Source organism: Theropithecus gelada, chromosome 7a, assembly GCF_003255815.1.
Source record: "Theropithecus gelada isolate Dixy chromosome 7a, Tgel_1.0, whole genome shotgun sequence".
NCBI classification, from domain to species: Eukaryota; Metazoa; Chordata; class Mammalia; order Primates; family Cercopithecidae; genus Theropithecus; species Theropithecus gelada.
The window spans coordinates 51,904,515-52,048,693 of NC_037674.1; the positions used below are offsets into that span (position 1 = coordinate 51,904,515).

The window sequence follows — 144,179 nt, forward strand, 5'->3', positions numbered from 1 at the left end:
TGACTGTGTTCTGGACAATGGAATGTGAGGGGCAATGATTTGTGTCATTAAAATGGCATGACCATTTATTTGCCCCTTTCTCCATCTTGTTGCTTGGAATGTGGATCTGGTAGTCAGCCATCTTGGACCCTGAAGAGGAGGCAACACACCATTGTGGAAGAAAGTAACAGAAGGATCCTGGTTGCTGTACAACCTCGTTGAAGAAACGCCATTTAAGTGGCGTGGACTATCCACCTCCAGACTGTTTTACAAGAGAGAAATTAGCATATTCCACCTAATACAATATGATGTAACTAATGTTACTTTTGTAACAGTCAGTGGTTTGTTCTAACAGGACAGTAGAACACTTGCAAGGTAAGTAAAGTCAAATGTATTAGCATTATTCCTCCTTTTCCTTTTTTATCACTTTTATCCCTTTTTTAAAAACTGAAAATATTTCTCTTGCTATTTATATATATATATGATAAAAATACTTAGAAGATTCCTTTAATTTATGGTTATTCTAAATCCTAGTTCCTGAGGAAAGAAAAATTTGTCAAAACTTTTCATCTGTGAATATTTATATTTAGCTCATGCTATTTAGCTATTATCAAAATACCTCAAAATTTTAGTCTTTGAATGTGCTCATGTAGCACATAAGTCTAATATTTTTTAAACTTTATTGTCCCTGATATTAACCAGAATTGGTTGAATAGTAGAGGAAAAGGGATTTTTAAAACTGAAAATATGAACAAAATGAGCCTTAGAATTGAACGGGTTATTTTAAACAAATTAATACTCATAAAATATTTTGCCACTTCTCAAAGGAGAGTCTGATACAGGATAATTTCATACAATATTTGATGTTGTTAAAGGGTTCCTTTTTATAGCTGAGCCTTTGGAGCTTGTTACGAACACTAAAATCATTTAGTCACATGGTTGCAACCTTAGTGCAAAGTAAAAAGGGAAAAAGTTGACCTAATAGAAACAGTAGTAGTACTGATAAGAATAAAAGTGATCCTCCCTGCCTCTCAGAGGCCTTGAAGTTCTGTGAGGAAGGGAAATGGTAATTTAGCCAAAGTTAAATCTGTGTAACTCATTTATTACAATTTTGAAAGGCTTGTCTTAGAAGCATTAAAGGAGTATTAGCTAAAAACAAACTAAATTCCTAGAGATGACAATCATTGTAGTCCTCCGTGAAACTGAAAATAACAATCACATGAAAAAAATTTGAGCATAAAAAAGAGAAGTAAAGGTATACCCTTAGCCTACATACTGAGCTGACGATCAGATCATAGAATGCTTTATTTAATCAAGACATTTAAAAATACTTATTTCATCTACATACTTTCAAAGCAAAATAATTTCTGGGGCCACAGTTTCCTTTGTGTAAGACTTAAGCAAGAAATATATTTCCATGCCCTTTGATCCAAGTAAAATCTAAGGAAAAGGGAAAGTAAACCTTGAAATTAAGACCTAGAAATAGATCCACTCTTGCAGATTGATAAAAGTGGGCAATCCAGTAGGCCAGTTCACATTATAGTTATCTCAGTTTTGCTTAAAGCAAACCCTAACCCTCAACCTAGGAGGCCAGATAGCAAAAGATGTGCAACTGGTTTATATTGCAAATTTAACAAAATGAACATGCAAAGAATTACAATAGAAATAAACTTTTACAAATCTGAGAACTTTCTATGCAATCTGCAAAAATTTTTAAGAATATAAATGTGCTTCCATCATTTTTTACCCAGTCTGGCCTGGGCTTGCACTGCCATAAATTCAGTTTTAAGGAACAGAAGACTCCAGATCCTCTTGATGGGAAGAAATCATGAAATTTTAGATGATTGACTTTGATTTTCATTTGTAGAAACTGGGTATGAGTTGGCTTAATGAAAATCCTAAAATAATAAAATAAGCATTAGTAATAATATCCTTGTTAAATGAACAAAACGAACACTTAGGCGATATAAAGAATGTGGTACCAGAAACTTTATAGGGAAGAATAATAAAATATTTGCAAGACCTATTATTTTTGTTTTATATATTTATATATTATATACATATATCTACCCTATGCCACAACTGAAGACAGGTTACAAGAACATATGCTACTACAAAATAGGAAACTGGCAGAAGCCAATAAGTATCACTTAATATTTTGGTATGGAAACTTCTATTTCTTTTCTTTGAGACAGAGTTTCACTCTTGTTGCCCAGGCTGGAGTGCAATGGCACGATCTCGACTCACTGCAACCTCCACCTCCTGGGTTCAAGTGATTCTCCTGCCTCAGCCTCCCGAGTAGCTGAGATTACAGGCATGCGCCACCATGCCTGGCTAATTTTGTATTTTTAGTAGAGATGGGGTTTCTCCATGTTGGTCAGGCTGGCCTCAAACTCCAACCTCAGGTGATCTGCCCACCTCGGCCTCCCAAAGTGCTGGGATTACAGGCATGAGCCACTGTGCCCAGCCGTAAGCTTTCATTTCTTAAAACAGATTTATAAAAGTTTTTGCTCTATAGTGACTGTTATCACAGCCAGCAAAAACAGGCAAGATTGATTAATTTAGAAGAAATTGAAAGAAAATATATTCATTAATGTTGCTTTTAAATGCAAATGATCAGATTGAGGAGAATTTTGAGACCATTGACATTTTTCTAATTCTCACTAACCAAAATTTAATCACTATACTTAATAAACATACTCTATTCAAGGTCTTATAATACTAAAATTATAGGGAGGAATAAAACATAATTGACCCCAGTGACATCAGCAAAATGGGCAGACTAGGAAGCTGCAAGCTTTTGTTTCCCCATCAAAACATTAAAAAAAAAAAAAAAAAGTAGCAACCGTCTGAACAAACTTTATTAGAACTTTAGAAAACAGTCAAAGGTTTACAGCAACCAAAAAAATTCCCAGTCATCTTCAGAATGGTAGGAAAATATTGAGTTTTTAGTGGCTCTTGCCCCGACCCCTCCCTGCATTGTGACAGTCTTGAAGCAGCAGCAGCCCAGTTCCCTCCCTTGAACTAGAGAAAACATAATAGACCTTTTTTGGCATATTACTGTGTACATTTTTTTCTAACCTGTCTGGGGATACCTGAAGGACTGATACAAGGTCTCATCTTTTTTTTTTCCTAACTGGAAGGGTGGGCACTGCTTATAAAAGCTGCAAAGAACCACAGGTACATGGGGCAGGAGGTTATAGGTGGAAACATAAAATAGAACAACTAAGGCCCAGAGGAGAATCTGGGGTAAGGCTTTGGGAAATTAGGAAATTAAGAACGGTTATATATACAGGCGGCATTTAAAATGCGACATGCGTATGCCCAGGGAAAACACTTGCCCAGAAAGTTCTAAGACCTAAGCTTTCACCTTGCTCTGGTCCATAAGCTCAAAAGCAGGTCAAAGTAAGTATTGGAGGATTACCTGGCACAAAACCAATTTGTAAAATCTAGGATAGCACCTGGCATTCGAGGGAATTTATGTCAAAATCGCTGAATATCACATAAAAAGAAGAGAGACTTCAGTGATCACACACAAAAGGGATAGTCTTTTATAAAAGTAATTTGGAAAACTCTCAAAACGAATGGATGACAGCTTTTAAAAATAAAAAAATAAATGAACTAGAAAACCATGGGGAAAGGAAAGAATCTCTTACCTAGAGTTACCATATTATAATAGTGAATACCCAATTCTCAAGAAAAAAAATCACAAGCCTTACAAAGGAACAGGAAAATAATGCCCATTCAAAAGATCAAAATTAATTGACAGACATTGTCCTAATGAAGGACATTAAACTAGACATATACTTTAAAACAACTCAAATATGCCCAAAGAACTAAAGGAAAGCATGAACAAAAAATTAAAGGAAATCAGGAAAATGATAAATGAACAAAATTAGAATATCAACAGAGACAGGCATTATAAAAAAATTCTGGAGGAGAAAAGTATAATGAAATTTTCACTAGAGGGGTTCAGCAGCAAAAAATAGCAAAGAATCTATTCTTTAGAAGAAAGAATCAGCAAACTTGAGATGGGATCATTGAAAGCAGAAACAACAAATCAAGCCTCCATAGTTTTAAAAGATATATATCACACGCAAAGAAGTGAAGAAGATACAAAGCATTTTTGAACCACAACAGGATGTAGTTAGAAATCAATAACAAAAGGAAAATTGGAAAATTCACAAACTTGTGGAAATTAAACAACACACTCAACCAATGGGTCAAAGAAGAAATCACAAGAGAAATTAAAAAGAGAAAAATGCAGCATACCAAAATTTATAGGATGCAGTGAAAGCACTGCTAACGGGGAAATTTACAGACATAAATGCTTACATTAAAAAACAAAAAACATCTCATGTCAACAGCCTGACTTTGTAACTTAAGGAGGGGGGAAAGACACACTAAATCCAAGGCTAGCAGATGGAAGGAAATAATAAAGATTAGAACAGATAAATTGAATAAAGATTAGAAACACTAGAGAAAAATCAGTGAAACTACAAGTTCTTTAAAAGACCATAAAGTTGAGAAGCCGATACCTAGATAATAAAAAAGGAAGACTCAATTGCTCAAATAAATGAAAATGGGACAGCACTCTAGATTCTAGAAAAATGAAAAGGGTTATAAAATAATACCTTGGACAACTTAGATGAAATGGTCAAAATCCTAGAAATGCAAAACCTACCACTGCTGAACTATGAAAAAAATTTTAAAATCCGAGTAGAACTAGAACCAGTAAGGTGATTGAATTAGTAATCAATTCTCCTGGGAAAAAAAGCTCTGGACCTGATGGTTCTCATTTGTGAATTCTACCAAATAAGAAGAAATAACCCCAAACCCTCTTAAACTTTTTCCAAAAATTGAAGAGGAAGGATGCTTCCTAATTCATTCTGATGCTGAAGCCAGACAAATATACCACAAGAAAAGATTACAGACACAAATATACCACAAGATAAAGATTACAGAAGAAAAGATTCCTTATTTTCACTGATTCAACAATTCTCAATACTAGGAAACTGAATTTAGCAGCATATTAAAAGGATTGTACAGCATAACCAAATGGAATGAATTCCTGGAATGCAAGAATGGTTCAACATACAAAAATCAATATAATATACCATATTAACAGAATGAAGGGAGAACAACCAGATGATTATCTCCATTGATCCAGACAAAGCATTTGACAAAATCCAGGAGCCTCTTGTGATTAAAAACACTCAACAAATGAGGGATAAAAGGAAACTACCTCAACATAATAAAAGCCAGATATTAAAAGCCCACAGTAGACACCATACTTAGTGGGGAAAGACTGAAAGCTTTTCCTCTAAGATCAAGACAACAATGCTCACTTTCACCATTCCTTTTCAACACAGTACTAGAAGTTCTAGCCTGATCTAGAAAGAGAAAAGACTCCAAGTTGGAAAGTAAGAAGTAAAATCCTGTATGTTCACAAATGATATGATCTTTAGACAACCCTAAAGATTCCACACCAAAAAAATTAATAAAACTGTTAATTCAGTAAGGCAGCAGGATACAAAGTCAACCCACAAAAATCAGTTGCATTCCTATACACTAACAATGAACAATCTTGAGAAGGAAATTACAAGAACAGTCCCATTTACCATAGCCCCAAAAATAATATGCACAGAAATTAGCTTACCCAAGGTGGTGAATGGCTTGTACAATGAGAACTACAAAACCTTGCTTAAAGATAAAAATAAATGGAAACACATCTCATGTTCATGGATTGGAAAATCTAATATTGTTAATATGTCAGTACTACTCAAAGTGATTCACTACAATCTCGATCAGAATCCTAGGATTTTTTTTTTTTTTTTTTTTTTTCCAGAAATAGAAAACCCATCCTGAATTTCGTATGGAATCTGAAGGGATCCCAAATAGCCAAATCAGTCTTGAGAAAGAACAAAAAATTGGAGGACTTAGACCTCCATATTTTAAAACTTACTATAATGCTACAGTAATCAAAACAATGTGATTCTGGCATAAAGGCAGACAGATCAATGGGATAGACTGGAGAGCCTAGAAATAAACCCTCTCGTCTGTAGCTAAATGATTTTTGACAAGGGTGCCAAGACTATTCGAAGGATGGTTTTTTCAACAAATAGTGATGGGAAAGCTGGATAACCATATGGCTAAAGAATGAAGTTGCAACCTCACCATGTGCAAAAATTAAAGTGGACCAAAGACCTAAATGTGAGAGCTAAAACCATAAAACTCTTAGGATGTGGCAATGGTTTATTGGATATGACACCAAATTCACAGATGACAAAAGAAAAAATAGCCAAATTGGACTTCATTAAAATTCTAAAATTTTGTGCATCAAAGGACACTATCCACAGAGTGAAAAGATTACCTATGGAGTGGGAGAAAATATATATGCAGTTCACATACCTAATAAGGATTAAACATCAAGAATACACGCAAAACTCCCAAAATGCAACAATAACATAAAAACCTGATTTTAAAAATGGCAAAGGATTTGGATAGATCTCCAGAGAAGACATGCAGATAGCCAATGAGCACATGAAAAATGCTTAACATTACTAAACAGTAAGGAAATGCAAATCAAAACCACAATGAGATACCACTTTGTACCCATTGGAATAACTTATTAAAATTAAAAAACACACAAGTGTTGGCAAGGATGTGGAGAAATTGGAACTCTTATTACTGATGGAAATACACAGTGGTGCAGCTGCTGTAGAAAACAGTATAGTGATTTTCCAGTTAAATACAGAATTGTCATTTGATTCAGCAATTGCATTTCTGGGCATATACACAAAACAACTGAAAGCAGGGGCTTGAGGATATATTTGTATACCAGTGTTCACTGCAGCATTATTCACAGTAGTCAAAAGGTAGATACAACCCAAATACCCAACAGATGAATGGATAGACAAAATGTGTTATATCCCTACGTTGGAATATTATTCAGCCATAAAAAGGAAATTCTGCTACATACTGTATCATGGACGAACCTTTAAGACATTAAGTGAAGTAAATCACAAAAGGACACTACTATATGAATCCACTTATGTGAGGTGCCTAGACTAGTGAGATTCATAGAGACAAAGTAGAACAAAGATTATTTTTTGTCACAGGGGGCAGGAGGAAATGGGAATTTATTGTTTAAGGGGCACGGAGATTAGTGTGGGATCATGAAGAAGTTTCGGAGGTGCATAGTGGTGATTGGTACATACAACGAATGTATTTAATGCCTCTAAACTGTAAACTTCAAAATGGCTAAAATTTAAATCTTATGTACCTTTTGCCACAGTAAATTTTTAAACCACCAAAAAAAAAAAAAAAAATCATATGGCCTAGCTATTTAAAAAAGGGGGGGATGGGGTATTTAGTCATAAGACATAGAGGAACTTTAAGTGTATATTGCTAAGTGAAAGAAGTCAGTCTGAAAGGCTACATAATATATGATTTCAAAATATATGACATTCTGGAGAAAGCAAAGTTAGACAGTAAAGAGAGTGGTTGCCAGAGGTTCAGTGGGAGAGAGGGAGGGGTAAATACATGGAGTAGAGATTTATAGGGCGGTGGAACTACTGTATACAATATGATAATAGTGGATACATGGCATTATATATTGGTCAAAATTAATAAAGACATACAACAGAAAGAGGACCCTTCATGTAAATTATAGGCTTCAGCTAGCCTGGGTGACAGAGTGACTTTGTCTCAAAAAAGTAAAAATGTGGCAATATTGGTTAAACAAATATACCACACTAGTGCAAGATGTTAATAAAGGCCTGGGGTGGGTGGAAGCATAGGGGAACTCTGTACTATCTGCTCAGTTTTTCTGAAAATCTAAAACTTCTAACAATAAAGTCTATTAAAATTATGTGAGCGCTTTTCATTTTGTATACTCTGTCTCAGTGGCTCACCCTTATGTGTTTGTGAAATGAATGAATGATGGGTGATGAATGAATCGGTGACGCTAGTGACACACTGAATTCACAGTGCCTACACTGGGCCAGACTGTAGAGAAGCCAGCGTGCATCCCAGCCTTGACGAGGACATAGTTCAGAGACGAGCTGTTATGTTCGGCCGGTGCACGTGCTTCTGCCTAAGCCATTTACCAGCCCCAGACCTTTCCACTGCTCCAAGACTTTATTTTCACACTTCCTTAAAGTTACTATTCCTTTTTCTTTTCTTTTTTTTCCTTTTTTTCCCATGTAACTTAGGTGGAAAAACTGGAGAAACTAAATTGTTCTGACCTAACCAGTTCTTAATGTTGCACCTAAAAAGATGAAAACTGCATTCTGAAAAATCATGCACTAAAACTTACAAGGAAAATAGTTTTGGAACTTTGTAACCTGTGTAGTACAATAACAATCCTAAATTTCCACTGGTATTTGCACCTAGAATTAGTCAATCTTTTGCAGTCAAACTTTTGGGTTTTTGTTTCTTCCTTTGAGAGACAGATCCTTGAAATCAGTCACTTCTAGTAGAAAGCATTTTCATCAATATTGAAAGAATGACACAGAGGTGTCCATCAGTCAGTGCTTTTTTCTAATTGCCAGGTGAAATGTGAAATGTCTTCTCAGTTTTTTCATCAGTACTTGCAGCTTCTCAGATAACACAGGAAGAATGAGGTGGTTTTGAAGCCACTAAGCCGGCTACTCCTTGCACTTAAAGGATTTTCATCCTTTTTCATAAGATCTTCATGTATCCCTTAGGGTTTCTGTCTAGGTGTGTGAATATTTGCTTCTGGTTGCTTCAGCACATCAGCTTTCTGGGGAGAGTCATGTTGAGCCAATGTGACTTCTGAATACTGGTATCATCCCCTACTTAGCAGTTGCCGATGGACTGATGCACATTACAGAAGCACACACACCTTGCAGCAGAATGGATTATGGTTCATGATACGACAGGTTACACAAGCGCTTTATTTAGGAAATAAAGAATTAAATTTTTAATTATTTTACCTAGTGGTGTTTCATTTTCTGCCTTTGTAAAATAAAAGCAATGATTTGGTTCACTTTGACGTTTCTTCAGTGTTCTCCATGACCTATGAAAAATAATGAAGAATTAAGATGCTTTCTCCATCGCAATTTTTCTTGCTATGCACCCCTACCTACATGTCTCTTATCTTTTTCACATATATAAGCCAACCCCTTCTGTTTGTGATAGGATATGTTGAGGTAAACTAACCTAGAATTATCAAAAATTTTCAGCACCCTGACAAGACTCCTCAGCACACTGAGTTATGTCGGATTCTCCCTTCAAGTCTCACATATAAGTTCCCTGCACACCTGCCCACACCCTCCGCCCCTCCCCGTCTTTGCTCACTGCCTCTTACCCAAAGTTCTAACAAGCCTGGTGACCTCTCTGAGATATACTAGTTAGAAAAGGGTGGTTGACGGGAAAAGATTGCTAGAGTGAGTCACTGTAACAATGACAATAGCAATGACAATAATAGATGGCAAGAAAATACCGAGGAAACAAGGACTAATAAAACCTGTGGCTAATTGGGACTATTTAGGCACAAAAATTCCCTCTAGCCAACGAGCCCTGAGACTAACACCCATATCTGTGGAAGTGCAGCAAGAAAAACATGGGTTTAACCTCCCTAAACCTCAGTTTTCTCATTGTAGTGAGAATAATACCGCCTACCCCACACAGTTGTTAAGATTTATAGGAGTTAAAATACCTGAAATATTAACCATAGTACCTGGCACACATAGGCATGTTATGTGCATGATCATATCATTACACTGCTTGCTTTCCATTTCGAGAGTTGTGTTGTCAGCATTAGGGCATTATTGCGGTAGGGATGATGTATAACAACAATATAAATGCATGCTAAGACTTTAGGCTGTGGATTTATGCTAGGAATAAATTGGAAAGATTGCCTGGGGAGGCTTACATTCTAGAATCATACAAGGCAACATGAATAAACTTATCAATGAAATAAGGCTTGATGGTGTGGTGGCAAGAAGACATCCTTGGTGAAGGAAGGTCATTAATAAGTTTTAAAAATATAATGTACCTTTATGCTACGATTTTCATAATATGAGCTAACATTATTAAGCGTCCCAGTCTTCATAATCAGCTGTCCTCATCAGAGAATCTAATTTTATTTTCATGACATGTATCTCGTCACATTTAGTAAAAGGCTCTTGTGTATGTGTGTGTGGGGGGGTGGTGATTTGTTTGCTTATAGTTATGGCCCTGCAGTTATTGAGATTGTTCAACCTTGAAAAAAATGATCAAATGAACTGTGAGCTAAGCCTAATACCTTATCCCTCTTTTAAACCTTTGTTATGATGTCTTTTTCTATTAAAAAAACAAAAACAGCAATTTAATACTTGAGTTCCTTTTTTTTTTTTTTTTTTTAAACAAGTATGTCTTTATAAACAGAAGTCAAGCTGTTTTATATGTGTGTGGATTCTAAAAAATAATTAAGCCCTTACCATGTCACTGAACATTCTGTGGAAAAAAAAAAAATCAAGAGGCAAACCTTTTGGGGAAAATGCTGTTGATGAATTACAAGCATGGTACTTGTGCATTCAAGATCTAATGGCAGGATACTATTCCCAAACTTGTTTATATCAGATTTGACCCCTAGCATTAACCTTTCCAGTTAACCCCATGATCAATTTAAAATCTTTCCATTCTCTGACAATTTTTTTTTTTTTTTTTTTTTATGGAATCTCACTTTGTTGCCCAGGCAGAGGCACAATCTCAGCTCACTGCAACCTCCCCCTCTCAGGTTCAAGTGATTGTCCTGCCTTAGCCTCCTGAATAGCTGGGATTACAGGCGCCCGCCACCATGCCTGACTCATTTTTGTATTTTTAGCAGAGACGGGGTTTCACCGTGTTGGCCAGGCTAGTCTCAAACTCCTATATTCTCTGAGAATTTCTTCATGGTTATTTAACCATCAAGCACTTTAAAAATTAATGTGGCTCCAGATATTACAAATATAGCAAAGATCTACAAACCTAACAAACGATTTAAAAGACATGTTTTTACTCATGTACAGGAGTAAAGTATGGGAACAGATTATCCCTCCTGATAAGTGATAATTCTGAGCACAATAAAACACATCAACTGATAGCATTATTTAATAATGGCATCTCTTTCAGGCTGACTGACTTTTAATTGTGGTGAAATATACTTAACAAAATTTACCATTTTAACAATTTTTAAGTTCAGTAGCATTAAGTACAGTAGTCCCTTCTTCTCCACAGGGGATATATTCATACATTCCAAGACCCCAGTGGATGCCTGAAATCACAGACAGCACCAAACCTAAATATACTATTTTTCCTACACCTATGATGAAGTTTGTAACTTGGACACAGTAAGATTAGCAATAATAATAAAGTAGAACAATTATAACAATATGACAGCATCACTACTCTTGCACTTTGGGGCCATTAAGTAAAATAAGGGTTATTTGAACACAAGCACTGTGATACTGCGACAGGTGCTCTGATAATGAGATGGCTAATAAGTAGCTAATGGGCAGGCGGCATATACAGTGTGGATGTGCTGGGCAAAAAGATGGTTCACATCCTGAGTAGGTCAGCGGGAGATTTCATCATGCTGCTCAGAAGGGTGTGCAATTTAAAACATGAATTATTTCTGGAACTTTCCGTTTAATATTTCAGACCACAGTTGACTGCAGGCAACTGAAATCCCTAAAAGCTAAACCACCAATGAGGGGTTATTATTGTACATTCACATTGTGTGCAACCATCACACCATCTCCAGAACTTTTTGTTTTTGTTTTGTTTTGTTTTGTTTTGTTTTTGAGACGGAGTCTCACTCTGTTGCCCAGGCTGGGGTGCAGTAGCGAGATCTCGGCCCACTGCAAGCTCTGCCTCCCAGGTTCATGCCATTCTCCTGCCTCAGCCTCCCGAGTAGCTGGGACTACAGGCGCCCGCCACCACGCCCGGCTAATTTTTTTTTTTTTTTGTATTTTTAGTAGAGATGAGGTTTCATCATGTTAGCCAGGATGGTCTCCATCTCCTGACCTTGTGACCTAGGCCTCTCAGTGCTGGGATTACAGGTGTGAGCCACAGTGCCCAGCCCTCCAGAACTTTTTCATTATCCCAAACTGAAACTGTACTCATTAAACAGTAACTCCCTATTCCTCCCCCGACAACCCCGGTGACCACCATTCTACTTTCTGTCTCAATGAATTTGCCTATTCTAGGTGCCTTGTATATGTGGAATCACACAATACTTACCTTTGGTGTCTGACTTTTTCACTTAGCATTTCTTCAGGATTCATCTATGTTGTGGCATGTATCAGAATTTCATTCCTTTTTAAAGCTAAATAATACTCTATTATAGGTATATACCACATTTTATCTATTCATCCACTGATGGATATTTAGGTTGTTTCCACCTTTTGGCTACTGTAAGTAATGCTGCTATTGAGGCAGGAGAGGTAGTCAAGGAAGTAACCATGTTCTTGGTTACAGGGGTGACCATACAGTCAACACAATAAGCCCAGCATTCGCATTGGAGTCCAGCTCATTCAAGCAAAGCTCTCTCCAGTAAGGAATTTCCCTGTAGGGAGCACGTGCATTTTGATTTTACTTGTCCTCAGACTGACCCATTGCTCATTATAATTGTAAAAAACACATCCCTGAGGAGAGATTTAAGATGCTAATGAGATATGTGATGTGTGAACAAACATGTACAGCTACTGGCATGTGCACCCAGAGGACCACCCAAAACATAGTTACTAGTAACAGCTCTTCCCACCTCCTCATGAGTAATAATATTAAGACTCTCAGAAAGGGAGTCTCCCTAGTGCCAGTCTTTGCTGTTTCATTCTCATGAGCAGCCTGCCCTGAATCCTCTCTCAGGGATTCTGCACCTAACTTTCAAAATATTATTTTTCCTTTGCAATAAATTTGCTGTATGCTGCATCTCTGTTGTGTGTCTCTTGTTTAAACTCTTTTAAACTGAAAAGAACCAAGGTCTCACAACAGCCATCAACACTATGAGTGTAGGTATACAAATATCTGTTTGAGTCCATTCTTTCATTTCTTTTAGATGTATACCCAGGAGTGGAATTGCTAGATCATATGGGAACTCTACGTTTAATTTTTTTTTGAGGACTTGCCATACTGTTTTCTTAAGGTGGTCGTACCATTTTACATTCCCACCAACAACGCACAAGGGTTCCAATTTCTACGTGTTCTCACCAACACATGGTTTCTGGTTGTGTATTGTTTGTTTGTATTAGTAGTAGTCACCATCCTAAAGGATGGAAGTGGTACCTCATTGTGGTTTTGATCTACATTTCCCCAGCAATTAGTGACGTTGACTATCTTTTTTCATGTGCTTATTGGCCATCTGTATATCTTCTTTGGAGAAATGTCTGTTTCTCCAAATCCTTTGCCCATTTTTGAATTAGGTTGTTCTTTTACTTGTTGTAGTTGAGTTTTAGAAGTTCTTTATATATTCTGCATATCAAATCCTTACCAGATACATGATTTGTGAACCTTTCTCCCATTGGGATTGCCTTTTCACTCTGCTGATAGTTCTTCTGATGTACCAAAATTTTAAATTTTGATGTCCAATTTGTCTAACTTTTCTTTGGTTACTTGTGCTTTTGGTGTTATATAAAAGCAATCATGGACAAATCCAATTTCATGAAGCATTTCCCCTGTTTTCTTCTCTTAGTAATTTTAGCTCTTACGTTTAGGTCTTTGATCCACTTTGATTTTTTTTTTTTTTTTTTTTTGAGACGGAATCTTGTGTTCTTGGCTCACTGCATCCTCCGCCTGCCGGGTTCAAGCAATTCTCCTGCCTTGGCCTCCTGAGTAGCTGGGACTACAGGCATGTGCCACCATGCCTGGATAATTTTTTGTATTTTTAGTAGAGATGGGATTTCACCATGCTGGCCAGGCTGGTCTCGAACTCCTGGCCTCGTGATCTGCCCACCTGGGCCTCCCACAGTGCTGGGATTGCAGGCATGAGTCACTGCACCCAGCCCTACTTAATTTTTGTATATGGTGATAGGTAAGGGTCCAACTTCATTCTTTAGCATGTGGATATCTAGTTTTCTCAGCACCACGTATTGAAAAACTGGCTTTTAAAAGCAACTTACTGAGGTATAATCTACAATTTACAAAATTTACCTTTTTAAAGTATGTAATTCAGCTGGGCACAGTGGCTCATGCCTGTAATCCCAGCACTTTGGGAGCCCAGGCAGGAAGACTGCTTGAAACCAGGAGTTCGAGACTAGCCTGGGCTGCATAGCAAGACACAGCAAGTCTCTACAAAAAAAATTTAAAAATTAGCCAGGCAAAGTGGTGCACACCTGTAATCTCAACTACTTGGGAGGCTGAGGCAAGACTGCTTGAGTGCAGGAGTTCAAGGTTGCAGTGAGCTATGATCACGTCACTGCACTGCTAGAGCCTTGGGCAACAGAGTGAGACCCTGTCTCAAACAAACAAAAAAAATAAGTATACAATTCAATGAATTTTAAAATTTACGGAATTGTGCAATCACCACCACAATCCCATTTTAGAATAAATCCATTACCCTAAAAAAGATCTCATGTCCATTTGCAGTAATTCCCCATTCCAATCTCATACCCTAGGCAACTGCTAATCTATCTTAATATAAATGTAAACATACAAAGTGTGGTGTTTTGCAGTTTGTATCACATAGCATAACTGAGGTTTATCTATGTTATCATATGTATGAGTATTCTGTTTCTCTTTATAGCTCAATAGCATTCCATTTATAGATACACCACATTTTATTTATCCCTTGAGTAGTGGATGGATGTTTGGATTATCTCCACTTTTTAGTTACGAATATTGCTACTATGAACATTCATATTCAAGTCATAATATGAACATGTTTTCACTTACTTCAGGTAGACATCTAGGGATGAAATTGCTGGGTGATATGATAAATCCATGCTTAACTCTTTAAGAAACCAACAAATTGTTTTTCCAAAGTGTCCGTATTACTTTACAGTCCCACCAGCAATGTATTCCAGTTTCCCCATAGCCTCACCAACACTTGTTACTCTCTTTTTGATAATAGCCGTGTTAGTGTGTGTTAAGTAGCAGCTCATTGTGGTTTTAATTTACATTTCCCTAATGACTCAAGTATCTTTTAATGTGCTTGTTACCCATTTGTGTATTTTCTTTGGTAAAATGTCTATCCAAATATCTTGCCCAGGCTGGGTGCGGTGTCTCACACCTGTATTCCCAGCACTTTGGGAGGCCGAGGCAGGTGGATCACTTGAGGCCAGGAGTTCAAGACCAGCCTGGCCAACACCAAACCCTGTCTCTACCAAAAAATACAAAACACTAGCCAGGTGTGGTGGCACGTGTGTGTAGTGCCAGCCACTCAGGAGGCTGAGACACAAGAATCCCTTGAACCCAGGAGGCAGAGGTTGTAGTATGCTGAAGTCATGCCACTGCCCTCCAGCCTGGGTGGCAAAAAATGTGTATATATATTGCCCAAACTTTAATTGGGCTGTCTTTTTATTATTGAGTTGAAAAAGTTCCTTATATATTCTAGACATGTCCTTTATCCATCTTTTATATCCATTTGCAAAAATTTTGTCCCAGTTTGTGTCTTGCCTTTTCATTTTGAAGCACAAAAGTTTTAAATTTACATGAAGCCCAATTTATGAAATTTTTTCTTTTATCAGTTGTGCTTTTTGTATTGTATCTAAAAATCTTTGCCTAATTCAGTGTCACAAAGACTTTCTCTTATGTTTTCATCTAAGAGTTTTATAGTTTTAGCTCTTATACTCAGACCCATTTTGAGGGTTTTTTGGTGCATGGCAAAGGGTCTGAATTCATGTTTTTGCATGTGAATATCCAAACTGCCCCAGTATCATCTGTTGGAATGACTATCCTTTCCATACTGAATTGCCTTGGCAGCTTTGTCAAAAATCAATTGTGGGCTATGTGGATGCCAATACCACACTGTCTTGATTATTGTAGCTTTATAGTCAGTCAGGAAATCAGACAGTATGAAGCTTCTAACTTTGTTCTTCTTTTTCAAAATTATTTTCTCTATTCTAGGTCCTTCGCATTTCCATGGTAATTTTAGAACCACCTTGTCAATTTTTACAAAAACACCTGTTGGGATTTTGTCTGGGATAGCACTGCATCTATATAGGTCAATTTGAGAACTGATATCTTACGATATCGAATCTTCCAAATCTATGAACAAAATATAACTCTCTATTTATTTAGGTCTTCATTTCATTTCTCTCACCAATTTTTTTTTTTTTTTTTTTAGTTTTCACTGGATAGGTCTTTCATATTTTTGTATGATGTATTCCTATGTACTTAATACATTGAGATTCTATCATTAATAATTCTTTTTTAAATTTCCATATCTAATTGTCATTAATATATAGGAATACAATGGACTTTTTTGAAATTTTAAGATAAGTTTATTAAGTCCAATGATGAAATCTATCAGAAGAATATTCTCCTGCAAATCATTTCTTCTTGGAGAAAAGGAAAGGAAAATCAAAACCCTCTGAGCATAGCCAGGATGCTGTGACAGTCAAGCCTCTCTACAGATGGGGACAGTCCTTTTGTCAGCGGAGTCACTCTCTGGGTCAGCAGGATTAGAATCTGGATCATCCTCCTCATCCCCCAGCTCCAGGTCATCCATTTCCTGGAACAAAGACTCAATTACCTCCACGTTGTTTCTAGCATCCTCTAAGAACTGGATATCAGATGGGTCAAGATTTGGATCTGTTTCAAGTAGCTGTTTCCCACTTATTTTTTCCTGCTTATTCTTTCATTTGGTTCTTTTTGATTTCCAAGAGTTCCATATCAAACACAGCTTCTCAACTTAAGAAATGCTTAACTGTAAACAGGAATGCCATGAAATAATTGCTCTATGGCTTCTTCTGCTGCTTCTTGTTTCTCGCCCAAATTTTAATTGGATTGACTTTTTATTATTGATTTGAAAGAGTTCTTTTTATATTCTAGATACATGTCTTCCTCCCTTTTGGCTTTTATCTATTTCATTTAATTTTTCTTGCACAGCTGCCACTTAAGATCATCACCACACCAAGATTTCTTCAGCTTGTAATGCTAAGAATTTTTAAATGTCTGGACATTGTCTTCTAGATTTTCCAAGAATGTTTCATAAAAAGGAGTTTCATTTGGGTATTTCTCACTGTCTGTAAACTTGAGGGTAGTCTGAACAGTTTCATTATTTTCTCCAGCCTCAGATATCACAGTAATGGTAGAGCTGGGTGGGTTTTCTTTTTTTTCTTCTTCTTCTTTTTTTTTTTTTTTTCTGAGACGGAGTCTCACTCTGTTGCCCTGGCTGGAGTGCGGTGATGCGATCTCAGCTTACTGCAACCTTTGCCTCTTGGGTTCAAGCAATTCTCCTACCTTAGCCTCCCGAATAGCTGGGATTACAGGCTCCTGCCACGATGCCCGGCTAATTTTTGTATTTTTAGTAGAGACGGGGTTTCACAGTGTTGGCCAAGCTGATCGTGAAATGCTGACCTCAAGTGATCTGCTCCCCTTGGCCTCCCAAAGTGCTGGGATTACAGGCATGAGCCACTGCACCTGGCCAGCATGACATATCTTTATTCATCCTTTTACTTTTAACCTTTTTGTGTCTTTATACTTAACGTATATTTTTTGCAGATAGCATATCACATTAATTTTTATCCAATTTTACAATCTCTGTCTTAATTGGGTGGCTTAGACTTTTTACAGGTTGCTCTAGAGTTTCTAGCATACACTTTTGACTTATTACAGTTTCCCTTCAAGTGATGATGTACTGCTTGACATTTAGCATAAGAACCTTACAGTGGGGTATTTCCCTTGCTACCCTCCTAATCTTTGTATTTCCTTATTATACATTTTGCTTTTATGTATGTTGTAAGTCCCATACTATGTTGTTATGATATTTCATTAAATGGTCGATTATTTCTTAAGGAGATTTAAATAAGAAGTAGAAGATCTTACATATTTACCCACGTAGTTGTCATTTCCAGTGCTCTTCCTCCCTTTATGTAAATCCATATTTCCATCTGATATTGTCCTTTTGCCTGAAGGACTTCCTTTAATATTTACTTAGTGCGGTTCTGGTGATGATAAATTCTTTCAACTTTCATATGCCTGGAAAAATCTCTATTTTGCCTTCACTTTTTCTAAATAGTTACTGGTTTTTTATGGCTTTGAGATACAATTCACATACCATAAAACTCACTCATTTAAATTGTACAATTCAATGGCTTTTAGTATATTCAGAGTTGCACAACCATCAGCACAATCAAATTTATGACACTTTCATTCCCAAAAAGAAAGCCCACATCCCTTAGCCATCACTCCCCAACATCCTTCCATTTCCTCCAATCCTAGGCAAACATTAATCTACTGTCTGTCTCTATAGATTTGCTTGTTCTGGGCATTTCATATAAATGTTATCATAAAATATGTGTTCCTTTATGACTGGCTCCTTTACTTCAGCATATTGTTTTCAAAGTCTATCCATGTTGCAGCATATACTACTACTTCATTTCTATTTCCTGCTGAATACTATTCCATAGTAGGAATATAATACACTTTATTTATCTATTTATCAGCTGATGGACATTTGATTAATTTCTACTTTTTGGCTATTATAAATAATGCTGCTATGTGCTATGAACATTCATGTACACTTTTTTTTCCTTTTTTCACCCTCCCCAAAGTTTTTTTTTAGAGATGGGGTCTTGCTATGTTGCCCAGGCTGGCCTCAAACTCCTGGGCTCAAGTGATCCTCCACCTCGGCCTCCCAATAGCTGGGACTACAGAAGTATGCCACCACACTTGGTTTCATTATGGTTTTGATCATCATTTCCTGATGGCTAACGATGATTGTCTTTTCATGGGATTACTAGTCATTTGTACATATTATTTGGAGAACTCTTTTCCAATCCTTTGCTCATTTTTAAAATGAGTTGTTTCTTCATTAAGTTGTAAGTGTTATTTATGTATTCAAATACATATATGTATTTCAGATCATATGTATAAGTCTCATACTTATGATTAAAAAAATTTTCTCTCAGAAGTAGATTGTCTTTTCACTTTCTTGAGGGTATCCTTGGAAGCATGAAAGTTTTTTGTTTTTAATGTTGATGAATCCAGTTTACGTATTTTTTATTTTGTTGCTTGTACTTTTAGAATCATAACTCAGAATCCATTGCCTAATCCAAAGTCATGAAGATTGACACCTATTCTATTAAGAGTTATATGGTTTTAGTTCTTACATTTAGATCTTTGATCCATTTTGAGTTCATTTTTATATATGATATGAAGTAAGGGTTTAAATCCATTCTTTTGTGAGTGGATATCCAGTTTTTCCAGCACCATTTGTTGAAAAGACTATTATTACCCCCCACTGAATTGTCTTGCACCCTATAAAAAATGCATTTACTATAAATGTAAGAAGGTATGTCTGAACTCTCAATTGTATTCCATTCATCTATACGTCTATCCTTATGCCAGCACTACTTTGCCATGATTACTGCAGCTTCATAGTAAGTTTAGAAATTAGGAAGTGTGAGTCTCCTAACTTTGTTCATCTTTTCCAAGATTGATTTGCGTATTTTGCCTTGTGTTTGAAAGATATTTTTGCTGGATGTAGAATTATAGGTTTACTTTTTACAATACATTGTAGATGTTGTTCCACTCTTTTAAGGTGTGTTATTTCTGAAAAATGCCTGCTGAAATCCTTAGCTTTATTCTCTGTCTGTAATGTGTCTTTTTCTAGCTGCCTTTAAGACTTTATCACTGGTTCTGAGCAATTAGATTATGATGTGTCTTGGTTTATTACTTTGTCACTCAGGCTGGAATGCAGGAGCACAATCTTGGCTCCCTGCAGCCTTGACCTCCTGGGCTCAAGCAATTCTCCCACCTCCCAAGTAGCTGGGACTACAGATAGGCACCATCATGCCCAGCTAATTTTGTTTCTTTTTTGTAGAGATGAGGTCTCACTATGTTTCCCAAGCTGGTCTCAAACTCTTTGATTCAAGTGATCCTCCTGCCTCAGCCTCCCAAAATGCTGGGATTACAGGTGTGAGCCAGAGTGCCCGGCCTTTGTTGAACTTTTTATATGGGTGAATTGATCATTTTTATTAAATCTGGAAAAATTTTTGACTCTTATTTCTTCAGATATTTTTTCTGTTCCCTCTTCTCTCTTATCTCCTTCAGGGACTCAACATTATGCCACCTGCAGTTGTCGCACAGCTCACTGATGCTCTTTTCATTTAAAAATTTTTCTTTCTGCATTTCTTTTTTTCTTAGTTTCTATTGCTATATCTTCAAGTTCACCAATATTTTCTATTGTGTGTAATCTGCTGTTAATACCATCCAGTTTTTGTTTTGTTTTGTTTTTTATCTCAGACACTAGTTTTCATCTCTGGAAGTTCAGTTTGGGTCCTTTAAAAAATATATATATTCTATGTTTCTACTTAACTTTTGAATCTATGTAACACATTTATAATAACTATGCTTACCTGGGATTTCTAACATCTGTTTCAATTTCAATTTCCTTCCTTCCTTCCTCCCTCCCTCCCTCCCTCTCTCCCTCTCTCTCTCTCTCTCACTTTCTTTCTCTCTTTCTCTCTCTTTCTTTCTTTCTTTTTTGGGACAGAATCTTGCTCTGTCGCCCAGACTGGGGTGCAATGGTACAATCTCGGCTCACTTCAACCTCCACTTCCTTGGTTCAAGCGATTCTCCTGCCTCAGCCTCCTGAGTAGCTGGGATTATAGGTGCCCATCACTGCCTTTTTTTTTTTTTTTGTATTTTAGTAGAGATGGGGTTTCACCATGTTGGCCAGGCTGGTCTCGAACTCCTGACCTCAAGTGATCCACCTGCCTCGGCCTCCCAAAGTGCTGGGATTACAGGTATGAGCCACCATGCCCAGCTTTCAGTTTCTTAATATTTCTCATTTTGAGCACATTTGCTGCCTCTTTGGAGGTTGGTAATTTTATTGGATGTGAAACATTATTAATTTCACCTGTTGGGTACTAGATGTTTTTTCAGCATTGTTGAGCTTTGATCTAGGATATAGTTATTTGGAAACAATTTGATTCTCTCAGCTCAGGCTTTTACAATTTATTAGGCAGGACTGGAGCAGTGCTTAATCTAGGGCTAGTTATTCCCCACTATCAGGGAGACACCTTTCTGTGTACTCTACCCAGTGCCACGTGAATAATGAGATGTTCAGTCTCAGTGGGAATGGACACTTTTCCTGGCCCTGTGTGAATACTGGGTATCTCTAATCCTTCAGGTGATTTTTTCTACAACCTCAAGTATTTTCCTTCCACACATGCCCTGATTAGTACTCAGTTGAATACTTGAAGATCTCTGGAGTTCTCTCTTCATACAGCTCTCTTTTTTCTAGGACTCTCCTCAGCACAATATAGTCACCTTGATCTTTTTGGACTCTTAGCTCCATCATCTCAACTCGGAGTCTGCCAAACTCAGCCTGGGGTCCCCAACCTTGCACAAAAGCCTGGAAATTCTCTCCAGGCAGTAATCTAAGGCAATCATTGGCTCACCTAGTCTATTTCCCATCTCTCAGGGTTCATGGTTCCTTTGATGACTGATAGCAATGTCTTCATAATTTTTTTTTTTTTTTTGAGACGGAGTCTCACTCTGTTGCCCAGGCTGGAGTGCAGTGGCGTGATCTTGGCTCACTACGAGCTCCGCCTCCCAGGTTCACACCATTCTCCTGCCTCAGCCTCCTGAGCAGCTGGGACTACAGGTGCCCGCCACCACGACGCCCGGCTAATTTTTTTGTATTTTTAGTAGAGACAGGGTTTCACCATGTTGGCCAGGATGGTCTCAATCTCCTGACCTCGTGATCCACCCACCTCGGCCTCCCAAAGTGCTGGGATTACAGGCATGAGCCACCGCGCCTAGCTGTCTTCATAAATTTTAATGCTTCATATATTTTGTCCATTTTTTGTTGTTTTAAGTAGAAGGAAATAAATCCAGTGCCTGTTACTCCATCTTGGCCAGAAGTCTCAAGACAATTTTAAAACATCAATTTGTCTACAAGTTACCCAAAGATTTGCTGATCTTTACAGGCAAAACTCTTCTTCCTCCCCATATGCTAGCTCATTTCAAAATATTTCTGAGAAACCGGTCCCTTATATCTGTGTAGCACATTAGAGCTAACACCAGAATTTAATATATTGAGATAACATTGTTTTCTTTGGGAAAAAATGTGATTTGTGTCATACTGATAATAAATTCATTTTTATGTGAAAAAGGGTACCTGGCCAAAAAAAAAAAAAAAAAAAAAAAAAACAACAACAAAAAAAAAACCCATAGAAAAATTTAGGCTCAAGCTTTTTTTTCTGGATAGATCTAAATACAAATCCCTATATCTAACAACAACAGTCTCGTCTAGGGTTTTAAAATAAGCATTTGTTTTGAGTTTACTCACTGTGGTGGGCACTGGTACTGCTCGTCTCTACCAGGTTGATATCATACTGGACTGAACTGGCTCTCTGAAAGTGGCCCTTCCTGACACTAGAGAGGAGAGAAACATAAAAATGGAAAATGAGTAATAGGAAAAGCATGTCAGAAAACCTAGAAAGAAGGTTGTTTTTTAAAATTTCCCTTCTTCCCCCTTTTTACAACACATCATGGCATTCAAATGAAAGTATAAGCTTGACTATTTGATGGTTCATTTTCTTTCCACAACTACCTGAAATTGTCAGTGGTGCTTTAAAACTGTTCCCACTATTTAACACATCCATTAGTGCATGTAGGTCATCATTCAGATGCTGATGATGCCGACTGGTCTTTTTCCTTTAAGACAACAGCAAAGCTGCTGTATCTTAGTGCAATTTTTGTGCCCTTTTTAAAGAGGTTAGCTTTCATTATCAGTTGGGACCCTTATGTGACATGGAGTAGCTTTAGTCAACTATTCTAGTAATGGCATTTTAAAAAGTAATTTTGGACATTTTTGAGGTAACAGTACATCAGGTTTTTCAGTCATTTGATCAACTAATATAGGTTGTAATTTATGTAATCATGATAGATTTTGGAATGTACAGTTGATTTCATTTTTTTCAATATGTCTATATGCAGTTTTAGCTTACATTAATGAAAATGAATTCAAAACTGCTTTTACCATTGCAAAATGATGTGTATTTTCTAAAAGCAAACTTGCTCCTATTCCTGAGACACTATTGATTCTAGCCCAGATTTTAGCATTAGTGGGGTATCATTTTGGACCTCATTCAATGACGGCACTAATTAGTTACTAAAGTTCAAAAGGCCCTCAGTTTAAAGCAATTTCAACCACTAATGGACCAAAAACTATTATAGAAAACAATTTCATTCTTGAAAGCGCATTTCCAAGTTCACATGGTCACTACAGAACAGCCTAGATCTTATGTAACGCTTTCTATTTATCCTGTTTTGTAGCTTTCTTTTTTTTAATTTATTTTTAACTAACTGGTTATTTTTAATTCCATTTTTGTCCTTCTGCTAATTTGGAAATTATACACTTTGATTTTCTATTATGTGTTACCCTAGACATTTTAATATTCATCTTAAAATATCAAGATCAAAATTAACTTATATATTTATCCTCCCCCCATACAAAGACCTTAGTACACTTCAATTACAATCCTTTCAACTTATTTGCTATCATGTGTTTTAATTCCTTTTAAAAAAAATACATAGGATATTATTGTTATAATTTATACAATATTTGTTTTGATATTCACATATTAATAGCTTTCTCTGTTCTTTCTTGCATTTCACACATGCCTTATAGGATCAACTTCCTTTTCCCTGACATATATCCTTCAGGCAGAAGGTTTACTGAGGGATAACTCTCTCAAAGTTTGATTAAAAGTTATCTTCATCTTACCCTCATTCCCTGAGAGATGTTTTCACTGCCACAGAAATTTGGGGTTAACTGCTTTCTCTCAGCATATTGAAAATATCACTGCTCTGTCTTCTAGTTTTGCTTCTTTCCAACTGAGAAGTCAGCTGTTGGTTTAATTGTTGCATCTTTGACGATAATCTGCCATTCTTTTCTGCTTTTGTGATGTCACCTTTAGAACTGGTGTTCTACAATTCCACTATGTTGCACCCATATGTAAATTTATTTTTATTTATCCTGTTTTAGATTTGTTGGGCTTCTAACATCTGTGGGTAACTTTCATCAGTTCTGAAAAGGTCTCTGCCATTACTTTTTCAAACACTGCCTCTGCCCCAGTCTCTCTTTTCTTCTGGAATTCCAATTAAACATAAGGTAGGCACACACTCTGGTCACCACGCTTCTTGACTTCTCTTCAATATTTTCCATTTCTTTTTCTCTTAGGATTACCCTCTGGGTAATTTTTTCCTATCTATTTTCCAATTCATTAATAATTTTATTGTGTTTAAACTGCTGTTTAAAGACATATACTAAATTTAAAAAATTTATTGAACTAAGATATGTACTGAATTTTTAAAAATTATATTTCATTCATTGGAGATCTGTTTCGATCTTTGCCAAATTTGCTTATTTCTAAGCCCTCACTTATTTTATTTTATTTTCCTTTTTTATTTTTTTTGAGATGGAGTCTTGCTCTCTCGCCCAGACTGGAGTGCAGCTCACTGCAAGCTCCGCCTCCTGGGTTCATGCCATTCTCCTGCCTCAGCCTCCCGAGCAGCTGGGACTACAGGCGCCCGCCACCACACTCGGCTAATTTTTTGTTTTAGTAGAGACAGTGTTTCACCGTGTTAGCCAGGATGGTCTCAATTTCCTGACCTCGCGATCCACCCACCTCGGCTTCCTAAAGTGCTGGGATTACAGACGTGAGCCACCGTGCTCGGCCACATCTCACTTATTTTTTGATACATATTAAACATACTTATTTTATAGCATGTGTCTGATTCTTCCAATAAATACAGATTTCTGAATATCTTACCCTACTACCTATTGTTTCTGCTAGTTTTAATAAATTGTGCCTCTTTTATTCTACTTTTGGTAATCTTTTCATACTGTGAGATGCTTTTTAAGGTAAACGATAAAAGTAGGCTCTTCAAGAATTGATTTGTATTTGTTTCTGCCAACCATCTGATGACATTACCAGCCTAGACTATTTTATATTCTTAGCTTTTTACCCCCAGACATTCAGATAGTGTGAATTCAGGATGGAGACCCATATAATGTTTGTGATTGGAGGTTTCTTTTCTCTTGTATTCAACACCACCTCTTGTTCTTATATATACACTCTTTTGCTTCTATTATACCTATATTTTCACTCAAAAGGTATTATTTAGCCTGCGACAGGATACTTCAGACTAGAAATATTTCTAAGTTCTGGCTCAAGTCTGCAGAGCAGCTATGGCTTAGAAGGACTCCTTTCTGAAACTTTGCTGCTCTGGGGCATTGAACACCTGTGGGGTACAATATACTATGCCCTTCACAAACTCAATGGGCTGGCAAAGGAATTTCATTTTGGGGCAACTACAACAATATTAAAGTTCCATTAATTTGTTTATTTATTTATCTTGTTAAGAGACAGGATCTTGCTCTCACACCCAGGCAGGAGTGCAGTAGTGCAGTCATGGCTTACTGCAGCCTCTCATTCCTGGGCTCAAGTGATCTTTCCATCTCAGCCTCCCAAGCAGCTAGGACTACATGCATGTGTTACCACACCTGGATAATTAAAAAAAATTTTGTTTTGTACACACGGGGTCTCACTATGTTGTCCAGGCTGGTGTTAAACTCCTGGTCTCAAGTAGTCCTCCCACCTGGGCAGGATTACAGGCATGAGCCACGGCACCTGGCCCAAATCCTATGGATTTAATATCACACAAATCACTCTTCACAATTCCCAGTGGAATAGTAGATATTCTTATAAATCTTTTGGTCACTATGTTAGATATGTATTTCTGTCTCTTAACCTTATGGTCATATGGTTGAATTGCATTTCCTGACACTTGGATATATTATACGTCTCTTATTTTACATATATGTAAATAATATAAATATATAAACATACAAATAAATGTTATCTATTTAATCTATCCATATAAAATAAGAGACGGGGGTCTTGTTCTCTTTTCCAGGTTGGAGTGCAATGGCATAATCACAGCTCACTGCATCTCAAACTCCTGGGCTTGGGGGATCCTCCTGCTTCCATTTCCTGAGTAGCTGGGAATACAGATGTGTACCACCATGCCCTGCTAATATTTTTTATTTTTCATTTTGTAGAGACAGGGTCTTGCAGTCTTGCCCAGGCTGGTCTCAAACTCCTGGGCTCAAGCAATCCTCTCATTTGGGAATACAGGCATGAGCTACCATGTCCAGCTACCTCTTATAATTGAGGAGGACCATGAAACTCCTTCTGGCTAGTGAGTTATGTCAGTAGTGATGTGTGTCACTTCTGGGACAGATCATTTCAATTTAAGTGTGAGAACTTCCAGAGCTTTCTTTTCCCTCTGTTATGACAACCAGCAGCACTCAAGATGGTGTTTGCTCCAACAGTTTGAGTCCTTAAGTGACTATCATTAGCAAAGCCCTGCTTGCCAATCCATACTAATTACCTATAATAAGTGAGAAATAATCTTCTGTTTATTAAGCCACTAAACTATTAGGGTTGGTAGTTACTGCAGCCAAACCTAGACTATCCTGACATATTAATGATAATGAATTAAACAGAATTCATTATCCAATCAATAACAGATGGAAACTGTATCTCCAAACTGGCACCAGAGTGATTAATGAGGGAAGTAGGTATTGGTCTTCCCCTTACCATATTTGACTGACAAAATGTTTAGAGGGATAGAATAGATCATTATTCAGCTTTCCAAACATAGATACATTTAAAGTCAAGCCTAAACCTAATTCCAAAGACGGGTATTCTGGTTATCTACTTATGCATAACATACCACCCCAAACTTGGGGGAGAAAAAAACTTTGTCTCATGATTCTGTGGGTTGACAGCTGGGCATTTTTTGCTTGGGCTCTCTGTGTAGTTGCAGTAAACTGGCAGCTAAGTCAGGAGTCAATGAAAGGTTCGAATGAGCTGAATGTCTGGGATGACTCATTAAAATGGTGGGCAGTTGAGGCTGACTGTTGGCTGGAAGTTCAGCTGGGGCTGGTTCTTCCTACTGTTTAGGCTTCTTACAACATGGTGGCTGATTCTATGAGGCAGCATCCCAAGTATTCTATGATCAAGGCAGTCATAGTGCCTGCCTAGATTCAAGGAATCTATAGCAATAGACTCTACCTCTTGAAGGATGAGTGGCAAGGTCACACTACAGAAGAGTATGTGGGAATGAGAGATATCCTATGGCCATCCCTCAGAAATGCAATCTGATACAATGGGCTTATATTTAAACTTCTGTATCTGAAGTAGTCAGATGCTAAAATTAGGAGAAATAAAATCTACCATATTGCTTAAATGATATGTTTTGGAATAAACTATTTAATACCACATATTTTTAAAAAGCTGATTTCCTCTAATTTTTAATTATTCCTTGATGTAAAGTAGTTAAGAAATCAGGATCTAACAAGATACTATTTTACCTACATGTTACCTTTCTTAGCATACAAACTTCTCAAGCTCACTTGTCTCTCTTTTATGATTACCTTCAGCTCCATTTTCACAAGTATCTATGATATAATTCAGTATGAGTTCAATAAAATTAATGATGACAGTTATGCCAGATAACTCCTGGACTTACTAAATTCTATGTTTACTTACTTTTACAAAATTTCAAAAACAATTGAAAATCAAAACAAATGAATGAAAGTAATCTTCAGTGCACATAATTGCTTCATGCAAGTAGTTTTTTCTTTTGTCTCTCTTGTGAATTACCAGTTTCCCCAAATTAATTGCCTTTTTGTCTGTCTCTCCAAATTGATTTAAATATCTCTGAAGTTAGGAAACATGTCTATTTTGTTCACTATTGCATTCTTTATGCCTAGCACATAGTGGGCACTAAGTAGCTGACCCTGCATATTAACCATATGTCTTAAGCTTACATGTACAGTATTGCATAAGTTGTTCCTTTTCTTTCACATACAAAATTTACTTTAAATACACCAACCCAAATATTCAGGTACTTCTGGCATATTTGCTATAGTGAGTATGGGTCTACCTTAATAGTTTAGATAAGTCAAGGTAAATATTGACAACAGTAACAAAGAATAAATTGAGACTGCTTATTAAGATCCTTTCAAAAATGACATTAATAACAAAAACTGTATTAAAGAGATAACTAAACATAATGCAGTATCTGGAAAAATATCGAGAACTAAGGGCATATTAATTATTTAGTGGAATAACTACTTTATGCATTAGTTTTCTCAAAAGCATGTTTCTATTTTGCTTACCTGCAAAGGAAGTAGAAGGCTCCAATGATAAGTGTTATTAGGACTGCCAACGCCATGAAAGCTTCAAACAGGTTATTTTTAGTTTGGATGCTGGAGCTTGGGAGAAAAACTTCTTCACAACGAGCTCCTGTATAGTTTTCAATACACCTACAGAATACAATTTTAGATAAAGAATTGCATTCTGTGTTTCATTAGCTAGTTTGGAAGAAAAACAGTTTCCAGATGACGTGAAGAAAAAAGGAGACTAATTTTCAGATTGTGAACGTGGAATAGACAGGTTTTCCTATAATGCTCACAGATCTACAGTTACAACAAAACAAATGCAAATTTGTTATAATAAAACAAATTTTTACTATCTTCTTTTTCCAGTTTTCCAATTGCTTAGGAACTCCAGAGAATTACAGAGTATGCAGTGTTTTTATCTTCTAGATTTTCAATCATATAAATGTCCATACTTTATCAAAAATTTACTTTTTGTTGTATCTGGTATAATGATCTAAATGCATTTTTCCTTAAAACTGCTAACTGATTATTCCAACCCCATTTATTAAATAATCAATCCATGACCCACTGTTTAACAGTGCGTTCTTTAACATATGTCAGATTTATATAAATAACAGCATTTATTTCTATTCTTCAATGATCTATACCATCTAATCTGAGGCCTTTGCCACACTGTTTCAATACTATTACTTTATAATATATTTGAATATCAGGTAGTTCTACTCCTTATTACTTTTTTTTTACAGAATTTTAAAAATATTCTCCACTGCCAACCAAATATTTTATAGCCAATTACCTGTAGCTCTCTAAAACTATATAACAAAGAACCATAATATTTGGTATTACCAATCATTCCTTTTTCCTTGTTAATATGTTCAAAGGATTATAAAACAGAGATTGATATAAATTAACAAGAATGACACTGTTTGGCACCAGATCAATTTCAACATAGTAGCATTTAAAATAAAAAACACTTTAATATTAACGAATATTTATAAAGCAACCCAAAAAGTTATGAAGTCAAGTTGGACAACACTATACTCAGCAATAATTCTGTGTAAAAAAGTGTATGTGTGTATAAAACCAGTTTGTTTTAACCAGATTTTGTCAAGAATAGAAAGGTTGATTCTACTAAATTAATTCTCTTCCTTATTCCTTTCCAGTTTAGGTAGGTATTTAGAAATTTTATCTCTGTTTCTTCCACCTTAGACTAGTAAGGATACAGGCCTAGAAAATCAACATGTGAATTAACTACTAGCTTTGACAACTAATGTGATAGTCTAATAAAGCAGTATACAAATAAATAAGAAAAAAGAATATCAAGATATAGCACAAAGGATCAATTTAAGTTAGATGAGCATATTAAAGATGTTTCATGAACTTCAAGTCCTACTCAATGTGAGGCAGTGATGTGATTGGTGATAGCTTCTAGGGGAGGTATCAGTTAAGCATAGCAGCAGTCTAGATTCTCTTAAACTACCATAAAGATAAGATTAAGGGGACATAGGGAAAGTAAGGATAGCATATCAGTGGCAAACTTAAATGAAAGTAAAAATATTTTGGAGGGCCAGGCACAGTGACTCACACCTCTACTCCCAGCACTTTGGGAAGCTGAGGAAAGAGGATCGCTTGGGGCCAGGAGTTCAAGATCCATCTGGGCAATACAGTGAGATCCTGTCTTTACAAAAAGTTAAAAAATTAGGCCGGGCATGGTGGCTCACACTTGTAATCCCAGCACTTTGGGAGGCCAAGGTGAGCAGATCACGAGGTCAAGATTGAAACCATCCTGGCACATGGTGAAACCCCATCTTTACTAAAAATACAAAGATTATCTGGGTATGGTGGTGCACGCCTGTAGTCACAGCTACTCGGGAGGCTGAGGCAGGAGAATTGTTTGAACCTGGGAGGCAGAGGTTGCAGTGAACCGAGATTGTGCCACTGCACATCCAGCCTGGTGACAGAGCAAGACTCCATCTCAAAAAAAAAAAAAAATTAGCCAAGCATGGTTGGTACCCATAGTCCCAGCTACTCTGCAGGCTGAGGTAGGAAGATTGCTTAAGCCTAGGAGTTTGAGGTTGCAGTGAGCTATGATCATGCCACTGCAGTCCAGCCTAGGTGACAGAGCAAGACCCTGTCTCAAAAAATATATATATATTTTAAAAATTATATAAATATATATTTAAATATATTATATAAATATATTTAAATATATTATATAAATATATATTTAAATATTAAATAAATATTTAAATATGTTATATATAAATATATATTTAATATTTAATTTAAATATACATTTAAATATATTTATATATAAATATATATAAATAAAATATATATATAGTGGAAATTACAATTTATAAATTTTAAATATAAATTACCAATTTTTCCATAGTTTAAGTCAGTTAAGCTGAGGAGAAAAAAGATTAGATGAAAATAATTTGTTTCTTTCTCTTCCAGCTCCAATTCCTACTTCCCAAAAGGGAAATGGAACACACACACACACACACACACACACACACACACACGCACCAGTAGAAAGTCCACATAGATACCACCATCACAATCTATCCATGTGCCACCACAAAATAAACACAGAAGGAAAGGGGCAGCATTCCACACAGTAAGAGAAACTGGGTGCTAAACGGTTTTCAAAAGTATCTTGAAAATAACAAAAATAAAATAAAACCCTTCTATAATTCCTCTATTTTTTAAAATAGAATTAAGTAGGCAACAATTATCTGTCACTGCTAAAGGTTTTTTAAGGAAAAAATTTAGCCATGAGAGCAATTCCTGTCACGCTTTTAAAATAACTCTCAAGTTTTTAAATAATGTTAAAGATGGGGTTCAGTTTCCATTCTCGAAAAAATAACCAGAACCATAGATAAGTAATCCTGAAATGAGATAGTATAATTATTTTTGATAAGGAAGATCTCTTTTAAAAGCTATAAACTCATTACTCATTACTTCAGGCTGTTCAAGTAAGATTGAAATTCAGGCCGGATACAGTGGCTCATGCCTATAATCCCAGCACTTTGGGAGGCTGAGGCAGGAGGATGGCTTGAGCCCAGGAGTTTGAGACCAGCCTGGGCAACATGGTAGAGACCCCATCTCTACAAAAAATAACAAAAATTAGCTGGCTGGTGGCACACGCCTGTAGTCCCAGCTACTCAAGAGGCTGAGGTGGGAGAATCACTTGAGGTGAAGGCTGTAGTGAGCCATGATTGCACCACAGCACTCCAGCTGGAACAACACAGTGAGATACTATTTCAAATAAAAATAAAAGAAAGAAAGAAAGAAAAAAGAGGCTGGGTGCAGTGCCTCACGCCTGTAATCCCAGCACTTTGGGAGGCCAAGGCGGGCGGATCATGAGGTCAGGAGATCAAGACCATCCCAGCTAACACGGTGAAACCCCGTCTTTACTAAAAATACAAAAAAATTAGCCAGGCATGGTGGCAGGTACCTGTAGTCCCAGCTACTTGCAGGCTGAGGCCAGGAGAATGGCGTGAACCTGGGAGGCGGAGCTTGCAGTGAGCCAAGATTGCGCCACTGCACTCCTGCCTGGGCGACAGGGCGAGGCTCTATCTCAAAAAAAAAAAAAGTAATTCAAAGAAGAAAAGATAAGCCAGCTTATATGACTAACCATAAATGTTTTAACTGGACAATAAATACTTTGAGTTGGAAGGAGTCAAGGGAGTGGTGTAAATACAAGTTTGTAATCAGATCAGGGTTTATGCAAATAGAAAAAGGCATACAAAGTAAACCAAGCAACACTAGGTTGTTCTATTGTCTTACAGCTGGGATAAAGCAATCACGTGCTCTTGTGGGAAAGTAGAAACCTGATGGTAATTTTAAGCAAATCAAAGGATAAACAATCTTATCACTGTTAGGTCAAACCAGAACCTAGGGAAAGGCAAAGACAAATTCAAATATTACATTACTATCCAGGAACTGGATTGGCTAATCTAAAAATGAATTTTAAAATTTCAGATATTTACCAAACAAAAAAGTAAACACTGCCTACCAATGACTGTGTACAAGGATTCTACTTTTAAAGCTCTAGCTCATTTATGAAAATGTTATGACTTCGGTGATGACACAATTATCAAATTTGAGGCAAACAGAATTAATCGACTGCTTCAAAAGTGAATGTGGGTTAAGTGGATATAGACAACTGGTAGTACTAGCACAGCATTTACACAAAACACAAAGAGGTCATGTTGCACCAGCATTTACCCAGAACTACGTAGCTCTCAGTCTTTATGTAAGTAACTCTCTTGCTAAATTACTTCTGAACCTTACTTCTGCACAGACTGCCAAGTAGCAAACAGTTGTGCCATCTAATGAGGTGAATACTAAGCAATAAGGGATCACTCATGTTTTCCTGGAATTGAAGATGGATGCTGGAATAGGTACAAATACTCCAGTAGGTGAGAAATTCCAGAATTCTGAATCCAAGTTACACAAATTTGTTTTCTGGCTGAAGACCGCCAATTATCTGCTCCCAAACACAGAAGCTACGTTGAGTACATTGACATGAAATACATTCATTCGATTCTATGGCACTGAAGGAAGCTGTTACAACATAGGAGGCCTTTCACATGAGTAAAATAAGTCAGTTTTTAGTCACGTAAACAAACAGCACCATTTAGCTCCAAGAAAGATTATTGGACTGTGAAATGGAAAAAACTGGTGTCTTCACCCTATTTCCATGCTTGTTGGCTATATGATCTTGGGCAAGTCACTTAAGACTCTGTAAAATCAAAATAACATCACGTGCTTTAACTATTTCCTAAGGCTAGTGTCAGAATCAAGCAAGAATGTCTGAAAGTGCTTTGAACACTGAAACACACTATACAAGTGTGTTTACGAGGAATAAAATACCTAAGAAAAATTATAACTAGAAAAGCTTAAGAGCATGGTGATCAATAAATGTGCTATAATTTCTCAGGAAAAAAAAACCCATGTTTACAATATTATAAAAGACTTCGCTAACCAAAGGGAGATGCAATGTCAGTGCCACTTCACTTGGGCTGGTCTATCCTGGAAAGAGAAAGTCTAATATTGGCATACATCAAATTTGGCTTCCACTTGACACTCTGTGTCAATCAAAGTTCAATTTGCAACTTATGAAAAATGGAAAAAAATAAATAAAAAATAAAACTATTAGATGTGTTCAATAAAACAACACGGGCTTGGATCCCTTTAATAAGTCAGCCGGGCGCGGTGGCTCACGCCAGTAATTCCAGCAACATGGGAGGCCAAGGTGGGCAGATCACAAGGTCAGGAGTTCAAGACCAGCCTGGCCAAGATGGTGAAACTCCATCTCTACTAAAAATACAAAAATTTGCCAGGTGTGGTGGCAGGCGCCTGTAATCCCAGCTACTCAGGAGGCTGAGGCAGGGAATTGCTTGAATCCACGAGGTGGAAGTTGCAGTGAGCTGAGATCACGCCACTGCACTCCAGCCTGGAGACAAAGCGAGATTCCGTCTCAAAAAAAAAAAAAATCCACAGCCATATGACAACACACAAATGTAGCCAAAATCCTATGAAACCCCTACCAGATTTTTATAGGCCAAGAAACAGTGAGAGAAGACGACTAGCTTCTGACCTTTGCATCTTTTATTAGCTAGTGCTATAAATGTAACTTTATTAAAGCCTTTATTAGATTCTTAATATGTAGAGATATTTAGCTAACATTCAATCTCACAACATTTTTGTTGTTTAACATCACATTTATATGACATTAGTACCATTAAAAACTGATAATTATTAGTACGTCAAATGTATTAGTAAATTTAAGTCCAGTTATGAAACAAAATCTTAGATTTTTTTTTTTTTTTTTGAGATGGAGTCTCACTTTTGTCGCTCAGGCTGGAGTGAAATGGTGTGATCTCAGCTCACAGCAACCTCTGCCTTCTGAGTTCAAGAGATTCTCCTGCTTCAGCTTCCTGAGTAGCTGGGACCACAGGTGTGCACCACCACACCCAACTAATTTTTGTATTTTTAGTACAGACAGGATTTCACCATGTTTCCAGGCTGGCCTCAAACTCCTGACCTCAAGTGATTCGCCTGCCTCAGCCTCCCAAAGTGCTGGGATTAGAGGTGTGAGCCATCATGCCTGGCCGCAAAATCTGATTCTTTTAAGATTGACTGTTACCCAGATAACTTATATGCTGAAATGAACTACATATTGTATCTAACAAACTACATATTGTATCTAAATGTACTACATGTTGGGTATAAATAAGTTTTCATAGAGAATAATCCATATTTGTCACTAGGAAGGATATTGTTTATAATTTCATTGTGAAGGACTATAATTTCTTAGCTTAAGTCAGTCACTGAAAATTGGAAACATTTTATTTACTAAAACTAGCTAAGGCACAGTGAATGAAGAAGCATGTTGAACAAATGGTGAGAGTAAGCAACAGTAGTGTAAACGCCTGACCCTCATTACTGAGTGTGTGCATTCGCTAGTCTTCTCCAATGGAGACTTTTTGGGGAAAACACCCATAGAATGCTGGTTGAGTCATGAAAGTACTGAGACAAAACTTTATAATTCGTTGATTTGCTTAATGTTGTCTTTTTTCTCCATATTAACAAAATATATGATTCAAGTCTTTACTCTCCTTACTTTGCTGGCCTCAAAAAATGATCAGGGAGGAAATCTAAAACTGACCTAAAAAATAAAGTCTAAGGCTGGGGGCAGTGGCTCACACCTGTAATCCCAGCACTTTGGGAGGCTGAGGTGGGCAGATCACGTGAGGTCAGGAGTTCGAGACCATCCTGGCCAACATGGTGAAACCCCGTCTCTACTAAAAATACAAAAATTAGCTGGACATGGTGGTGGGTGCCTGTAATTCCAGCTACTCAGGAGGCTGAGGCAGGAGAATCATTTGAACCCAGGAGGCGGAAGTTGCAGTGAGCCAAGATTGTGCCACTGCACTCCAGCCTTGGCAACAGAGCAAGACTCCATCTCAGAAAAAAAAAAGTCTAGTGCTGGGTACACTGGCGTGCAGCTGAGTGTGTAACATCTCAGTTACATGGGAGGCTGAGGTGGGTAGTTGGCTTGAGGCCAGGAGTTTGAGACCAGCCTGGGCAACATAGCAAGATCCCTGCCTCAAAACAAACAAAAATAAGTAAATAAAAAGTCTATTATATTAAAAAATCAGAAGAAAAAGTAAAACTACAAACAAAAAGTACATATATGTTTTTCTTAGTTTATCATTTTATGATACATATAGACTTGTGTATACAAAGTATCTATACATAGAAATTGTTACGTGTCAATTTTTCCTTTCTTTTAAGTAACAATTTCAATAAATATAAAATTATGTTTAAATATTATAAATAATATGTTAATGGGCCTTTCCATTGTAGAAGTGTTTCACTGTTCATGTTTTGGTAAAACTTTAAGGGTTCAGGACCATAAACCAGGAACAGCTGGAAAGACTTACACTCTTAAATCACCAGACACTCAATTAAACCACAGTTCTCAACGGACAGTATTCATGCTGGCATCTTACCTTCCCAGGCTTCAGGTCTCAACAACCTTCTAATGCAGGGAAAATCTCATGCCCCAACTTGGAATAAGACAAAGAGAAGCCAGCATCAGTTCACTTCCTGACAAAAGAAGTTAAGTATTAGAGCTGGGCAAAAGTCACAGTTGTTACTCTGCATGGTATTCCTATGTAGAAAATGAACTCTTACTGATGACATAATGGAGTATTTGCCAGCTCCCTTCCAAAGAAAATAATGGATGATACAGTAATCAAAAGGATAACCAAAATTTGGAAGCAAATGCATAATTTGGTATAACTTCATTGTATAAGAAGGAAATGAAAAATCTTTAGAGTATATGTTGCCTTTCATTAGCCTTCAGCTTCTTTGAACAGCAATGAGCTAACCTGAGTTAGTTCTGAAAGGTAGTTTCTACTCTTGGATATGTGACACAAATCAGTAAGACAAACTCAGGTAAAGAAAAGTAGACCTCAGAGAGAAGGTAAGTATGTTCCCATAGTTTCATCACCATATCCTGCCATGTGTGCTTATTGTAAGCATAGTGATCTGGCAAAATGTGAGGGTTAAATAAAATTTATACTCTTTTTAAGTTTCATTCTAAGCATGGTGAGGTCAAGAAAGATGTATCAGTTGTTACTGCCAAGAACACTAATGAAGAATCTTTATCAGAAGTAAGGTTACTAAAATAAAAAGTGTTAACAAAATGCATAGCTAAACAGAAGAGTTGTTTCATGCATTTTAAACTGTTCTTTTATTATAAGCTTCAAGGCTGCTATTTCCATGCTTTAAGGTGTTTCTAAAGATCAATCTAATTCTTGATGTTTAAAAGCATATGGTATGGTGCCAAAAGTCAAAGTAAAGAGGACTTTGTTCTAATTAATATCGCAGAGACATTCTGAACTTTGTTCTTTGAACTACAACCTTCTACTAAATTTACAGATGAAAAGGCAAAGTCTTATCTAATAAGGGTGCCAAGAGCCAGTCTATCTTAACCATTTGATCTTAAGAAAGCCTTAAAAATTTCTGGGATTAATAAAACAATTAATAAAATCCTGGCAACTCCTTTTGAAAACTGAGTTTAGTAAAACACATAGCAAGCTCCAGCAAAATTGCTGAGAGACCAAAATACAATTGAGACAACACGTCCAATGTAGAAGCACAATAAATGTTGGTTTTCAAATTATAAGTGAAACTCAACCTTAATCATTTTACTTTCATATAACTAGCGTTTCACATATTATATGTTTGTACTCTTAAACTGCTTCTCTTAAATAGATTTCAGTCTTTGTTTTATCACCTGACAAATTATAATTCCACCTGTTGAAGGCTGGGGCTGCTACTATTGTAGACAGGGGACAGAGCTGGGTCTCAGCCTAGGCAGCAGGGATGGTCCCAGGTCTGAGTCTGTGACTGTATGGGCAGGTATTGGTTGGGAATGACCCTCAGGGAGGGCCCTGGTGAAACCAGACCTTACCAAGTCACTCTGGATAATTATTCCAATGGTAATTCTTTACCAAGTTAAACCTCCTCCCATCACAGAGTTTCACCTCCACACTGTGCAATGTTTGGCTCTGAAGTGATCCTCTGGATGGGTCACAAGATGCATGGAGGAAAGTGAGACAGCAAGAAAAGGCCTCATCTAGCTAGGGATGCAGGGATAGGTGAAGACAAACTGCCTGCCCCCATGCTTGCTCTGAGAATCTCGTAAGTTCCAGCTGAAATGTTAAAAGATTAGGGCCTGGCTGACCTTGTGTCTAAGTTGGCCAAGAAGTCAAGGATTGCTTCCTGGATTGTTCTCTAAAGAAAGACTGAGGCAGACAACAGAAAAAGATGACCAGGTGTCCTGTCAAATGCACCTTTCTGGGTTATCTGATTCTATAAGTACCTGCGATTTTCACTGTCTTCGAGCTATTTTACAACTCTGTAAATTGTAGAAAACTTATGCTAATGCAAATGAATTTTGTCCAGTATAATACAACAGATTGCCCTGTGGATACCGACTAGTTTCATATCTATTTGTAAATTCATTTCAACATGTCTGATTACCTGTACATATGTGTGTGGTTTGAATTCTCCGTTAAGCCAGTTTTTACATCTATTGGTTCCCTCATTAATCAGTTCCTTATTAACTGTAAAAACAATACGGGTTTTAGTTTTTATAGTTTGACCATCTCATGATCTTTGTAGAAGGTGATATAGATCTATCCCTATTGGGTGAGAGATGACAGAGAATCTGGTTATACTTTTTTAAAAATTGTCTATTTTCTTTTAGCTCAAATCAATTAAATATGTTATGCCCACTGGGAAGGAGAACACCTCTTTGATTTTGGGCCAGAGAGATTTTGTGTTTCTGTGTTTACTCTTGACCTGTGCCAAACTTGTACACATGAAGCTGTAAGCTCTGTCTCTATGGGTCCAAAATTCAGAAAGGCCTATCCCTCTCATTATGTGAGGTATAATATCCTATCTACAAAGGATATTATTAATTACAGTATAATGTCTCTTAAATTCAAGGAGCTCTGTTCTTATTGACTTATAGAGATAAATAAGTTCTTATGTAATTTGAATATTCTTAAAATTCCCAGAAAAAGGAAATTGGACTTCTAATGCTTTAAATGTGCTAAACTCAAATTCTTCTCACCAAAACTAAGAAATATTTTTTAAAAATCTAAGTTCATAATAACAGTAAAATTATGAACAGTGCCACAATAAACATATGTGTGCATGTGTCTTTATAGCAGCATGATTTATAATCCTTTGAGTATATACCCAGTAATGGGATTGCTGGGTCAAATGGTATTTCTAGTTCTAGATTCTTGAGGAATCCCCACACTGTCTTCCACAATGGTTGAACTAATTTACACTCCCACTAATAGTGTAAAAGCATTCCTATTTCTCCACATCTTCTCCAGCATCTGTTGTTTCCTGACTTTTTAATGATCGCCATTCTAACTGGCGGGCGATGGTATCTCATTGTGGTTTTGGTTTGCATTTCTCTAATGACCAGTGATGATGAGCCTTTTTTCATGTTTGTTGGCCACATAAATGTCTTCTTTTGAGAAGTGTCTGTTCATATCCTTTGCCCACTTTTTGATGGGGTTGTTGGTTTTTTTCTTGTAAATTTGTTTAAGTTCTTTGTGGATTCTGTATGTTAGCCCTTTGTCAGATGGATAGATTGCAAAAATTTTCTCCCGTTCTATAGGTTGCCTGTTCACTCTGATGATAGTTTCTTTTGCTGTGCAGAAGCTCTTTAGTTTAATTGATCCCATTTGTCAATTTTGGCTTTTGTTGCCATTGCTTTTGATGTTTTAGTCATGAAGTCTTTGCCCAAGCCTACATCCTGAATGGTATTGTCTAGGTTTTCTTCTAGCATTTTTAAGGTTTTAGGTCTTACAATTTTAAGTCTTTAATCCATCTTGAGTTAATTTTTGTATAAGGTGTAAGGAAGGGGTCCCGTTTCAGTTTTCTGCATATGGCTATCCAGTTTTCCCAACATGATTTATGAAGTAGAGAATCCTTTCCCCATTGTTTGTTTTTTGTCAGGTTTGCCAAAGATCAGATGGTGGTAGATGTGTGGTATCATTTCTGAGGCCTCTGTTCTGTTCCATTTGTTTATGTATTTGTTTTGGTACCAGTACCATGCTGTTTTGGTTACTGTAGCCTTGTAGTATAGTTTGAAGTCAGGTAGTGTGATGCCTTCAGCTTTGTTCTTCTTGCCCAGGACTGTCTTGGCTATACAGGCTCTTTTTTGTTTCCATATGAAATTTAAAGTAGTTTTTTCTAATTATGTGAAGAAAGTCAATGGTAGCTTGATGGGGATAGCATTGAATCTCTAAATTACTTTGGGCAGTATAGCCATTTTCAAGATATTGATTCTCCTATCCATGAGCATGGAATGTTCTTCCATTTGTTTGTGTCCTTATTTCCTTGAGCAGTGGTTTGTAGTTCTCCTTGAAGAGGTCCTTCATATTCCTTGTAAGTCTTATTCCTAGGTATTTTATTTTCTTAGTAGCAATTGTGAATGGGAGTTCACTCATGATCTGGCTCTCTGTTATTGGTGTATAGGAATGCTTGTGATTTTGCACACTGATTTTGTATCCTGAGACTTTGCTGAAGTTGCTTTTCAGCTTAAGGAGATTTTGGGTTGAGATGACAGGGTTTTCTAAATATACAATCATGTCATATGCAAACAGAAACAATTTGACTTCCTCTCTTCCTATTTGAATACGCTTTATTTCTTTCTCTTGCCTGATTTCCCTGGCCAGAACTTCCAATACTATGTTGAGTAGGAGTGGTGAGAGAGGGTATCCTTGTCTTGTGCCGGTTTTCAAAGGGAATGCTTCCAGCTTTTTCCCATCCAGTATGATATTGCCTGTGGGTTTGTCATAAATAGCTCTTACTATTTTGAGATATGTTCCATCAATACCTAGTTTATTAAGAGTTTTTAGCATGAAGGGGTGGTGAATTTTATTGAAGGCCTTTTCTGCATCTATTGAGATAATCATGTGGTTTTTGTCATTGGTTCTGTTTATGTGGTGGATTATGTGTATTGATTTGCATATGTTAAACCAGCCTTGCATCCCAGGGATGAAGCTGACTTGATCGTGGTGGATAAGCTTTTTGATGTGCTGCTGGATTCAGTTTGCTAGTATTTTATTGAGGATTTTCATATCAATGTTCATCAGGGATATTGGCCTGAAATTTTCTTTTTTTGTTGTGTCTCCGCCAGGTTTTGGTACCAGGATGATGCTGGCCTCATAAAATGAGTGAAGGAGGAGTACCTCTTTTTCTATTGTTTGGAATAGTTTCAGAAGGAATGGTACCAGGTCCTCTTGGTACCTCTGGTAGAATTCGGCTGTGAATTCATCTGGTCCTGGGCTTTTTTTGCTTGGTAGGCTATTAATTACTGCCTCAATTTCAGAACTTGTTATTGGTCTATTCAGGGATTTGACTTCTTCCTGATTTAGTCTTGGGAGGGGGTATGTGTCCAGGAATTTATCCATTTCTTCTAGATTTTCTAGTTCATATTTGTAGAGGTGTTTATAGTATTCTCCGATGGTACTTTGTATTTCTGTGGGATCAGTGGTGATATCCCCTTTAGCATTTTTATTGTGTCTATTTGATTCTTCTCTCCTTTCTTCTTTATTAGTCTGGCTAGTGGTCTGTTTTGTTAATCTTTTCAAAAAGCCAGCTCCTGGATTCACTGAGTTTTTGAAGGATTTTTCGTGTCTCCATCTCTTTCCGTTTTGCTCTGATCTTAGTTATTTCTTGTCTTCTGCTAGCTTTTGAATGTGTTTGCTCTTGCTTCCCTAGTTCTTTTAATTGTGATGTTAGGGTGTCTATTTTAGATCTTTCATGCTTTCTTCTGTGTGCATTTAGTGCTATAAATTTCCCTCTAAACACTGTTTTAGCTGTGCCCCAGAGATTCTGGTACGTTGTGTCTTTGTTCTCATTGGTTTCAAAGAACTTCATTATTTCTGCCTTAATTTGTTATCTACCCAGTAGTCATTCAGGATCAGATTGTTCAGTTTCCATGTAGTTGTGTGGCTTTGAGTGAGTTTCTTATTCCTGAGTTCTAATTTGGTTGCACTGTGGTCTGAGAGACTGTTATAATTTCCGTTCTTTTGCATTTGCTGAGGAGTGTTTTATTTCCAATTATGTGGTCAATTCTAGAAAAAGTGTGATGTGGTGCTGAGAAGAATGTATATTCTTTTGCTTTGGGATGAAGAGTTATGTAGATGTCTATTAGGTCTGCTTGGTCCAGAGCTTAGTTCAAGTCCTGAATATCCTTGTTACTTTTCTGTCTCATTGATCTAATATTGACAGTAGGGTGTTAAAGTCTCCCACTATTATTATGTGGGAGTCTAAGTCTTTTTGTATGTCTCTAAGAACTTGCTTTATGAATCTGAGTGCTCCTCTATTGGGTGCATACATATTTAGGATAATTGGCTCTTCTTGTTGCATTGATTCGTTTACCATTATATAATACCCTTCCTTGTCTCTTTTGATCTTTGTTGGTTTAAAGTCTGTTTTATTAGAGACTAAGATTGTAACCCCTTCCCTTTTTTTCTTTCCATTTGCTTGGCAAATATTCCTCTATCCCTTTATTTTGAGCCTACGTGTGTCTTTGCATGTGAGATGGGTCTCCTGAATACAGCACACCAATGAGTCTTGACTCTATCCAATTTGCCAGTCTGTGTCTTTTAATTGGGGCATTTAGCCCATTTACATTTGAGGTTAATATTGCTATGTGTGAATTTGATCCTGTCATCATGATGCTAGCTGGTTATTTTGCCTGTTAATTGATGCAGTTTCTTCAGAGTGTCAATGGTCTTTACAATCTGGTATGTTTTTGCAGTGGCTGGTACCAGTTTTTCCTTTCCATGTTTAGTGCTTCCTTCAGGAGCTCTTGTAAGGCAGGCCTGGTGGTGACAAAATCTCTCAGCATTTGCTTGTCTGTAAAGGATTTTATTTCTCCTTTGCTTATGAAGCTTAGTTTGGCTGGATATGAAATTCTGGGTTGAAAATTCTTTTCTTTAAGAATGTTGAATATTGGCGCCCACTCTCTTCTGGCTTATAGGGTTTCTGCAGAGAGATCTGCTGTTAGTCTGATGGGCTTCCCTTTGTGGGTAGGTAACCTGACCTTTCTCTCTGGCTGCCCTTGACATTCTTTCCTTCATTTCAGCCTTGGTGAATCTGATGATTATATGTCTTGGGGTTGCTCTTCTTGAGGAGTATCTTTGTGGTGTTCTCTGTATTTCCTGAGTTTGAATGTTGGCCTGTCTTGCTAGGTTGGGGAAGGCCTCCTGGATGATATTCTGAAGAGTGTTTTCCAGTTTGGTTCCATTCTCCCTGTCACTTTCAGATACACCAATCAAACATATGTTTGGTCTTTTCACATAGTCCCATACTTCGTTCCTTTTCATTTTTTTCCTCTAATCTTGTCTTCATGCTTTATTTAATCAATTGATCTTCAATCTCTGATATTCTTTCTTCCACTTGAATGATTCAGCTGTTGACACTTGTATATACTTCACGAAGTTCTCGTGCTGTGTTTTTCAGTTCCATCAGGTTGTTTATGTTCTTCTCTACACTGGTTCCTCTAGTTAGCAATTCCTCTAACCTTTTTTCAAGGTTCTTAGCTTCCTTGTATTGTGTTAGAATATGCTCATTTAGCTTGAAGGAGTTTGCTATTACCCACCTTCTGAAGCCTAATTCTGTCAATTTGTCAAACTCATTCCCCATCCAGTTTTGTTCCCTTGCTGGCAAGGAGTTGTGATCCTTTGGAGGAGAAGAGGAGTTCTGGTTTTTGGAATTTTCAGCCTTTTGGCACCGGTTTTTCCTCATCTTCATGGATTTATCTACCTTTGATCTTTGATGCCGGTGACCTTTGGGTGGGGTTTTTTTTGTGGACAGCCTTTTTGCTGATGCTATTCCTTTCTGTTAGTTTTCCTTCTAACAGTCAGGCCCCTCTGCTGCAGGTCTGCTGGAGTTTGCTGAAGGTCCACTCCAGACCCTCTTTGCCTGGGTATTGCCAGCAGAGGCTGCAGAACAGCAAAGATTGCTGCCTGTTCCTTCCTCTGGAAGCTTCACTCCAGAAGGGCACCTGCCAGATGCCAGCCGGAGCTCTCCTGTATGAGGTGAGAGAACACCTGTTGACCCCTGCTGGGAGGTGTCTCCCAGTCAGGAGGCATGGAGGTCAGGGAGGTCAGGGACCCACTTGAGGAGGCAGTCTGTCCCTTAGCAGAGCTCGAGCACTGTGCTAGGAGATCTCCTGCTCTCTTCAGAGCCACCAGGCAGGAACGTTCAAGTCTGTTGAAGCTGTGCCCACAGCCGCTCCTTCCCCCAGGTACTGGGTCCCAGGGAGATGGGAGTTTTATCTGTAAGTCCCTGACTGGGGCTGCTGCCTTTCTTTCAGAAATGCCCTGCCCAGAGAGGAGGAATCTAGAGAGGCAGTCTGGCTACAGCAGCTTTGTAGCACTGTGGTGGGCTCTGCCCTGTCCAAACTTCCCAGCAGTTTTGTTTACATTATGAGGGGAAAACTGCCTACTCAAGCCTCCAGGTGCCCCTCCCTGCCACCAAGCTCAAGCATTCCAGGTCAACTTCAGACTGCTGTGCTGGCAGTGAGAATTTCAAGCCAGTGGATCTTAGCTTGCTGGGCTCTGTGGGGGTAGAATCCACTGAGCTAGACCACTTGGCTCCCTGGCCTCAGCCCCCTTTCCAGGGGAGTGAACGGTTCTCTCAGTGGTGTTCCAGGCGCCGCTGGGGTATGAAAAACTCCTGCAGCTAGCTCGGTGTCTGCCCAAATGGCCACCAAGTTTTGTGCTTGAAATCCAGGGCCCTAGTGGTGCAGGCACCGGAGGGAATCTCCTGGTCTGCAGGTTGCGAAGACCGTGGGAAAAGCATAGTATCTGCGCCGGAATGCGCCATTCCTCACAGTCCCTCAGGGCTTTCCTTGGTTAGGGGAGGGAATTCCCCGACCCCTTGTGCTTCCCGGGTAAGGTGACGCCCCACGCTACTTCAGCTCATCCTCTGTGGGCTGCACCATCTAATCAGTCCCAATGAGATGAGCTGGGTACCTCAGCTGGAAATGCAGAAATCACCTGCATTGATCTCCCTGGGAGCTGCAGGCCAGAGCTGTTCCTATTTGGCCATCTTATCACTTCTTTCTTTTGGGAACATTCCCAATCTTCTCTTCTAGCTTTTCTTTTTTTTTCTTTCTTTCTTTTTTTTTTTTTGAGATAGAGTCTCACTCTGTTGCTCAGGCTGGAGTGCAGTGACGTGATCTTGGCTTACTACAACCTCTGCCTCCCACATTCAAGCGATTCTCCTGCCTCAGCCTCCCAAGTAGCTGGGAATACAGGTGCCTGCCACCACACCTGGCTAATTTTTGTATTTTCAGTAGAGACGGGATTTCATCATGTTGGTCAGGCTGGTCTCCAACTCCTGACCTCAAGTGATCTGCCCACCTCAGCCTCCCAAAGTGCTGGGATTACAGACATGCGCTACCGTGCCCAGCCTCTTCTAGCTATTTTGAAATACACAATAAATCTAACAGTATTTTTGTACCCATTCACTAACCTCTCTTCATTTTCCCCACATCCACCCACTACCCTTCCCAGCCTTTGGTAACCATATTCAATTCTCTGCCTCCCTGAGATCAATATTTTTTGGCTTTTGCATATCAGTGAGAGCATGCAGTATTTGTCTTCTCATGCCTAGATTATTTCCCTTAACATAATGACCTATGGCTCCATTCATGTTGTTGTACATGATGGGACTTCAATTTTTTATGGCTGAATAATAGTCTATTGTGTATATACCTACATTTTCTTTATCCATTTGCCTGTTGATGGACACTTAGGTTAATTATGTATCTTGGCTATCGTGAATAGTACTGCAATAAACATGGGAGTGCAGACAACCCTTTGATATACTTTTTTTATTTTTTGGGATATATACCCAGCAGCAGGATTGCTGGATCATATGGTAGATAGAGGAACCTCCATACTGTTTTCCATAGTGGCTGTACTAGTTTACATTCCCAATAGTGTACTACCATTCCCCTTTCTCTATATTCTCACCAGTATCTATTACTTTTTCTTTTTGGTAATAGCTGTGTTAACTGGGGTGAGATGATATCTCATTGTAGTTTTGATTTACATTTCCCTTATGGTTAGTGATGTTGAACATTTTTTTCATCTGTTGGCCATTTATATGTGTTCTTTTAAGAAACGTCTATTCAGATTATATGGCCATTTTTTTTCAATTAGCAATAATTGTGCCTCAGATAAACCTCATTGGCTACAATACTGCCACTGCATAAAGCTATATGTCCATTTTTTTCATCAGATTATTTGGGATTTTGTTTTTCTGCAGAATTGTTGGAGTTCCTTATACATTCTCATTACTAATTCCTTATGAGATGGATCACTTGCAAACATTTTGTCCCATTCTGTAGGTTGTATCTTCACTCTGTTGACTATTCCTTTGCTGAGCAGAAGCTTTCTAGCCTGACGTAATCCCATTTATCTATGTTTGCTTTTGTTGCCTGTGCTTTTGAGGTCTTACTAAAAAAAAACCTTTGCCCAGATCAGTGTCCTGAAGCATTTCCCCCTATGCATTCTAATAGTTTCATAGTTTCAGGTTTTACATTTAAGTCTTTAAAATCCATTTTTGTGTATGGTGTATAGACAGTTAATAGCATTTGCCTGTGGTTATATCAGCAAAACTTATTGTACTATTCTTTTATCTCCAAATTGAGTGAATTTTGACCTCTCTTTTTCTGTAGTTGGGCTGTTTTAATGACATTTATTTGAACATATGGGTTTTGAAGAGAAGCACACAAACAAGATAATTTTATCTTGGTGCCCCTTTAATTATTATTTGTCAAGGTCAAAATAGCTAAACTTAGAATCTGGTTTAAAAGTTTACATTTTATTGAAAAGGTTACATTTCCTGCTTTAATCATAACTGAACTGCGTAAGACCAGTAAAATGCTGACCCCAAAAAAGTTGTAAACAATGATCATTCATTGGTTACCCAACTATGATACATTTTATTTTCTGGATATTATATTAAGAGCTTAACTTGAATAAGAAGTCAAACTGAATATACTGTATTTTAATGTTTAGTTTTTGTATGTCAAAGTAAATTTACTAAATTATGCTTTCATAACATAAATTTCTTGACTCCTATATATGCCCATTCTCAATTAATTTAATTAATTCTTATTAAAACAAGACAAATTACAAAGAGTTCATCTGAAACTGTACTGCAAATGGTAACTTAAGCTTCTTTGTTAGCTTTTATACCCTACAGCCACCACATGGGAGACTTTCAGAATTATTTTATTGGTAAGTCAACTAACTTACCATGTTTTCTTGAAAGATGTTTGTGGCTGTATATAAAGTATCTAAATATTACCTAACTTTTATTGACTGTTTTTACTATTTTTCACCTGATAAGCTTTTAGCATGTTCAAAATACATATATGAGAAAGAATTTGGCTTAAAAAGGTCTACAACCTAGAATTGAACAAGAACCATGTTCAGTAGTAAAAAAGTTCATTTCAGAATAAAAATAAATGGAAAAGAAAGCATGTCAAGGAATTTTACAAAGCACACAAGAAACTTTCAGCTTTTCCAAAATGTCTGGACTCCAGAGATAGGGAAAACAAAAATGGAGATTAGTGAAAGCAGAAATAATGTGGGTGGGTTTAAAAATACTGGGAAAATTCAAAATGAATACCTTTTTTTCTTTGAGGATTTTTTTTTTTTTTTTTTTTTTTTTTTTTACTGATGTTAGTTTGTACAGGTTGAGTATCCCTAATCCAAAAGTCTAAAATCTGAAATACTTCTGATCTCAAGCATTTAGGATAAAGGATACTCAACCTGTATAATCAAATACAGTAAATCAGCAGAAAGTATAAGGAAGAATACACTCAGTATGAATGTCAGGCGTAATCTAGGGTATCTCCGAGCCAAAAGGTAAAGTATTTCAAAGTTTTCTTTGGCATCCTTTCACCTCACTTTTCAATTTTCTGTTGCCACATAGCATCCAGAGCCCAGAGTCCCAAAGGTACTTAGGACACCCTAGTGCAGAGATATCAAGGCAAGGTCTCATGTTCCAGATCACTCTTTGCCTCCTACATCCCCCAGAGACTTCACTCAGTTCTAATAAATTCATTTCTACTATTAAGTATTACTCACTAACATTCATTAGGCCTGTAAGAAAAAAAAATAAATGGCAAAGGTGGCGGGAAAGAGATTTTTTAGAGTGATAAAATAATTCCAAGGTAAATAGAAAGAAGGAATTAATAAAGTAAAGGAAGAAATAAATGAGTTAGAAACAGAAAAAGAGAATGAAACCAAAATACATAAATCCAAGAGCTGGTTCTCAGTAAAATGAAATGAAATGAACTTGAGAGAAAGCACAGTTGGTGAACTGCAGATGGCCACAAATTCTTTGTCACTCCTCTTACTGAGTGCTGGGGTCTATTTCCCCTCCCTTTGAATCTGAGTGGCACTATGACTTGCTTTGACAAGGAGAATGTGGTAGATGATGCTTCATAATTCTTAAAGTTAGGCATTAACAGATCAACAGCTTCCACTGTCGTCTATTAGAATACTCCCTTTTGGTCTCCACGTATGAAGTCTGACTATCCTCTGGGGAGAGAGACCTGAATCTACTTTAAATGTTTCAGATCCTGCCAAACACCCAGCTGAACACAGCTCCTGAGTAACCCTTGCCAATACCACGTGGAGAACAACCACCCAGCATCACCTGCTTGAATTCCCAAGAATTCTGAGTAAATTATAATATGGTTGCTATTTTAAGCCACTGAGTTTCGGGGTAGTATGTTACACAGAAACAGATAATCCTGGAAGTAAGGTTCCTAGAAGTAAGGTGTTTGTGTAACTAAAAACTGAAAAATTTGTGGCACTGGATTTTCGACCAAGCAGTAGGTGGAGGCCTAAGGGGCAGTAAGGAAACTGCTAGTAGCAGCTGCAAGTACAATGAGGAGATTGCTATTGAAGGCTGAATGCAGCCCTGTGAGTGACCCAAGATGATACCACATGGAGTGGAACTGCCTAGGTGAGACCAGCCCAAATACCTGTTCCATAGGATTATGAACAAATCGAATGGTTGTTTTTGAAGCTACTGATTTTTAGGGTTGTTTTTCATGCAAAATAGATAACCAAACTACAAGCATAAGCAAAGATATGCCAGAGGAAATTTAACCACAGAAATGGATAATATGTTTTTAAATCAGAAAAGAGGCTATTTTGATAAATTCTTTACCAAGAAACTTGAAAACCTGGATGAACTGGATAATTCTGCTTTTTAAAAAATATAATTTACAAAAAAAAAAAAAATCACCCCCAAAGAAACAGAAAGTCTAATACAGACTGATTTACAGAGAAGAAAATTCAAACAGATCATTCTCCATAAAACAAATTTAGGAATTATTGCTAAGAAAACCTAGATCCAGACAGCTTCATAGAGAATTCTACCAGACTTTAAACATTAGATAATTCTAATGCTAAACCGTTCTAAAACTTAGACAAAGGAGAAAAATATTCAAACTCCTTCAATGAAATAAGGATATTATTGATCCCAAAACCTAACAAAGATTGTACCAATAAGAAAACCATAGGTCATTCTCATGAATATCAACACAAAAACCCTCAATAAAATACAATAAGAATCAGCAGACCATAAAAGAATAGTAAGTGGGTCGTACTCCAGGAATACAAGAATGATTCAAAATCAGGACTAATAATACAATTCATCATGTAGATACAGTTAAAGAGAAAAAAAAAACATGATCATGTCCTTAGACTCTAAAAAAGCATTTGATAAAATTCAATGACCATTCTTGATTTAAAACAATAAGTGGAATGTGAGAGGTTCCACTTCTGGGTATGACTTGCTAAGATGCTATAGAATGACCACCACTTCTAGCTCTCTGCAGAAAACTATAAAGACTTGGACAAGATATGAAAAACAATGATCTGAAGGTCCAGGAGAGTGAAGATATAAAGACAGATTCTGGAGGGGAGGTCATGCTATATTTGGAGGAAGTACAAGTAAATTCCTGTTTCTGCAGCTTTTAGCCTGGGGCTAAGCCACCTAGTGAGTACAGCAGCTATGGGGGCCTTGCATGGAAGAACTCTTTCTGATCTGAGGAACTAGGAAAAAGAAGCTATGAAGCCATGAATGCTGAAAGAAGAGGAGAATCCTGGCCAAGCATGAGTCAAAGAGGGGATCCCCAAGCTCAAGCTGTCTCCCCACATATCTAACGGAAACCTGAACCAGGGAGGATCAGACAAATTTACAACAGACCACCTAAAAACAAAACATCTTAACAGACTGGACCTTCTACATAAGAAAACATGTTTGCAGTAGAAGCCCAGCCAAAAAAATTGCTTACTAAACAAAGGAAACCATGCTTATCAGAAAAATAATAGCATTTAGAATATCCATAATCTAATATTCATAATATTAGAAACAATCCAAAATCACCAAGTATACAAAGAACCAAAAAATTAAATGTTCTCAAGAGAAAAGAAAATAAATTGAGTCCAAACCCAAGACGAACCAGATATTGGAACTAACGAACAAGAATCAAGCCACTAATACAACTATCCTCAATGAAGGGAAACATATTTACAATGCATAAAAAGTTTTAGCAGAGAAATGGTAAGTCTCAGCAGAGATACAGAAACAAATAAAAACACTGAGATCTGAAAACTAAAGAAAACCCTCTATAGAATGGAAATATAGTTACTTCCATAGCATGATAAAATATGTCTATCCCAGCCAAAAATTAGCATCAGATTTCCTGGAAAAAGTAAAGACATTCCCACCAAAGTTAAAAAACAATAAAAAGTAAAAGACACTCACTGCTACCCCTATTATTTAATATCACACTGAAGGTCCTAACTACAATTATAGAAGATACAGAAATAAAAGGCACAGCCATTAGAAAGAGATAAGTAAAACTATTACTATTTATAGATGATATGATTATAAATCTTGAAAACCCAAAGGAATCAAATGAAAAACTCCTACAAATAGTAACATAACTCAATAAGATAGCAGGGGGAAATTAACATAAAGAAATCACTAGCTTTCTTATATACAGACAATAATTAGAAGATAGGCAGAAAAAGCCCCAGTCACAACACAAACAAAATGATGAAATAACTAAGAATAAATTTAAGAAATATGTAAAACCTATATGAGGGAAATTCTAAAACATATTCTAGGCTAAATAGATTCAACTTAATAAACATATAAATTCTAAATTAATTTATGAACATAAATGTTACACTAATATGTATATGAGGAAAGCTTTAAAACACATTCTAGGTGAAATAGATTCAATCTTATAAACATATAAATCCTAAGTTAATTTATGAATATAAATGTTACCCCAATACCCAAAAACAAAAATGATAAAAGTTCCTGAGAAAAATACAGGGCAGGGGAGCGATGAATAGGCAGAGCACAGAGGATTTTTAGGACAGCGAAAATACCTGGTATGACAGTATAATGGTGGCTACACGTCATTACATTTGTACAAACCCATAGAATGTACAACACCATGGGTGAACCCTGAACTATGGACTTTGGTGACTATGATATGTTGTTGCAGGTTCCTCAGTGGTAACGAATATAGGATTCTTGTTGGCGGTGTTGATAACTGGGGAGGCCTTGCATGTGTCAGGGTAGGGGGCATATGAGAAATCTCTGTACCTTCCTCTCAATTTTGCTGTGAACCTAAAATTGCCCTTAAAAAGGGGTCTTTTTACTTAGAACCAACCCAAATGTCCATCAATGAGAGACTGAATTAAGAAAATGTGGCACATGTACACCATGGAATACTACACAACCACAAAAAAGAATTAGTTCATGTCCTTTGCAGGGACATGGATGAAGCTGGAAACCATCATTCTCAGCAAACTAACACAGGAACAGAAAACCAAACACTGCATATTCTCATTTATAAGTGGGAGCTGAAAAATAAGAACACATGGACACAGGGATGGGAACATCACACACTGGGGCCTGTTGGGAGGCAGGGGGCTAGGGGAGGGATAGCATTAGGAGAAATACCTAACATAGATGATGGGTTGATGGGTGCAGCAAACCACCATGGCACGTGTATACCTATGTAACAAACCTGCACATTCTGCACATGTATCCCAGAACTTAAAGTATAATAAAAAATTGTTTTAAAAAATTGGCAAATAATTTTTTTTTTTTTTTTTTTTTTTGAGACAGAGTCTCGCTTAGTCGCCCAGGCTGGAGTGCAGTGGCGCGATCTCGGCTCACTGCAAGCTCCGCCTCCCGGGTTCACGCCATTCTTCTGCCTCAGCCTCCCGAGTAGCTGGGACTACAGGCGCCCGCCGCTTCGCCCGGCTACTTTTTTGCATTTTTAGTAGAGACGGGGTTTCACCATGTTAGCCAGGATGGTCTCGATCTCCTGACCTCGTGATCCGCCCGCCTCGGCCTCCCAAAGTGCTGGGATTACAGGCGTGAGCCACCGCGCCCGGCCATAATTTTTTTTTTTTAAAGCATTTTGTTTTTGTTTTTGTTTTTGTTTTCTTTTGAGACAGAGTTTTGCTCTGTCACCCAGGCTGGAATGCAGTGTTGCAATCTTGATTCACTGCAACTTCCACCTGCCAGGTTAAAGTGATTCTTGTGCCTCAGCCTCCCATGTAGCTGTGACTATAGGCACACACCACCATGCCAGGCTAATTTTTGTATTTTTAGTAGAGACTGGGTTTCACCATGTTGGCCAGGCTGGTCTCGAACTCCTGACTTCAAGTGGTCTGCCCGCCTCAGCCTCCCAAAGTGCTGGGATTACAGGCATGAGCCACTGCACCAGGCCAAAAAAGTCTTTAATTAAACAAAAAGGAAAAAAATAAGGGTAAATTCCATTATAACTCCCAGGAAGACTCAATGGACTCAACACATAGTTGTATCCACAGTAATGATTTATTACAGCCAGAAGATACAAAGCAAAAACTATAAAGGGAAAAGATATGTGGGATGAAGTTTGAAGGAAATGAGGCTTCCAAGCTTCCAAGACTTCCCTCCTAGTGGAGTCACACAGAACAAGCCTAATTCCTCTAGTAATGAATTGTGACAACACAAGTGAAGTGTTATCTACTAGGGAAGCTCATCAGAGACTCAGTGTCCAAGATTTTTCATGGAAACTGTTCATATATGTATCTTCTGTCTCGCATATACCAAAATTCCAGACTCCCAAAAGGAAAGCAGGTATTCAGCATAAACCACAACACTTATACAGTTTGGGCATATGGAGACATCCTTATCATTTAGGAAAAGTTTCATTTAAGTATAGAGAACTGTATGCCAGCTAAGTTTCTAAACACCAGCAAGGGCCAGCTTCGCAAGGAGGCCTTTCTAAGGATAGCAGTCTAAGACCTGCTGTGTCAACTCTATTCTCCATATCTTGAATATAAAAAGTCAAATTATAAGTCAACATCAAAAACCCACAAAAGACTGATAAAGTATGGAAAAATAAAAAATAAAACTTAATTATGGCCAAAATTAATCAAGAACAAAATCGTAAGACAAGTGACAAACTAGAAGAGAATGTTTGCAACTCATATCTCAATCAAAAAGATAACATAACTTTTAATAGTATCTTTATTATATAAAAAATTTCTACAATGGCTACTATAAGAATACAACTTAACAGAACAACTAGGGAAAAACTGTTGACAGAAAAGGAAACACATATGGCGCAACCTCACCTATCAAAAGATTGAATTAAAGTAACACTGAGATACCATTTCTCATCTATCAGATTGGTAAGAACCCAAAGTTAGACCACATACGCTGCTATCAGCTTGGTAAAAACCCCAAATCAGATAATGCTCTCATCTATCAGATTGGTAAAAACCCAAAGTTAGACAACATACTCTGCTAAGAAATGACGCACTTTCATATATAGTTGGTAGGAATTCACATTCCTACCGGGGACAATTTGGCAATGTCTACCAAAATTAATATGCATATACCCTTTGACCTAGCCAAATTCTTGGGATTCACTTGCACCCTAAAAAATGACATACATATAAGGTTATTAATTGTTTTATTTGCATTAGCAAAAGATAAGTAACAACCCAAATGTCTATCAGTAGGGTTAAATACAGCCTATCATCTGCATAAAATACTATGTAGCTATAGTGAAGTACTCTGTGGATTGACATGAAATGATCTCCAAAATATATTCTGAAGAGAAAAAGCAAGGTAGAAAACAGTGTAAAAACTGACAGAATATAAGATTTCAAGTTGGTATTGGCTTATATATGCACAAATATATGTTAGAAGGGGGTGGAAATAATTTTTCTATAAACCTTTTATTATGACTTGATTTTTGGACCATATAAATTTATTATCAATTTTTTAAAAATTTGTAATTAGATGAGATATGCATATTATCATTTTTTGTGTGTCCCAAGTCTTTTATTTCTTTGCCAGACAATGGTAAGTATCTCAGAGGCAAAAATCAGATTAAGGATATGGCCTTCCCAAACTAAGCCTAGTTTCAGATGGGCTTAAATAGCCCCGCCATTAAGTTGAAAGGGAAGGGATGAACAAATAAGAGAATATTAATGTAAAAGATCTAAATCTAAGTTTAAAAACTATTTATTTTTGATATTTAGCTGTGTTGCTTATATATGGAACTGAGTAGAAATAGGGAGCTCTCTAGATGCTAGAATGTTTTTGAGTGAATTGCATTACCAAAGAAACCAAAAGCCTGGCCTGCAAATCCTGTTCAAATCCTAAAGCAATCCCTAGGCCACCAGATCACAACAGCAGGAAGTGAGCTATGAAAGCTTTGTGGTCTCCAAGAAAGACATACGTTTCAATCACTAACTCAGATGTGGCCTTGGAGAAAAATGATTAAGGATGACAGAGCCAGGAATCATGGAGGTAACGGAGTAAAAAGCTGCTCCCAAAGGAGCTGCCAGAATGGCTAACTAAGGGATTTAATTCACTTCAGAGCAAGGCGTTTTCACAATTTTTGTCAAGGAAAATATGATAATTGCTATGAAGCAGTAACTTATTTCATGTTTTTCTGACTTGATTAGAATTATTCCATTTTAATTTTACCATTATATACTAGCATTACAGACTTGAATGTTGAAATCATAACTCCAATGTGATGATATTATGAAGAGGGGCCTTTCGGGGGTAATTAGGGTCATGAGGGTCAAGATGAGATCAGTGCCCTTATAAAAGACAGGAGAGACTTGCTTCCTCTCTCCCTCTCTCTGCCATGCAAGTATATAGCAAGAAGGTGTCCATCTGCAAACCAGAAAGAGGGCCCTCCCCACAAATCAAATCAGCCAGCACCTTGACCTTGGATTTCCCATCCTCCAGAAGTTGGAGAAGTTTCTGATGTTTAAGCCATCCTGTCTATGGTATTTTGTTGTAGTAGTCCAAACTGATTAAGGCACATGGGGTGGTGGGGGTCGCTAGTAACTTTTAGTGAAATCTAAGCCTGCTGGAGAAAACGATAAATTACCCAGAGATTCTGGACTTCAAATTGGATGGGAATTTAGGTGAGAAGAATCTGAATACATATTTGTATGGTCTGGGGGGAAAAGACGTTATTCTGTTTCCCAAAATAAATTTTCCCTTTCTACTAAGCAATGGGATCTACTGGAAATTGTTGCCCCAGAATACAGATAACCACTGCCATGTGAATATGACACTGCAGAGTCTGACACACATACCACCTCTTGCCAATTATAAGTGCTGTTCAAAGAACACTCTCAGACCTGTTGCCAGCAAGGAGCTTTTAGGCTCACCTTACTCAGGTTCACAACAATCCCATTAATGTTATCAAGGTGCTGACATCTGTGACATTCAAACACTATCTAGATGCTTCAGTAATCAAAAGCAGGAAGGTACACATGAATTTTCAATATACACTGTGGATGCCATCTAGGAAGCATGTTTCAAGAGCCATGACAATATAGACAGGTGTTCTAACGTTCTCAAAGTGTTTCCACTACCAAGAAGTTTCAGACACTTGACATTTACCTGGACATTACCCTGGATATCAAAGTAGCTCAGAATGTGAACCAAGCTTTGTAATAATTTGTGAAGACTGAGAAGCTAGTTGGGAGAAGTTCTGTAGTTACAGAACTTGTGTCAGAGGATGCTGACCTCAAAGAGGCTGACTGTTATACAACTCTTTTTTTCTTTTTTTTTTTTGAGACGGAGTCTCACTCTGTCACCCAGGCTGGAGTGCAGTGGTGCGATCTCAGCTCACTGCAACCTCCACCTCCCAGGTTCAAGCGATTCTCCTGCCTCAGCCTCCCAAGTAGCTGGGACTAAGGCATGCACCACCATGCTCTGATAATTTTTTAGTAGAGATAGGGTTTCGCCATTTTGGTCAGACTGGTCTCGAACTCCTGACCTCAAATGATCTGTCCACTTCAGCCTCCCAAACTGCTAGGATTATAGGTGTGAGCCACCGCACCCGGCCTACAACTCCTTCTAAGGTTCTTAGTTTTGTGTTTAAACATTTCACAAATTTCACAGGTGACAAAGTTGCTTAGGATGTGAAATATCCTGAGTCTCTTGATAGATACACGTAGGTCTTTGCTGAATGAAGAGCCCTTTATATTCTACATGTCACACTGGATATTAACTCTGTGTAAATGGCATAAAATGGATGATGCCAAGGAACTAGAGATATTAAGGTTGATCTGAATCAACAAGGAAAAGTCAACAGGAAAGAGACAGAAAGTGGGTATAGAGACGGCACTACAAAGACCCTGAGGAATAAAACGAAGGTATGAATTTATCCCACAGGGTGGCAAAAATAGAATCCCGCACCTTCCTTTTTTTTGAGACAAGGTCTCACTCTGTGCCCAGGCCGGAGTGGCAGTGGTGTCATAACTCACTGCAGCCTCAAACTCCTGGGCTCAAGTGATCCTCCTATCTCAGCCTCCCACGTAGCTGGGACTACAGGCACATGCCATTATGCCCAGCTAATTTTTAAATTTTTTGTAGAGATGGGGTCTCACTATGTTGTCCAGGCTGGTCTCGAACACCTGAGCTCAAGCAATCCTCCCATCTTGGCTTCTCAAAGTGATTTGATTATAGGCATGAGCCAGCACACCCAGCCCTGAATGAATTTTTAAAGTTTATAGTACTGTTCCTGCTTCAACTCAAAGCAATGTGGATGTTGTGGACTTTTGCAAAGAATGTTGCATTTCTAAGCTTTCTTCATTCCTTTGTGTAGATCTGTTTCCATCTGGTTTCAGTTTACTTTCGCTGACGAATTTCCTTTAATGTGGCCTACCGATGATGAATGCTCTCAGTCACTGCTTGTCTGTAAAAGTCATATAATGTGAAAGATCCTGAGTCTATTGACTTTTTGGCCATTACTTCTTCAAATGCTTTTTCTGCCCTCTCATCTTTCTGAGATACCTTAACACACATATGTTAGACCTCTGTGACTGTTCCTTAGTATGAAAAAAAAAAAAATCTGTTTTATTTTGGAAAGTTTTTATTGCTATGTTGTTCATTAATATTTTATTCTGCAGTATCTAATTTGTTAAGCCCATCCACTGAACTTTTCATTTCAGATATTTCATTTTTCAGCTTCTAGAAATCTCTCCATTTCATTCAGATTTTCCTTTAAATTCTTTACATATTTATAATAACTGCTTTAAATCTCTTGTTTGCTAATTCCATCATTGCTGACATTCCTAGGTCTGTATCTACTGATTGACTTTTTTCTCCTAATCACATTTTCCTGCTTCTTTGTATCTAGTAATTTTGCATTGCTTGTTGAACATGAATCTTACGTTTCTGAGTGCTAGATTTTTGTTGTCTTTGTTTAAAGAGCATTGAACTTTGCTTTGGGAGACAAAGTTACTTGTAAATCAGATTGATTCTTTTAAAGCTTGGTTTTAAGCTTTGACAGGGTACAAATGGAGTAGCATTTAGGCTGACTTTTGCTCTAATCCTGAAGAGTGACTCTTTGGATCTCAAGTGAATACCCTGGGTGTTTACCAAGGATACTTCACTCTAGCTGGTCAGAATGTAAACACATCCCAGCCTTGCCTGAGCTCCGGGGTTGTTCGCCTTCGAGCTTCCCAGAAGTTCTTTGCGCAGCACTGTGGCATTTGACACTACACCTGTCTAATGTAGCATTTGACAAGATAATCAAAAGGGATCTCTATACAGATTTCCGGAACTCTTTCTCTTATACAGCTTCCTCTTCTCTGGTAGTCCATCCACAAATTTCAGCCATGTCAGCCTCCCTGACTTCTGATCTCTTTCTCCTCAGCTCAGCAAGACCAGAGTGCTCTGCTTGGTGGACCCATCTCTCTGCACCACGGTCCGGAGTGTAACTCCAGGAAAGGAGCCTGGAAGATTAGAGGGATCTCTAACTTGTTCTCCTTCTCTCAGGGATCACTGTCCTGCACTGCCTGTTGTCAACTGTCTGAAAAAAGGGTGTTTCATGTATTTTCCCAATTTTTATAGATGTTTTAGACAGTAGAGCAAGTCTGGTCCAATTACTTCATCAAGGCAGAAAGCAGAAGCCTCTATTATAATTCTTTTGATATCTGTAGGATCATCTGTATTCTTTCATTACTGATGTTGGTAATTTTCTTACTGTAGTTGGTAATTTTTTTTTTCTTTTTTTTTTTTTGAGACAGGGTCTTGCTCTGTCATCCAGCCTGCAGTTGCAGTGGCACAATCATAGCCCACTGTACCCTCTAACTTCTGGGATCAAGTGATCCTCCCACTTCAGCATCCTGAGTAGCTAGGACTACAGGTATGCACCACCATGCCTGGCTAATTTTTCAAATTTTTTTGTAGAGACAGGGTTGCCCAGGCTGGTCTGGAACTCCTGGCCTTAAATTGTTCCTCTCACCTCAGCTTCCCAAAGCGCTGGGATTACAGGAGCGAGCCACCACACTCGGGTGATAATTTTCATATATTCTATTAATCTAGCTATGAGTTTGTTAATTTTTATATAACCTTTTCAAGGTATCCATTTCCAAATATTAGGAGTTTTTCTAGACATCTTGTTAGTTATTTCTGCTAAAATTTTATCATGGTAGGAGAACGTACTCCATGGCAGGGGTCAGAAAAATGTTTTCTGTAAAAGGAAAGGACGAAATAGCAAATATTTTAGCTTTGTGGGCCATACAGTCTCTGTTGCAACTACTCAACTTTGTTGTGTGAAAGCAGGCATGGACGATAGGTAAATGAATGAGTGTGGCTTTGTTCCTACAGAATTTTAATTGTAAACACTGAAGTTTGAATTTTATGTACATGTTCTGTGTCAAAATATTTTTTTAAAAAATTTACAAATGTAAAACTATTACTAACATCATACAAAAACAGGTGATGGGCAAGATTTGGCCCATAGGTCATAGTTTGCTGATCTTTGTCCAATAAATTTTCAATGATAAAATTTATCAAGACTTTTTTATAGCCCAGTCTCTGTCTTGGTGAATATAACGCATACATTTAATGGAATGTATACAGTTTTGGAGGATAGGTTTTTCTATCATTATCAATTAGGTTGAGGCGGTTGACGGCGGTTCTTCATTCACTATGCCCTTAGTGAATTTTTTTTTTTTTTTTTTTTTTTGTCTAATTGGTCTATTAACTACTGAGAGAGGGATGTTAAAATCTCCCATTAGTGGATTTATCTGTTTCTCCCCTTACCAAATGTTTCATGATTCTAAAGCTCTGTTATTAGGTACATATATGTACCATTTATGATTGCATGCCTTCCTGATGACTCCCTCCCCTCCCTGTTTCATTCTCTCTTTCAATATACAATCTGTCTTTAGTTGGCAAGTTTGGTTAATTTACATTTAATAAAATTAATATGTTTGTATATTGGTCTACCATCCCACTGTTTCTCTTTGTTCCATTTATTTTCTGAATCTGGGTTTCTCTTTTCTTTTCTTGCTTAACTATTGTTTTTAGAACTTCATTCTCATTATCTATAAACATTTTAGCCAACTCTGCATTATATTTTTAGTGGTTATTCTAGGGCTCACAGTACACATTCTGAACTGCACAGTCTACTTAGGGTTACTATTATATCACTTCACATACAATGCAGAAATTTTACAACTATGTTGTTTCCTTTACTTCCCTTCCCTTCAGGCCACAGTTGTCATGTGTATTGCATCTACAGTCTACATTATCCACAAAACAATGTCACTATTTTTGGTTTAGGTATTCATATGTACTTTATCTAAGCTGAGATTTAAGAGACAGTTTTATATTTACACAAATTTTTACTATTTCCAAAGTTCTTCATTCCTTTCTGTAGACTCAAGTTTCCATTTGGTATTATTTTCCCTCAGCTTGGAGACCTTTCTTTTGCATTTCTTCTAGTATAGGCTTGCTGGTAATAAATTATCTTAGTTTTTTCTTATCTGAAAATGTCTTTATATTGCTTTCATTTTTAAACAGCCTTATTGAGATGTATTATTTATATGATATAATTCACATACTGTACAATCTATCCATTTAAGGTATACAATTTAATGTTTTCAGTATATTCACAGGGTTGTGTAACCATCACCAAAATCTAATTTTAGAATGTTTTCATCTCTTCTAAAAGAAACACCACGTCCATGAGCAATCAATCGCCATTCCCCACCCCACCACTAATCAACTTTCTGTCTATAAATTTGCCTATTCTGGACATTTAATATATAAATATGTGTAATACATTTAAAATGTGTAACAGAATTACACATTTGGGGTTTTTTTGCATATGTCTTCTTTGACTTAGCATAATGTTTTTATGGGTGATCTATGTTGTAGTAGTATATAACAGTACTTTATTTTTATTGATAAATATTCCATTGTGTATATATACTACATTTTATTTACACATTCATGAGTTGGACTTTTTTTTTTTTTTTTTTTTTTTTTTACTATTTTTAGCTATTATGGGTAATGCTTTTATTATTGTCTTCAACCTTGAAGGATATTTTTGCAAGATACAAAGTTTTGGGTTCATAGTTTTTCCCTCTAATCACTTTAAATATTTTCTTCCACTATCTTTTGGTCTCCATGATTTCTGATAAGAAATCAGTTGCCATTCATACTGCTGTTTACCCATATGTAATGTGTCACTTTCTCTGACTGCTTTCAAGATTTTCTTTTTACATAGTTTTTCCTCCTGCCATTTGACTATGATGTGTCTAAGTTTGCTTGGTGTTTTTTGAGCTTAAATCTGAAATTTTGGCTTTCCCTAAATTTGGAAAATTGGGGGTTATCATTTTATTAAATACTGTTTTTTTTCTGCTGTGTTTTCTTTTCTCCTTCTGGGTTCCCAATTACAAGTATGTCAGTCATTTAACATTGTTTGACAAGTCACTGAGGATTCGTAAAAAAAAAAAAAAAAAAAAAAATCGGGGCGAGCACAGTGGCTCACGCCTATAATCCCAGTGGTGGACAGATCACGAGGTCAGGGGTAAAAGACCAGCCTGGCCAGCATGATGAAACCTCATCTCTACTAAAAATTCAAAAATTAGCCAGGCATGGTGGTACATGCCTGTAGTCCCAGCTACAGCTACTCAGGAGGGTGAGGCAGGAGAATCACTTAAACCCAGCTGGCGGAGGTTACAGTGAGCCGAGATCGCGCCACTACACTCCAGCCTGGGTGACAGTGAGACTCCTTCTCAAAAAAAAAAAAATCTGTTTTTCATACAGATATTTTCAACAGAGCTTCAAGTACACCTATTCTTTCTTCTGTTTCCAATCCACTGTTAAGCCCACTCAGAAATTTTTTATTTCAGATGTTATTTTTTTGTTCTGGAATTTCTATTTAATTATTTTTCCATATTTCCTGTTTCTCTGCTGGGGTTTCTCATTTACTCACTGATAATAAGCAAATTTTCTTGAGAATAAATCCTTAAGATTTAAAATCATTATCTGCTAATTGCAATATTTGGCTCATCTCAAGGTCTGACTCCACTGATTTTCTTTACTTGAGTATGGATCACATTTTTCTATCTTCATATGTCTAGTCATTTTGAATTCTAACCCAGACCTTATGAGTGACATGTTATAGATTCTAGATTGTTACATTTCTATAACTTGGCTTAATTGAAACTCTCTCTCTCCTTCTGTTGCAACAATTGAAATATCTGCTTACTTTTCTTAGCCTTACCTGGGCTATCTAGAGTCCTCTATGCACACAAATTCAAGGCCACCCAGATACTTGGGCATATAAAGACATAAAGAACTCAGGCTCACACTCTGTGGCTCTCTTCAGGACATTCAATTTCCAGCTGTGGTGACTGCCTGCATATTTCTATCACATTTTACCACTATGTGTTGAATTGATGAGGGCCTGTCCTCAGGCAAAAAGCCATAAAAATGGGAAACTCACGCAGTGACATTCCCTTCTTCTGTGTCAACTACTTTTGTTTCTTCCTGCTTTCAGTCATTCTCCAATGCCTTCAAATAGTGTTTATACTTGTACAGAGTTTATTATTATTTGTAAAAAGGAGATATATGAGTATTTGATTATGAGCTACTCCTGCTGTACCCAAAGCAAGTTGTTTTAATCAGAACTTATATTGATAATGCTCAAGCATGAAAGTTCTTACAGAATTTAAAAATCTATGTGCTTTCACTAAGAAGAATGGTATATTAGCCACAAGAATCATATTTCTGAAAGTCAGGGCCTAGAAGACACTTAAACTAAGCAACACAACAATATATTTGTAATACACTTTGTCTTAGTCTATTTGCATTGCTGTAAAGGAATATCTGAGGCTGGGTAATTTATGAAGAAAAGAGAGGCTGGGCATGGTGGCTCATGCCTGTAATCCCAGAACTTTGGGAGGCCAAGGGAGGAGGATTGCTTGAGCCCAGTCTGGACAACATAGGAAGTTCAAGTCCAGTCTAGACAACATAGGAAGACTCTGTCTCTACTATAAATTTAAAAATTAGAGGGCATGGTGGCATGTGCCTCTAGTAGTTCCAGCTACTCCAGAGGCTGAGGTGGGAGGATTGCTTGAACCAGAGGTGCAGAGGCTGCAGTGAGCCATGGCTGCACTACTGCACTGCAGTCCGGGAGTCGTCTCACTCCAGAGTGAGACCCTGTCTCAAAAAGAAAGAAAGAAAGAAAGAGAGAGAGAGAGAAAGAAAGAAAAGAAAGAAAAAGAAAAGAAAGAAAAGCAGTTTATCTTGGCTCATGCTTCTGCAGGCTATACAGGAAGCATGGTGCCAGCATCTGCTTCTGGTGAGCCCTCAGGAAGCATACAATCATGGCAGAAGGTGAGGGGGAACCAGTGTATCACCTGGTGAGAGAGGGAACAAGAGAGAAAAGGAGAAGACTACAGACTCTTTTAAACAGTCAGATCTCACATGAGCTAATAGAGCAAGAACTCACTCATTACCATGAGGAGGGCACCAAGCCATTCATGAGGGGTCTACCCTCACGATACAAACACTTCCCACCAGGCCCCACCTGAAACACTGGGGATCACACTTCAACATGAGATTTGGAGAGGATACATATCCAAACTATATCACACCTCAACTATATTTAGACTGTGTATTAAGTACAAGTGGGAAACTGATGTGATGTCTAATACTTAGAGCTGAAGGAAATAAGATTATATAATGCAAATTAAATTATAAAGTCAATGAATCAGAGCAGAAGGAAGCAAAGTTCCTTTAAATAATAGAGACTAGCTGAATATGCATTAACATATCTAAAGAAGGAGCTGTCAGTCTGAGGAGTTGGTCGGCAAGGGACACTCACAGAAAGGAAAGGCACAGAGGCAAACATCAGCAGTGCCTATCTAAGCACTGTTAAGTAGACAGTGAATTGTAGCCAGAAGACCTCATGCATCACAGTTCTAAGTCACATTATCTCTCTTGTGGAAATAAATGCATCCGACTAATTACAGATACACTGTTAAATTACATAATTCCTGTTGTTTTCTTGTTTTCTCTATACCCATTAAAATATTCTGATTACAAATTTGGCTTCCTACACATGTCAGTCTACAGAGAAAAAGAATGCCTGACTCACATCAACTCAATTCTGTGTCAGTTATATATCATCATACATTAACAAATTGAAGTATCCAGCCTGGGCAACATAACGAGGCCACATCTCAATAAATAAATAAAAATGCTTACTTTAGACACTAGCTCTGTAAGCCTAATCAACATGTATCTGCTGTGAGAGATGAGATCCCTCACAATGTACTTCATTAAAGTCTTAACAGTCCACACTGAGGGGAGACCTCAGACTGTGATAATACCATGGTCACACAGTAGTCCATGGGGCTATTTATTCCCTAGATATACTAACTTCATTGAGTAGTACAAATCTTTTAACTACAAGAGTTTGAAGTTCAATTATTCACATTATTAAATAAATGAGCCTTGTTTTTTAATAGAGCATATGTGTTTAGTTATAGAAGACAGTGAAATAAAGAGATACAAAAGAACACACTTTTGAAAAGTCAGGAAACTAGATAATAGTTCCTGACATAAAACCTCTTAGAGTAGCAAAGAAGAGATTCGGTCACAAAACTGGAAAAAGTGCCAAATTCCTATTTATAACCATTTATTTGTATAGCAACTAGTGACTTGCTTAGATCATTCGTCTACTAATGATAGTACTAGATCCCAATATTATATTTATTATTACTACATAGTCTTGGTAGGAATCAGATGAAATGGCTGTTTCAGAATATGAAAATAAAATTGATTGTAGATCAAACCTTGAATGTTTTCAGTGAAATGTATTATAGGAATTATATCATAAAGATCTATAAATATCAGTATTACACATTGCTACTTGATAGCCAGAATTAGCTCTATATTTGGAATTTTCTTCTAACACATACTGGTTGAGAAACATTGTAAGAAGGATGAGGTAGGTGTCAATGGGAGAAAAATTATTTTAATAGTATTTTTAAGGCTTTTCATGATCTTCTCCCCATCTGAGACTTTTCACACTCTAATACTTAGTAGACTAAGAGAAGTTGGAGATTTTCAGAGATCTGATATGTTATAAATTTAATGAGAGAAAAAAATATGTAAACTAAATAAGGGCAAAAATCATTTCAGTAACATTTCTGTACAAAATTACAAATAACTTTTTATGAGATAATTCATCTCCTAATTTTCTCTAATATGAGAAAAAAATGTTTGGTACTAATTCAACTCCATTAATATTTAATATTTAAAAATCTGTATTGCAAAGATATATATTGCAAAGATATTCTTCATAGAATTTCATCTCATCTTCTCACCCTTCTTTGCTTGGTATTAAATACCCCCTTTGTTTTAGTGATTTATATTTCCAAATCCTTTTCCATCTTGGTTTTTCTCAAAAATTCACTCAGGAAACATTTTTGAGTAATTTATTAAATTACTCAAAATTTATTAAATTCTATGATATACACTAGATGTAGAAGATTCAAAGACAAGAGAATTATTCAGTCCCAAGGGGCTTAGATTCTATTAGAGAACAACAGACACATAAACACTAAGTACAGTAGAGAGATATATAAGATATATAAGATAGAAATATGTCTGGGTACAGTGCGGGCATATAATAGTCAACAAAGTTAATACTAGCTGCCTTTAAATGCAAACGTACAAATACTGGTGACTTCATAGAATGACAGTTTAATCCTTGCTCACATTACAGTCTAATGCCCAATGCCAGTCAGGCAGCCCTTATCCATCTCTTGGCCCCGATACCTGGAGAACATGGCCTCCAAGGTCACTAAGGCAGGAAAAGTGAGAGGTGGAGTTTTTCAGGAGTTGATTTTTCAGGGCCAGACTTGTGACTGGCTTGCATCCCTTTTGTCCATACTCTACCATCCAGAACCCAATCACATAGAACCAGTCTAACTGTAAGTGAGGCTGGCAAATGCAGAGGACCACATAGTTATTGGACACTAACAGCCTCTGCCACAGGGCTGAATGGCTAATTCTACCCAGAAAAGCTTCATAAAGGATACAAAGCTTGACTTGGGTTTCAGATCACTCTGCTTTATCAAATTTTATCCTACATAATGAGAAACCCAAGAGAATTAACAGAAAAATTATTATAATGATAATAGAAGTCAACAAAGTAGTGGGGCATTCATTCACTCAACAGATAATTACTGAAAACTGACTCTATGCCTGTTCTAGATGCACGGAAAATCTCAGTGAACAAAAAATAAAAATTTCTTTCCCTGTGGGACTTATATTCTAGCTTGGGGAGACAGAATGTAAAGTAAGTTATATAGTATGTTGGTAGATGGTAAGAAAGGAAGAGAGGGAATAGGAGAAGAATGGGTTTCACTTTTTAAAAAGTGGTCTAGGAGGCATCATTGAAAGATTGATAGTGAAGACTAAAAGGATGAAGGGGAGTTAGCCATGAGGATATTCATTTAATAAATATTTATTGAGTACTTACTATGTTTCAGGTACTGTTCTAGCAGTAAACATATAGATAAAAACTTCTGCCCTTACAGGGCTGACATTGTAATAGGAATTATGATATATAAACTGAAATGTAGGCAAGACTGGGTAGGTGCTATACATCCCCTCTAAAAAATTCACGGTGAAACATAATCTCCATTGTGCTGGCATAAGGAGTTGGGGCTTTCTTCACCATCATGAATGGACTAGTTCTTTATAAAAAGGCTAAAGGAAACTAGCTTAGGCCTTTTTATGCTCTTCTACTCTTCTGCCATGTGAGGACACAGTGTTTGGCCCTTTTCACTCTTCTGCCCTCTGCCATGTGTTTTCAGCATTTGCCCCTTCTGCTATGTGAGCTTGCAACAAAAAGGCCCTCACCAGACACCAAAAGCTGGTGCCTTGATCTTTGACTTACCAGCCTTCAAAACTGTGAGAAATATATTTCTACTGTCTATAAATTATCCAGTCTCAAGTACTGTTACAGCAGCAGAAACAGACTAAGACAGTAGCCATATTAAAAAAGATAAATCTGGATCTATATCTTAAACCATATACATAATCCAAATAGAGACTGGGCATAGTGGCTTATGCCTATAATCCCAGGACGTTGGGAGGCCGAGATGGGAGGATCATTTGAGACCAGAAGCTCAAGACCAGTATGGGTAACATAGTAAGACCTTGTCTCTACTAAAAGTAAAAAAAATTAGTTGGGCACAGTGGCACACATCTGTAGTCCCAGCTACTCAGGAGGCCAGCCTAGAGTGCAATGGCATGATCTTGGCTCACTGCAACCTCTGCCTCCCGGATTCAAAAGATTCTCCCACCTAAGTCTCCCAAGTAGCTGGGATTACAGGCGCCTGCCACCACGCCTGGCTAATTTTTATGTTTTCAGTAGAAATGGGGTTTCACCATGTTGGCCAGGTTGGTCTGGAACTCCTGACCTCAGGTGATCCACCCACCTCGGCCTCCTAAAGTATTGGGATTACAGGCATGAGCCACCGCACCTGGCCAGAAAGTCTTTTAAAAGTATGACTCAAACTTGAAGAGGTTTTAAAAAAAATTGATAGATTTGACTGCAGTAAAACCAAAAAACAACTGCATGGAAAACTAAACACCATAAGCTAGGTAAAAGGAAAAATAAGCTATAAATAATTATCTATAATTAATATTATAGACAAAAGGTTAATCTTCCTAATATAAAAACAATATGTAAACAAATACATTATCAAAAAGATTTTAATTAATATTTAAACAAATGAACTATGCCCAGCTTTCCTCATCACTAGGAAAACAAAAATTAACACTGAGATACTATGTTTTCATCTATCAGATTTGAAAAACTCCAGAAGTTTGACAAATCTGTTGCAAGGTTATAGAAAAACAGGTACCCAAATATATTGGTGAGAATTCAAAATAGCACAATCCTTATGGACAGCAATTTGGCAACATATATACAAGTTGCAAATGCATTTATCTTTAACCCAGGAATCTCACTTCCAGACTTTATTTTACTGATATATAATTATATAATTTCATACATGTGCAGATTTATGTGCAAGGTAAAAAATGAGCTGGGCACAGTGGTACACATCATGTGTACTGCTGCATTTTGTGTGCAATATTCATCAATAGAGGCTTGGTTAAATACATTATGGTATATTCACACAAACAGAATACCTTCTAGTTGTAAAAAAGAATTGGGAAGCCATATATTAAAATGAGTAGATATCCAGGATACATTGTTAAGAAAAAAGAACTACAGGATAGTACATATAGCAACACTACCCGACAGAAATAAAGTGTCTAGTTTTAAATTTTTCTTAATTACTTTTATCTCTTTTAGAGACAGGGTTTTGCTCTATTGCCCAGGCTGGTATACAGTGGCATGATCATGTTCACTGCAGCACTGAACTCCTGGGCTCAAGCGATCCTCCCACCTTAGCCTCCCTATCGGCACACACCACCACACCTGGTATTTTTGTTTTGTTTTGTTTGGTAAAGATGAGGTCCCACTATGTTGTCCAGGCTGGTCTCAAACTCCTGGCCTCAAGCATTCCTCCTGCCTTGGCCTCCCAAAGTGCTGGGACTACAGGTGTGAGCCACCATGCCTGGCCCCAATTTTTGGAGCCACATTAAAAAAAAAAAAGGGTGAAATTATTTTTAGTAATATATTTTTACTTCAATATATCCAAAATATTATCATTTCAACATGTAATCAATATAAAAGTTACTGAGATAGTTCACACTCTTTTTCATATTAAGTTTTCAAAATTTAAGGATTATTTGATGCTCATTGCACATCTCCATTCAGTTCTCAGTCACACCAGCCACATTTCAAGTGCTCAGTAGCCACACATGGCTCCTGGCTACCATATGGGACCACACAAGTATACAATGTTTGTTCTTTGCTTCATTTGACAAATACTTATTGAATGACTTATATATTAAGAACTATTCTACTAAGAATGGGAGGTTAAAATAGGCATTTGTATTTCCTCGAATTTGCAAAAAGAAGCACTGGAAGTTTAGATAAGGGCTTACTGCTTTCTTATAGTACACAGGGAGGAAAAATGTTAAGAGACAGAAATGAGAGAAATATACATCAATGTATCTTTTGGTTTTGGTTTTGATCTTTGAAAAATGTGAACATATTATCTATTTAAAACTTGCCATAGGAGGGGCCTACAACAAACATATAACAAGTATCCTCCTCCCAGCTAGATTTTTGTCAGATTTTGAACCTGTATGGAACAAGGGGCTACAAAGCTTAGCTCAAAAGCTCCAAAGTGCCTAACTTGAAAGTGGAGAAAACAAAGACTTAGCCACTCAATCAAAAGCTGGGTTGGGCCAGAAAGGATAAATGAAATCTCCCAGATGAAAAAAGGAGCAAAGAACAGACAAAATAAACAGAAAACAAGAAGAGAATAAAGTTAAACCCAGCTATTTCTAAAACTGTGTGAAATGCAAATGGGCTGATCACTAAACATATGTGACAGCACAACAATAGTACAAAGGGAAAAAAGTGATTAAGGATTTAAACTGTTAGAAGATACTTGCATTTGTTCAGGAAGAATGAAAGTACTAATTGAGGGTAGACTGTAATACATTAAGAATGTATATTGTAATATCTAGGATAATTACTCAAAGAGTAATGTGTATAACAAGAGATAATGAAGAAAATAAAGTGGGAACTTAAAAAATAATTAGCCAATAAAAGGGCAGAAAAGGAGGAATGCTAGAGGAAAATGCTGGTCAACAAGCAAATGGGACAATGAGAAAACAGCAGCAAGATGGTAGACTTAAACCTAGCCATATCAGTAAGTTCATTAAATGCAGATGGACTAAATTGACTAAATCATACAATTAAGAGATAGAGACTATCAGATTGAATTTTTTAAAGACCTGTCTATATGTTTATTAAACACATACTTTAAATATAAAGATACAGATAGGTTAAAAAAGGATAGAAAGAGATATACTGTGTAAAACAGCAACAAATAGAAAGCTATACTAATAGCAGAGAGGTAGACATTACAGCAAGAAGTAATACTAAAAATAAAGCAGAACATTGTGTAATGATAAAAGGGGCAATTAAACAAGAGCACATCAGAAGTCTAAACTTATGTACATGTAATAATTAACATAGCTTCAAAAAATATAAAGCAAAACTGGGGAAAGGAGAAGCAGGCAATCTACCATCATACTTGAAGTTGTTAACATACATATCTCAGTAAGTGATAGAATAATCAGGCAAAATATCAGTCTGGAAAGAGAATGTTTGGATAGCATTATTTACCAATGTGACTTAATTGAAATTTACAGAATGCTACACCAATGAATTGCTCCTTTTCAAATATGCCTAGAACATCAACCAAAATAGATTCCATGAAGGGCCATAAAGTAAGTCTCAATAAATTTCAAAGGAACAAAATTGTAAAGAGTATATTCTCTGACTATAATGGAATTAAACTTGAAACCTGTAATAAAATATAACCAGAAAATCCACAAATGCTGAAAATTGAGCAATACACTTTCATAGAATTAACAGATCAAAAAAACTTCAAAGGATGTTAGTAAACATTTGAATTAAACAAAATGAAAATATGACACATCGAAAATTGTGAGCTGCTATTAAATTAATTCTCAGAGGAAAACTTATAATTTTAAAACATTATGTTAAAATAGATGAACATAAGATAATGACAACTGTTGAGTCGTCTAACAGAAGGAAAAAAGATTAAAGAAAAGTGAACAGAGCCTAAGGGTCCCATGGGACAACATCAAATGGACCAACATACCTATTGTTAGAGTTCCAAAAAGAGAAAAAAGAAAGGGATAGAAAGAATATTTAAAGAAATAATTGTTTAAAACTTCCCAAATTTGATGAAAGACAATATAAATATCCAAAAAGGTTAATGAAATCCAAGTAAGATGAACTCAGAGAGACCCATAATGAGACACGCTGCAATCAAAACCAAAGAGAGAATCCTGAAAGCAGCAAGAAAAGTGACTCCTCACATAGAAGGCATCCTCAACGAGATTATCAACAGATTTCCCTGATCAAAACTATGCAAGCCAGAAGACAGTAGGCTGATAAATTCAAATGGCTAAATAAACAAACAAAAACAACTGGAACCAAGAATCCTATATTCAACAAGCAGTCCTTCAAAACTAAGAGTTTTTAAGGCATTCTGAGATAAAAGCTGACAAAATTCATTATCACTTGACCTGTTCTGCAAGAAAAACTCAGGGAGTCCTAGGTGGTGAAATTAAGATATCCATAAAGATAAATACATGAACAATTTTAAAAGCTAGTATTACCATAAAAATAGTTTGTAATCCCATTTTTATCTTCTGCATAATTTAAGAGATTAATGTATTGAGCTGAATTCTTAGTTTATGTTTTGTAGCCACAATATGCAAAAATATAATTTTGTGACAATAAATGAAAGAAGTGGGGACAGAGCTATAAAGAAGCAGTTCTTATATGTGATTTAAGTTAAGCTGGTATAAATTCAAATTAGTGTTATAACTTTAAAAAGTTAAATTTAATCCCCATGGTAAATGCAAAGAAAATAGTTATAGAATATACACAAAAGGAAATGAAAAAGGAATTTAAACATTTTACTACAGGCTGGGTGTAGTGGCTCACATCTGTAATCCCAGCACTTTGGGGTGCTGAGGCAGGCAAATCACCTGAGGTCAGGAGTTCGAGAACAGCCTGACCAACATGGAGAAATCTTGTCTCTACTAAAAATACAAAATTAGCCAGGCATGGTGGCCGTGCCTGTACTCCCAGCTACTCGGGAGGCTGAGGCAGAAGAATCATCGCTTGAATCCGGGAGGCGGAGGTTGCGGTAAGCCGAGATAGCGTCATTGCACTCCAGCCTGGGCAATAAGAGCAAAACTCCGTCTCAAAAAAAAAAAAGAAAAGAAAAGAAAAAAAAGTTTTACTGCGAATAAATCAATTAAACACAAAAGACACTCATATAGAAAATGAAAAACAAAAAAGTGATAAGGCATATAGAAAATAAATAACAAAATTACAAAAGCCCCTTCTTATCAGTAATTACTTTAAATGTAAATAGATTAAATTATCTAATGAAAGACAGAGATTAGAAAAATGGACGAAAACACATGATGCAACTATGTGCTGACTAGAAGCATTTTAGATCTTAAGGCACAAATACAGTTGACCCTTGAATGATATAGGGGTTGGGGCACCAACCCCCATGCAGTCAAAAATCCACATATAACTTTTGACTCCCTCAAAACTTAACTACTAATAGCCTTCTGTTGACTGGAAGCCTTACTAATAACATAAACAGTCGATTAACACATATTTTATATGTTATATGTATTACATACTATAGTCTTACAATAAAGCAAGCTAGAGAAAAGAAAATGTTATTAAGAAACTTGTAAGGGGGCTGGATGAAGTGGCTCATACCTGTAATCCCAGCACCTTGGGAAGCTGAGGTGGGAGGATCACTTAAGGCCAGGAGTTTGATGCTAGGAGTTTGAGACCAGCCTAGTCAACACAGCAAAACCCCATCCTCCACAAAAAATAAATTACCAAGGGCAGTGGCGTGTGCCTGTAGTCCCTGCTTCTTGGGAGGCTGAGGCAGGAGGATCACTTGAGCTCAGGAGTTTGAGGTTGCTGTGAACTATGATCAAGCCACTGCACTTCGGCCTGGGCAACAGAGCAAGACCCTGTCTCTTAAAAAAAAAAAAAAAAAAAAAAAAAGGGCCAGGTGCAGTGGTTCACACCTGTAATCTCGGCATTTTGGGAAGCCAAGGTGGGTGGATCACCTGAAGTCAGGAGTTCAAGACTAGCCTGGCTAAAATGGCAAAACCCCGCCTCTACTAAAAACACAAAATTTAGCTGGGTGTGGTGACACACACCTGTAATCTCAGTTACTCAGGAGGCTGAGAGGCAGGAGAATCGCTTGAACCTGGGAGGCGGAGGTTACATCGCACTACTGCACTCCAGCCAGTGAGACTCCGTCTCAAAACAAAAACAAAAACAAAACATGAAAGAAAGAAAAGAAAATTGTAAGGAAGAGAAAATATACCTCTTACTATTCATTAAGTGGAAGTAGATCATCATAAAGGTCTTCATCCTTTTCATTTTCATTTTCATGTGGAGTAGACTGAGGAGGAGGAGAAACAGGAGGGGTTGGCAGGCAACATAACACAAAGTATATCTAATGTAAATAGTGAATGGTTCTAGTTAGAATGCAGACCAAGGAAGAAATGGCCACAAAGGTAGTTTGAGGGCCAAATGGTAGAAGGCTGAAAGAGCTAGGCTAAAAAGTGAGGTATTACTTCATGAGTGGTAGTTGGGTAGGTGTGAGGGCTGTCACTGAAGAGTTTTTTTGTTTTAGCTGGACAGATGATGATAATTAGGCTCTGGGAAAATTGGTTAGGAACTATTTCTATAGACAAAGCAAGGAATTAAGAAACTCTGAGCTGGTATAATAATAGTAAGAACAGAAAGGACTAGAGAGATGAGAGATACAGCAAAGGTAGAAATATGATTTGACAACTGGACAAGAGGGCAATGACAGAGTCAAATATAAGTCTGGGGTTTCTCAGTGACAAGATGGTTGAGATGTCATAATAGAAACAGGAAATGCAGAAAACAGTATGAAGTGGGATGGAAAATGAGTTTATCACTCTTAGTTATTGCTATTACAGCCTATAGGGCTACGTTAGAAATGTGCTCCTAAGATAATTGGAAAGCAGTTATTTTTATAAAATATGAATTAAAATACATCTGCCATTCAATGTCACTCAGCCTTCAGGCACTATATTTTTTTCCTTTTCTCTCAGCCGCCCTTTCATTCACTACCCCACCCCCCTACTTCACTTCCTTCCAGGGTGTTTAGCAACTCCAGAATACCTCATTCATATTACAAAGAGGGTGCCAAGACACAGAATCCCCTGCTGTTGTGCAATGTGGTGACCTTGCTTCATTCTCTACCCATCATGAACCCATGTGGCATGGTTTCAACTACTCCGTAATTACTACTCTTACATTCTGATATTAGGAAGAAACTATATACATTTTTACACCCGCTGTGGGTTGCCAGCAAACTTGGCCATTCTCTATCATTGGTAACTTTTTGAAAATACATTAAAAATGCACCTATCCAAGGTACAAAAGCAGGATGACAACCTAGGTTTCTTTCCATTTTAATGAATCTCCAAATTCCAGCATTCTTAGTTCTTTCTGTCAACTTATTCAGTGAGGTATAACAGATAGCTAGTATACAGATAGACATTAAGTGCATAGCTTGATGGACCAAGCACTCTGCCCACAATGCCATTAAATCAGGTACAAATACAAAAGCATAGGAAAACACCCTATAGGTTACAGAAGAAATCATAATGAAAAAATGTTTAAACCTAAAACTGAACAACAAACTATAAAATTTTTAGGGTAAAACAGAAATGTATTTGAAAATTTTAACATTAAATACTGTCTATTAGAAAATAAGGCTAAAGGTCATTGAGCCAAAGAACAAAGTTAAGGAATCATGCTACCTGATTTTGCTCATTATAAAGCTACGTTTATCAAGACTGGTATTGATGAAAAGACAGGACACATAGATCAACAGAAAAGAATAGTCCAGAAATAGACTTGCACATAAATGATCAAGTGATTTTTGACAAAGGGGCAAAGGCAATCCAATGGAGAAAGAATAGTCTTTATACCCATGTAGCCATCATCAAGATCAAGACACAAAATATTAGTATTTAAAAATTATTAAATGCACTTCTTCTTTTTTTTTTTTGAGATGGAGTCTCACTCTGTCGCCCAGCCTGGAGTGTAGTGGCGCGATCTTGGCTCACTGCAAGCTCTGCCTCCTGGGTTCACACCATTCTCCTGCCTCAGCCTCCTGAGTAGCTGGGACTATAGGCGTGTGCCACTACGCCTGGCTAATTTTTTGTACTTTTAATAGAGATGGGGTTTCACTATGTTAGACAGGATGGTCTCGGTCTCTTGACCCTGTGATCCGCCCGCCTCGGCCTCCCAAAGTGCTGGGATTACAGGTGTGAGCCACCATGCCTGATCTAAATGCACTTCTTCTGATAAGCATTCTTGTTTTATTTTATATATGCTACATGCCATATCACCTTAGAAAGAATCCAGAATGAACATATTATAAAGTTAAGTGAAACTTGGGAGTTGTATTTAAAGGTGACATCTTTCTTCTTCCCAGCTATATGACCTTTGGCATGTCACTTAATTTCTCATTTTCTCCTCTTTTTTTTTTTGTATTATTTTCTAAGGTCTCCCCTGCCTCCTTTCTCTAAGATGTTTGTGAGAATTAAGTGTTGAGCAGAGTCAGCAACAAAATTTGGGGGGGGACTATCTATGGAAATGTTCTATATCTAGATGTGATAGTGGTGGTGATTTCACAGGTACAAACATTTGTCAAAATTAATCCATTGCGCACTGTAAATGAATGTAGTTCATTATACATAAATTATATCTCAGAAAACAGATTAAAAAACCAAAAGAGTATACTCCTGAGGCACATCATGAGTGTTAAGTAATTGTTAATTTGTTCCTCCATTCCCTTCCCTTTACATATTCACTAGAGAAGAAAAACACCGGGGCACTATTCCCCATGTGAAAAGCCCTAAAATCTTCTTGAGATAGTTGTGAGGTTATTTCTTTTTGTCTCCTCTCCTCCATACTACATCCCAGTATCTTCAACTTTCCCTATGAATTTTACTTTTCTGTCCTTTTATGTACAGTAAGATCTTAAATCTAGATTCTATACTTCTCAGTTTGGTTAAAGAACAAAAGAGAGTAATTCACATGTGTTACAAAATATCTTTAGATCTTAAGTGTTAGCTCCACAGTATACGGCAGTACTACGATGTTAACTCATATACTAAAAAGAGGTTTATTATTACACACTTAAATCCTATTCAACCAACTCATAGGAATCAGGCTACAGAAGTACTATTTTGAAGTTTTTATGGGTCACTGGCTGTATCTGTACTCCCGCAGTGAATTATATTATTTTAAAACAATAGTGGCTAAGATACCATTCTTTTTTATTTGCTACCACTATTAGAAAAACAATGCTTCTTTTGCTTTTTAACATATAAAGTGTAAGTTTTGGTGCCAACTCTGTTATCATGTGCTTATGTATTAAAAACTCAAAATAAAATATCTCATATTAGGTTTTTTTGATTAGCAAATTCCCTAGCTATTTTGCCAGGAATATTAAGCACAGACTGCCTTCCTTAAATTGCTAAAATCAAAGAGTTCACTAAAAGGGATTATTTTTTAAAAATATGTCTAGGCTAGGAACTACCATTACCAATTTTCAAAATAAACACCTTGATTAGTGAGATTTTTATTGTGCTATTTGTTTTTGTTTTGTTTTAAAAGGATAAATTTTCCCTACATAAATACGAAGAATATGCCTCATACCTTTTCATCTTACACTTTTTGTTTACTTTTTATCACTTCTCAAAGAAGTTAGTAGACAATAAAAAAAATAAAGTTAACATCTTCCCTTAGTCCATTTAACTCACCTACAAAATGGGCTGGGAATAGTAGGTATCACATAACAAAGCCCCCCATTCAGGCAAAATGACTTGTGACTGGGACCACAGGGCTCTTCGTGATCTAAAACACATACATATATAAAATAGAGAAAAGCAAATTAGAGTTTTCCTAATGCAACAACAAGGAATAGGAATAACTATCTTAAACTGAAGTAGCAATTCTGAAAATCAGAATGAATAATTTTTTTTTTCTCAAAATGAAAGACTTAATTCTATTCCTTATTTGACAGACTGGGACTTCTATGTCTTTGAGAGAAGAATTATGTCCTAAAGATATGGCCATTAACTATAATGGGTTTAGACACTAAATAACAGAAATAAGGAATGCCTATATTAGTTAGATTAAAAGGAGGTGATTAGGATCTTAGAACAAACAGGGCCTTTCTCACTTACTACAGAGATTTGGCAGTATTACCTAGTTTCCCTGTCCCAAGAATTTATTTAGATTCTTGTTTTTCCTATTAGGTCTCAAATACATTAATATCTGAAATTGCGTCTGGGAAAGGATTTAGATAATTAATTTTTTATTTCCAAAGTTAACTTTAAATGTTCCTATATGACAATCTAAATGTCAGAAACCAAAAATAATCTTATAAGGTGTTGATTTGCAAGGTGATTTTAGGTAATAGCTACTAACTATAAAGACATACCTAAAGTTACAAAGAAAAATTAAAAAGCTAAGTCATAGCTTGATATACAGCCAAATCTTTTAGAATACTAAGAAAATAAGCCTCTACTTCTCTCTTGCTTCTTGTCTCTCTTTCCTCTTTCTTCAGCCTCATCTTCTTTCTTTATCTTTGACCTTTCCTTTATCTGTCTTTATCTCTCTGCCTTCCCTTTCTCCCTTGGTACCTCTCCTTCCTTCCAGCCTCACCCCCAAGACCTTTTATAAAAAATCCCTGGCCACCAAAACCATTGTATAGAAAAAATTAGAATAACAGAAGGATTCATTGAGTCATTATACTAGTAATTTATGAAGAGAAAATTGGTGAATATTTTATCTTTCAGCCTTAAAGGGGAAATTATATTGCTTTAATATTGTACGTTGTTAGTTCTTAATTGTTTCTATCTAGGAAATGACCCAGAATCATCTAATGGGAATAAGAAAATGGCATTACTCCCATTGGGACTCCAATTTGACATTAAAATTAGTATATTAATTTTAAAAATTATCTAGCATTTATGTGCCACTAAGATATCAATGCTTGCTAAGATATAATTGCTATGAGTCAGATATCTCCACAATCAGATTTTCAAATTTTAAAACTTTTGTTTTACTTTAGAATTGAGAAAATCCTGTTTCAGCATCACATTATAGCCCAAAGAGTATAAAAATGAAAAGAGGAAATCAGAACTACAGAGAACTGGTGAAAAAGAAAGTAAAATCAACCAAAATGAATTCTTTGAGATTTTTTTTTTTTTACACAATGCCATGCTTCTTCCTAATCAAACAACTTTCAACAAGATTATAAAATTTTTCAGGAATAATTTGGCTAAAAAATAAAATTAACATTATATCAGAATCAAAGGAGTCATCATATATGGTTTTCCACTGAGGGTGGAAAGTAACTTTATCACAGCTAAAATTAGTGTCCTTGTTTTAATCAGATTATAGTCAAACATATCTCAACACTTGGCATTTATTTTATCAATAAAGAAAACTCATCTAACCTGAATCACTATTTCTGAATCTACTTTTATTCTGACTTCTATTTCCTTTACTATTTGAGCTGATTTCAGATATAGAACAAGCTAGAATGTATCAGGTTATAAAACCAATAAAACATATATGTCTAAAATAAAGTAGTTTTATGTCATAAAGGAAGGTCTCTCAAAACCAAATATTTCATATTTGAAATATTAATTTCATATTCACATCTCTTCCAATGATGTTGGAAGGGAATAATACAGCCTTGTGTTAATATACATTTTTGATCATTGTTCTATTGCTATGGAAACATATTGACAAAAACATATAAATGTATAAGAAATTACCTGTTGGCATCTTAGTTTGTAAATAGTTTCATTCTTGGTCAAGAGATTAGGGTTGAAAAACAGTACCTAAAACATTTTAAAAAATAATAATTTAGGGAAAATGGTCTTCTTTTAAGGGCATTACAAAATGTCAATTATTCTAACAGCAATATTCTTAAATGTTGAAAATAATAAAGACATTTATATACTAGGGACAAATTTTAGTTACGGCATTTTTAGATACCTATTACATTTCAATAAAAAATATGAACAAAACTAAAAGATGAATAACATACTTAATATAAATCATTGCCTAAATAATGTAATTTAATCTTAAATATCTCTCTGCAGAAAAGTCTAATAAGGCTTATTTTTAGTAAACATTATTAACATAGTAGAGTACTACATGGAATTTTACATGAACGATATGAGACAGTAAGTAAAACTGAATGAACTGAATTGACTTTCTGCTTTTTCATAAAGCGTATTTACAATCTGACTCTTAAGTAGAATCAGTAACTTCCACTTTTTCAATTTACTGAAAATAGCCAAAATGTACTACAGAAAAATCTTCAATTGCATTTCAAGTTTTTGCACTTTTATAGAACCTTTAAAACTTTTATAAAAGCACTTTTAAGTTTACCATAGATTGCACATTACATTTATCAATCCATGCGAACCTTTCTTTTAAAAAATGTCCAGGGCTGATAGGTGCAGCAAACCACCATGGCACACATGTAATAAACACACTATGTAACAAACCTGAACGTCCTGCACATGTATCCCGGAACTTAAAATTAAATTAAAAAAAAAAAAAAAAAGAAAATGTTAACCACAGAAACACAAAAAATGTCTGGCATCTGGCAAAGCAATGTAGCTAATAAGATACTCTTACATATGAAGTTTCCTGCTATAACAGAAACAAAAGAATTCAAACATATATCTGAAGAGGTGAAGCATTTATACTTACATTATGATTACAAGCTCCCAATTCTGTTCTATAAAGAACACTTCTGACCTAAACAGAAAGACTCTAACAGAAACCTCAATCTACTAACACAGTTGTAATATCAAGGTCTTCTCTCAAAGCCAACAGCTCTTTTCTTAGACAAGCAGAGAGGCAGAGAGAGCGAGCAAGCAATCGAGAGAGAACACACACGAGCGAGAACAGGCAGGAAGGAGAACATTAAATCTATTTGATTTTTTAAAATCACTGACTCATACTGTTTCTTTTTTCCAAACAAATAGGACTTACCCTCAATAAAAACTTACATTCACACACAAAATAAATTTTGTTGGACATGCAGTGTTTCAAAAGTTTTTGAATACTGCAGACAACAGCAGCTGTGACTTGCATTTTATAACATGTCAAAAATCTGATTTATATGGCTGCAGCGTGCAGTGTGGGCGAGGTCACGCCAGACCAAGGTGTGCACAGAGGTCAGGCACTGGCCAAGGGAGCCACCCCTTCAATTTACATGTTCAGAGTTGCAAATGGAGCAGAATTTTATTTAGAAAAGGAGTTGTACTAAGGGGCACTTCCAAATCACTGTCCAAGTTTTAAAGGTAAAAACCAAAGCACATTCTTCAGACTCATTACTTATCTTTGCTTGTCTGAATAATTCAAGACGTAGTGTAAGTTTGGGAGAAAATAAATTTTAATGTGGAGCTAATGGGTAAGTGTTTCACAAATTTTTAAAAAATATTTTTCAAAATTTATGTTTTATGAGGTTTTATCTTACAAGCCAGATAAAATTTATATAAATAATGACCTGAAGAACTTATAAAGCTAAAAGAAGGTAATAGCTATAACAAAACTTATAACACCAAGTTCAATTTGAAATGAATAAAATCATTGAACCTGACTAATAGCAATGACAGTATAATGCCTGAATACTATGGCAAAGTTGTTAAATATAGTGATGAAACTTTTAAAAATAATAAACAATTTTAAAATATTGACTAAACTGTAATTTTGTTTAAATGAAGTATAGAGATCTTCATCATATAATTATCTAAAGTATGCCAAACATTTAGATGGTTATCTTTTCTAAAATGACAATTACTACTTGACTGATGTAAAGCCCAAACTAATATGTTTGTTTTGTTGTTTTAAGAAAATATTAAACTCAAAATCAAATACTCTAAAAACAATCTGTTCATTAGAATGGTGTGAACCTGGGAGGTGGAGCTTGCAGTGAGCCAAAATTGCGCCACTGGACTCCAGCCTGGGCGACAGAGCAAGCCTCTGTCTCAAAAACAAAACAAAACAAAACAAAAAAAGCCAATCTGTTCATCATTACATTTTTAAAATTATACTTTAAGTTCTGGGATACATGTGCAGAATGTGCAGGTTTGTTACATAGGTATATGCGTGCCATGCTGGTTTCCTGTACCCATCAACCCATCATCTACATTAGGTATTTCTCCTAATGTTATCCCTCCCTTAGCCCCCCACCCCCTGACAGGCCCTGGTGTGTGATGTTCTCCTCCCTGTGTCCATATGTTCTCATTGTTCAATTTCCACCTATGAGTGAGAATATGTGGCATTTGGTTTTCTGTTCTTGTGTTAGTTTGCTGAGAATGATGGTTTCCAGCTTTATCCATGGTCCTGCAAAGGACATGAGCTCACCCTTTTTTATGGCTGCATAGTATTCCATAGTGTATATGTGCCACATTTTCTTTATCCAGTCTATCATTGAGGGGAATTTGGGTTGGTTCCAAGTCTTTGCTATTGTGAAGAGTGCCACAATAAACACACGTGTGCATGTGTCTTTATAGTAGCATGATTTATAATCCTTTGGGTATATACCCAGTAGCGGGATTGCTGGGTCCAAAGGTATTTCTAGTTCTAGATCCTTGGGGAATCGACAGACTGTCTTCCACAATGGTTGAACTAATTTACACTCCCACCAATAGTGTAAAAGCATTCCTATTTCTTCACATCCTCTCCAGCATCTGTTGTTTCCTGACTTTTTAATGATCACCATTCTAACTGGTGGGAGATGGTATCTCATTGTGGTTTTGATATGCATTTCTCTAATGACCAGTGATGATGAGCTTTTTTCATATGGTTGTTGGCTGCATAAATGTCTTATTTTGAAAAGTGCCTGTTCAAATCCTTCACCCATTTTTTGATGGGGTTGTTGACTTCTTTCTTGTAAATCTGTTTAAGTTCCTTATAGATTCTGGGTATTAGCCCTTTGTCAGATGGATAGATTGCAAAAATTTTCTCCCATTTTGTAGGTTTCCTGATGATAGTTTCTTTTGCTCTGCAGAAGCCCTTTAATTTAATTATATCTCATTTGTCAATTTTGGCTTTTGTTGCCATTGCTTTTGGTGTTCTAGTCACGAAGTCTTTGCCCATGCCTATGTCCTGAATGGTATTGCCTAGGTTTCTTTCTAGGGTTTTTACAGTTTTAGGTTTTAGGTGTATGTCTTTAATCCATCATGAGTTAATTTTTATATGAGGTGTAAGGAAGGGGTCCAGTTTCAGTTTTCTGCATATGGCTATCCATTTTTCCCAACACCATTTATTAAATAGAGAATCCTTTCCCCATTGCTTGTTTTCGTCAGGTTTGTCAAAGATCAGATGGTTGCAGATGTGTGGTGTTATTTCTGAGGCCTTTGTTCTGTTCCATTGGTCCATATATCTGTTTTGGTATCAGTATCATGCTGTTTTGGTTACTATAGTCTTGTAGTATAGTTTGAAGTCAGGTAGCGTGATGCCTTCAGCTTTGTTCTTTTTGGTTAGGATTGTCTTGGCTACACAGGCTCTTTTCTGGTTCCACATAAAGTTTAAAGTTAGGTTTTTCTAATTTTGTGAAGAAAGTCAATGGTAGCCTGATGGGGATAACATTGAATCTCTAAATTACTTTGGGCAGTATGGACATTTTCAAGATATTGATTCTTCCTATCCATGAGCATGGAATGTTCTTCCATTTGTTTGTGTCCTGAGCAGTGGTTTGTAGTTCTCCTTGAAGAGGTCCTTCACATCCCTTGTAAGTTGTATTCCTAGGTATTTTATTCTTTTAGTAGCAAATGTGAATGGAAGTTCACTCATGATTTGGTTCTCTGTTTGTCTGTTATTGTTGTACAGGGATGCTTGTGATTTTTGCACATTGATTTTGTATCCTGAGACTTTGCTGAAGTTGCTTATCAGCTTAAGGAGATTTTGGGCTGAGACGATGGGGTTTTCTAAATATGCAATCATGTCATATGCAAATAGAGACAATTTGACTTCCTCTCTTCCTATTTGAATACACTTTATTTCTTTCTCTCGCCTAAATTGCCCTGGCCAGAACTTCCAATACTATGTTGAATAGGAGTGGTAAGAGAGGGCATCCTTGTCTTGTGCCGGTTTTCAAAGGGAATGTTTCCAGCTTTTGCCCATCCAGTACGATATTGGCTGTGGGTTTGTCATAAACAGCTCTTATTATTTTGAGATGCATTCCATCGTTACCTAGTTTATTGAGAGTTTTTAGCATAAAGGGGTGTTGAATTTTATCAAAGGCCTTTTCTGCTTCTGTTGAGATAATCATGTGGTTTTTGTCATCGGTTCTGTTTGTGTGATGGATTACATGTATTGATTTCTGCATGTTGAATCATCCTTGCATTCGAGGGATGAAGCTGACTTGATCATGGTGGATAAGCTTTTTGATGTGCTGTTGGATTCAGTTTGCCAGTATTTTATTGAGTATTTTCACATCAATATTCATCAGGGATACTGGCCTGAAATTTTCTTTTTTTGTTGTATCTCTGCCAGGTTTTGGTACCAGGATGCTGCTGGCCTCATAAAATGAGTTAGGGAGGAGTCCCTCTTTTTCTATTGTTAGGAATAGTTTCAGAAGGAATGGTACCAGGTCCTTTTGGTACCTCTGGTAGAATTCGGCTGTGAATCCATCTTGTCCTGGACTTTTTTTGATTGGTAGGCTATTAATTACTGCCTCAATTTCAGAACTTCTTATTGGTCTGTTCAGGGATTTGACTTCTTCCTGGTTTAGTGTTGGGCAGGGTGTATGTCCAGGAATGTAACCATTTCTTCCAGATTTTCTAGTTTATTTGCATAGAGGTGTTTATAGTATTCTCTGATGGTAGTTTATATTTCTGTAGGATTAGTGGTAATATCCCCTTTATCATTTTTTATTGTGTCTATTTGATTCTTCTTTTCTTCTTTATTAGTCTGTCTAGCAATCTATTTTGTTGATCTTTAAAAAATAAAAAACCAACTCGTGGATTCATTGATTTTTTGAAGTGTTTTTTGTGTCTCTATCTCCTTCAGTTCTGCTCTGATCTTAGTTATTTCTTGTCTTCTGCTAGATTTTGAATTTGTTTGCTCTTGCTTCTCTAGTTCTTTTAATTGTGATGTTAGGGTGTCAATTTTAGATTTTTCCTGCTTTATCTTGAGGGCATTTAGTACTATAAATTTCCCTCTGAACACTGCTTTAGCTGTGTCCCAGAGATTCTAGTACATTGTGTCTTTGTTCTTATTGGTTTCAAAGAGCTTCTTTATTTCTGCCTTAATTTCGTTATTTACCCATTAGTCACTCAGGAGCAGGTTGTTCAGTTTCCATGTAGTTGTGCAGTTTTGAGTGAGTTTCTTAATCCTGAGTTCTAATTTGATTGCACTGTGGTTGGAGAGACTGTTATGATTTCCGTGATTTTGCATTTGCTAAGGAGGGTTTTACTTCCAATTATGTGGTCAATTTTAGAATAAGTGCAATGTGGTGCTGAGAAGAATGTATATTCTGTTGATTGGGGGTAGAGAGTTCTGCAGATGTCTATTAGGTCCACTTGGTCCAGAGCTGAGTTCAAGTCCTGAATATCCTGTTAATTTTCTGTCTTGTTGATCTGTCTAATGTTTACAGTAGGGTGTTAAAGTCTCCCACTATTATTGTGTGGGAGTCTAAGTCTCTTTGTAGGTCTCTAAGAACTTGCTTTATGGATCTGGGTGCTCCTGTATTGGGTGCATATATATTTAGGATAGTTAGCTCTTCTTTTTGCATCGATCCCTTTACCATTATGTAATGCCCTTCTTTGTTTCTTTTGATCTTTGTTGGTTCAAAGTCTGTTTTTATTAGAGACTAGGACTGCAAACCCTGCTTTTTTTTTTCTTCCCATTTGCTTGGTAAATATTCCTCCAATCCTTTATTTTGATCCTATGTGTTTCTTTGCATATAAGATGGGTCTCCTAAACATGGCACACCAATGTGTCTTGACTCTTTATGCAGTTTGTCAGTCTGTGTCTTTTAATTGGGGCATTTAGCCTGTTTACATTTAAGGTTAATACTGTTATATGTGAATTTGATCCTGTCATTATGATGCTAGCTGGTTGTTTTCCCCTTAGTTGACGCAGTTTCTTCATAGTGTAGATGGTCTTTATAATTTGGTATGTTTTTGCAGTGGCTGGTACCAGTTTTTCCTTTCCATGTTCAGTGCTTCCTTCAGGAGCTCCCATAATGCAGGCCTGGTGGTGACAAAAATCTCTCAGCATTTGCTTGTCTGTAAAGGGTTTTATTTCTCCTTCACTTATGAATCTTAGTTTTGCTGGATATGAAATTCTGGGTTGAAAATTCTTTTCTTTAATAACGTTGAATATTGGTCCCCACTCTCTTCTGGCTTGTAGGTTTTCTGTGGAGAGATCTGTTGTTAGTCTGATGAGCTTTCCTTTGTGGGTAACCCCTTTCTGGCTGCCCTTAATATTTTTTCTTTCATTTCAACCTTGGTGAATCTGACAATTACGTGTCTTGGGGTTGTTCTTCTCGAGTAGTATGTTTGTGGTGTTCTCTGTATTTCCTGAATTTGAATGTTGGCCTCTCTTGCTAGGTTGGGGAAGTTCTCCTGGATAATATCCTAAAGAGTGTTTTCCAGCTTGGTTTCATTCTCCCCTTCACTTTTAGGTACACCAATCAAATGTAGGTTTGGTCTTTTCACATAGTCCCATATTTCTTGGAGGCTCGCTCGTTTCTTTTCAATCTTTTTTCTCTAATCTTGTCTTCACACTTTATTTCATTAAGTTGATTTTCAATCTCTGATATCCTTTCTTCCACTTGATCAATTTGGCTATTGATACTTGTGTATGCTTCACAAAGTTCTCGTGCTATGTTTTTCAGCTCCATCAGGTCAACTTATGTTCTTCTCTAAACTGGTTATTCTAGTTAGGAATTCCTCTAATCTTTTTTCATGGTTCTTAGCTTCCTTGTATTGGGTTATGATATCCTCCTTTGGCTTGGAGGAGTTTGTTATTACCCATCTTCTGAAGCCTACTTCTGTCAATTTGTCAAACTCATTCTCCATTCAGTTTTGTTCCCTTGCTGGCAAGGAGCTGTGATCCTTTGGAGGAGAAGAGGTGTTCTGGTTTTTGGAATTTTCAGCCTTTTTGCATGGTTTTTCCTCATCTTCGTGGATTTATCTACCTTTGGTCTTTGATGTTGTGACCTTTGGATGGGGTTTCTAAGTGAACATCCTTTTTATTGATGTTGATGCTATTCCTTTCTGTTAGTTAGTTTTCCTTCTAACAGTCAAGCCTCTCTGCTGCAGGTCTGCTGGAGTTTGCTGGAGGTTCACTCCAGACCCTGTTTGCCTAGGTATCACTAGTGTAGGCTGCAGAACAGTAAAGATTGCTGCCTGTTCCCTCCTCTGGAAGCTTTGTCCCAGAGGGGCACCCACCAGATGCCAGATGGAGCTCTCCTGTATGTGGTGTCTGTTGACCCCTGCTGGGAGGTGTCTCCCAGTCAGGAGGCACAGGGGTTAGGGACTCACTTGAGGAAGCAGTTCTCCCTTAGCCGAGCTCGGATGCTGTGCTGGGAGATCCACTGCTCTCTTCAGAGCCAGCAGGCAGGGATGTTTAAGTGTGCTGAAGTTGCGCCCACAGTCACCACTTCCCCCAGGTCCTCTGTTCCAGGGAGATGGGGGTTTTATCCATAACCCCCTGACTGGGGCTGCTGCCTTTTTTTTTTTTTTTTTTTTAAGAGATTCCCCTGCCCAGAGAGAAGAAATCTAGAGAGGCAATCTGGCTACAGTGGTTTTGCTGAGCTGCAGTGGTCTCCACCCAGTTTGAACTTCCAGGCAGTTTTGTTTACACTGTAAGGGGAAAAACACCTACTCAAGTCTCAGTAATGGCAGACGTCACTCCCTCCACCACGCTCAAGCATCCCAGGTCAACCTCAGACTGCTGTGCTGGTAGCGAGAATTTCAAGCCAGTGGATCTTAGCTTGCTGGGCTCTGTGGGGGTGGGATCTGCTGAGCTAGACCACTTGGCTCCCTGGCTTCAGCCCCCCTTCCAGGGGGGTGAATGGTTCTGTCTCGCTGGTGTTCCAGGTGCCACTGGGGTATGAAAAAAAGCTCCTGCAGCTAGCTCAGTGTCTGTCCAAACGGCCACCCAGTTTGGTGTCTGCCCAAACGGCCGCTCAGTTTTGTGCTTGAAACCCACAGCCTTGATGTCGTAGGCACGTGACAGAATTTCCTGGTCTATGGGTTGCGAAGACCATGGGAATAGCATAGTATGTGGGCTGGAGGGCACCATTCCTCATGGCTTCCCTTGGCTAGGTGGGGAGTTCCCCAACCCCTTGCACTTCCCTGGTAAGGCGACACCCCACCCCGCTTTGGCTTGCCCTCTGTGGGCTGCACCCACTGTCTAACCAGTCCCAGTGAGATGAGCCGGGTTCCTCAGTCAGAAATGCAGAAATCACCTGCCTTCTGTGTTGGTCTCGCTGGGAGCTGCAGACCAGAGCTGTTACTATTCAGCCATCTTGCCTGCCACCCATTATTACATATTATCTCCCACATTCAAAGGCAATTTTTACATAACTATAACCATTATACAGACATATCTCATTATATGCATTTTATTGCATTTTGCAGATACTGTTTTTACGAAAGGCTTGTGGCAACCCTGAGTCTGTTGGTGTCATTTTTCCAACAGCATGTGCTCACTTCATGTTTCTATGTCACATTTTGGTAATCCTTACAATATTGCAAACTTTTTCATTATTATTACATCTGTTATGGTGATCTGTGATCAGTGATCTTTGATGTTACCATTGTAATTGTTTTGGGGCACCATGAACCATGACTGTAGAAAATAGAGAACTTAATTGATAAATCTGCATATTCTGAATGCTCCATTGACCGAACATTCCCCTATCTCCCCTGGCCTCTCTATTCCCTGAGACACAACAATATTGAAATTAGCCCAATTGATAACCCTACAATGGCCCCTAAGTGTTCAAGTAAAAGGGAGAGCTGCATGTTTTTCACTTTAAATCAAAAGCTAGAAATTATTAAGCTTAGTGAGGAGGTATGTAGAAAGGTAAGATAGGCCTCTTGCACTGTTAAAGGAAATTAAAAGTACTATTCCAGTGAACACACAAATGATAAAATGAAACAGCCTTATTGCTGTTATGCAGAAAGTTTTAGTGATCTGGATAGAAGGTCAAACCAGCCACCACTTCCTCTAAGCCAGAGTTGTCCAATCTTTTGACTTCCGTGGGCCATAGTGGAAAAAGAATTGTCTTGGGCCACACATAAAATACACTAACACTAACAATAGCTGATGAGGAAAAAAAATCGCAAAAAAATCTTATAATGTTTTAAGAAGTTTACAAATTTGTGTTGTGCGGCATTCAAAGCCATTCTGGGCTGCATGCAGCCCATGTGCCAGGGTTGGACAAGCTTGCTGTAAGCCAAAGCCTAATCCAGAGCAAGGCCCTAACTCTTATAAATTCTATGAAGGCCGAGAGAGGTAAAGAAGCTGCAGAAGAAAATTTGAAGCTAGCAGAGTTCATGGGGTTTAAGGAAAGAAGCCATCTCCATAACATAAAAGTGCAAGGTAAAGCAACAAGTGCTAATGTAGAAGCAGCAGCAAATTATCCAGAAAATCTGTCTAAGATCATTGAAGATGGTTACACTAAACAACAGATTTTCACTGTAGACAATACCAGCTTCTAGTAGAAGAAGATACCATCTTGGACTTTTATAGCAAAGAGAAGTTACTGTCTGGCTTCCAAGCTTTGAAGGACAGGTTGACTTCTTGTTATGGGCTAATACAGCTTGTGACTTTAAGCTGAAGCCAACACTCATCCATCATTCTGAAAATCCTAGGGCCCTTAAGAATTATGCTAAATCTAATCTGCCTGTGCTGTATAAACAGAACAACAAAACCTGGATGACAGCACATCTCTTTACAGCATGGTTTACTAACTATCTTAAGTCTACTGTTGAGGCAAGACCCTCCCCCAGCAAAAACATTACAACTCACTGAGGGCTTAGATGTTTGTCAGCATTTTTTAACAATCAAGTATTTTTAAATTAAGGTATATACATTATTTTTTAGATACAATGCTATTGCATACCTAATAGGCTATAGTATAAACATACCTTTTATATGCATTGGGAAACCAAAAAAATTTGTGTGACTCACTTTATTGTGATATTTGCTTTATTGTAGCAGTCTGAAACCAAGACCCACAATATCTCAGAGGTGTGCTTGTACACATACACACACACATAAATCATTTTAGCATATGGTGTTTGAATTTCAAAATGATGTTTTCATGAAACAAAATCAGTATCTTTTATTATTTTATTTGAACCGTGAAGCTATGATGCTGTCTACTAATATGAAAATGACTACTAAACTGTATATGGGAGATAATCTGTGACTTCATGACATTCGAGATGTATTTATTAAGAGACATATTGTGATGATTTTGTATTATTTTTTGCACCATGCAAATAAGCAGTCTTTAGGATCATGTGATTCTAAAGTAGAAAATCTATAGATTTTCAAGCTAACTTTTCACTCTAAGTCAGTGGTCCCCAGTCTTTTCGGCACCAGGGACTGGTTTCATGGAAGACAATTTTTCCATGGACTGAGGTGGGGGATGGTTTCAGGTTGAAATTATTCTACCTCAGGTCATCAGGCATTAGATTCCCATAAAGAGCACGCAATCTAGATCCCTCACATTTGCAGTTCACAATAGGGTTCACGCTCTATGAGAATCTAGTGCCACCACTGATTTGACAGGAGGTGGAGCACAGGCCATGATGCTCACTTGCCTGCTTCTCACCTCCTGCTGTACAGCCTGGTTCCTAATAGGCCACGGTCTGGTACTGGTCTGCAGCCCGGGTGTTGGGGACCCCTGGTCTAAATGAAAGACTTGATCTTTAAAAACTATTTTTCCATCCACCTATCAATAAACGTGTACTAAGTGGCCTACTACCCTTTTAAAAAAAAGGACAGTCTCTTGCTGGGTGAGGAATGCCAGATACATAAACAAGCACAAAAATGTTTTAGGCTGATTCATATAAGCATATTTTGACTTACAAAAATGAGTTTCACGTGATTAAACCTAATATTCTTACAGAGACATATGTATGTTACTATATTTACACACACACACAGACACACACACACACACAAATTCTTTTTTTTTTTTTTTTTTTTTTTTTGAGACGGAGTCTTGCTCTGTCGCCCAGGCTGGAGTGCAGTGGCCGGATCTCAGCTCACTGCAAGCTCCGCCTCCCGGGTTCACGCCATTCTCCGGCCTCAGCCTCCCGAGTAGCTGGGACTACAGGCGCCCGCCACCTCGCCCGGCTAGTTTTTTTTTGTATTTCTTAATAGAGACGGGGTTTCACCCTGTTAGCCAGGATGGTCTCGATCTCCTGACCTCGTGATCCGCCCGTCTCGGCCTCCCAAAGTGCTGGGATTACAGGCTTGAGCCACCGCGCCCGGCCTGCACACACACAAATTCTTAACTGTTAATGGAGAATCAGAAAAAGATTCCAAGAGGTAGAATGAATAAGAGTTTGTAAACAGAGATGAATGAACATTTCAGACAGAGGTAACAGCATGTCCAAAGGCATAAAAGAAGGAAGATCTAATGTATTCAAATAATTGCAGGTAGATCACAAGCCAGGAAATGTATAGTAGTGTGTGTGGAGTGTGTATGTTCGTAGGAGGGTGGGATGGTGGTGAAAAGAATGGCAAGAATAGATAGTATAAAATATGCTGGATCCAGATTGTAGGCTTTATCTTAAAGGCAATGGGGAGCTTTGAAAGCTTTTTAGCAAGGGAGTGACATGATTACATAAACATTTTAGAAAATTCATTCTGATGGCAGTGTGGAAAACAAATTGGAATCTTCTGAGAACGTGGTATCAGAGAAAGCAGTTTGGAGGCTATTTTAATAATAGTGAAGAAATAAGGCATAGGAATTAGGACAAAGAGAGAGATAATTAAAGACATACTTAGGAGGTACACCCACAGTATAGCTGAGCAGGGTAAGAAAAAAATCAAGAACAACTTTCAAATGTTGCTAAAATTAAATAACTAAAGGAATAGCTATTAGGGAAATTCATATTAAAATCACAATGAGGTTATGTCAGCAAGATAGCTCACTAGAGACACCTGGCACCCATACTCCCCACCCACACAAGAAAGGACCAACGCAATGAATAAAGAGCTAAGATTTCACTAGAGTGTTGACCAGAGAGTGCTGGAGTACAGTAGGGAAGTGGGGAGGTACCTATAGTGATTGGAAGTCCAGGAGGTACCTACAGTGATTGGAAGCAACGGAGAGAGACACCTAGCCTCTGTGGCACTGTCTACCATGCCTGGATCAGATTGATTTGGAGACAGGAGAGAATTTCCCTTTCAGGGAAATGGTAAGCAGAAGAATCTCATCAGCTGCTATTGCCACTGCAAATGCCCACAGTCCTTACTATAGGTGAATCCCACATCATCCCAAGCCCCAAGTCCAGTTTGGAGAGCTGCTGGGAATTCATGCAACTACACTGGATTATATAGTTGCACGGATTATGAGCACAAGGTGTGCACTCCCCAACCTCCACCTATCCCGTGAGCCACACTGCTGCAGCACAGTGCCATCTTGAAATTAGAGCCACCTCTGGAATGCGTCCTCCTCTGGGACCAGTAGCCATTGCGCCTCTCCAGCACTGGTGGTTCAGCTTCATTCCACTCAGCCCATAGATGGCTGATGCATAACCCCAGCTGTGCAAAGCCTGGGTCCAGGATGGGTTGCAAATCTGGTCCTACACAGCAGGGAAACCAATTCCCACTGCCTGCACTTCCAGCTGGAGGAATAGTCTAGCAGTCCTACCCAGGGTGAACCCACTGCTGAGCCAGCTAAACTGCTGCACACCCTCCCCTAAGTTAAGCAAGAAAGGACTTGGGGCTACCAAGTAGTTGACAAGCAACCCCTTGGGCTGTCCACCAAACAGATGGAGCAGCTACAAGCCTAGGACCTGAGAAACAGCCCTGTGGCATCCACCCCTCCTGCTGACACACCTCTGGCCTGCCCAAAGGCCCCACGCCTGTAATCAGAGCCTGAGAAACAGCTTCATGGGCTACTCCTAGTTCACCTTCTCCTAGGCCTCCAAGCTGCCAATCATGTAAGTCTTGGGCCTAAGAAACAGCTCTGCAGGCTGCCCCTGGCTAGCATGCCCCCAGGCTGACTCAGTAGCTATATGTCCACTTCCTAGGCCTGAGAAACAGCCCCGGGGGCTGCCCCTGGCAGACACACTTCCAGACTGAGTGGCTGTGTGTCCATGTCCTGGCCACATCTACCAGACATGCACCCAGGCCACCCAATAAACCACCCATGTCCTAGACCAGAGAAACAACTCCAGGAGCAAACTTGAACAGACATACACCCAGGACAACTTAGAAGCCATGCATCTGCATCCCAGGCCTAAAAAACAGCCCCGTGGGATACCCCTGACAGACATGCCCTCAGGCCAGCTGAATAGCTGTGCACCCATGTCTCAGGTCTAAGAAATAGCCTTGTAAGCCATCCCTGGCAGGCATAACCCCAGACTGGCTGAGCAACCAGGTGCCTGTGCCACCAGCCAGGGTAACAACTCCAAGGCCCTGACCCCAGCAAGACTTCAAGTTGTCTGACTCACTGTGTGCATACTCGCACCCTTGACCTGAGAAAAAGCTTCACTCTCAGCAAAGCCACACCACCACTGCCAAACTCTCTCATCTTAGATTCCTGAGACACTCATAAATGTTAGTAGTGTAGATTACAGCTGAAGAAACTACCTGGAGACTATACTACATGTTAATCTAGACCCAAAACCAAGGCACCCCACCAAGCTGACACCCCAAGACCCATCTATATGTATAAGTCTTTCCATAAGAAAATTGGAGGGGGCAATTGTTCCACCAAATGCATAGAAATTAACGTAGGCAAAAAAACCCAACCAAACAAACAAAAAACATAGGCAGAAAAAGCAGGCAAACATTATACCTTCAGAAGAACACAGTAATTATCCAGTAAGAATCCAATCATAAGGAACTATATGAAATACCAGAAAAAGAATTCAAAATAGTACTCTTAAGGAAACTCAGTGAGATAAAAGAGAATATAGATAGACAGGGGCCAGGCACAGTGGCTCACGCCTGTAATCCCAGCACTTTGGGAGGCCGAGGCGGGCAGATGGTGAGGTCAGGAGATTGAGACCATCCTGGCTAACACAGTGAAACCCGGTCTCTACTAAAAATACAAAAAATTAGCCAGGCTTGGTGGCGGGTGCCTGTAGTCCCAGCTACTCAGGAAGCTGAGGCAGGAGAATGGCGTGAACCCAGGAGGCGGAGCTTGTGGTGAGCCGAGATCGTGTCACTGCACTCCAGCCTGGGCGACAGAGCGAGACTCCATCTCAAAAAAAAAAGAGAGAGAATATAGACAGACAACAATGAAATTTTAAAAATTCACTATTTAGATGAGAAATTCAATAAAGAAATAGATATCATAAAAAAGAATCAAACAGAAATCCTGAAGCTGAAGGATTCAATTAATTAAATAAAAAATACAATTGAGGCTGGGCACAATGACTGACTCCTATAATCCCAGCACTTTTGGGAGGCCAAGGCGGGTAGATCACTTGAGGTCAAAAGTTCAAGACCAGCCTGGCCAATGTGGTGAAACCCTGTCTCTACTAAAAAATACAAAAATTAGATTGGCATACTGGTGGGTGCCTGTAATCCCAGCTACTTGAAAGGCTAAGGGAGGAAAACCACTTGAACCCAGAAGATGGAGGCTGCAGTAAGCCAAAATCGCACCACTGCACTCCAGCCTGAGTGACAGAGTGAGACACTGTCTCAAAAATTTAAAAAAAAAAAAAAAAATTGAGAGCATCAGTAAACAGACTAGATCAGCCAGAATAAGGAATTTCTGAATGTGAAGATAGGTCTTTTGAAGTAACACAGGCAGCCCACCTGCTACACACCCAAAAAAAGGCCTCCAAGATGTATGAGACATCATTAAGTGAACAAATATTTGCATTATGGGCATTCCAGAAGAAGAAAAGAAGGAGAAAAAAGCTAGTATTTCATTAAATATGCAGAAAACATATTTAATGAAATAATAGCTGAAGTCATCACAGGTTTTGGGAGACAGACAGATATCCAGATCCAGAAAGTTCAAATAATCCCACATAGATTCAACCTAAACAAGTCCTCTTCAATGCACATTATAGTCAAATTATCAAAAGTCAAAGACAAAGATAGAATTCTAAAACTGCAAGAGAAAAGAATTAAGTCACATGTAAGGGAATTCCCATTAGTTTGAGTGGATTCCACAGCAGAAACCTTATAGGCCAAGAGAAAATAGGATATAATCAAAGTACTGAAAGAAAAAAACTATCAGCAAAAGTATTATACCCAGCAAAGATATCCTTCAGGAATAAAGGAGAAATAAAATCTTTGCTTCCAGCCAAGCAAAAACTAAGGGAATTCATCACCACTAGACTGGCTATATAAGAAACGCTCAAGGGAATCTTACATATGGAAGGGAAAAGACAATTACCACACTAATAAAAACATGAAACTATTAAACTCACTGGTAGAACTGATATACAAAGGAGAAAGAGAAAGGATTCAAACCATTTCATTACAGAAAACCAACCAACTACAAAAATAAATAAAAGAGAAACAAAGGATACACAAAACTACCAGAAAACAAACATAAAAACAGCAGGAGGTCCTCATCAATAACAACCTTGCATGCCAATGGATTAAATACTCCATTTAAAAGATATAGATTGGCTGAAAGGATAAAAAATAAAAACAAGAGGCTGGGTGTGGTGGCTCACGCCTGTAATCACAGCACTTTGGGAGGCTGAGGTGGGTGGATCACGAAGTCAGGAGATAGAGACCATCTTGGCTAATAAGGTGAAACCTCGTCTCTACTAAAAATACAAAAAATTAGCTGGGCGTGGTGGCAGGCACCTATAGTCCTAGCTACTTGGGAGGCTGAGGCAGGAGAATGGCGTGAACCCGGGAGGCGGAGCTTGCAGTGAGCTGAGATTGTGCTACTGTACTCCAGCCTGAGGGACAGAGCGAGACTCCGTCTCAAAAAATAAACAAATAAAATAAAATAAAACCAAGACCCAACTATATACTGCCTACAAGAAACTCCCTTTATCCATAAAGACTCACACAGACTGAAAGTGAAGGGATGGAAAAAGACATTCCACAAACAAAAACCAAAAACAAGCAGAAATATCTGTATTAGACAAAACAAGACCTCAATTCAAAAGTTGTACAAAGAGAAAAAGAAAGACTTTATATAATTATCAATGGATCCATTCAGCAAGAGAATATAACAGTCGTAAATATATATATGCATCCAACACCAGAGCACCCAGATAGATAAAGCAAGCTGTACAAAGAGAAAAAGAAACATATAATCAATGGATCCATTCAGCAAGAGAATATAACAGTCATAAATATATAGATATGCACACAGCACCAGAGCATCCAGATATATAAAGCAAATATTATTAGATTTAAAGGGAGAGACAGACTTCAATACAATAATAGTTGGGGACATCAACACCCAGTCTCAGCATTAAACAGGTCATCTAGCCAGAAAATCAACAAAGACACACGGGATTTAAACTGCACCATAGGCTAAATGGACATAATTTTCAAAACGTTTCACCCAACAACTGTTTTTCATCAGCACATGGGACATTCTCCAAAACTGACCACATATTAGGACACAAAACAAGTCTCAAACTTTTTTAAAAATTGAAATATCAGTATCTTATTTTATCACAATGGATAAAACTTCAAATCAATAATAAGAGAAACATCCAAAACTATACAAATACATGGAAATTAAACACCACCCTGCTGAATGGCCAATGGATTAAGAAAGAAAATAAGAAAATTAGAAAGTCCCATGAGACAAATGAAAATAGAAACACAACATACCAAAATCTATGGGACACAGCAAAAGCAGTATTAAGGGGCAAGTTTATAGTAATAAATGTCTACACAAAAAACTAGAAAGATTTCAAATAAACAATTTAATGATGCATCTCAAGGAACTAAAAAAAAAAAAAAGAAAAAATCAAACTCAAAATTAGTAGAAGAAATAAAGATCAGAGCAGAAATAAATAAAATTGAGAGAAAAAAATACAAAAGACCAATGAAACGAAAGTTGGTTATTTGAAAAGATAAACAAAATTGACAAATCATTAGCTAAACTAAGAAAAAAGAGAAAACCCAAATAAAAAAATCAGAAATGAAAAATGAGACATCACAACAGATATCACAGAAATACAAAGGGTCATGAACAAATACATGCCAATAAATTTGAAAACCTAGAGGAAATAGATGAGGTCCTGCCTATATACAACCTACCAAGATGGAACCAAGAAGAAATGGAAAACCTGAACAGATCAATAACAAGTAATAAAATTAAAACAGTAATAAAACAGTCTCCTAACAGAGAAAAATCTAGGACCAGATGACTTCACCATTGAACTGTAATGAACCTTTAAAGAAGAATTAAAAGTAATTATCCTCAAACTGTTTTAAAAAAAAAAAAGTGATTCCAGCTGGGTGTGGTAGCTCATGCCTGTAATCCCAGCACTTTGGGAGGTTGAGGCAGGTGGATCACTTTAGGCCAGGAGTTTGAGACCAGCCTGGCCAATGTAGTGAATCCCCCTCTCTACTAAAAATACACAAATTAGCCAGGTGCGATGGCCTGCACCTGTAATCCCAGGTACTTGGGAGGCTGAGCCAGGAGAATCACTTGAACCCTGGAGGGGAATGTAGGTTGCAGTGAACTGAGATGTGCCACTGCACTTCAGCCTGGGCAGCAGAGCGAGACTCCTCCTCCTTCTCCTCAAAAAAAATAAAATAAAATAAAAAAGTGATTCTATGAGGCCCGCATAACTGTGATAGCAAAACCAGATAAGAACACAACAGAAAGAGAAACTATAGGATAAATCCCCCAATGAACATAGACATAAAAGTGCTCAACAAAATACAGGCAAACCAAATACAAAATACATAAAAAAGATAATACACCTGATCAAGTGGGATTTATGTCAGGAATGCAAGTATGGTTCAACACATGCAAATCAATCAATATGATATACTATATCAACAGGATGAAGGAGAAAAACCATATGATCATGTCAATAGGTGCAGAAAAAAGCATTTGATAAAATGCAACATCCCTTCATAATTAAAAACTCTCATGAAATTAGGTATAGAAGGAAAGTACCTTAACAAAATTAAGGCCATATATGATAGACCCACAGCTAACATCATACTGGATGGACTGGAAGAAGACAAAGATGCCCACTCTCACCACTGTTATTCAACATAGTACCAGAAGTGCTACGTAGAGCAATTAGACAAGAGAAAGAAATAAAGGGTATTCAAATTAGAAAGGAGGAAATCAACCTGTCCCTGTTTGTAGATGACATGATCTTCTGTATAGGAAAACCTGAAGACTCTACCAAAAAACTCTTAAAACTAATAAATGAATTCAGTAAAGTTGCAGAATACAAACATCGACATAAAAATCAGCAGTATTTCTATACATGGATGATTAACTAAACTGAAAAAGGAATCAAGACAATCCCATTTACAATAACTACAATAACATAAAATACCTAGGAATAAATTTAACCAAAGAAGTGAAGGATCTCTACAATGAATACTATAAAATGCTGATGAAATAAATTGAAGAGGACACAAACAAACTGGAAGATATGCTCACAGATCAGAAGATTTAATATTGTTTAAAATAATCATACTACCCAAGGAAACCTACAGATTCAATGCAATCCCTATCAAAATACCAATTACATTCTTCACAGAAATAGCAAAAGAAATCCTAAAAGACGCAAAACAGATAAAGCAACCCTGAACAAAAAGAACAAAGCTGCAGGCTGGGTGTGGTGGCTCATGTCTGTAATTCCAGCACTTTGGGAGGCTGAGGCAGGTGGATCACGACATCAGGAGATGAAGACCATCCTGGCTAACATGGTGAAACTCCGTTTCTACTAAAAATACAAAAAATTAGCCGGGCGTGGTGGCACACACCTGTAGTCCCAGCTACTCGGGAGGCTGAGGCAGGAGAATTGCTTGAACCCAGAAGGCGGAGGTTGCAATGAGCCCAGATTGCACCACTGCACTCCAGCCTAGGTGACAGAGCGAGACTCTGTCTCAAAAAAAAAAAAAAAAAAAAAAAAGAAAGAAAAAGAAAAAAAAAAAAGAACAAAGCTGCAGACATCATGCTACAACTTCAAAATATACTACAAAACTGTAGTAACCAAAACAGCATGGTTCTGGCATAAAAACAGACACATAGACCAATGGAATAGAATAGAGAACCCAGAATTAAAGAACCCATGCTTCTACAGCCACCTGATTTTTCACAAAGGCATCAAGGATACTCATTAGGGAAAGGACAATCTCTTCAATAAATAGTGCTGGAAAAATTAGATAGCAATATGCAGAAGGATGAAACTACTCCCCCACCCTCTAACCTTATACAAAAAGCAACTCAAAATGGATTAACAATCTAAATGAAAGACCAGAATCTATGAAACTACTGCAAGGCAACATAGGGGAAAGACTTCAGGACACTGGTCTGGGAAAAGATTTTATGAATAACACCTCAAAGCACAGGTAACAAAACAAAAATAAACAAATTTGAATTTCTAATTTAAAATCTTTCCACAAAGGAAACACTATGCCTGGATGGATTCACTGGTGAATTCCACCAAACATTTCAGGAAAATGAGAGAATATTATACAAATTATTTTAGATACTAAAGAATGAACATTTCCCAACTCATTTTTCTGAAACCAACATAACCTTGATGCCAAAACTTGACAAGAAATTAAAGAAAAGAAAATTACTATTAATCCTCATGAACATAGACCAAAAAAATCCTTTAAAAATTAGCAAATTAAATCTAGTGATATAGTAAAAGGATAATATATCATGACCAGCAGGGTTTATCAGCATGGTTGGTCTAATATGTGTGAATTAATACAATTCACCACATTAACAAAATAAAAGATAAAGATTATATTGTCACCTCAATAGATTCAAAAAAGGCATCTGATAAAACTTCAATACCCATTCATGAGGGAAAAAAGTCTCCACAAACTAGGGGAACTTGCTTAAGCTTATAAAGAGTATCTACTAAAAACCTACGATTAGCATCATATTTCACATTGAAATATTGAAAGCCTTTCCCCTAAGATTAGAAACAAGGCAAAGATGTCCAATTTCACTATTTCTATCACCATTATACTGGAGGTCTTAATTAGCACATGAGGACAATACAAAGAAATATAAAACATAAAAACTGGGGCTGGGCACGGTGGCTCATGGCTACAATCACAGCACTTTGGGAGGCCGAGGCAGGTGGATCATCTGAGGTAGGGAGTTCAAGACCAGCCTGGGCAATGTGGTGAAACCCCATCTCTACTAAAATACAAAATAAATTAGCCAGGCATGGCAGCATGCTCCTGTAGTCCCAGCTACTTGGGAGGCTGAGGCAGGAGAATTGCTTGAACTCAGGAGGTGGAGGTTGCAGTGAGTCAAGATTGTACCACTGCACTCAAGTACTCCAGCCTCAGCCTGGGCGACAGAGCAAGATTTCGTCTCTCCAAAAAAAAAAAAAAAAAAAAAAAAAATTAGCTGGATGTGGTGGCGCATGCCTGTAATCCCAGCTACTCGGGAGGCTGAAACAGGAGAATCACTTGAACCTAGGAGGTTGCAGTGAGCTGAGATCGTGCCATTGCACTCTAGCCTGGGCAAAAGAGTGAGACTCTGTCTCAAAAATAAATAAATAAATAAATAAAACCCATAAAAATTGGAAAGGAAGAATAAAGCTGTCATTATTCACAGATAAATGCTTTCCATGGTGAAAGAAAATGAGCATATGTATGGCATACATTACTCAAGAAAAACCAGCACAGAGGGTAAACGAGAAGTAGACAGGAGAATTACCCAGTAAAAAGACTTTATATGCTAGGCACAGAGCCACCATGCTAATAACAATACATTCTTAAAAATAAGAGTAATTTAAATCAAGAAAAAGCTCAAGCTTTAAAGTTTGTTTCAAACCACTTCAATAGAGTGTTCAAATGCCAGTAGAAATAGACCAAAAAGATTTTCCAGTCAATTGGTTGAAAATACCCTTACCATACATTTAAGAATTGCCTTAGATGCTGAGTTTGCACGTCTTACAATATTGTTAGTTTTTGTGAGGCCTGACTCAGGGTACATCAGAAAAGAAAAGCAAAATATTGTGTATAAAGCCACCAAGAAAACCACATAGAGACCAACAGATCTCAATATACCCCAAATCACGTCTTAGGCATTTAGATAAATAACAGAATATTCAGTGTCAGGAGCTTTCCAATTATTTTTAAAAGCTTTTGGTTTTAAAATTTAGCATAAACAAAATGAAAAAACTTCAGACTACTTTTCTAGGAAAATTATTTTGATCACAACTTGTCAGTATGTGAATAAGTGACAAACATAAAGTCTTAAAAACTTTCTTTGAAGGCCAAATATAATTTTTCTATAAACTACATCCACAGAAAAATGTCTATTCTTCTTTGCCCCATATTTTCCTTTGGTTGTTGTTCAAGCATCTCCTTGTGATATAAAAAGCTGGCACAAATGGCTATTACCATGAATTAATTTTTAGAAAGGTAAAAATAGAAAAGTAAAATCTTAAACCTCATATGATTGAGTCAACAATTGGAACAAAAAATTTTCTGAAATGATGAAAACATTTAAAAGGACAACTGAAAGTAAAAGTAGACGTTCTGATATAAGGCAGAGTAAAATAGCAGTTTGGAAGTAATAAACATTTCCTAGCAGTCAGTGATGCAGAACTAAAATACTATCTTATTCAAAAGCCATGACTACATTGAACCTATCATACTGGACTCAGCAATTTCTTTCTGAAGACTTTTATTAGGTTGTAAAACTTTGTAGCATTTCTTACTGCATGGGAAACCAATTTTCAGAAGATATTCCCTAAATACATTAAAGTGCAAGTCTTAGCTATGCAGATATTCTACTCCTAAAAGTAAAACATAAACTGGGCTATGTATCAAGAAGATGTCTGTCAATAGTAACACCTCAATAATGCAATTTTACATGTGAATTGAATCAGCCTATTGTAAAAGTTTTTTTGTTTTGTTTTGGTTTTTTGTTTGTTTGTTTTCCCCAAAAGCTTTTCCCGGCCAGGTGTGGTGGCTCACGCCTGTCATCCTGGCACATCAGGGGCCCAAGGCAGGAAGATACCTGGGGGCCAGGAGTTCAAGATCAGCCTGGGAAACACAATGAAATCCCATCTCTATTTCAAAAAATAAATCAATAAGGCTTGCCCTTACTTCATATAACTATTATTTACTAATAGGACATCATGGTTTTAAAATAAAAATGTACCTGACATTGTAGCATACAAAAGAGACTTTTATAATGTATCAGTTTAGAAAGTTTTAGGTTGTAAGTAACAGTCAACCCAGTTCACAATAGCATAAACAAATATGGATAAATTTCTCACAAGATACAATATCTTGAACAGAGTAACTGCTAAAGTTGGTTCACTAATCAATGATATAATCAATATTTTCAGTATGTTTTCTCCACCAACCTAAGTGTGTTAACTTTTTGTATTCATTTTTATTGCCTAATGGTTCCAAGATGGTCACTTCAGCTTTAAGCATCACATCTAAGGTCAAACCCAGAAAAGGGGTTACACCCCAGCCCTGTCCTACCCTTTTATCAGAAAAGAGGAAAGTCTTCCGTGAAGTCCCCCCGCAGACTCATGAACCAGAATTGTATTACATGGCCACTGTAGCAGTAAGAAAGTTTAGAAAATCTAGTATTTAACTTTTCTAATATTTATGGTAAAAGTAAGGAATAGATATTGGATTAAATAACCAATAGCGTCTGTCACAGTCCTCAACCCAACATGCACATGCACACTTCTTGTCACACCTATGCATTAAACAGAACATACTCATTCTCTCCTCAAGAAAGACAACCCTCGTATCTCATCCAATTACTGCAAATAGCTTTAAACAGAATCCCTGGGTGATTTTCTATCTGCTATATCAAGTCCAAATATGGCAATTCCTATCTGACCATCTGAATAGCTAAAAGGTATCGGTCTCTAGGCCATCCTCCTTTGTTAATATAACTGTGAAAAAGAAAGGACAGAGTAACCCCCTTAAAATTCCCATTCAGAAAAGGGAATAATGGGAAGCACACAGTTGTCAACAGCCCACAATCCACACTATATCTTAAAGACAGAAACGGCAGATTCTTTGGCAGGCAGTAAGGTAAATTCCTTGGTTAGTCAATCTGCTAGGTCCTGGTATAAGTCTCAGGAGCATCTGCTTTGTCATTGTCCTCTTTGGCCACATCTAAGGTAGTTTCTAAACAGACACCCTTCCCAGGGGCTCCACAGCTTTTGTAGCCCACTTCACACTGGTTTGACTTAGAGTGATGGATATGAGAATTGCCTGGAGGGAAAAACTTCTGTTTTATTTGCTTCACATCAACTCCTTGTGTGAATAACCTAAAAAAAAAAAAAAAAAAAAAAAAAAAAAAAAATTCCACAGTAGAATGTTTCACCCTATAATGGGTGAGTGACATTGGGAGAAAAATCACTGTGCCTACTTTCTTCATCTATATATGAGGGCAGAGTTAGAAGGGGGCACAATGATAATGCCTCATTCAAAGGGATATCTGAGTATCAGATGAATTTATACATGTAAAATGCCTGGAACGTAGGAAGGATTCAACAAGTGCTAGCTATTATCATTACTTTTAATTGGGAAACTTAAATAGTGTATGACCACCTAACTCCTACCAAATGGGGAAAAATCCAAGGCCTTTCCTCTAAGGACTAGAACCAGATAAGAATGTCCACTCTCACTACTGTTATTTGACATAATACTGGAAGTCCTGGATGGAGCAATTAGACAGGAAAAAGAAATAAAGAGAATCCAAACTGGAAAGGAAGAAGTCAAATTAGCCTTATTTGCAGATGACATGACCTTATACATAGAAAAACCTAAAGACTCCACCAAAAAAAAAAAAAAAAAGTTTGAGCTGAGAAACTCAGTAAAGTTGCAGGATGCAAAAATCAACATACAAAAATCAATAGTATTTCTATATGCCAAAAGCAAACAATCTGAAAAAGAAATCAAAAAAGCAATCTTGAGGGGTAGAGCAAGATGGCAGAATAGAAGGTCCCACCAATCATCCCCCCTGCAGGAACACCAAATTCAACAACTATCTACGTACAAAAAAAGCACCTTATAAGAACCAAGTATCAGGTGAGCCTTCACAGCACCTGATGTTAACTTCACAGTTCTGAAAGAGAAACTTAAGAGAGTAGGAAAGAGTTTTGAATCATTGATGCTACTCCTCCCCTATCCCATCACAGTAGTCAAGTGGTGTGAAGAAATCTGCGTGCTTGGGGAGATTGAGAACACAGAGACTGTGAGACTTTACATTGAACTCAGTGCTGTAACAGTATAAAGCAAAACTGGGCTGAACTTAGCTGACACCCAGCTACAGAGGGAACATTCAGATAAGCCCTAGCCAGAGGAGAATCACCCATCACAGCAGCTGGAACTTGAGTTCTAGCAAGCTTTATCATTGTGGCCCAAAGTGCTTTGGGGCTCTAAATAAACTGTAAAGGCAGTCTAGGCCCCAAGAACGGTAAGTTTTAGTGTTGAGTTGGGCTTGAAGCCAGTGGACTTGCCAGTCATGAGACTTACTGAGACACAAGGCCGGGCATCTAAGGGAGTGCTTGCACTACCCCTCCCCCAACCCCAGGCAACACAGCTGTGACTCCATAAAAGTCACAAAAGAGCCACAAGCTGTGTTGCCTGGTGTTGAAAAGGGGATAGTGCAAGCACTCCCTTTCCACCTGAGAGGAGAGGAGAGGGAGAGTAAAGAGGAATTTTGTCTTGCACCTTGGACACCAGCTCAACCACAGTAGGATACAATACTAGTCAGAACTGTAAGGCCCCCATTCCAGTCCCTAGCTCCCAGATGACATTTCTAGACACACCCTGGACCCGGAGGGAATCTGATTCCTTGAAAGGAAGGACCTATTCCTGGCAGGATGCATTATCTGCTGGCTAAAGAGCCCTTGAGACCCTGAATAATCAATAGTGACACTCAGGTAGTACGGTATGGGCCTTGGGTGAGACTCTGAGACACACTGGCTTCAGGTGAGACCCAGCACATTCCCACCTGTGGTGGCTATGGTAAGAGATTCCTTCTGCTTGAGAAAAGCAGAGGAAAAAGTGGAGACTTTGTCTTGCATCTTAAGTACAAGCTCTACCACAATGTGGTATAGCACCAATCAAGCTCTTGGGGTCCCTGATTCCAGGCCTTGGCTCTTGCATGGCATTTCTGGACATGGCCAGGGCCAGGAGGGACCCCACTTCCCTGAAGAGTGAGTCCCAGGCCTGGTAGCATTCACCACAAGCTAACTGAAGAGCCCTCAGGCCTTAAGTGAACATTGGTGGTAGCCTGGCAGTACCCCCTGTGGGCCTTGGGTGGTAGTGACCATAAGGTGAGGGTCTTCTGCCTGTGAAAAGGAGAGGGAAAAGTGAGAACTGCTTTTGATGGTTTGAAAGCCCACTCAGCCACAGTGGAATACAACACCAGGTAGACTTCTAAGGTTTTTGACTCCAGTCCTTAGCTCCCAGATGGCATCTCTGGACCTGCCCAAGGCCTGCAGGAACTTGCCCCCTGAAGGGAAGGACACAAGCCTGGTTGGCTTCACTAGATGTTGACTGTAGAGCCCTAGGGCTTTGAATGAACATAGGTGGCAGCCAGGTACTGGTTACAGCGGGCCTTGGGCAAGACCCAGTGCTGTGCTGGATTCAGGTCTAACCCAGTACAGTCCCACTGGTGGTGGCCATAGGGGTGTTTGTGTCACCCTACTCCCAGCCAGAGGTGGCTCAGCACAGACAGAGAAACTCCATTTGCTTGGGAGAAAGTAAGGGAAGAAAATAAGAATCTCTGCCTGGTAAACCAGAGAATTTTTCCAGATTTATCCAATATCACCAAGATGATACTTCTACAAGTCTGCAAGAACCACAGCATTACTGGGCTTGAGGTGCCCCGTAATGCAGATATGGCTTAGATCTTAGATCACGACGCTCAAAGTCCTTTTGAATACCTGGAAAGCCTTCCCAAGACAGGTGGATACAAACAAGCCTAGACTGAGAATACTGCAATGAATACCTAACTCTTCAATGCCCAGACACCAGCGAATATCCACAAGCATCAAGACTATCCAGGAAAACATACTCTCACCAAATGAACTAAATAAGCTGCCAGAGACCAATCCTGAAGAAACAAAAATACATGACCTTTCAGACAGAATTTAAAATTGCTGTTTTGAAGAAACTCAAAGAAATTCAAGATAACACAGAGAAGAAATGCAGAATAATATCAGATAAATTTAACAAAGAGATTGAAATAATTGAAAAGAATAAGTAGAAATTCTGAAGGTGAAAAATGCAATTGACATATTGAATAATGCATGAGAGACTCTAATAGTAGAACTGATCAAGCAGAAGACAGAATTTGTGAGCTTCAAGACAGGCTATTTGAAAACATAGTTAGACACAGATTAAAACAAAATAAAGAATGAAGCACACCTACATTATCTAGAACATAGCCTCAAAAGGGCAAATCTAAGAGTTATTGACCTTAAAGAGAAGGTAGAAAAAGGGGTAGAAACTTTATTCAAAGGGATAATTAGAGAGAAATTCATAAACCTAGAAAAACATATTAATAACCAAGTACAAAAAGGCTGGCTGGGTGTGGTGGCTCACACCTGTAATCCCAGCACTTCAGGAGGCTGAGGCAGGTGGACCATTTGAGGCCAGGAGTTTGAGACCAGCCTGGCCAACATGGCAAAATCCTGTCTCAAATACAAAATCAGCTGGGTGTGGTGGCACACACCTGTGCTCTCAGCTACTTGAGAGGCTGAGGCATGAGAATCATTTGAACCCGGGAGGCAGAGGTTGAGGTGAGTCGAGATTGCACCACTACACCCCAGCCTGGGCAACAAAGCAAGATTCTGTACCCACCCCCCTGTCAAAAAAAAAAAAAAGTAATAGCCTTTAATGTAAGTGGACTAGACTCTTCAATCAAAAGACAAGGTGGCTGAATGGATAAAAAAAAACCAAAAAAACAAAAACAAACCAAAAAAAAAAAAAAAAAAAAAAAAACAAACCACAAGACCCAATGATCTGTTGCCTATAAGAAACACACTTTACCTATAATGACACACATAGACTGAAAATAAAGAGACAGAAAAAGATATTTCATACGAACAGAAACCAAAAAAGAGCAGGAGTGCTATACATATATCAGACAAAATAGATCCCATGACAAAAACTTTAATAAGAGACAAAGAAGGTCATTATATAATAATGAAGGGGTCAATTCAGCAAGAGAATATAACCATTTTAAATATATATGCACCCAACACTAAAGCACCCAGATATATAGAGCAAATATTTGAGCTACAGAAAGAGATAAACTCCAATATAATAATAGCTGGAGATTCAACACCCCACTTTAAGCATTGGACAGATCTTCCAGGCAGAAAATAAACAAAGAAACATCAGACTTAATCTGTGCTATAGACCACATGGACCAAATAGATACATACAGAACATTTAATCCAACAGCTACAGAATACACAATCTTTTCCTCAGCACATGGGTCATTCTCAAGGATAGACCATATGTTAGGTCAAAAAACAAGTCTTACAATATTTTAAAAAACTGAAATAATATCAAACATCTTTTCTGGCCACAATGGAGTAAAACTAGAAATCAATAATGAGAGGGATTTTGGAAACTATACAAACACATAGAAATTACATAATAGGCTCCAGAATGACCAGTGGGTCAATGAAGAAATTAAAAAGGAAACTGAAACATTTCTTGAAACAAATGATAATGGAAACACAACACGCCAAAACCTATGGAATATAGCAAAAACAGTACCAAGAGAGAAGTTTATAGCTATAAGCACCTACATTTAAAAAGTAGGAAAACATCAAATAAACAAGCTAATGATGCATCTAAAAGAAATAGAAAAGCAAAAGCAAACTGAACTCAAAAATCAGTAGAAGAATAAAGAGCAGAGATAAAATTGAAATGAAGAAAATACAAAAGATCAATGAAATAAAAAGCTGGTTTTTTGAAAAGATAAACAAAACTGATAAACCTTTAGCCAGACTAAGAAAAAAAGAGGAGACACAAATAAATAAAATCAGAGATGAAAAAGGAGACATTACAACAAATACTGCAGAAATTCAAAGGATCATTAGAGGCTACTATGAGCAAATATATGTCAATAAATTGAAAAGCCAAGAAGAAATGGATAAATTCCTAGATATATACAACCTACCAAGATTGAACCATGAGGAAATCCAAAACCTAAACAGACTAATAACAACTAATAAGATCAAAGCCATATTAAAAAGTCTCCCAACAAAGGAAAGCTTGAGACCAATGACTTCACTGCTGAATTTTATCAAACATTTAAAAAATAACGAATACCAATACTACTCAAACTATTCTGAAAAAGAAAGGAGGAAGGAATAGTTCCAAGCTCATTCTACAAGGTCAATATTACCCTCATATCAAAACCAGATAAAAACACATTTTAAAAAAAAAAAAAAAGCTGTAGTCCAATAGCCCTGGTTAACACTGATGCAAAAATCTTCAACACAACACTGGCAAACCAAATTCAATAACATACTAAAAATATCATTTGTCATGACCAAGTGAGATTTATCCCACGGATGCAAGGATGGTTCAACATACATAAATCAATGTGATACATCATATCAATAGAATGAAGAACAAAAATAATATGATTATTTCAATTGATGCTGAAAAAGCATTTGATAAAATTCAACATTTCATTGTGATAAAAACTCTCAAAAACCTGGGAATAGAAGGAACATACCTCAACATAATAAAAGCTACATATGACAGACCCATAGCTAGTATCATACTGAATGTAGAAAAGCTGAGTCTTTCTTCTAAGATCGGGAAGATGACAAGGATGCCCACTTTCACCACTGTTATTCAACATGGTATTGGAAGTCCTACCTAGAGCAATCAGACAAGAGAAAGAAATAAAGGGCATTCAAATTGGAAAGGAAGAAATCAAATTATCATTGTTTGCAGATGATATGATCTTATACTTGGAAAAACCTAAAGACTTCATCAGAAAATTTAGAACTGCTAAACCAATTCAGCAAAGTTAGAGGACACAAAATCAACAAACAAAAATTAGTAGCATTTCTATATGCCAAAAGTGAACAATCTGAAAATGAAATCAAGAAAGTAATCCCATTTACAATAACTACAAATAAAAAAAAGTATCTAGGAATTCATTTAATCAAAGAAGTGAAAGCTCTCTACAATGAAAACTATACCAATGCAAGAAATTGAAAAAGACACAAAAAATGGAATGATATTTCATGTTCATAGATTGGAAGATTCAATATGGTTAAAATGTCCACACTACCCAAAGCAATCTACAGATGCAATGCAATCTCTATCAAAATACCAATGACATTCTTCACAGAAATAGAAGAAACAATCCTAAAATTTATATGGAACCAGAAAAGACCCAGAATAGCCAAAGCCATCCTAAGCAAAAAGAACAAAACTGAATAAATCACATTACTTGACTTCAAATTACACTGCAGACTTACTGTAACCAAAACAGCATGATACTGGCATAAAAACAGGTACATAGACTAATGGAACAGAATAGAGGACCCAGAAATAAATCCATACATTAACTCATTTTTGACAAAGGTGACAAGAACATACTCGGGGAAAGGACAGTCTCTTCAATAAATGGTGCTGGGAAAACTGGATATCCATATGCAGAAGAATGAAACTTGACCCCTATCTCTCACCATATACAAAAATCCAAATCAAAATAGGATTATAGACTTAATTCTAAGATGTCAAACTATGAAACTACTAACAAAAAAATTGGGGAAACTCTCTAGGACATTGGAGTAGGCAAAGATTTCTTGAGTAGGCTGCGCACAGTGGCTCACGCCTGTAATCCCAGCACTTTGGGAGGCCAAGGTGGGTGAATTATGAGGTCAGGAGATTGAGACCATCCTGGCTAACATGGTGAAACCCCACCTCTACTAAAAATATAAAAATTTAGCCAGGCGTGGTGGCAGGTGCCTGTAGTCCCAGCTACTTGGGAGGCTGAGGCAGGAGAATGGCATGAACCCAGGAGACAGAGCTTGCAGTGAGCCAAGATCATGCCACTGTATTCCAACCTGGGTGACAGAGTGAGACTCCATCTCAAAAAAAAAAAAAAAAAAAAAAGGTTTCTTGAGTAATACCCCACAAGCACAGGCAACCAAAGCCAAAATGGACAAATGGGATCATATCAAGTTAAAAGGTTTCTACACAGCAAAGGAAACAATCAACAAAAGGCTTCTCCACAGCAAAAGAGATACTCAAAAAAGAAACAATCCACAGAATGGAGAAAATATTTGCAAACTGCCCATCTGACAAGGGATTATAACCAGAATATACAAGGAGTTCAAACAACTCTATATGAGAAAAAGCCTAATAATCTGGTATGAAAATCACAGAAGATCTGAATGGACATTTCTCAAAAGAAGACATACAAATGGCATACAGACATATGAAAAGGTGCTCAACATAATTGAACATCAGAGAAATGCAAATCAAAACTACAATGAGATATCATCTTACACCAGTTAAAATGGCTTTTATCCAAAAGACAGACATTAACAAATGCTGGAGGAGATATGGAGAAAGGGAAACACTCACATACTGTTGGTGGGAACCACTATGAAGAACACTTTGGAGGTTCCTCAAAAAACTAAAAATAGAGCTACCATATGACCCAGCAATTGCACTCTGAGATATACACCCAAAAGAAAGGAAGTCAGTACATCGAAGAGATATCTACACTCCCATGTTTACTGCAGCACTATTCACAAGAGCTAAGATTTGGAAGCAACCTAAGCATCCATCAACAGATGAACAGATAAAGAAAATTTGGTACATACATACAATGGAGTACTATTCAGCCATAAAAAATGAATGAGATCCTATAATTTGCAACAACATGGATGGAACTGGAAGTCCCTATGTTAAGTGAAACAGGCACAGAAAAACAAACTTCGCATGTTCTCACTTATTTGTGGGAGCTAAAAATTAAAACAATTTAACTCATGGAGGTAGACAGTGGAAAGACAGTTAACAGAGGCTGGGAAGGGTGGAGCAGGGGGCTGACTGGGAGAAGTGTGGATGGTTAATGGGTCCAAATTACTTAGAAAGAATCAATAAGACCTAGTATTTGCTAGCACAATAGGGTGACTATAGTAAAAAATAATGTAATTGTACATTTAAAAATAACTAAGAGTATAATTGGATTGTTTGTAACACACAGGATAAATGCTTGAGGGGATGGATACCCCATTTACCCTGATGTGATTATGCACTGCATGCATGTATCAAAATAGCTCATGTAACCCATAAATATACCATGCTCCCACAAAAATTAAAAATAAAGCAATTTCATTTATAATAACTACAAAAATATATAAAATACCTAGGAATCAATCTAACTAAAGAAGTGAAAGATCTATACAAGCAAAACTATGAAACTCTGATGAAAGAAATTGAAGAGGACACACACACAAAAGGAAAGATATTCCATGCTCATGAATTGGAAGAATTAATATTGTTAAAATGATAAAACTACCCAAAGCAATTTACAGATTCAATGCAATCTCTATCAAAATGTGAATGGCATTCTTTATAAAAATAGGGAAAATTTTCTTAAATTTATACGGAACTACAAAAGACCTAGAATAGACAAAGCAATCCTGAGCAAAAAGAACAAAGCTGAAGGTATCACACTACCTGACTTCAAAATTTACTACAAAGCTATGGTAACCAAAACAGCATGGTACTGGCATAAAAACAGACACATAGACCAATGGAACAGAATGGAAAATCCAGATGTAAATCCACACATTTATTGCCAACTCATCTTTGACCAACGTGCCAAGAACATATAATGGGGAAAGGTTACCAGATGCAGAAGAATGAAACTAGACCCCTAGCTGTCACCACACACCAAAACCAAATCAAAATGGATTAAAGACAAATATTTAATCCCGAAACTATGAAACTACAGAAGAAAACATTGGAGAGATGTTCCATGACATTGGTCTGGGTAAAGATTTTTGGGGTAAGACCTCAAAAGCACAGGCAACCAAAGCAAAAATAGACAAATGGGATTACATCAAGCTACAAAGCTTCTGCACAAGGAAACAATCAACAAGTTGAAGAGACAGCCCACAGAATGGGAGAATATATTTGCCAACTATCTATCTGACAAAGAATAACCAGAATATATATGGAGCTCAAACAACTCAATAGCAAAAAAAACCCATATAATCTAAAGTTTAAATGGGCAAAAGACTTGAACAGACATTTCTCAAAAGAAGACATACAAATGGTCAACATGTGAATGAAAAAAACATTCAACATGACTAACCAGAGAAATGCAAATCAAAACCACGATGAAATATCATCTCACCGCAGTTAAAATGCCTTTTATGAAAACGACAAGGAATAAAAGATACTGGTGAGGATGTAGAGAAGGGAAAGCTCTCATACACTGTTGGTGGGAATGTAAATTAGTATAGCCTCTATGCAGAACAGTATGGTGGCTTCTCAAAAGCCTAAAAATAGATCTACCATATGATCCAGCAATTCCACTACTGAGTCTACATCCAAAAGAAAGGAAATCAATATATCAAAGGGCTATCTGTACTCCCATGTATATTGCAGCACTATTAGCAATAGCCAAAATATGAAATCATCCTAAGTGCCTATCAATGGATGAATAAAGAAAATAGGATATACGTACACACTGGAGTATTATTCATCCATAAAAAAAGAATGAAATCCCATCATTTGCAGCAACATAGATGGATCTGGAAGCCAATTATGTAAGCAAAATAAACCAAGCACAGAAAGACAAATATCATGTTCTCACTCATATATAGAAGCTAAAACAAAGTGAATCTCATGAAGACAGAGAGTAGAACAGTGGTTACCAAAGGCCATTAATGATAGAGGAGAGGGAAGGATAAAGGGTGAAAAAAGGAATATAAATGTATTTATTACCACTAAACTGGACACTTAAAAATGGTAAAGATGGTAAATTTTAAATGTATATTTTATCTCAAAAAAAAGTGAAAAAAAATAGTGTATGGTTGCGGTCTCTGCAAATGTAAAATGATTTAATAATAAAGATTCACTTTATATGCTAAATATGAAATAACACAAATTCCCCAAATTAATAATTCATCAAGAATTACGGTTTCAGCCCGATGCAATGGCTTGCAACTACAATCCCAGCTACTTGGGAGGCTGAGGTACAGGATCACCTGAGCCCAGGAGTTCAAGACCAGCCTGGGCAAAGTAGTGAGACCACGTGCCTAAAAAAATTTTTTTTTACTTAGCTGACTGTGATGGCACAGGCCTGTAGTCCCAGCTACTCCAGAGGCTGAGGTGGGAGGATCCCTGGAGCCCAGGAGTTCAAGCCTGTGGGGAGCTATGATCTTGTCACTGTACTCCTGGGTGACAAGAGAAACCCTGTTTCAAAAAAAAAAAAGTAGTTTCAAAAGCTGGTTGGAGGCTGGGCACAGTAGCTCATGCCTACAATCCCAGCACTTTGGGAGGCCAAGGCAGGCAGATCATTTGAGGCCAGAAGTTTGAGACTAGCCTGGCCAATGTCATAAAACCCCATCTCCACTAAAAATACCAAAATTAGCCAGATGTGGTGGTGCATGCCTGTAATTCTAGCTACTTGGGAGGCTGAGACAGGAGAATCACTTGAACCCGGGAGGCAGAGGTTGCAGCAAGCTGAGATCAGGCCACTATACTCCAGCTTGGGCAACAGAACAAGACTCTGACTCAAAAAAAAAGCTGGTTGGTGAATATGATTTATAAACTCTGAGGCTACTGCCACATGGCAATATCAAACTTTCCATTCTTTGCTGCCAGAAATAGTCTTGAATTATGCATGTCTCTACAAAATGCTATAGCTCTGTATAGAAATGTAAAGGAGAAAAAAATCACAGTGCTCCCCACCCTCACTACCCTAAGCACTGCCTCTCATACATACCTTGGTCTTTCTAAAGATTTCCCATGTCCTTGAAGCCTAGACACTCAGTCTACAATCAATATCCAAATAGGGGCCGGGCGCAGTGGCTCATGCCTGTAATCTCAGCACTTTGGGAGGCTGAGGTTGGTGGATCACCTGAGGTCAGGAGCTCGAGACCATCCTGGCTAACATGGTATAAACCCCGTCTTGACTAAAAATACAAAAATTAGCCAAGCATGGTGGTGCATGTCTGTGGTCCCAGCTACTCAGGAGGCTGAGGCAGGAGAATGGCTTGAACTCAGGAGGTGGAGGTGCAGTGAGCTGAGATCATGCCACTGTACTCCAGCCTGGGCAACAGAGCAAGACTAGGTCTCAGAAAAGAAAAAAAAAATCCAAATAGGATATGTCTGTCAACATTGTTCCAGGAAAACTTCTCTGAAATAAGAGGGTCAATCAGCCTAGTTACTTTTCATATGTGTATGCTCTTCTCAGGCCTGGGGTAATTATCATGCCCTCCCACCCACAACACACATACATACACACACACAGACACACACTCTCTCTCTGACCATTTTCCTGAGTATGTTTCCTCAGTATATATAACTGGTCATCCTTAACATCTCCTTGCTTACAAAGAAATATTATCTTAAAGTTCCTAATTTTTCCTCAACTTGTATCTATTTTTTCTCCTACTCAAATATTTCTTTCATTTCCATTTTATTTGCTCACCCCATATGCACAAGCCTCTTTTTCCTTTTACCTCCAACTCTCCCATCCTCACTCTCAAACTCTCCTATCCACATTCACTCTATATCCAATTCTTCAACATTTCAGTCATTCTTCCCCTTCTGCCCTATTCGTCAACCTTATCTACTGGAAAGTCTATTTCTTTGAGGACAAACCCTTTTTATTCTAAATTTATTTTTCACTTCTGTGCAGTTCACTCTAATAAAAATCTGGTTCTCTTTTAGATTACAAGGTGCCTTTTTCAATAAAACCACTTACTTCACTTAATTTCTACTCTTTCTCTAACTCAGTAGAAAGAATAACACCCCTTTCCTTGCTCCCACATGCCATTTTCAGATTACCATACTGTAGTCTATTTCTCGTTGTTTGAAATCTCCACCCTATCCCACATTTTGGGGAACCATTCTTAACAATCCCACTTGAACACACTGTTCTTTAAATCTGTCCTCCCATCCTTCTCTCTAGTCTTGGTAGAGATGATACATTAAGAGTCCACAATTCCATTTCTGTCAGTGGTAACATATGTGTACTTGGAGAGTATTACAAGAGCCAAGAAAAATTAAATATGTTAATGATGGTCACAGGGCCAAGAATGGAATAAATTGGATAAGACCTATGACTATTTCTATGCTCCTAAAATAACTATCATTCTCTATAGTCTTAAAGTTCTATAAGTTTACCTATTCTATCATTAGAAATATATCATGTTAGCCTTAGACATAAATAACCATCTGCCTTTCAAAGTAAACCATAGCATCATAAGGTTAGAAGACCTCATGATGGGTGTATAAGCGGTAGATAAGCTTTTCTCAGCAGATATTCACTACTTGGAAAGTCTTCTAGAAAGAGGATTCCACAATTTCCAAAAGTAAATAACTACAACCTCAAATATTCTTAATTTCAAAATCTTTGATTTTTCTTTCTTTTTTTTTTTTTTTTTGAGACGGAGTCTCGCTCTGTCACCCAGGCTGGAGTGCAGTGGCCGGATCTCAGCTCACTGCAAGCTCCGCCTCCCGGGTTTACGCCATTCTCCGGCCTCAGCCTCCCGAGTAGCTGGGACTACAGGCGCCCGCCACCTCGCCCGGCTAGTTTTTTGTATTTCTTAATAGAGACGGGGTTTCACCGTGTTAGCCAGGATGGTCTCGATCTCCCAACCTCGTGATCCGCCTGTCTCGGCCTCCCAAATTTTTTCCTGCTGTTTTTCCCTTGTAGAGGTTAGAAAAGAACAGGCACCATCCTCTGTATGACAGCATCTCATCTACTGGAAAAGCATTATTGTCGCCCCAAGCCTTCATTTTGTTTTTGTTTTTGTTTTTTTTGAAACGGAGTCTCACTCTATTGCCCTGTCTGGAGTGTAATGGCATGATCTTGGCTCAATGCAACCTCCGCCTCCCGGGTTCAAGCAATTCTCCTCCCTCAACCTCCCAAGTAGCTGGGATTACAAGCGCTCACCACCACACTCGGTCATTTTTTCAAATTATTTTTATTTTTTGTATTTTTGTAGAGATGGAGTTTCACCATGTTGGGCAGGCTGGTCTTGAACTCCTGACCTCTTGATCCGCCCGCCTTGGCCTCCCAAAGTGCTGGGATTACAGGCGTGAGTCACCATGCTCAGCCTAAAACTTTAATTCTATTCACGTTATTTTTAAATCACAAAGACCAGACTTAAACTTAACCAGCAACAGTACTTTGTTGTTTCTATTTTTCTAAATAAATACATATAATTGAACATACTTCTTTTTTTTTTTTTTTTTTTTTGAGACAGAGTCTCACTGTATCGCCCAGGCTGGAGTGCAGTGGCGCGATCTCAGTTCACTGCAAGCTCCACCTCCCGGGTTCATGCCATTCTCCTGCATCAGCCTCCAGAGTAGCTGGGACTACAGGCGCCCACCACCATACTCGGCTAACTTATTTTTGTCATTTTAGTAGAGACGGCGTTTCACCGTGGTAGTCAGGATGGTCTTGATCTCCTGACCTCATGATCTGCCCACCTCAGCCTCCCAAAGTGTTGGGATTACAGGCGTGAGCCACCGTGCCTGGCCTAATTGAACATACTTCTATACATACGGTCTTCTCAAACAGAATTGAAACCCATAAAACTAACATTACAGAATTTTCCATATTGCAGAGACTACCTTATTGTCTCTTAGTTAAATCAAACCAATGATCTAGGATTATAATTAACAAATTATGGCTACATATATAGCCCCAAAACATTTAAAAGAATGAATACTTACCTGATCTGTCCTTGGATGAAAATTTTTCCTCTAAATTGCAGAGTAGAGAGGAAACTGGTTCTCTTTTATGGTTCACACTATTTCTTCTGCTTTAATAGAATTTGTGGCCACTATAAAGAAATAAGCAAGAACAGAATATTTATATAACAATTTTAGTAATACACGAAGAGAAGGAAAGTAGAATATATATGCAAATTTCATATGAATGTTTTTCTTTTACTTAGTGGTACCTCAAAGGACTTTTTAGTAAGAAGCAGAAGTTTCACTTTGTCGACATGTTTAATTTTTCTCCTTTTCACAACTTTTTAAGTCCCAGAAAAACTACTGTTACTATTTCCAAATAAAAGGCTAGGAGTTGGGTTAAGAGGGAAATATAATTTTACTAAAAGATTAGACGGTGGTGAGGAGCCACTTCATACTATGCAAATGGATTTTGGAAGGACGAGGAATTATATTTCTTTTATTATGAAAGTTACTTTTTATGTTTTGTGTTCCCCAAGAAAAAAAATGTTACAGGTATTATCACAGATAGAAGCCTAATATGGCTTGTCATTTTAATAAGGTGGTAGTCTTTGTGGGAAAGAAGAGGAAAAAAAGTAGTATATGATCTATCTTCCATTTAGAAAGTTAATTTTCTCAAAGAGCTTTTACTTTATTTGGCACTAAGATCAAGGCAATAGCTCAGATTACCTTAATCATATCAAAGTGGCATATATTAATACCCCAAATTTTTATTTAGTCAATAGAATGCAACAATCGATTCTTCAGAAGTTTATGGGCTTTCTGTAGTCATACAAATAACGAACATAAAAGGTTTAAGAATAATTTTTTTTGTAACTACAAAACATAAAAAATTTATCTACCTTCAAATTTGATGCTGGTTCTTTATTTTTCTGATTCACTTTTAGTCTGTTAGAAAGTAAAAAGATAAATTTTCTCCTTTATGTAAAGATAATCATAGAATCATAAAAATTTAGAGTTAGAAAAAAACTTAGAGAACTTCTAGATAGAGTAAGCACAAGTCTCTCTAAATTAGAGACTTCCATTTATTTGCCATACTCAAAGTTACAGAATGAACTGGAGCTGGAATTCTGGAATCCAGAATGCTTTTCCTACTACTTAATGATTCCTCAAATTTATTTAGGCACAACTTTGTGTACATACGTGAGGCAGTGAGGCACCAGTGTTGAATTTAAAGTCTCTGAATCAGACTCCCCAAATTTGAATCTCGGTTCCTTACTAGCTGTGTGATCTTGAGCAGGCTACTTAATCCCTCTGTGCCTCGGTTTCTTCATCTGTAAAATGAGATTAATAACTAGAACTCCCCAATGGGACTGCTATGAAAAAATAAATTAGTATATATAAAGCACATAGAATGGTGCCTGACATATGGTAAGCATTCAACAAATGTCAGCAATTACTAGGATTCTTTTAATAAACACATGGATATGTACTTGCTAGGTTCTATTTATTTATTTATTTATTTATTTATTTATTTATTTATTGAGACAGAGTCTTGCTCTGTCGTCCAGGCAGGAGTGCAGTGGCACAATCTTGGCTCACTGCAACCTCCACCTCCCAGTTCAAGCAATTCTCCTGTCTCAGTCTCCTGAGTAGCTGGGACTTCCAGCATATGCTACCATGCCCAGCTAATTTTTGTATTTTTAGTAGAGACAGGGTTTCATCATGTTGGCCAGGCTGGTCTCAAACTCCTGACCTCAAGTGATCTGGGATTAGAGGCATAAGCCACTGCACCCAGCCTGTACTTGCTAGGTTTTAAAATAGCCTACACTATTTTAATTATATTTTAATTTAAAATTTAATATAATTTTAATTATTGTAAAATAATTATACCACAATTGGAATAGTAGATCATTTTTGTGTTTTCAATACATGTATATGCACTCGCTGATATACCATTTTGGCCCATGAATTGTGTAGCCAAAGGAATGGGTCTTCATAGAGTACATGCAAAATTCCAAATATTAAACACATAACTGAACTCACTTAAAAACTGAATACCATTCACTTGGTGATCATTTGGGCCCATTAACATACTTAGAACATCTGACATCCAGAGGGATTTTTTTTTTTTTTTTTTGAGACGGGGTGTCACACTGTCACCCAGGCTGGAGTGCGGTGGTGCAATCTTGGCTTACTGCAACCTCTGCCTCCCAGGCTCAAGCCCTCCTCCCACCTCAGACTCCCGAGCAGCTGGGACAACAAGTGCACACCACCACATCTGGCTAATTTTTAAAATATTTTTGGTGGAGAAGGGGTTTCACCACGTTGCCCAGTCTGATCTTGAACTCCTGAGCTCAAGCGATCTGCCCGCCTCAGCCTCCCAAAGTGCTAGGATTACAGGTATGAGTCACTGCACCTAGCCAGAGGGATCATTTTTTTAGTTTGTTTTTTGAGATGGAGGTCCGCTCTTGTTGCCCAGGCTAGAGTGCAGTGGCACGATCTCAGCTCACTGCAACCTCTGCCTCCCAGGTTCAAGCTATTCTCCAGCCTCAGCCTCCTGAGTAGCTGGGATTACAGGCGCCCACCACCACGCTCAGCTAATTTTTGTATTTTTAGTAGAGACAGAGTTTCGCCATGTTGGCCAGGCTGGTCTCAAACTCCTGACCTCAGGTCAGAGGGATCATTTTTTTTTATTACCCCTTCCTCTATGTGATAAAATTATTTTTCAGTAATAATCATGAAATGAAACAATAGGAAAGAGACAGTGGAAATTGTCTTTTATTCAACTCCACTTATATACCAATAGAAAATAAAGTAAGTATTATAGTACAAAAAAGGAAATTGTAATGAAATTATCATTTTCAAAAAATAAAAAACACATATGCCTACATACTGATTTGTTTGCAGTACGAAATAACATTATACCTCTTACTTTCTTGATTTCTTTTTTAGTTTTGAAGCAACTATTAACAATGAAAAAATAAAAAAAAATCAAAGTTAAATGTATTATTTGAATTCAATTATTCAAGACGGGGCCGGCCACAGTAGCTCATGCCTATAATCCCCAGCACTTTAGGAGGCTGAGGTGGGTAGATCACTTGAAGTCAGGAGCTGGAGACTAGCCTGGCCAACATGGTGAAATCCTGTCCCTACTAAAAAAATAGAAAAATTAGCCAGGCTTGGTACCAGGCACCTGTAGTTCCAGCTACTCAGGAGGCTGAAGCAGGAGAATTGCTTGAACCGGGGAGGCGGAGACTACAGTGAGCCCAGATTGTGCCACTGCACTCCAACCTGGGCAACAGAGCAAAGCCCTGTCTCAAAAAAAATTATTCAAGAGGATAATTCCATGAAACAAAAATATTATACCTCAAAGTTTGCACTATGTTTCACTCTTAAATTTTATAAACAAACACTCTAAGTGGTCACATACAACAATGTTGAAGTAATCAAGTTCTGTTTCTTCATCCTTACAATCACTGTGCTACCATTGTTTACAAAGAATCTACTGTTTAAATGCAGGAATATGGACCATCAGGGTTGCAAACATGAACTGTGCCTAAAGTCTTGAATCACTCTGAACTTTTATGAGTTTACTTGGAAATATATACAGTAACTGAGTCCATGTTTACTGAAGGACAATTGTATGAGTGGGAGTTCTCTAAATTAATTTCCATGTAGAGAACACTGTTTATTTAAAAAAATAATTAAAATATGGTGATTTAAAGTTTAAATTTGTATAGTGGCTGGACGCGGTGGCTCACGCCTGTAATCCCAGCACTTTGGGAGGCCGAGGTGGGCGGATCTCAAGGTCAGGAGATCGAGACCATCCTGGCGAACATGGTGAAACCCCATCTCTACTAAAAATACAAAAAATTAGCCAGCTGTGGTGGTGGGCGCCTGTAGTCCCAGCTGCTCGAGAGGCTGAGGCAGTAGGATGGTGTGAACCCGGGAGGCGGAGCTTGCAGTGAGCAGAGATTGCACCACGGCACTCCAACCTGGGTGACAGAGCCAGACTCTGTCTCAAAAAAATAAAAATAAAAATAAATAAAAAAAATAAAAAAATTCGTATACAGAAATTGTTTAAAATCCAGATCCATAAGAGATTTTTCATGGAGGACTATTTTATTATTGACACAGTTTAGAATTACTGGTACATAAAAATTACTGGAAATAAAAAACAGACTTTTAGTGCGTTTATTGTAGTTTAAATTCTTCACAGATAATGAGAATTACTATTGTCCATAACCAAAATCTACTGTTCTTATTGCCTCACTCTTAGTATTCCATTCAAGGTAAAATCTGCTCTAAGTACTAACTTTGAAGAATGGGCTTGCTGCATTAAGTATTCTTAACCTACTTATGAGAAAACTTTACAATTAATTTTTATTGAGAGCCTACTGAGTCCATGGTATTATGTTTTGTATTGTATCCACACAGACTGCATGCACATGAATGTCACTAGTTACTAGTCAATCATTTTTGCTAAAGCCATCTCAGCAGGATTTTTTAAAAAAACAACTTAGCGGCCGGCCGGGCGGAGTGGCTCACACCTGTAATCCCAATCCTTTGGGAGGCCAAGGCAGGCAGACTTGAGGTCTGGAGGTCAGGAGTTCGAGACCAGCCTGACGAACATGGAGAACACCCATCTCTACTTTAAAAAAAAAAAAAAAAAGCTTAGTGTGTTGGTGCATGCCTGTAATGCCAGCTACTCAGGGAGGCTGGGGCAGGAGAATCACTTGAACCTGGGAGGCAGAGGTGAGCTGAGATCATGCCATTGCACTCCAGCCTGGGCAACAAGACCGAAACTCCATCTCAAAAAAATAAATAAATAAAAATAAAAATAAAAAATGACTTAGATATTATTGTATGTACTCAAATTTAAAATAAATACAACACAAAGTCACATATATTCCATTTTTCAGGCTTTTACCAACTCAGATTGGCTTTCTACCTGTACATTCCAAATAAGTGAGGTTATATTATAACATTTAGAAGAGCTTTCAAAATATTAACATTTACATCACATTAACAATTTAAGGACTTTGGGCATTATTCAAATTTTCACTAATCACATGGCATCAGATTCATTTGTTCTATTTTCACAAGCAACTATCTCAAGAGAACAAAAGCTTTAACTCTGCTATCAATCTTTTTCAGACAGTCACAGAATCAACATCATCTCTATCCTTCCATAATCTTGCAGCTACATACATGTACAAATGTTCCATTTATGTGATCCTGGTACTCTTGAAAAGGTAGTCTTTTTAACTAAAAGAAAATCTGACTTACCTCAAAAGGTATCTTGGTATGGGATAGAATGCCAACTACAGCCACGTTAGAAACAAACAGGTATGTCTGGCAAGAAAGTGATATACCAAGCTTAAACCCACAGTTCCACCACTGCTTTACAACTCTTATACTTTCCTGTTGCTACTAAGCTCCTTTACTCACAAAATTCCCTCCCATTAGTCACCTGCAGTGTACTGAAACAGCACCTGTACTATTTATAGCTCCAGGATTCCCCCACCCCCTCCTGTCAGTAAGAATCACCTGGGGCAGTTAAAAATAAAAATCACAAGCCAACCCCCTCATATTAGATTTCAAGGGGTTTGAAAGGAGGCTCCAGAATCCATTTTTTTTTTCTAATCAGCTGAATTTATGACTCACATAATCTGATTTTAAGCAAGTGTTCCCAAGTGAGTCTTATAAGCCAGGTAAGTTCAAGAATAATGCTCCAAGTGAAAGTGAGATCTGTGGCAGATCTTCACAGTTCCTCTAGATTGATCAGCCTCCAGGGCTATCTGAAAACAAGAGAAGGCCCAGTTTGAAGAATGCAGAATGGCGTCTTGTCCACACTTAAGTTTTCAACACCCTAAAAAATTTATCAAAGTTAGATTTTAGTTTGGGGAGGTGCTGTGAAGTAGGACATCACCAGGGGGCAGCATAGAGTTGACAAATTATACATGTTTTGGGATTTTTGACTTCACAGTACAACATGAAATGGTTGCACCTACAATTTCCATAAACTCGGATTACTCAGAAAAGGAAAAAACCCAGAACACTTAAAATACATAGGTAAACGTTATTAGCATGTAATTTTCAACACAATGGCTATTATATTATAAATAGCCATTGTAGAAAAAAATGTTTCCTTGAAGTAGCATGAACCCGAATTCAAAAATATTTTATTAGAATACAAAGATTCCTGGCAGAAATTTGAAGTGGTCTTCAAATTTCTCTCAGCAAGTTTCAAAATACTTGTCATAGTCAGAGTTAATTAGCGTTTTAACTGGATGGTTCTCAATAGTTTCAATCAAATCTTAAGTAGAGTTCTACTAAGGGGGAAAATGGAGTGGATAACAATTGGGGCAAGGTATGCCAAAGCTTTTTCTAAATAAAGTGTAGGTAGTTAAAATGCTGTCACCGACTGTCAGAAAACTATAGCTTCCCTCCCATGCATCCTCCATTAATTTTTCTTAACCCATCTCCACTTTCTCTTTTGTAGTCCGCATTTCTTCCGTCTAGAAATGTAGAAAAATCCTTTGGCAACCCAGGTAGCTTCTACAAGTATCATCTCCAAGTGTTTCTTCCTCTGAAATTCCGCCATTAGAGATTAGAGTTGAGGAGGAAATGCCGAAAGGCGAGGGAGGATCTGAAGAAATTTTACATTTTTTTCCGTTTGCCAAAAGAAGATACTTCCTGTATAGATATTCCCGTATAATTCAAGACCCAGGGGCAATTGCAAGAGGTGGTTTTGATGTCCTTCAACTCTACCATTTCCATTATGTCCATTCTAAAAAAGCTACAGCAGAAAGAAAAGACAAAGGACATTCCTGGAAGGCCAACTGGACCTAACCAAATAAAAGCACTTTAGAAGAGGTACAAGAATCAGAAATCAAGGCTATCTGCAGAGCCAAAAGCCATTCTGAAACTTCGTGTCCCAGAAACAAGGGTTTCCCATCTTTTCAAATATTTTAACATAAAAATGGCAACACCCTATAGGAAAATGGCTATATTTTTAGCAAGAATTGGTGAAGACCAACGATAACAAGCTACTATGAATCTAGAAGCTGCTTAAATGGCCGTATTCACAGCAGACCCTGCAGGCACTAATTAGAAAGAGTTGTACACATTACGTGTGACGGCTTTTTTTTTTTAAACGACAGAGAATATCTGTGGGTGCATTCACATTGCTCAATGACTCCGCTTAACCCACCCGGTAACTGGGAACCATGGCCCCAGGACAGGCTTCTCCACCGGGGCGAAGCTGCCTCCAAGGGGCGCAATGTTACTCTTTATGCATCAAGCACAGATACACATACAGCACATACGCAGGTCGACAGTGTATCTGCGGTACTGGAATTTCATGGGGAAAGGAGATGGGGGCGTGTAAAAAGCCCTTTTAAGAGTCAGATAACGAAAAAGAGAAAAAGAGGAGAAACACTGTCCTACAATGGTCCTGAGCTGAGGCCATCAAATGAATGTACTGACAGGTATTTTTCTCCCAGGCAGCCGACTGAGAGTCAAGGGGCTCTGACTGTGCTATGACTCCGGCCACACAGAGAGAGGCGTTTTCCCCTCGGTGGCCTCCTAGCGTAGGGGGCACTGCGTGCCGTCCTCTCCCTCACCGGGCGCCCCGCGCTGATGAAACGGAGCAACTGGAAAAGTGCTCTGAAAACTGCAAAGCGCTGCGCCAAAGCGACAGGAGGTTCCCATTCTCAGCAGTACGAAATCCCCCGGGGGTCCTCCCCGTCCCGGTGAGACGCCCTCGGCCTCCGCACTTGTTGCTTCTGCGCCCCGTCTGCCTCCCTGTCAGACCCACCCTTCGCGGCCCCCTCGCCCCTCCACACGCTCGCACTCAGGTCCCGAGCCTGTCCCGCGACCCCCTCACCCATGCCACGAAGCCCGCGCTCTGCGTGGCAGCCCTGGAGACGGCCGAGCCACCGCCTCCGCCCCCTGCCCAGCTCTGGGCGCCAGCCCCTGCCCGCCGACGCCGCGGTTTCCTAGACAGCCGCGCCACCGTTCCGCAGCCTCGGGAGCGCGCGCGCGCGGCCGGCGGGAGGCGAAGGCGCAGGCGCGGGCCCGGCCAAGCCGCTGGCGCGAGGCCGCGCGCGCGCCCCCGAGCGCGGTGGGCGGAGGGGCGGAGGGAGCGGCAGGGCCGCGAGGGGGCGGGGGGGCGGAGAGGGGAGCCCCGGGAGCGCGAGCCGAGGCCGGCGCCGCTGCAGAGCCGAGCGAATCCCGAGCCCGGGCAGCAGGTATGTGTCCTCGCAGCCGGCCGCGGCCGGAGCTTCCCTTGCCTCACTACCTGAGTCCTGTGGTCGGGGCGGGGGGTGGGGGGACCGGTCAAGGTTTGCAGGATGCGTGCTTGGAAGGGGCTGGGATCTTGCCGCTGACCTTCATCCCCCTGGCCGGGGGAGCCAGGCGAGGGTGCGTGGGGCAGCCCAGGGCTTCAGCTCCAGCCTGGGGACCTGCTTCTTGTCACATGCTTCTTATTTATTTTTGCAAAGTGCCCTGGTTCGGGTCCAGCTGCAGATGCCTTACCTCCCATTCTTTGCCTCCGTGTGCCATCTTGCATTTATTAATAAAACATGCAAGCTGGAGGGGGGGTTTACTGCTGGGGGGAATCCCATTGCAGTATGGCAGGCGGGCGCCTATTTTCGGTTTTCAGACGTGGTATAGAGGTGGAAATCCCACACCCTGAGGATTTGTGGCTTGCTTGGTCGTGACCACTTCCTAGTGGGCTTCCCCGGTTTGTCGGGAGGTGCTTCAGCGGCAGGATGGGCTGTCTGGAAGGGATGGTGGGTTTTCACCGTCAGGCCAGAATCCCCTTCAGGGGATAGGTGCAAGCTAGGGCAGGCAGTTCCCTGCTTGCTAACTTGCCAGGGAGTCTTAAACCTAGAAAATTGTCTCCCTTGATGGCCGAGAAAAGGCCTTCAGCAGAATCCCTGGGACTTACATACTCAAACTCATTACGGTTTTGCATCTGAACATGACTAAAGCTAGCCACCTGTTGGAAGTCAGACCCCATGAAAGCCCCCATAATCTAGCTCACCCATCCCTGTTTCACAGTCACCAATACTGAGCTAGCAATAGGCCCATATGGGTTCCCTCTATCCTCTTTAATGTTGCTTGGCTTTTGTTTCTTTTAAAATAAAATCTACCTATGATTTGATGCCCTATATGTTAGAGGTTGAAATTGTATGATTTGTTTATGTTCCATACACCTATCACATCATATCCTAAAGACTGAATTTCTCTTCAGTGCATGTGTTTATTTCCCTGGCTTTTCACCTTGCTTTGAGCAACAGTGGGGAAAGTGGGATGTATATAACTGCTCACCTCCTCCCCCAAATACCTCAACCCTAAAATATTGTGACGAAAAGAATAGTAACAGCTAGAAGCAAAAAAATGAAAATGGTTATCACAAGATGTTGGGATATGACAGCTGAACCGTAATTGCTTCTAAAATGTGGTCAGAGTGCCACATCTAATCACGAGAAGGACACGTTTCTAAAATGTTCATATGTATCAGGTACTGAGCTAAAACTATTTGTGTATGATCTCATTTAGTCCTCATAACAAACCTCTTATGTCCATGTTGAAGATGAACAAGCTAGGACTTAGAAAGGTTAACTGACTTGCCCAAGGTCACACAGTCAGGGACAGGGTAAGGATGCAAACTCAAGCGCATGGGGATACTGGAGGTGGGAAGCCCTGAGGGGGCTTTTCCTCCAGGTGTGGCTGCTCCATGTACCTTTTCATTAAAATCAAGCTTATGCATGAGCACATTAGCTTGGATCCGATTTTCCATTTCATAGATTCTACACCAACTTTGTGGCTTTCCAGTAAGAAAAGCTGTTGTTTCACAATGGATCGGTATGGAATTTTTTGAGGTGGCACTAAACCTATAAAAAGCGGGGTCCAAGATGTGCTTCCATTTAATTCTCCCACACAAGGAGTTGAGTTTAAAAAGTTGTTTCCCTCCAGATTTAAACTCATAAAATGTATATAATTAAATAGAATGAATCACTCCCATTTTCCATTATTGCATCCCACCCTACCCTTCTTGCTGCCCTGCACACTGTCTTCTGGTCTTACTGCCAGTCATCAGAGCAACATTGTCTATCACACTTGCCTGTGAATGCCTTAATGGGAGGAAGAAATCCATACCAGCCATGGATCACAATCCAGTCTCTCTATGATTGTAGCAATTATGCATTCAAAGTTCTTGGAATCTGTGCATTCAGCTATGGATGTGTATTTAATCATTTTTTTAAAGTGCATTATTATAATGCAGGTATTGGATTACTGGATTTTGTTAAACATTCCTAGCAGTTCTCATGGACTTAGAAATTGCTGTAGTTGCATCAGTGAAAATTCACCCAGTGGGGCTAATAGCTTTTCTACTCAGGTCACATAGTTGAGATAGTGGTGAGAAAGGTATAGGTGAATAGAAGGAATTATTTGGAAAGTATATCCCATGCAAATAATAACTTTTAATTATAAATTGATGAATAATATTAAGTAGGAAATATGACTATCTCTTTTAATTCTATAAGCTCTTTTTTTCTTTGTCAGTGTGATTGGTTTTAGAGTACCATGATGTTACAATTTTCATTACACTGTGTTATTTTGAAACAGTATAGCAGTTTGTACGTAGCATTCTTGCCTCGTGGGAAACACTCAGTTTAGGAAGAGCACATTCCCTGGTGTTTACAGAAATGCTGAGACAGGATCTTTCTGTCTTGGGGATTTCCAGTCTATGATCAGATAAACTCAAGAGGAGTCCTGATGTTACTGGGCAAGAAGCAGAAAACCAGAGGTGTTACTTGATTTCTGGGGAGGAAATGAATTTTCCTATGGGGAGCATCACTATCTTCCTCAGTTGGGAATCTCATGATTGAAGAGTTTGAGAAACTGACTAGTCTGCTGTCTTCCATTCAAGCAGGATTTCATTTAATGCAGAGCTGAGAAGGCTTTATCGTGCAAAGGCCAATTCAGGAAATGTAAAAATGTTTCTGGACTACTTTTTTTTTTTCTCTTGAAACATATATTTAAACTGGGAAAGTCATATAGGAAACTTTTAATGCTTAAGCATTATTTTTTTTAATTCCCTTCATGAGAGTTGTTTGGGAGAGTGGGAGAAAAGTTTTCCAAGCTATGAAACTCACATGTCTTGTGGTGACTGATTATAATGAGTATTTTAGTACATTGTTGAATAAGACACTAAGAACTGGGATATTTGTTTTTCCTTGATCGACCTTGTAAGCTACTTCATTGTGAAATGTGTTTTTTCTTAAAGTATTTCTTAATTTAGTATTCTTTAAAATGAGATTTTTTTTTCAGTTGTCGACAATCTTGAATCACAAAAGAAGTTTCCAGATTACTTTGAAATACTTGATTTTCATCAGTCTCTCTTTCTCTGCTTAGCAGCCATAGTAAGGGTTTTCATTTTCTTTAGAAAGTGGTTCACTTTCCATCATCTTTCAAACAGACCCAGTGGGAGTTCACATGTTAACCAAGCATACCTATCCCAGGACCTTCTCCTGTGGTCCAGGTGTCATCTAAGAACCTAAGGCTCCCTTTGGCCCTTTTTGCACTCAGTTTCCCCATAGAGAAGATGTAAGAGTTGGATCACACCAGGTGGGCTTGGGTGCAGGGTGGGATGGAGGTTACTCAGGACCAGGAGGTCAATTCTCCTGCACCAGCACAAGCCTATATTGTGATTTCTGCTTGCCAGTGTAATATGTGCTCATTGTAAAATGTTCAAACATTACAGAAATATAGAAGGTAGAAGCTCAGTAGTCCAACTTTTTGGTAATCTTACCCTTCAGCACTGACCACCACTAACAGTTTGGTGTGGATTCCTCCAGATATTTGAATGCAGAAACTAAAATATTCCTGTTTTCCAACAATACATAGATGTATACCGTTTTGCAGTTTGTTTTCTTGCACTTGGACCTCTTGGAAGCCCTTGAATGGCATACTTTTAGACATTTTTTACTCAATTGCATTGGGAGCTAGATGAGAGGAGCCCTGTAAACCAGGGGAAGAGGAGAGGAGCTGATGTTTGGTGGGTAGGAACATGTCATGTGCTGTGTCCTGTGATAGGAAGTTTCACATCCCATATTGCAGTGACCACCCTTTATGGTCAACTGTTTATATATAAGAATGGGGGAGCCCAAGGTAAATGACCTAAGGGGCAGAGCTGACATCTGAGCTCAGGTCAGCATAGCTCAAACTCTGGACTCATTCCCTTTTGCACTCTGACTGCAGGATGAAGCACTCTCTGCCCCATAGTTCTCTGGCCTCCCGTCCTATTCTGGTCCATCCACACTGGCTTCTTTGCTGTTCCTCCTGCCCCCAGGCCCTTAGCACTAATGGTTTTCTTCCCTGGAATACTCTTCCCACGGGTGTCTTCATGGTCCCTCACCTCATTTCAGCTTTGCTCAAAGTCTAACCACTCCTTTAAAAGTATCCCCACTCCCACAGCATCCTATTCCGTCTCCCTGTCTTGCTTTTATTCATAGCACCTCCTAGCATACTATATTAATTAGTTGTTAAGTTTATTGCCCATCTCCCCCATGGAATTAATGCTCCAAAGGGCAGGGGTTCTGTCTATTTTGTTCACTCCTCCAACTCTGGTACTGTAAAAAAAGAACCAACAAATCACTATGGCATCCTTGAATCTTTCCAGCTTCCCACACTTTTTGTTTTTGTTAGTCCTTACTGTTCTCTGTAGTGAGCAGTGAAACCTCTAAAATGCAAAAACTTTATGTATTGTTTGGGGGAAAAACAAGAAAGTGGAGAAGAATCGGGAAAGATCTGGCTTACTCTTGAGCTGGTGTTGGGGAGAGAGGAACCTGTAAAGATGGGAAAAAAGTCACCTGAGGGTTGGGATGTGTGATGAGGCAGCAAATGGTATGTGGGGAGATGGCCTGGGATGCAGAAGAGATCTGTATGGGTTCCCCTGTAATGGGGATGCATAATGTTTTTGAAGAACTTCCAAAGGAGACTCTGGATTCCTTCAGCCAACCATCAACTGTCCCAGTGGCCTGAGTCACTAGAAAGGAAAAGGAATCTATGGTCATTCCTACTGGCTTTTCACACAGACAGGTAAATCATTGCAGTGCCTGCATTATTAGCCTGTTGCATTTTTTAAACATTAAATACCTGTTGGTGTCATCCCTGTTTGAGCCAGGGTCTGAGAGTTCATTGCCAAAGCACTTACCCAATGTGTCTGAGAAGCATCACAGCCTGAGATCTCTTTGGCATAAGCAGTCCCAGGAAGGACTCTACATATGTCTTTCATGCATCTATTGTTTGCAGTAGTTTTTGAGCTGCAGCAAAATCATAGGCACTTTGGGGACTGATTCATCTGTAGAACACTTTAGAATGGACTACACTGGGATGCTAAAGGGAGTTCATGGTTTTCAGAAGCCTGGGAGAAACTGCGCTTCAGCCACAGAGAGGCCTCCTCTCTTCCTCCCGGATGGCTTTAATTGCTGTCCTAGGCAGTCTGAATTACCCGCCAGGAGAGGATTTCCCCTTCAAAAAACACAGCCTCCCTAAAACTGCTTTTGATTTGTAATAGAAACTACTTAGTAGCTAGGACAGAGGCTGATAACTCCTATTCCCAGAACTCATTAAAACAAGGAATTTTAATAAGTATTTTTGCCCTTTGCAGCCCAGGTTTTTGGAAGTCCAGGCAGCTGTTCTCCAGATTTCACTGTCAAGCCATAACACATGCAGTGCTTCAGCTTCTTTCCCTTGCCTCAAAACAGGTCTGAAGCAAGTTATTTTATCTATGATTATCTCACACTATCCCACCCTGGTTACACAATTGCCATTTTGTCCAGCCAATACAATGCATAAGGCCAATTAACCTTCTGCCCACGACAGTTTCCTTTGAAATAGTCAAATCTTTGTATTTTACCTGAATTTGATGCAGGGCTTTTAAAAAACAAGTTCTATGACACTTGCTAATTCTCCTTTAACTATGACTCCTAAAATTTGTTAGCTTTGCCCATCAAAACAAAAGAACAAGGTGAAATATATTGCAATTCCTCAATAAAGAAAAGGTTTCATTGTTTTGGGAGATAGTCTCAAAAGAAAAGCTTGGAAATTTCTCTCCCATCTCTCCCTGTCTTTTCACTGTCAGTTTCTACACAAGGTTCTATCTACTATCACTCCCCTTCTTGATGCTCTGCAAGGAGCTCCTGCCCCCACCCGTCTACTGAAACAGAACTCTTAAAGGTCACCGGTGATTGCCTAATATAAATCCAATGGCTGTTTCTCAGATTTCGTTCATGATGGCTCAGCAACATCTGACCCCATTGACTTCCTCTACTCCTTGAAATGCTGTCTGTCGGCAGCTCCTTCCTAGCGGTGTCCGTGTCTATCTAGTCTCTCCTCTGCTGTCATCCTTCTGTTCTATCAAGAGGCAGTCTGAAGTGGTTAAGAGTGTGGGCTCTGCCTATGATGTGAATCCTGGCTCTGGTACTTGCAAGAGTAGCTTTGAGTAGGTGATTTAACCCTCGTACCTCAGTGTCCTCATCGGTAAAATGGGGAGAAGAATAGCTATGGCAGAGGATTAAATAGTATGCTTAGTAAAGGGTAAGCACCCAACAAATGCTATTTTTTTAATCATATAACTTCCTGTGTAGATGACTGTAACTTCAGGATAAAACCCTAATGCCGCCCTCTGGCCAACAGGACCTCTAAGATCCAGCTCTCATTTAGTTTGCTTATACCTCAGACCCTCCCCAGTATGTGTCCACTTCTGAGGCTTTGTCCCTTTGCACTCCCCACTCAACCACCCTCACCTCTTCCTATTCTGCCCCTCCTTCCCTGGCCAGAGGAGGGAAGAATGCCGAGGGCGGCCCCTGCCCAGAAACCACCAAGCACAGCCTGCTTTGTAACAGAAGACAGCCTCCCTTGGGCATGGAGCCTATCTCTCTCAGACAGAGTATGAATTACTTAAGGACACCAGCTGTGATTTATACTTTTAAAAAATGTCTTCCTCAGCATTTAGCACTATAACTTTACACATAGTGGGAATTTAACTCATATCTTTTAACTGCCAAAACATTATAGTTTTACTTGGCCCTTCCAAAATCCTTTTTCCTCCTAAATTGAAACGTGTATTGATCAGTCCTGGAGCTCATGTAAGCTTGATTTGGGATAATTAAGTCAACACCACAGGGAGAGTTACCCATGTCAGAACCTTTTTGGAACTAGGAGGGATATATAGAAATAATTGAATTAATGGGAGCACAGGGAATAATTTAATGCTTTTAAAAAGTAGCTTGAAATCCTACCAACCTATAAAGCTGTTAGAATTGTTAAGAAGTGTTTATAAGTTTTTTCTATACACTCTACTCTCAGAATAAAATGAGCTGTAAAGCTGTGAGTAGCAAATCTATCAACCCTTCAGACCTTGCTGTAGGCCTGCTCCTGAGCCACTGTGTTCTAGTCCTGCTTGCTTTCTCCTTCCTGCCCTGGTGAAGAGGACATTGAAGCTGGATGAAAATCAAAGGAAGGGCCGCCTACTTAAAAAAAAAAAAAGGCCGGGCGCGGTGGCTCAAGCCTGTAATCCCAGCACTTTGGGAGGCCGAGGCGGGCGGATCACAAGGTCAGGAGATCGAGACCATCCTGGCTAACACGGTGAAACCCCGTCTCTACTAAAAACACAAAAAAGTAGCCGGGCGAGGTGGCGGGCGCCTGTAGTCCCAGCTACTCGGGAGGCTGAGGCAGGAGAATGGCGTAAACCCAGGAGGCGGAGCTTGCAGTGAGCTGAGATCGCGCCACTGCACTCCAGCCTGGGGGACAGAGCAAGACTCCGTCTCAAAAAAAAAAAAAAAAAAAAAATTAACCCCTTTATTGGCGTTTTGAGTTGGCCTGGCAAAGACAGCCTAAGTTTTCATCGGCATCTGCTGTGTGTGTCCCTGGGGTCATGAAGAGTGCCAGCGTTGTGCTGCCAGTATAACAGCTTCCCACCCCACAACCCTGGAAGCCACGAAGGACCATATGCTTTGCATCTTCAGATTCTGTAGCAGAGTTTCAACTTCAACACTGTTGACACATGGGGCCAGGTAATTCTTTGTTGCAGGGGCTGTCCTGTGCATTGTAGGATATTTAGCAGCATCCCTGACCCTTACCCACTAGATGCCACTGGTACTACCACGACTACCCCCCAACCTCAGTGGTGACAACCAAAAATGTCTCCAGAAATTGCCACATGTCCCCTGGGGTGCAAAGTCACCCCCATTTGAGAACCATTCTCCATAGGATCAATACAGAAAACTCAGCATCTTTCTAGTTTGTAGAATACAGAACTAAGATAGTTTGGGTCAAATGAAGATGAAGATTGGGTTATAATATACCTGAAAGGTAAATTTGGGTTTGAAATTACACAGAGAAGGAAAATTTAGAGTCTATAAGCAGTTGTAGATTATGTCATAAGGAGATGTAAACAAATTACAGAAATGCAGACTATCTTCTTACTCCTAAAGGTCTCAGGTCTAGAGTTGTATCCCCTCCAAAAAAATATATATGTTGAAGTCCTAACCCCTAATGTGACTTAGTCCTAACCCACAATGTGACTTACCAGGAGATAGGGTCTTTATGAGATAATAAAGGATAAATGATGTTGTAAGGGTGGGTTCCTAATCTGATAGTACTGTACCCTTATGTCTAGATGCAGCAGCACATTCTGGGACTGTTAAAATCTTCCTTGGGGCTGGGTGCGGTGGCTCATGCCTATAATCTCAGCACTTTGGGAGGCTGATGGGGGCGGATCACCTGAGGTCAGGAGTTTGAGACCAGCTTGGCCAACATGGAGAAACCCCATCTCTACTAAAAATACAGAAAATTAGCTGGGTGTGGTAGTTGGCACATGCCTGTACTCGGGAGGCTGAGGCAGGAGGATCACTTGAATCCTGAAGGCGGAGGTTGCAATGAGCCGATATCGTGCCATTTCACTCCAGCCTGGGTGACAGAGCAAGACTCCATCTCAAAAAAAAAAAAAGAAAAAAATCATTCTTGGGTGTTTTTGTCGTTGTTTTTTTGGCATTGTATTTAAGTGCTTAAAGTATGCAATAACACATTCTGTGACTGTTAAAATCATCCTTGGGGTGTTTTTTTGGGGGGCCATTGTAATTTAAGTGCTCAAAGTACCTGTAGGCTTTTGACAATAAGTATATCAAACCAAAAATAATCTTTCTGGAGAAATCTGAAATATTTGATTATGACTGGAGGGAATTATATTTGACCTGCAAAGGGCCAGCTCTCCCCACTAGAGCCTGCTTCTGACCATAAAGCCACTCTAAGACAGCATTTCCAGGTGCTTCATAAAGTAGGACTGACAAGGTACTTTGTGCTTTGGTGAAAGGCCACAATTGCTCAGTAATCTTCATGGCTCTTAGAAAATTTGGCTGGGGACTTGTGATTTAAAACCCACCTCCAATTGACAGTCATCATTATGTTCTTTCTAAATGCAGTAGCAGAAATTGCATGCCATGCCCAAAGGCTAAAAGTGACAGTTAAATACATGCTTTCTGAAAAACTTTAAGGCCCTAACTTTGGGAGAGACCTGATTTGGCCAGAGATTACCTCTGGTTTGTTAATTGCCTTAGGGAAGGGAAAGTGTTTACACAGATGAGCTCCAAAATGTTCCTATGAATAGTCTAGAACTAAGCCTTGTGCAGTTTCTTGAATCAAGGAGGCAAGGTAGAATTACTAATTCTGTAGACAACTGTATCTTCAGTGTTCTAGACTTGTGCTAACAGGTAGAAGGAACTCCAAAGATCATATCCAGTACTGTGGACTGAGTTGTATCCCCTCCAAAAAAATATATATGTTGAAGTCCTAACCCCCAATGTGACTTAGTCCTAACCCACAATGTGACTTACCAGGAGATAGGGTCTTTATGAGATAATAAAGGATAAATGATGTCGTAAGGGTGGGTTCCTAATCTGATAGTACTGTACCCTTATAAAAAGAGGAAGAAAGATACATATCTCTCTCTCCTGCTTCCATGTGAGGACACAGTGAGAAGGTGGCTGTCTGCAAGCCAGGAAGAGAGCCCTTACCAGAACTTGACCATGCTGGCATCCTGATCTAGGACTTCCAGCCTCCAGAACCGTAACAAAATAACTTTCTGTTGTTTAAGCCACCCAATCGATGATATTCTGTTATGGCAGCCTGCACTAACTAATACATCTAACATCCTTGTTGTACAGATGAAGAAACCAGGTCCAGACAGGTAGACTTGCAAGAGGTTAAGCTACTAATGAGTGGCAGGGCTGGAACGTAGCACTTATTCTTCCTGACTCCTAGCCCAGTGTACATTCTCCTTCCCACACTTTCTCCAGTCATATGATCCTCTTATTTATCATCTCTAGATCCTACAGCACATCACTTCTGTGAGCATCAGGGTCCTTATGCTTGCCCTGTTTATCTAAGGATTGTTGCAAGGATCAGTGACATAGTAGAAAAAAGATAGTTTAAGTTTCCAAACTACAAAATATTTTACAAACACGTCATACTCAACTCAGATTCGGCCTAGTTGGCAGGAATCTATCTGCCTCTGGCAATTGTAAGTCTAGTCAAGTACGTAGCTCTGTGAGGTCATACTAGGCTAGGTTGACTCATGAGTGGGTTGGCTGTTGGCTGTAGGGAATAGATCAAAGGACAGAGAAGGCAGGAGGAGATAGGGCCTAGTTTGGTGATGAACCACCTCAAGCCAGATGATTGCTCTTCTCTTTGGTTGAGTTGTAAAAGCTGAGGTTGATATGAGTTTGCATAGTAAGAAGAATGTTCCTCTTAAAAAGGACAATCAGAGCTGGAGGACACCTTAAGAGCTCAAGGTACCAGCCAGAGTCTCTGGTGTTACGCAACAGAAACATACCCGGTGGGCCAGGCGTGGTGGCTCATACCTGTAATCCCAGCATTTTGGCCAGCCAAGGCAGGTGGATTATCTGAGGTCAGGAATTTGAGATCAGCCTGGTCAACATGGTGAAACCCCATCTCTACTAAATACAAAAAATTAGCGGGGCATGGTGGCACATGCCTATAGTCACAGCTACTCAGGAGGCAGAGGCAGGAGAATTGCTTGAACCCGAGAGGTGGAATTTGCAGTGAGCCGAGATCATGCCACTGCACTCCAACCTGGGCAGCAGAGTGAGGCTCCGTTTCAAAAAATAAAAAAAATAAAAAAAAATAAGGAAAGAAAAAAAAAAAACAAAACAAGAAACCTACCCTGAGGAACTTCAGCAGTAATGACAATTTATAAGCTATAAAATATTATACAATTGTAAATACCATTCTCAGATCAACTTTTTTTTGCATTTATTGAGTATTATGCAACCTTTATTGCATTTATTGAATAGTCATAATATTGAAGTAGATCAGGAAGGAATGTGTTTATCTGGGAGTAAGAAAATCTGAAAAACAGTGGCTTAAATAGGTGAATATCTTATTTTCCTTGTGTAATAAGTCTACAGGCAGGAATCCAAGGCTTGTCCAGCTGCTCAGGGCTGTCATCAGAGGCTGAGGTTCTATTTAGCATTTTGTTCATGGTCATGGATGGCTGCTTCGCCTCCAGGCATTTCATCTGTGTTCCAGTTAGGAAGAAGGAGGAAGGATGAAGATGAAGCATGAAAGCCTTTTTCCTTCCAGGTTTTGCCTTCATATTGGAGAAGGGACTTATTTCTTTATTTTATTCATCAGAACTGTATCACATGACTACTTCTGAATGCTAAGGAGTCTGGAAATGCAACTATTTTGCTTTCTGGCCTCTAGAATAGAGGGTGACAAGGAAGAAAGGAATTGAAATGGGAGCTGTGAGCCAAGCATGTTTATGACAGAAGAACATGGGCACTTCTGCAGAGTCATAAAGTCTTAGAGAGCCAGCTCAGAAAATAAGTGTGGCTAGGCACAGCTCAAGAGCCCTGGGCACTACTTTAGTACTCTGGGCTACCCACTCCCAGTCAACATTGCCGTACCTCTGGAACTTATTCCACCACAGCTAGGCTTTTCCATTCTTATTAAGGATTCAAAGTTATTGGCTGAGCCCAGGTCACATTTCCATGCTGTAACTACATGGCAAGGGTAGGGAGAGAGACAGTATGTCCCCTCCCTCTTGGGCTTCTGTAATGGGGAAGAGGGGACCTTGCCAGCCACCTATCTTGATGTTCCTCCAAATACAGAGAGTCCTCCAATGCTAGGCCACCAAAAATGACAAATATTTACCTTCCCACTATTTTACAGATGTGGAGCCTGAGGCCCAGAAACAGGAAAGTGCTCAGTCAGTGCCACATAGTCGGTGAAGGACAGTCTCAGGAGTTTGTCTTATCCTGACACACCCAGTCTGGTTGGTCCCAGGAAAGCAGCAACTTTCAGTCTTTTCCTTAGGCTCCTTGACGCTCCGTATGATAAAGGGGGTTGTCTTGGGAGGCAGCCCCTCTTTTTTCCAGAAGTTCCTGGGTAGATCCCTTGCTCCCCCAGGAACTTCCAGCAGCTGCTTCCTCTTTGTGTAGTGCCAAGGCTTTACAAAATTAAGAAGTGCCGGCCAGGTGCGGTGGCTCCCGCCTGTAATCCCAGCACTTTGGGAGGCCAAGGCGGGCGGATCACGAGGTCAGGAGATTGAGACCATCCTGGCTAACACAGTGAAACCCCATCTCTACTAAAAACACAAATACTAGCCGGGAGTGGTGGCGGGCGCCTGCAGTCCCAGCTACTTGGGATGCCGAGGCAGGAGAATGGCATGAACCTGGGAGGCAGAACTTGCAGTGAGCCGAGATGGTGCCACTGCACTCCAGCCTGGGTGACAGAGCGAGACTCCATCTCAAAAAAAAAAAAAAAAAAAAGAAGTACCTCCTCCCTGCAGACAACATTCAGGATTCCTGTCATGGGATGTCAAATGGGATAGTTTGTGAAGATGCTAGGTGGTAAGTATTCCTGCCTTCTGAAGAGGAAGAGCTGGGCACAACCCCACAAGATCTATAGAAAGACTGGTGAACTGTTCTGGCCGCCATTACCCACCTACAGCCTGTGTGAAGGAAAGATGAGGCATTCAAGGAGAGTTGAGTCACTGGGCAGAGTGTGAGGGAAAGTACCATCATTTGTCCTTACTTCTTCCAGTGTGGGCGGGAGAGGGCTGTTTCTTCCCAGCCAGGAGTGAGGGCTCCAAGAGCACCTCTCCATTTGGTGCCCCTAACTGAGACTCTGTGGAGATTCTCATAAGACCTCTTGAAAAACCATAGCTGCGTCCCATGAAACATTCAGCATTTGGACACTTGCAACCCAGAGAATGCTGTCAGCCAAGGGAGAGCTGCAACCAAGTGTAAAGACTTTTGCCCCTTTACTCTACTCTTTGGCCCCCACCACCCCCACCCCAGGCCCACCACTGACCCTGGAAAGCAAGAAGCAGTGGGGGACAGGTAGGAGGAGAGAAAGAGCAGGCTTCCTCCCCTTCCCCACTGCAAGACCTCGAGCTGTGCTCAGTCTTAGCCAGGGCAGGGGGAGGAGCTTTGAACTGTGTGTCAAGTTAAAGATTTGATTTAGACCAGATTCAGCTTTTTTTTTTTTTTTTTTTTAGAAAAACATCTGAAAATTAACCTTAATTGAGGTTCTTGAAATTGTGGGTAACCAGAAAGCTATGAAATCTGTCAAAGTTACCATCAAGGGGCAGGGAAGAGAGAGCCAGCAGGGCCAGTTTGAAGACAAAGGTTGGAGTGAAATAAATGTATTTCCAGTTGTAATCACATTCAGATACTTACTAGTTACTCTCCTTTTCCAAATATGACATTCCAAGTTTTGAAAAGAAGCACTGGACCAGCCGGGCATGGTGGCTCACACCTGTAATCCCAGCACTTTGGGAGGCCGAGGTGGGCGGATCACCTTAGGTCAGGAGTTCAAGACCAGCCTGACCAACACGGAGAAACCCCATCTCTACTAAAAATACAAAATTAGCTGGGCATGGTGGTGCATTCCTGTAATCCCAGCTACTTGGGAGGCTGAGGGAGGAGAATTGCTTGAACCTGGGAGGTGGAGGTTGTGGTGAGCCGAGATTGCACCATTGCACTCCAGCCTGGGCAACAAGAGCAAAATCTCTGTCCAAAAAAAAAAAAAAAAAAAAGCAGCAGCAGCACTGGACTAAGGCCTCAGGACTTCCTGAGTCTAGTTCCAGCTTTTTCACAAACTAGGAGTGAGCCTCTGGACAAGTCACTAAGTCACTTCACTTTTCTGGGTCCTGGCATCCTCTTCTGTCCAATGATGGGATTGGGCTCTATGGTTTGGGTATCCCAGAATAATTTCTCTACTTTTTGTTCTTTCTTTTTTTTGAGACGGAGTCTTGCTCTGTCGCCAGGCTGGAGTGCAGTGGCACGATCTCGGCTTACTGCAACCTCTGCCTCCGGGGTTCAAGCTATCCTCCTGCCTCAGCCTCCTGAGTAGCTGGGATTACAGGCACGCACCACCATGCCTGGCTGATTTTTGTATTTGTGTTTTTAGTAGAGACAGGGTTTCACCATGTTGGCCAGGCTGGTCTCAAACTTCTGACCTTGTGATCCACCTGCCTCAGCCTCCCAAAGTGCTGGGATTATAAGCGTGAGCCACCACGTCCGGCCTTCTTTTTTTTTTTTTTTTTTTTGAGATGGAATTTCACTCTTGTTGCCCAGGCTGGAGTGCAATGGTACGACCTTGCTCACTGCAATCTCTGCCTCCCAGGTTCAAGTGATTCTCCTGCCTCAGCCTCCCAAGTAGCTGGGATTACAGGCATGCACCACCACGCCCAGCTAATTTTGAATTTTTAGTAGAGATGGGGTTTCACCATGTTGTTCAGGCTGGTCTCAAACTCTTGACCTCAGGTGATCCACCTGCCTCAGCCTCCCAAAGTGCTGGGATTACAGGCTTGGGCCACCTTGCCCAGCCTTTTTTTTTTTTTTTTTTTTTTTTTTGAGACTAAGTCTCGCTCTGTCGCCCAGGCTGGAGTGCAGTGGTGTGATCTCGGCTCACTGCAACCTCTTCCTCCCAGGTTCAAGTGATTCTTCTGCCTCAGCCTCCTGAGTAGCTGGGATTACAGGTACCTGCCACCATGCCTGGCTAATTTAGTAGAGATGGGGTTTCATCATGTTGGCCAGGCTGGTCTCAAACTCCTGGCTTCAAGTGATCCACCCATTTGGCTTCCCAAACAGCTGGTATTACAGGCATGAGCCACCACGCCCGGCCAAATTTCTCTACTTCTGTACACGGTGCAGTTCCTTAAAACAGCAGGACAAAATAATTCACACAGTGAGCTGGCTTTACAAATTGTACTTCGGTTATATTTGTTGGAAGAGTCAAGCATAGATGAATGGCATTTGGCAGAAGAAAACCTTAGTATATCTGAAACCCTTAATTATACACCGTAGGCAGCTTTGTAGCTTGGTCTGTGTCAAAAGACACCACACTATCAAATGACACATTGTAGAAATATTCAGAATTTTGCAAGAGCTTGTTCATGAGTGGCATGATTGGCCTGTGTCAGACAGTTAACATCCGCATTTCCACCTGAGTCTGCATTTGAAAACCTGAACTCTCCTGGCCTCTTGTCCAGTTCCTGTGGAGATGAGTCCATTGAAATTGACCACACTCAATGGGATGTTTGAGGCCTGTAGTTTGAGGCCACATGTTTTATTTTCAGATTTTGTTTGTAGTCGAATACTATTGCCACACTAGGTGTAAGTTTTATACACAGCTTTTCATGTGTTTTTATTGTATAAGGAATACATGAAAGTCACACATAAATTACATAATTCACATAATGCATAAATTAGAAATGCTTTTTTGCATTAAGGAAAAAAAGTCGTCTATAATCTTACTACCCATAGATAATTATTATTCACCTTTTGTGCCTGTCCTTTCAGACTGGTTATTCATATGCACATATCTGTATATGAATGATGTTTTATTTTTCATTTTTAATTGTGGTAAAGTACACATAACATGCAATTTACAGTTTTAACCATTTTAAAATGTATGATTCAGTGTTGTTAAGTATATGGATTTGTGCAGTCATCACCACCATCCACGTCTGGAATTCTTTTCACCTTGCAAAGTCAAAATTGTACCCATTAAACACAAAAACTCTACTCCTTTACAGCTTTGCCCTATCCCCACTTTATGATATTGACATCTCAAATTAATACTTATATAATATTGTATTTTATAATATGTTTTAATGTATTATATGTCCTCTTTGCTGAGGACAGCAAAGAGGCCTGTGGAATGAGAATGTCGAGATTGAGGGGATAGGAAATAAACTGGAAAGGGAGAATTTAGGGCCTTGTAGACCATGGTGATGATTTGAATTTCATAAAATTTACTGAGACACTTTTGGAGTATTGACAGCAGAGGAGCGGCATGACTGAGATTGAGAAGAGTCACTTGACTGCGATGTGGAGGTAGACCACATGGGGAGAGGAGGAGACAGGAAGGCACTTAGGGAGCTGTTTCAGTAACCCAGGTAAGAGATGGGGTAGCTTGAACCAGGGTGATGTCAGTGTGGGGCATGGGGTTGGACTCTGGATATATTTTGAAAGTGGAGCTGATAGGATTTGCTGATGGATTGGTTGTGGGGTGGGAGAGAAAGAAAGAAGTGAAGATTAACTTCAAGGTTTTTGGCCTGAACAATTGGAGGGATAAAATTGCCATTTATTCCAGTGGAGATGGAGGAGGAGCAGATTTTAAGTAGGGGAAAATAAAGAGTTCTGTTTCAATCATGCTACATTTTACAATCTGTGAGACATCTAATTGAAGATGTCAAGTAGACAGTTGGATATGCAAGTCTGATGTCAGGGGAGAATATGGGGCTGGAGACAGAAATTTTAGAGCCAGGGTATGTGGATGACATTTTGAGCCATGACATTGAATGAGCTCACCTAGGCCCTGGGAGAGAAGGTAGATGGAGAAGAGAAAGGGGCTGAGTAATGAGCCCTGGGGCATAGCAACAGTTAGAGGTCAAGAGGAGGAGGAAGACCCAGAGGAGGAAATTGAGAAGGAACATTCAATGAAACGAGAGGAAAACCAAATGGTGTGGTCTCCTGAAAGCCAGGCAAAATAGTGTTTCAAGGAGCTGTAAGTGATAGGTTGTGTCTAATGCACCTAGGAGGGTGCATGCTTTACTTGTCAATATGAAGGTCATGGCTTATGTTTGAGATGAAGCTTCAGACACCAGGGTCTGTGTCTACTTAATGATATGACATGTTGGGGTCTCCTCAATCAGACAATTCTCTCTCATTTTGTTGCTTCATTAATTCAGCGGACATTTATCAGACACTTTCCACGTGCTTCACACTTCTAGGCACAGAGGGTAACCAAAATGAATCACACCACAGCCCTTGCTTTTAAAATACGTTAGGAGTCCGAGACTTAGATATATAGGAGTGTCAGATCTGAGTCTCGGGATTCTTAGGATTCTTTTCTCATCTATCATATACATTTTTAAATTGGGGCTGTATTTTGTCTACACAAATTATTCACCACATTCTGGAGGAGAACGAAGAGAAGGCAGTTTTTTGTTTGTTTGTTTGTTTGTTTGTTCCCCTTTTGAGACACGGCTTTTCTCCGTGTCCCAGCCTGGAGTGCAGTGGCACAGTCATGCCTCACTGCTGCAGCCTCCATCTTCCAGGACCAAGCAGTCCTCCCTCAGCCTCCCGAGTAGCTAGGACCACAGGTACACACCACCATGCCTGGCTAATTTTTTCATTTTACTGTGGAAACAGGGTTTCACTCTGTTGCCCAAGCTGGTCTCAAACTCCTCGGCTCAAGTGATCCTCCTGTCTAGGGCTCCCAAAGTGTTGGGATTACAGGCATTAGCCACTGTGCCTGGCCAAGAAGGCAGCTCTTCAAGCCTTCTAACATTCCATCCTGAAGATCTGTGCCTTATTTCTTGATAACAAATCACCTCTCCTGCTTCTTGATTATCTTTCTAGTTATCGGTTATATAAGAAAACTTTCTCTTCTAACTGAATGTTAAATATCTCATCTTCCAGGAGACAGACATCTAACTTTCTAAATACATTAACCCAATATAAATACACTCCTTCTCTTGGACCCTCAAGCAATGGGTGCTTCTTTCCTGCCTGAGAATAAACAACAGTATTGTTGATGTGGGCTCTGGCCTATGCTTAAATATTCACGCGGTCCCTTTACATTCATAAACCAACAATTTAACAAAATTCCAACAATATGCTCTATTACATCGTCGAGTCTTATTTGAGAAAGAAAATCCCACTCAGGAAGAGTTTACCAATTCCTAGGCAGAAATGATACCCACAGGCAGAGCAAGAAGACCTCATAGTTAGGCAAGATCATGAGCAGGTGTGGAGGGTAAGGAACGGTTATGAATGGTTCCTAGGAAGGTCGGGCATTAAGTGGGCTTCAAAAGGAAAAGATTTGAACAGGTAGGGCAAAAGATAATTATGCAAGAGTATTTGATAGCATATTTAAAGATGATGCTGATTGTGATTACAATTTATAATAGGCTGGCCTGAAAAGATGGATTTTTTTTTCATCCATCTTTTGGAAAAGATGGATTCATTGCCAGAAGTAATTCATTTTTAACCGTGCACACATGAAATCCAGTCATGTATTGAGGGGACTTATGATATAAAAACTCTGAATAACCTTTTTTTTTTTTTTGAGACAAGGCCTCACTCTGTCACCCAGGCTGGAGTGCAGTGGCACAGTCTTGGCTCGCTGCAACCTCTGCTTCATGGGCTCAAGTGATTCTCCAGCCTCAGCCTCCCAAGTAGCTGCGGCTATAGGCACATGCCACCACACCTGGCTAATTTTTGTATTTTTTATAGAGACAGGCTTTCGCCACGTTGTCAAGGCTGGTCTTGAACTCCTGAGCTCAAAGTGATCCATCCACCTCAGCCTCCCAAAGTGCTGGGATTAGATGTGAGCCACCATGCCTGGCCCTCAGATAACCTTTTAGAAGGATGTTGATTATGCATAGTGATGGTGAGGTGCCTTTGAATTTGGAAATAAGCTTGCCTTAATTTGCCTATTTATTTTCATTCATGTGTGAGACATTGAAGACATATCAACACGGATACAATCCCAGTCCTCAAAATCCACAAATGGTGGTGTGGTAAGTCAAAAGCTGGTCTTGTACAAGATATCCACAGAAATCCCTGGAACCTGTGAATGTTACCTTATCTGGAAAGGGGGTCTTTGCAGATGAGATTAAGTTAAGGATCTTGAGATAAGATAATTCTGGATTATCAGATGGGCCGTAAATACAATCACAAGTGTCCTTATAGGAGAGAGGCAGAGGAAGATTAGCCTCAGAAGAAATTGTGGCAGCAACGTGACCGTGGATACAGAGACTGGAATGATGAAGCCACAAACCGAGGAGTTCCTAGAGTGACCAGAAGCTGGAAGAAGAAAGGAGTGGATTCTCCCCTACAAGCCTTGGAGGTAGGCCCTCACGACACCTTGATTTTGGACCTCTGGCCTCCAAAACTGTGAGAGCATAAGTTTCTATTGTTTGAAGCCACTAAGTTTTTGGTGATTTGTTTTAGCAGCCAAAAGAAACTAATACAGATGGTATTCATTCTTATGGGAGTAAACACATGGTAAATGTGGATTTGAAAGAACCCAATACTTTAGCCAAGGTGACCTTCTTTGTAAGGGAGGGAAGTCCAGAACACAGTTGTCATTTAGTATCCATTTGTTTAACATCCTGTGTAGAGAAAAACTGTGTGGGTGGAAGAGGGGCAATTGACCTGAGAACACAGAGAAGAGAAGCCAGAGAACTACAGATTTGCAGCGAATGTCACCGACTCTGTCAGGCCTGAATTTTGTGGTGGTGGAGACAAAAGCTTTGTTGTGGTCCTGGAGGGGTCACTGGGCTTCCCCGTGGTCTGGATGGATCCCCTTAAGGTGCCCTGCCTCTTTGCTTTGATTCCATGCGACTTACAGTCACGGAGCAGCTTCCAAGTGTTCTGACCCGGGGCCCTGGCAGTGAATATGAGCATTTTCAATACTGGAATAAAAGCCTCCTCTCTTTCTCACACACATACAGATGAATACATTTTCAGCTTGATTTTTATTTCTTGTGAGTCTGATTAGCACAACCTACCTAATCATGCTAAGTTTGACTCAACCTTGAGTCTGACAAAACTTGAGGCCACATCCTGACACTTAGTAAATTTGCCAAGCTAAAGCCACACAATGAAAATTGATACACAGCCTTTGGGTCTTCCAGATACTATCTAATGTCACCATTGATCTCTCTGTGCTACCTCAAGGGACATCACACTTCTCCCTCAATTCAAAATCTGGGAAATGTGTTTATTCAGCAGTTTTTTTTCTGGGCATTTACCTATGAGGGTGAACTGAGGAACTGCCAGGGCTGGAGAGTTCCTTCCCTAGAGGGAAGAACAACCTCAACTCCTGTGTGAGTTTCCTGTGGCTGCTGTGTTAAAACACTACCACAAACTGTGTGGCTTAAAACAATGGAAATTTATTCTCTCACAGTTCTGGAGGACAGAAGTCCAATATCAAGGTGCTGACAGGGACGCACTCCCTCCATAGGCTCTGGGGGAAAAGTCTTCCTTTTCCAACAAAGCCAAATTCCTTGACTGTGGCAGCATAAATCCAATCTCTGTCTCTGTCTTCCCGAGGCCCTCTCTTCTCTGCCCCACCCATAATCACTCTGGGTACCACCCAGGTTATTGCCAT

The 144,179-nt window shown here is 38.7% G+C and overlaps 2 protein-coding genes and 2 pseudogenes across 3 annotated transcripts in view; 1 reads left to right on the forward strand and 3 right to left on the reverse strand.

Moving 5' to 3' along the window:
• Positions 1-1,830: 1,830 nt before the first annotated feature.
• NRG4 (neuregulin 4) lies at positions 1,831-120,798 on the reverse strand. Of its 2 annotated transcripts, XR_003120230.1 has the most exons (7): positions 120,735-120,798; positions 77,957-78,022; positions 75,929-76,022; positions 28,337-28,483; positions 22,430-22,509; positions 8,940-9,022; positions 1,831-1,877 (listed from the first exon to the last, which is right to left on the reverse strand). XR_003120230.1 is itself a non-coding variant. In XM_025390495.1 (6 exons), the coding sequence occupies exons 2-6, from the start codon at positions 77,964-77,966 to the stop codon at positions 9,006-9,008; spliced, it is 348 nt and encodes a 115-aa protein (XP_025246280.1). In that variant the 5' UTR covers positions 77,967-78,022; positions 79,208-79,333; the 3' UTR covers positions 7,331-9,005. The 2 variants fall into 2 exon arrangements, 1 of the variants encoding a protein (XP_025246280.1); XM_025390495.1 differs by lacking the exons at positions 1,831-1,877; positions 120,735-120,798 and adding an exon at positions 79,208-79,333 and having other exon boundaries at positions 7,331-9,022.
• On the reverse strand, positions 16,526-17,256 carry LOC112628010 (annotated as a pseudogene).
• On the reverse strand, positions 45,586-45,693 carry LOC112628217 (annotated as a pseudogene).
• Positions 120,799-123,520: 2,722 nt separating the features above from the next.
• Positions 123,521-144,179, forward strand: part of TMEM266 (transmembrane protein 266) — a 146,984-nt gene continuing 126,325 nt past the window's right edge. Inside the window, exon 1 of the mRNA XM_025389888.1 lies at positions 123,521-123,700. The gene's annotated coding sequence lies outside the window, so the exon portion shown is untranslated. The remainder of the gene's footprint in view (positions 123,701-144,179) is intronic.

Bases quoted from the DNA above. Each gene is read 5' to 3' on its own strand.
- NRG4 (XM_025390495.1), bottom strand. The intron at 28,484-75,928 runs GTGAGTTAAATG...TGTATTCTGTAG, and splicing joins ATTCCCAGCCCATTTTGTAG to GTGTATTGAAAACTATACAG. The intron at 22,510-28,336 runs GTAAGCAAAATA...CTCTAGTGTCAG, and splicing joins GCCTTCTACTTCCTTTGCAG to GAAGGGCCACTTTCAGAGAG.